At 36.9% G+C, this 144,179-nt stretch overlaps 3 protein-coding genes across 3 annotated transcripts in view; 2 read left to right on the top strand and 1 right to left on the bottom strand.

Annotated features, from left to right (window-relative positions):
- frem2b (FRAS1 related extracellular matrix 2b) overlaps positions 1-40,825 on the bottom strand; it is a 139,391-nt gene extending 98,566 nt beyond the window's left edge. The window contains 2 exon segments of the mRNA XM_056474402.1: positions 31,028-31,117; positions 35,684-40,825. Of these exon segments, the coding sequence (XP_056330377.1) occupies positions 31,028-31,117; positions 35,684-40,700 (5,107 nt within the window). The 5' untranslated portion in view covers positions 40,701-40,825.
- Positions 40,826-82,782: 41,957 nt separating this feature from the next.
- On the top strand, positions 82,783-136,142 carry trpc4b (transient receptor potential cation channel, subfamily C, member 4b). Its single transcript, XM_056473621.1, has 11 exons — positions 82,783-82,906; positions 83,611-84,006; positions 101,288-101,806; positions 115,335-115,671; positions 117,884-118,023; positions 118,100-118,413; positions 119,122-119,317; positions 124,933-125,124; positions 125,356-125,397; positions 125,614-125,703; positions 134,816-136,142. The coding sequence occupies exons 2-11, from the start codon at positions 83,629-83,631 to the stop codon at positions 135,353-135,355; spliced, it is 2,748 nt and encodes a 915-aa protein (XP_056329596.1). The 5' UTR covers positions 82,783-82,906; positions 83,611-83,628; the 3' UTR covers positions 135,356-136,142.
- Positions 136,143-143,331: 7,189 nt separating this feature from the next.
- Positions 143,332-144,179, top strand: part of postnb (periostin, osteoblast specific factor b) — a 6,277-nt gene continuing 5,429 nt past the window's right edge. Inside the window, exon 1 of the mRNA XM_056474111.1 lies at positions 143,332-143,382. Coding sequence (XP_056330086.1) covers positions 143,332-143,382 — 51 coding nt within the window. The remainder of the gene's footprint in view (positions 143,383-144,179) is intronic.

Below are 144,179 nucleotides of genomic sequence, written 5' to 3'. Positions count from 1 at the left end.
CACAGAGCTCATCATTCATGTTAATGAGTACTGGTGCCATCCAGAATAGTTGAAATCTGGGCTTTTAAAAAGTCTATGTTAAAGTGCCCTATTATGCTTAGTCATTGTCTCGCAGAAGAAAGAAACTGATTATGAACTGCCTAAAACCAGTCATCAGTAATTTTAGCTTTATGTCCTACAAAACCTACGTAGATTAAAGAAAAAACTGCATAAAGTCATTCTGAGGTCTTCGTTGGCTGCTTGCAACGACGTCGACTTTGACTTTACTGAAACACTGTTGTTGTATCTGGCCTGGAGGAGATAAGTTTGTTTTGTGGACATGCTTTTGGTTTAACATTGTTTTTATTGAAAGATATTAGTCAGAGAGCCACAGCACCAAATACATAGAATCATTAGACATTAACGGCTTCAACCTAGCAGCAAGACACAATTTGCTCACATTTTTTTTCTCTCTGAATAAAGCAATACAATTACATATTCTTGCATTAAGGAAAAAAATAATAATAATAAAATAAAAATAATAATAATAAAAATAATAATAAGATAGATAAAATAACATTATAGATAAAGGTAACATATATTAGGCCGTACAACCATACAGAAAATATATGAATACAAATATGCAAATGGTAAAGCAGTAGAAAATAAATAAATTAATAAAAAAAAAAAACACTCTCTCCATTCATAACTAAACCAGGGGCAGGGAAAATAGGTCAGCTATATATATACAGTTTTATTAGCCCCCCTGAATTATTTGCCCCCCTTTTTGTTTTCCCCCAATTTCTGTTTAATGGAGAGAAGATATTTTTTCTGCACATTTCTAAACATAATAGTTTTAATAACTCATTTCTAATAACTGATTTATTTTATCTTTGCCATGATGACAGTAAATAATATTATACTAGATATTTTTTAAGACACTTCAACTAGGCTAATTAGGTTAATTAGGCAGGTTAGAGTAATTAGGCAAGTTCTTGTATATCGATGGTTTGTTCTGTAGACTATCGAAAAAAATATATAGCTTAAAGGGGCTAAAAATTTTGACCTTAAAATTGTGTTTAATTAATTAAAAACTGCTTTTATACTAGCCGAAATAAAATAAATAAGACTTATTCCAGAAGAAAAAAATATCAGATATATTGTTATAATTTTCTTACTCTGTTAAACATCATTTGGGAAATATTTCAAAAAGAAAAAAAAATTCAAAGGGGGGGGACTAATAATTCTGACTTCAACTATATATATATTATAGTCATTGCAGAGATGTATGGATGCAGTCGTCAAAGCTCATAGGAGTCATACATAATATTAATTCTTTTTCCACTGCACCATGACTATATATTCTATACTGTACATTATTTATGTTAAGTGACAAGACATTTGTCTCAGCAAAGTCAGACCTTACTGTCCTAATTAAATCATTCAAAATCAAGGCATAATCATATTTTGTTTTGGTCAAATAACCCTTTGCCTTTCATATAAGAAATTTCTGATACCAAATGATCAACTAGAAGTCAAGCTATTATTTGTTGTTCCTAAAACTTGGATAGGCGACTTTTGTCTTTTGTCAGGTGGTGTACACTGAACAACTTTAAAGAGTTGATCTGTTCATCTGAAAATTTAGAATTCTCAATTGCTCTGTGAAATCATATACCATAACCTCCCAGAAACATCTCATGTATAGCCACCCACACGTTTAAAGTGTGTGAATAACACACCTATGATTAAAAATATGACTGCAATATCTGTAAAACTATCAACATCTGGATTTTACACAATTATGTTTTAACGAATCCTAAAAAAATCCAGAACTGAACTAAGCTGCTTTTCCGTTTGCTTTTTTTCTTTGCAACTGAATGCTTTTTTCAGAGAAGCAGCGTGACAGTAAATAGCTAGAAGTAAGAAATGATAATGTATTTGAGGCAACGGTATGAAAGAATGGCGTGACATGGCTTAGGGCTTTAGGAAGTTGCTCATAACCACTACAAGGGATTGAACCACTCTTTGCAATCTTTCATCTCCCTCTGCACTTCCTCTTCCAGTCATTAGAGAGCTCTAAAAATGTGCTGATCCCAAGGGGAGGTGAAGGTAGAGGTGGAGGTTTGGGCAGGTGGAGGAGCTTCACAGGTCAACTCTCTGGAGAAGATGATCAACAGCACCGGCTGCTCACACCTCCATCCCTTGAGACTTACAGCTGACTAATAGCCCCAGAACATACAGAGCAGCCTTAATGCATTACATTGAATACAGTGGAACTGAAAATCCTCAAAATATTGGTTGTAAATTAGAATAAATGCAACAGAAAAATAAACTTTTCCTTGTCAGATCAGACTACCAATAAAATGTCGAAACTTGGAACTTGCATTAGAGTAGACATAATAGGATCCAAAACAATTAGAAATGCAATGAACATTTTGTTATAAAATAAATATATTTTAAATGACTTTTCTTTCCTTTTTGTAACACTTCTGTATTGTCGATTCATATTTCTGTTCTGTCATTCATGAAACTAACAATGCCATAACATACAGGGCAGATTCAATGCATTAGAGTGGGATTTTTTAGAAGATTAGTGATGATAAAAAAAAGAAAATGACATTTTTAAAAGACTTTTCACTGTTTAATGCTTTTAAAAATGTCTAAGAATGCTATAAAACAAAAGTGTATTTTTATATGACTTGTGTATTTTTATATGAAAAGATCAGATGCAAAAGCCTCTAAATGACAGCTGAAATGTTCTTCTTGAATGAGCATTTTTCTCAGGCTCCTGTGTTTAGGTTCAGTAATTACACTTTTATGGCAATTAATAGGTTCTTTTTGTTGCCTTTAATGTAAAATGTATTTATTTATTTATTTATTTATTTATTTATTTGACATGGACATCACAATTACACTGGACCACCAAATGCATTTGTTTAAGTGTTTTAGCAAACTTGCTAATTCTCAACACCTGTCCACAGGAGGCTTGACAAAGTTGACAAAATGGAACTATAATAAAAACATATACACAGCATCACAATTCTTTACTGGAGCAAAGGCAAAAGCAAAGGCGACATGATACAACAAACTAACAGTAGACTATTTGTGCAAACACTGCTGTTTTGCTTTTAACCAATTTTTAAGAACACTACTAAAAATATTTAGATTACTTTCTGATTTTAAGCTAACAGGTAAATCATTCCACAGTTTGGCTCCCTTTACAGAGAAAACAGACTGGCCAAAAGAGGTCTTACACTTTATAACTAGACAGTCACCATTAGCAGTTGCCCGTGTCACTCTGTGAGAGGTTTGTTGCCTACTGATTAGATCAGAAAACAGCATTGGAACATGATTATTTAAACATTTAAAAACCAATTTAAGATAATTAAATTTAATAAAACTATCAAAACTAAAAAGGTTATGTTATAAAGGTTAGGTTATGTAAATAAGTAAGGGATAATCAACAGCTCGCCATGCGTTAAAGGATTTCAATGCACAACGTGGAGGCGAAGGACAACACGATGCGCAGTGAAAAAATACACCTGAATAGATCCTGAATATGATATAAAAATAGACCTGATTAGAGATTAGATACAGCGGCAGGTCCTGAGATCTGGCTGATATAAAGTTTTGTTCGGGGGGGGAGCCGTTCGCGGAGCTGCCACTGACTGCCTGGAGCTACCAACATTTTGATAAACTCTTGAAAAACTCTTAAAACTCGATTTTGTGGCATAATTTATGAGTATTTTCCTAATTTTGCGGATTCCCGTGCGCCATTAACAGTCCTTACCGGTTTCCTCCTGTGCAGCACATGCGAGTTGCTATGGAAATTATAAACGTTTGGGAGAAGCGCATTTATTTCAAACTGTGATCAAAACTGACTGCATGGAATTACCTGTGCGTTTCAACGGAAATAATGCACACTAATTAAATAAACTGCAACTGGAAAGGCATCCGCTGCATAAAACATAGGTTGGAATAGTTGGTGGTTCATTCCGCTGTGGCAACCCCTGATAAATAAGGGACTAAGTCAAATAAAATTTATAAATTAATAAATTTTATTACATTTATTACTATTCTATAATTTGTCCAATTCTAAATTCCAATTCCAAAACTTCCACATCCATCACTTGACATCTCCACTGATATCTTTACAACAGCAAATTTGGATTTTCTCCAAACCCTTGGAGATGCTACACATTTGTGACAAAGCCACGCTATGAGGTGAGCAATCACTTTCAGCCCGTATCAGTGAGTAGGAGGCCGAAAAAGAAAAAGAAAAAGAAGGATAGAGGGAATGGAGGACGGCTTGTCAGATTCAAGTCAAGACACCCAGGCCCTGCGGGAAAGGACTGCAAGGCTGCAGTTTGGCCCCGACTGTCAGCGGCTCCTCAAAAACAGAAAGCAGGAAGAGGAGGCAATGAAAAAGCGAAGGCCGGGGAAGCATTATGCAGCCTGATGTGTATTGAGTGACAAAGCCAGACTCGCAGATGCAGACTGACAGCGTGTCTGTAGCGCCAGGCCATCAGAAACAACAGCAAAACAAGCTCTTTGTGTTTGCAGGATATTACCTTTGAAAAGCATGACTGCAACCCATACAAATCAAATGAAAGATTGGCTTGGAAGATAGTTTGTGCTTACAGGGACAACATGGAAATGGCATTGCAGGATTTGACTGTGCATATTGTGGAGCAGTTGTCATGCTGTCATATGGATAATCTATTTTAGTGCTTGAAGAATCACTGGATATTGCACTGGGTATGCAACTAGCTTCAGGCAATGAATATTGAATATTTTGGGCCAGATTTAATAAAATACTAAAAAATATGAGCAATTATTCATGACAGTATATGTTTTTATGTTGTTTTTAATTAATTAAAGTAAGTTAAACACATTTTAGCTTATTATTTTAAGTTATAAAGATTTAATAAGATGCCTTCAGAGAGTCCAAACCTCCAAACTATACTGAATTAAGTTGCTATATCTTTCCCAACTGACCCGACTTACGGTTTTCCCAAAACTGTTTTGGAACATTTGGAAAAGTCCCATTTACTTAACATTGAACCAAACTTTGTGACCTCATAACTTTGCACCAGACTGTCATACAGACTTAAGGTTATGCTCATTTAACTCAAACTACCAATCTGCCAATTACTGATGACCTTTAAATTTACTAGTCAAACCCTAGAAACACTTACGGCACCCTAGCATCTGTCCCATAGACTTCCGTTGTAAAAACTGCCATTGACTTTACATTGGACATACTAACAACATACCAATCCACACTAGAAATATACTAACAACATGCCAATTTATAATAGTAATATACTAATCTATACTAGAAACACACTACAACATACCAATCTATGCTAGAAACATATTAACACATACTAACAACAAACCAATTCATACTACTAATAAACCAATTTATACTTGAAACATACTAACAGGCATACTAACACACTAATCATACTAGAAACATACTAACTATATACCAATCCATATTAAAATCAGACTAACAAACATACTAATTATACTAGCAACATGCTAATTCATACTAGAAACATGTTAGCAACATGCTAGTTCATACTAGAACTATGCTATAAACATGCTAATTTATGCTAGAAATATGCTAGCAACCTGCTAATTCATACTAGAACCATGCTAATTTATGTTAGCAACAACTCCGAACACCTTAGCAACCACCTAGCAACACCTAGTAAGAGTAGCAACACTCTAGTAAGAGTACAATCTAGAGTAGACGGGAGTGATTTACTGACAATGTTAAAAATGTAGGACCCAGATGCACATTAGTTGAAAAAAACAAAAAACACAGACAGTGATAATAAGGTATGTATCATCTGTCAAAGGGGTTAAGTCCAGTGTTGGGTAAGTTACTTCAAAAAAGTCATTAATTACTAATTACATCAATAATTGTATTTAAATTACATTTTAAATTTTTTGTGTCTGAAAAGTTGCTCAGTTACTCAATCAGTTATTAAATTACTTGACTCGACACAACTTAAAATTCAACACATAAATGCACTACATATAAATCGCAATGTCGCAATAGAATTTAAACTCTTTTAATTCCTTAAATCTGAGCCAAACGGGACCTTTTAGCTTTATTAAAAATGTAATGCTTTAAGAAATATATATGTGTATTAAAACAAAATATTTCAAAGCAATATTTCATACACACCATATACAGTATTGACATGAATTTCTGACTTTCTGTTCATAGTTTCTTGAGCACGTTTAGTCTATTTGATAAATGAATTACTCTATTTCATTTATGCCGAGTTCAGACTGCATGATTTTAGCCCCTATTTTGACTCGCCGACAGGTTTTGAGAAATCACAGACAAATGCCTGAAATCACAGGTAAATCGGTGCTCATTCACGCTAGTAACAATCACACAGTGTGAACTATCTAAGACGCGATCTGAGAGAATCGCCGATGAGTCGCCGACACACGTGAGATATTTGGCATGCTAAAAATCTCGAGCTGTCGGCGATTCAAATCATGGCATGTGATACGTGTTCCGATTGAAAATAACATGGGCGATCACCTACAGCCGATGAGAGAGCAGCAGGAGGTTGGGGAGACATTAAAAGGGCTTCTTTTCATTCTATTTGGACTTAAGAAATGGAGGAAAAACTAGTATAAATTTGGCAGGAGCACCCGTGTTTGTCTGACATCTCATCTGAGCAATACCACAACCGGGTCAAAAAAGAAAAAAGTTGAGGAGAAATGAGGAGAAAAAGCAGACACACTCTGTCAGTTTAAAACTATTAAAGACACATCTCTTTGCATTAACCTACACATAAAACACAAATGCTTTTGAAATACAAATCCTCTAAGGGATTGTTAGTCTGCATTATTTAGGGCAATCAGACCCGGGAACACTTCTCAAAAGACATTATAATTTGAACGGCATCTGCGCTTATGCTAGTCTGTTTTATTATTCTCAAGGTTTCCATCATCCTGGACCAGGCTGTATTCTGAGCAGCTGCTGTGGTGGTCATGGAGAAATGGAGAGCATGAGACTGATTCCTGTAAGACCCCATTGACAGATGAGTCTTCGCATTGATTGTATGGGCCATCCTGAACACCAGTCGGTGACCTCTCCCACCTGCAGCTTCTCTATGTTGGACGTCCAGGTTTCTTTAGCCTCTGGCGCCTAGACTGCAGCTCTGCACAAGAACTTTGGCCATAGGATAAATAGTCATGCCCAACTGAGCCTGGTTTCTCTCCAGACTTTTTTCCCTTTCACTTTCGCAAATTGGTGAAGTTTGTTCCTCGCCACTATCACCACTGTCTTGGATGTTTCAGGACTTGGAGTTTTGGAGCTGCGCATCTGTGGATTTGCTCTTCAGTGTTTGGACTTTCAGCAGTGAAAATTAAACTACAATGAACTTCAACTCTGAAAACTGGACTGATACAATTTCAATTGACTATAATCTTCCATGTTAAGTTGGTTTCACATAATCTACATTGTAAAAGCACTATAGAAATAAAGACAAATTGAATCGAATTTAAAAATCACATTAGACATGATTCATCCCCTCCAATACATTTTCAAATAGATAACAGTTTAAATTTGCAATATTTCAAAATATTTCTACTTTTATTATATCTAATGAATGTTACTCATATTTAAATATCTACATTGATGTTTTAAGGTGCACTGGCCTGAAGAAAAAAGTTTAATAGCTGCTTTACTGTAAACTTTAATTTTGTGTTATGGAATGTGCAGCTTGGTAAAAACTCGTCTTCAAACCCTCGACTACAAGGGCAACATCCTGAGGGAGGGAATGACGACACTTGCAATGATCCGACAGGGCAAGCCTGGACAGAATGGGCAGAATGTGTGTCATGACACCCTAAAACACAACTTCACTACAAAGATAATGAAAGATAATGAATAACAAATAAATGATGAGGGGTGGTCTCCTGTTGACTTCACAGACAGACAATTTGCAAACTGAGTTATATAGTTATTGATATAATTTTATTTGTCAACCACCATTTTTGATCGGAAGTGATTTATACGGCTAAATCCAAGACAGCAGGAAGTGTCAGCAGAGGATTCTAGGGTTAAATGCCTGCTTTAGGGCACAATGTGATATATTGATTTCAGTGACGCCTCAGTTCTCAGCAGCCAAACCAGAGAATACTGTTAGCAGGCGAAAAAACTAATAGTTGTTGCAGAAGTTTTTCCACTGTTGCAGAATATTCATTTTCAGGAGCGAGAAATTTATCTGGCAAGTTAAATAATTTTTAATCATTCAGTTGCAGTTATGGATTCATACTATAAAATATGACAGCACTATACAATAAGGGTTTCATGCTTTTACAACTTTGGATTTAAGGAAGCAAATGCTTGATTGGAAGATACAGGCAAAAACAAGTCTATGAGTAGACTTTTATTGGATCTTTATTCATAAGACATTCAAGGTCAATTCAAGTGCAAAAATAATGTCTTGCAGAGTCTTACATGAATCTTTGCATTGCCATCCTAGAATACAACCTACTCTTACATAGACTATAAATAAAAAGCTACACACTATAATATTTAAATAAAGACAGTATTGTCCTTCGTCGGCATGAAAAAAGATGAAAAGTGAAATTAATAAATTTTATAAATAAATATTTCACAAATAACATAAAAAATTATAAATATAAATATATAATCCAAATAATAGTTTTAAATCACATGTGCAGTGATTTAATTTAAACGCACTGACAATGATGCAATTAAGTTCTACTGATGGATGCCATGTCCTGCACTTTTTTTAAAGGGTTGCTAAAGTACTTGACATGCGCTACAAGCCCTAGTGTTTAAGTATTAAATTCACGGAGAGGCAAAAATAAAAATTAAAAAACAGCTATACATGGCATTGGAGTTCAAGCGATGCTCTTGTGACCTGCTAACCTCATGTATTTGTAAACAAGCTCTACTGCTGAGAAACAGAACTCCCACTCAAGAGAACTGAAGATCCTGCTGTGCAATTGTAACACCATGCTTCCTTATGTAACTCTTCTATTTTCCAAACATGAGCCTTTATTTCCCTTTTAAAAATAAAGCTTCTTGATTGGGCATCAATGGTTCAATGAAGTATCTTCAACATCAGAAGAAACTTTTGACTGAGAAAAATGTATTTATGGCGTAAAAAGGTTGCTTGGATTGTTCAAGTGATAAATCAGAGACTAAGCTGAATGAAGATTAATGATTTAATACACTGTAAAACCTTTATCAAAAGAAATGAGTGTAGTTAACTCAAAATTCACTGAAAGTTTTGAACTCAGTGTTGAAGGTAATGAGTTAATTTAATACCTTAACACTTCAACTTAAATGGAGTAAGTTCACAGTACTCATTAGGATTAGTTATTAACTTAAATGGTTTGTTGCAATCGGTTTCCTCAAATGGGTTGAATTACCTTAACTTTTTGGGTTTTACAGTGTAGTAAAACACTTTTATGACTGCAGGTGATGGGTTAATTTTCCAATTAATCATTGGATTTCATGCATCCTAAAGTTTGGGGTATTGTCTGTGTGGTTAACTTAAATGGAGTAAGTTCACAGTACTCATATAGATTACTTTTTTAACACAAATGGTTTGTAGCAATCGGTTTCCTCAAACGGTTTGAGTTGCCTTAACATATTGGGTTTTATAGTACTCAGTTAGTTTGAGTTCTCTTCATTCATTGGGTTTTACTGAGCTCAAATTGCTTCATTTACTCAAATGGATTAAGTTCACAGTACTCATTAGGATTAGTTTTTGAACTTAAATGGCTTGTTGCAATTGGTTTCCTCAATTAGTTTGAGTTACCTTAACTTATTGGTTTTTACAGTGCACTTAATTTGATCCAAAACATATTTCTTTTGCTATAACAATACCATTTGACCAATTTAGCTGTTTTTTGTCATTGGGCTAAAGCTGCTTTATTATCATTATCTTTAAAGCACTCATGAATATCCAGTGTTTTCAGAGTTTGTTTGTTTTTCATGGAATTATTATTATTGCTGTTAATGCATTTATTCTATGCAAAAAAAAATCATAAAAATTACACAGTATTCTTCACACTTCAAAAAAAAATTCTTTTAAAAGCAATATTCTCTTACATGTTCTTTGATGAACCTAGAATGGTTATTTATAAATTATTTTTATTATAAAAAAATTATTATATGTATTTATTTTTTATTTATTTATTAAATAACTAGAACTTCTGTGTTAAGCTGCTTTGACACACTCTACATTGTAAAAGCGCAATAGAAATAAACATGAATTGAACTGAATTATTCTATAGTCCTATTCACACAGGATTAGTATTACATGATGACATCTACACAGTAAAAAGTTTTTAGCTGACTTTACTTAAAATGAGTAAACTTGTTGCCTTAAAATTATTAAGTTAATCGATTATGCATAATCATAAAATTTAAGTCACCTTAACAGTTTCAAGTTACATTGAGTTTATTAACTTTTTAAAGTAAAGTCAACTTATTGCGTTTAAGGCAACAGGTTCACTCCAGGGGCGTCCCCAATTTACTGGGGCACGTGCAACAGTAAAAATCCCCAGTGCCCTATTAAATGCTTTGAGATATTATTTTACTTCATATGAAAAGTGTATTTATTAAGAGTGGTAATCCCGGAATAAAGATGTTATTCTCTATGTGCAACCGATCCAACGCTGGTGAAAGCAATGTAGTTTAATCAAAAAGCAAACTGACGCATCTCCTCAAGTGTGCAGAAAACCACCTGCGCGCCTCCCACACTGCTCCTGCTGGACCCTGACGTGCTGCTCTTCTCCCGGTGTGAGTCCCAGTTGTTTTACATGAACGTCAAAAAACGTACTTGCAGCTCTCGTGCCGCTCATGTGTTGTGAAACCAGCATAACAGCCTTTTATGCGGAGATGATCTTACTAAGCATGCCAAGTGATAGATTTTTTTGAATGAAGTAAAAAGGAGGGATGACGAGTCAGGGAGGGAAGACTTAATAAACCTAATTCTCTGCCATGTGTCAAGTCTAAGACAACAGATAATTCTGTAAAACATCTTTTTTTGTATTCTATAGAACTGTCTGTAGAATTTCATTCCATTGAAATTAATATTCATGTAATAGATTTCTTAAATGATCTTAGCATCACTCCAGTTGTGTCTGTACGCTGTTTTCCAGTTACATTTAGGATTAATTTCTGTTATTTATTTAGAATACTAGTTGTATAACAACAATACTTTATTTATTTATAATAGTTTTGTATTTAAAATATATAATATGATAATATAATTATCATTATTTTATTTTTTTTAGGGAGGGGGGCATGCCGCTGTAGAGCTTTATGTCTAGCAAGGCCCCTGGTTCACTCACTTTTGAAAATAATAATTTAACTTATTTGTAACTTATTAATTAATTAGTTGCAGAAGTTGTGTAAGAGAAATTTGCTGCAAATTAGCTACTGTATACCATATTTTGCAGAACAATGCGACATAATATTAGTTGTGAGCAGTTCAGAATCTCTGTAATCTGCCAAGATTTGGGTCATATTTCTTGTGCACAGTTTTATACATCTTTTATAAAGAAAAGAGTCTGTTTTAGTATTGTGGGCACAGAGTCATATTGCCCTACACCATATAATTACACAATTTGTCAAATGTACATGTACACTACCAGACAAAAGTCTTGTCAATGGTCCCAGTTGTGATCATTTGCAAAAGTGGCAGAAGGTAGATTTTTCTGACAAATCATCTGTTGAACTGCTTCTTAATCATCACAAATACTGCAGAAGACCTTTTGGAACCCTCATGGACCCAACATTCTCACAGTTATCAGTCAAGTTTGGTGAAGGAAAAATCATGGTTTGGGGTTACATTCAGTATGAGGGCGTGCGAGAGATCTGCATAGTGAATGTCAACATCAACAGCCTGAGCTATCAAGACATTAGTGCTGCCCATTACATTACAAACCATAGGAGAGGGAAAGTCCTTCAGCAGGATAGCACTCCTTCTCATACTTCAGCCTCCACATCAAAGTTCCTGAAAGCAAAGAAGGTCAAGGTGCTCCAGGATTGGCCAACCTAGTCACCAGACATGACCATTATTGAGCATTTCTGGGGTAAAATGATGGAGGAAGCATTGAAGATGAATCCAAAGAATCTTGACGAACTCTGGAAGTCCTGCAGGAAGGTTTTCTTTGCCATTCCAGATGACTTTATTAATAAGTTATTTGAGTCATTGCAGAGATATATTGATGCAGTCGTCCAAACTCATGGGAGTCATACACAATATTAATTCTTTTTCCACTGCACCATGACTTTATATTCTATGTTAAGTACATTATTTATGTTAAGTGACAGGACTTTTGTCTCAGACCTTACTGTCCTAATTAAATAATTAAAAATCAAGGCATGATCATATTTTATTTTGGTAAAATAAGCGTTAATAATAATCTAGAGGCCTTTGCCTTTCATATAAGCCACTTCTGACACAAATTAATCAACTAGAAGTCAAGCTTTTATTTGCTGTTCCTAAAACTTGGACAGGCGACAAGACTTTTGTCAGGTAGTGTATAGCATGTATAGCAGCATTCAGAAAGGACCATTTTTCTGTTTATAATACTTGTTTAGCCATCTAATTGGACCATATAATGCGTTGACATCATATGCGAGAAGTCAATAAATTAGAGGTAAATCACAGGCTTCACTTATACCATGCTGGGATGTGGGTGATAGTAATTTGTAAATCACACAAGGTCTTCATATAATACTAATCCTGTGCAAATAGGGCTTATGGCATCACTGGAAGCAAAGAAAAAAACGTCCTTATGGAGCATTTATTTTAAAGATAGTTGTAGATATGAAAACTCAACCCTGTGAAACAGCCATATCCAGCAACATAATAATGACACCTTTGCGGGCAGCAGATGTTACCTGTATATGCTCTATAATCCACGACCAGATGGTTTAAGTGAATCAGTGTCTATAATGTCAAAATCACTACTTGCAGTCTGCCATTAAATGAAAGCAGGAGTGTACAGCATATGTTTTTTTGTCTACGGCCTAAAATAGACTTCAGCGATTTATGATTGCGCTTAACTTGTAATTACAAACGACTTTGCTGTAATCGCTGGAGGATCTCTACCACTGCTTGAGCACCATTCTGAGGAAGCCAAAGGTGGTATTTCCATTAATAATGGAATGTGAACAGATGAGAGAGTGGAAATATGCTGATCTATGCACATCCGTTGTGAAGATGAAGGATAAAGGCTGTAAGAGCCTCTTTGACCTGACCGGTGCATGTATGAGCTTGTTGTGTTCGCAGCACCTCATGGCATGTGCTGAAACATAATCCTTCTGCTAACCTGAGACTGCATGGAGCTGTAGTGATGAGCTGGAAAGAGACCCTCTGTTGTCAATGGTTTTGAATGAACACAAAAGTTTTGTGCTGAGCGACTAGTGCTTGCAGGTTTCGCAAGTCTGTGCTCCATTTACACAGTGGGGGAAAAAAATCACTGATTTGAGTTTGTTTAAAAATGCTTTCAAATTCGTAAGATTAATTAATAAAATTCGGTTTTAAAGAGGGATATATGAGCTTGAACTGAAACTTTTAAAAAAATGAGATGTTCCCCATCATTCCCCAACTAAGCCTGTTGGCTGATATTTATATAAAATTAATTCAAATGTTTTTGCCGGGAAAATTGAAAGGATGTGATGTTTGTACAGTATGCCTTTTTGCGGAGTTATTCTACCATTCAAGGTTTTTGCCCCAAATGGCAAGTCCATTTGATCCAAGCTAAATATGTCTAGAGCTTTTGAATAAACATGAAATAACAAAGTGCAACCAAATTACTGCAATAAAAAGCATAGTTTATTTACACATTTTGTACATTTAATTCATCTAAAATATGAATGTGTTAAAAATATAGACTTTACGTTTTAAAAGCACAGGTTGCCGAAATAATATTAGTGCTAAAACCAATTGCTGTTTAGTGAATTCACTTCAGTTTTTTTGGTGGGTTTACTATATGATAAATCCTAAGTAATAGACAAAGGGGGAGGGGAAATTCCACTTCATTTGCCACCCTATCTACAATAAGTATTAAGATAAATAATTCTGCAGAATTTACTAGTTGTTTGATATAAACTTTGATTATAAAGGGTGAATATTTGTACTTTCAAGGTGTTTTTAGTACATTGTAAAAAGCCACCCGCTTTGAATGTTATCCCTGGATTGAACGGGCGTTATCAGTGGTTATCAGATGGTAGGTATGGGCCAGTAGTGGCCTTCTGCGTCATCCGGCCACATGGTTAATCAGCTATACTAATAGAGAAAGACTCCAGATCTGTTTTTACATTACTGTAATATTTGTGATAGGGGTAGACGTTAATAAAATACAATTAATGGGAAATGTAATAAATAATATTAATAATTCTCATGGTTAATCAGCAATGCTAACAGAGAAGATTCCAGATCTAGATCTGTTTTTACATTACTGTGTCGATTGGGTTTAAGGTTGGAGTTGGGGTAGACGTTAATAAAATACAATTAATGGGAAATTTAATAAATAATATCAATAATTCTCGTTTACTTCTGGCCGCAACCATGTGTGATCTATAGCCGATTAACCATGTGATTGGATGTTCTAGTAGGTGCAGAAGGTCCCTACTGGCCCATCTCTATCAGCTGATAACCACTTATAACACCCATTCACACTTAAGTTACTTACATTTTTTTATTAGTTTTTTAGTTACTTTGAATAAGTGAGTAAGCCTGTTGTTGCTAAAAGCATTAAGTCATCATTTGAAGTGGATCAAAAACTTTTTCAAAATTGTCCTTGTAAGACAAGAAAGGCTGTTGTTCAATACTTTTAGGACAACTTTAATTATATATTAAATTGATTGATGGATGGATGGATGGATGGATGGACGGATGGATGGATGGATGGATGGATCGATCGATCGATTCATTCATTCATTCATTCATTCATTCAAATGTTGACTTTCTGTATACTTAAAAAGCGAGTCAGTGTAATCATGCGCAGTTCATTTATGTAATAATTTATTACATAGTATGAAATATAATTCAATTGATTTACTCATTTTATTAAGTCAAATATTCGCTTTAAAAGCAGCAGGTTTGCTTACTTTTTTTAAGTAAAGTCAACTAATCTTTTTTTTTTACAGTGTACATGAAAGTAGATATTGTAAGGGTCCTAATCAGTACCAATTGAGTGCCATTGCAAACCGAATTTATATACTTTTTCTTCTGAGACTCTGCTGACTGCATACCTTTCAAAAAAGCACAAATTCAAAACGTGGACAAACATAACTTCCTTGATAACGAATAGAAAACAAATGAAAAATAAAAATTAAACCACCACAGCTCCTACAATTAAACAAGCACAAAAAGATGCAGCTTTAATTCATACTTAAGGCGTATATCCTCTTTGGCAGTAGTGAAAACAAGCCTCTGTGGACTCCCTGGACACAGGAGGAGTGAGACAAACAAGACGGTGAAGTGAGACGAGGTGAGAGTGAGAGAAAGAAAAGGCAGGAATTGAAAACAAAGAGCACGGTGCAGGCGGGAATCTGTCACTGGGGACGTCTCCTCCGCTGACTGACTGAGTGGATTAGAGGCTGGAGGCAGACAGCTCCTCTAAAGCTTCACAAACAACCCACAGGCACTGCTAGAACTTGTGTGTGCTCAGGTAGGCTCAATTTACCAGGGAGGAGGAGAGGAATCAGACGGGAAAATGAAAGGGAGGGGTTAAGGTGGCTGCACAGAACAATTAAGTGAACAAACATGCCAAAAAAAAGTGGCCCCAAGGCCTATATGTCCATCTTCAGAACAATAACCAGATGGAGTATCTTCATCCACACAGTCCCCGTAGATTGACCATTGGTGAGGAGAGTATGCAGGGTTCACTTGTAGTTAATCTCCATTGAGAAAGCTGACAGGTCTCACAAACTACAATTACGGCCACTTTCGTCTCCTATTGCATCCCTTACACCATTTTCGTTTTCAAGCTTCCTTTATTCAAACGAGGCTTCTTTTGCTAGTATCAAATTTATTTCTTATTGTTATTAACTCTTTCACGCGTGAGTTTTAAATACTCCAGCTGACCCTCCTGCTGGAGTTTTTTTTTGTGACCATTACTTAGAATCCATTGCATTCAAGTTGCAACGAGTTTATCACGTGACCAACCAGCCCCAGTCTATGTATATTTCGTATTTTGTTTCTTTTTGCCCTTTTCTGTAAATATTGACAAATGTTTTTAATATATTGTGATCTGATACTCCCATTCTCAAATACATAGAACATAGAACAGATAGAACATATATATTGTCTTTTAAACTGCTTAGTAATGATCATATTATTCGTTATATGACGGGTAATGGGCGCAGTTGATGTTGCTAAAAGGGCTACAGCTGCTATCGGAAGTTAATGAGAAGTATTTATATTATTTATTAAATTACACATTAATTGTATTTTGTTAGCTAGATGGGATCCAGCAGAGGATACTCACGCCAGTATAGCATAATCTAATAATATTATGAAATATAGCACAATTTTTGTGACACTGTATAACAAGTAATATTTTTACATTACCGTGAGGGTTGGGTTTAGGGTTGAGGTAGGGGTAGATGCTAATAAAATACAATTAATGCGTGATTTAATAAATAATATTAACTTCCGATTGCAGCTGTATCCCTTCTAGCAATAACCGCAGGAGAGATACAAGCTGCTTAATTTACGTCATGTTTATTCATAATTTTCTTCCAAAATACATGATGGTAAGCAACTGTTTATCGGGTAGAGGAATAGAGAAAATATTCTAGTAATACAAACCGTGTGTATCTTACGTGAACAAAGCACATTGTCCAGTTATATTGATAAATTGACAAATTGATAATTGCCATCTTTGTAGACATCTGCATGTATTTTACAAATCTTAAATGGTATGTTTTGCTTGTAGTTATGTGTATTTGAATGTCTGAAACCTAAAATAAATGTTTGAAAGCACGGCTAAATTGTGATTTATGACAAGCCCCAGGCCCAGCCATGCTGTCGTTGTAACTGGTGTTTTCTGGGAAATTTTCATACCCCTTGGTTTCGAGTGTGGTCCTGAAAAATCTCAGTTTCAAGGGCTATCTATCCCTTCCCCTTAGCCTTACACCTTCAAGCTAAAGAGAATTGGGACACCCCTACCCCTTCATGTGAATGTGCAAAACAAGGGGTAGGGGTACGGGGACGAGCTAAAGGGTAGAATTGGGATTGGGTCTTCAAGCGTTTGGTGTTGCGATGAACAACCACTAATACAACAACTCCATATATTTCTAAAAGGCATTCTAAAATTATAAATAATAAATAATTATTCAAAGTATTTAAAATTGTCAATGGTATCAATATTAGGCATGTTCATTATTGAATTATTGAATTTATTAATTGAATGAGGTATATGCACAGCTAGTAAATTTTCCCTACCAATAAACTTCTAGTGAAAGGTTAATGTGACTATTTTCGATTTCAAAAGGTTGCTTTTACAGCATCAATGTTGCAATGTAAATAAAATACATTCAGTTAATTAGACTTAAGCATTCATTTAGTTGTTCAAGCACAAAAAGACAGTTTAAACGAAAGTGCCGTCAGGACCAGCAGGTGAGCGCTAAAATACTGGGGTAAAATAAAATGTCATATTTTAAAGACATGGTGGTGAACAATGAAATTTAATGCAGTGCTTGTACATTCTGAGACCCACTTTCTATTGTATATCAGTTAGGCAGTGAAGATCAATCATTTTTAAAGAAAACAGACCTTAATTTGCAGAGAAAATTATAATAATGTTGCAAAGAATGCTCTACTGCATGAACTGAGTGAATGAGAAGGTCAAAACTAGACCAATACTTTGTAGTCCACTCAAAACTGGCTAAATTAGCCTCTAGATTGTGTTTGTGAGGTGAGCCAAATGTTTTCCGAAACTTCACCAAGGATTTCTATGAGATGCCTTCAGGTATCTGCTATTTTAGTTAGTTTTTTCGGCAACATGACAGGTAATATTCATCTGTTCATTGTTGAGCAGTCAGAGCCATACAGAACAACCCACAGAGAATTGAAGAAGGCAGAAAAGTGCTTCTCAGACTTTTTCAAGCCAAGTACTTTTGATCAAAACCGAACCACCTAGTCACAACAATGTTCCCTCTATTTTTGAGGGCTGTGCGAGTATTTCAGTATAGTTGAAATAAATCACAGCAACACAAGACCCTTTTCAGTTACTTGACAGGTCTGTACAAGGACTCAACTCAATCATACCAGCAAGCAACTAAAATTTAACCATCAAACTGACAGCATTTATATAGGACTAAATTACTTGTTAATATGGATACTTTGCAGCTTAATGCAGACATATTAGTACCTTAAGTGCATTTCAGACTCTAAACTTGTGTTCAGGAAACCAAGCATCCATATTTTAATATTTTTACATTTTTTTAAAAACCACCTCAGATTTTATTGTTCTATTTTTAAATCAAAAACTAAAATTGCTGTTCACGGATCAGTGCAGAGAATATTCACATCCCACCACGACAGACTTTGGACTAGTTTCATACACTGTAAAAATCTATGGGTTATTTTTTATATAAAAACTGCTGCTTTCAAAGCGTTGGGCATTTTTGTGTAACTCCATCATAACTCTGCTGATTTATAAGAATTGGTTCACATAAAAATGAAAACTCTTGTATTAATTACTCTTATTACTTAATTACTACATTGTTCCAAACCCCTGCGACCTTCGTTCATCTTTAGAACACAAATTAAGATATTTTAGATGAAATCCAGGAGCTCTCTCTTCCTTCATATACAGTCCCAGGCAGGGACTATTAATCGAAAAATATTCTAAATTCACAAAATATAATAGATCCAATTTTTCCAGGTCAATTTTTTCAATTACTTTCCCTACCATGTGTGGAGTCACATGACCCCACTGTGTTTATTCTTCTGCGTCGAGACCCCTTGCCGTGGCTGACGCTGATGCTGACATGCACCTCTCAAAAATGTAACTGCATGTTGCAACGATGTATAGCACAAGCTCTGTGATTGGTTGGTTTGGTATCATTAATTAGTGTGGGCAGGGCCAAGAGAGAGTATCGAGCCTGTTGGAGTGAGTGTTTACAAGTGTCGAGCTCCATATGGAGACTTTTGTTTAGTGTTTACCTTATGATCAAAGTTGCTGCATGTCTGCCAGTTCCCGCCTCTGAATGAGCGAGTTTGAACTACTTCTATATTAAGGTGGCGTTCAGAATAAAGAAAACACTCATGAAGAAACTCGACGCTCAAGGCATGCGTTTTAAATATTATTTACAGGATAAACAAGTGCTATTTTATTTAGAAATAAACTGCTTATTTTCATAAGTTATTTATTTTCACTTTTTGACTGTTGGTTTTAGGCAATGTGTGTTTTAATTTCAGTTGTTCAACGTTGAGGTTCAATGAACAACCATAGATAGTGTTTGTGTTTCCTTCAATTATTTTAAAATCAAGTAATGCACCCTTTATTCAAACATCTCTCAATTGTAATATTTGAGCATATTCACTGTATAAAACCTGTCAGTAAATTATGAGGGCAAAAAATAAAAATATATAAGTAAATAAAATAATCATTCATTAATCATAATCAAGTTAAAATGATCAATTAATCGAGACTTTGATTTGAGGGCAAATCGCCCAGCCCTAGTCCTGAGACTTTCATTGTCCAGAAAAGGAACCAAAAGTGTCCTTAAAACAGTCCATGTGTCTTAAGTGGTACAACTGTAATTATACAAAGCTCCAAGAACACTTTTGCAAGTCAAAAAAAAAAACTTTGAGACTATGTTCACCTACGGAATTATGTCAGAATTATTAGCCCCCCTTTGATTAGTTTTTCTTTTTTAAATATTTCCCAAAATATGTTTAACAGAGCAAGGACATTTTTGCTGAACAGTATGTCCAATAATATTTCTTCTTCTGGAGAAAGTGTTATTTGTTTTATTTCGGCTAGAATAAAAGCGGTGTTGTATTTTTAAAAAAACATTTTAAGGTCAAAATTATTAGCCCCATTAAGCTCTATGTTTTTCGATAGTCTACAGAACAAACCACTGTTATACAATAACTTGCCTAATTATCCTAACCTACCCTAAAATCTTTTCTCCATTAAACAGAAAATGTAGAAAAAAATAACAGGGAGCTAATAATTCAGGGGGGTTAATAATTCTGACATTAACTGTATATCTTCCCTTTCATGTCAAGTATTCAAGGTATGTGTTTATTACAGGGAATATGACATATTGCCATTAGAGTCAGCACCACAACACGTAACAAGTGTCATATTTCCTGTAGTAAATGCATACCTGGATCTGATGTGGAAGACAAGCAAAGTCGATGGTGAACAAAATTGTTCATGGAGCTTCATGTGATTAGAGTTGAACTAAGTCACATGAAATGTTTCCTTTTCTGGACTCTGAACATCTCAGGACCATTTCTGTCTATGGAGGAGGAGGGAGCTGTACCATTTAATCAGATTTAATCCAAAATGTCTTAATTTCTGTCATGACGAATTAATTCAATTTCAGTTCATCTTTATTTTTATGGCGCTTTTACAATGTAGATTGTGTCAAAGCAGCTTAACATAGAAGTTCTAGTAAACTGAAATTGTGTCAGTCCAGTTTGCAGAGTTCAGAAGTTCAGTTTATTTCAGTTCAGCGTGGTTTAATTTTCACTGCTGAAAGTCCAAACACTGAAGGGCAAATCCATCATTGCGCAGCTCCACAAGACCCAAACCAAGCAAGCCAGTGGCAAAAGTGGTGAGGAACAAACTTCACCAATTGACGTGAATCAAGGAAAAAACCTAGAGAAAAACCATTTCTCCTCGGGCCAAATTTCCTTTGCAGAGCTGCAGTCTAGGCACAGAAGAAATGAATGTCTCATGGGAATTCAAATGATATTTGGGATGAACTTATCCAGTAAAAGTAAAACTGGATCAGAGATGTATAGTAACTAAGTAGAACTACTTTACCACTGTACTTAAGTACTAAAAGGCTGTATCTGTACTCTACTGGAGTATTGTTTTTTCTCCTACTTCCACTTGTACTTCAGTACATATTTTCGATCTGAAAGATTTTTAGCATAGTTACTCGTTACAATTATAAAAAATGTTACGAGTCATTACAAACCCACATTATCACTGCCAGAGCAGCAGATGGCTTTGTCGCAGGTTTGAATAAGCTTGCACGTCAGCATTCAGACGATCGAAAAAGACAGTGTTGCCTGCCTGCATTGAGAGCACTTTAGTTTGTTTTCGACATGGAAAACCCAGAAATTCATCCTTCAACCCCTTCACTTTCAACTGTTCGTGGCGATGAGGAAAAAGACCAACCATGGCCCTATTTAGAGTCCATGTTTGCATTTGTCGGAGTGAAAGACAGTTCATATAGAATGAAGTGCATACTCTGCCTTCCAAAAGACTGCGAAATAATGGCCTTCAAAAATTCACCATCGAATTTGAAGAAACATATCAAGGTAAGTTAAAAATAGTATAATACACAAAACACAGCAGTTTGAGCTATCCGTAAGTGCTACCGTTAGATAAGTTAACGTTAGCTACCCGCGATTCATAACATGCTGCGATGTTCACTTAACGTTAACTAGCTGGCTATATATATTTAAAATAAACAAAACAATATGATGTCTTTTGACTGCTTTTTAAAATAACTACATAACACAATAATTGTACTTTTACTTTAGTATTGGAGTAATACATTTTTGAATAAACTTGTTGAATGTTGAATACTTTAGTACTTCCACTTAAGTATGGTGCTTAAAGAGCACTTTAACTTCTACTTAAGTCACATTTTTGATAGAGCACTTGTACTTCTACTTAAGTCTGGGTCTCTAGTACTTTATCTGAACTGGATCAATTTTTCAACACTGATCTTTTCCTGATCTTCAAAATCTTTAATAACAAATAACTCCAAAGAGCTTCCTGTGATAGAAAATGTTCAAGATCTATATCAATGTCTATATGTCATTCAAGGAAAAGTTTTGTTTCCTGATTTTTATAAATAACTTCATTTTTTAATTTCACTTTTAAAAACCAAACAACTACTGCACAATCTATAGTTTCAAGCGCAAGTTTGCTCTTCTAACATATCATTTCCAATAGGTTTGTTTGCATTTCAAACCTAACAGGATAAAAGCATAGTAAGTGAAACTGTAGCATCTGACAGATACAAGAGAAGCTGCCTTTCTTTAATATCGCTTACCAAACATGAATACTGTCATCGACTGTCATCTCCAGTTTTCTTCTCCCCAAAAATAACAGAAGAACTACTCCAGTCACTTCCAAATATTTTATGTTTTTATGAACTTGATATAACTGGCAGTTAATTCCGCTATGGCAACCCCTGATAAATCGGTGACTTAACCGAAGGAAAATGAATGAATGAATGAATGAATGAATGAATGAATTAACTTAATTATTTGATTTAGTCTTGTGCTGTTTGTTTAATGCCTATTAATTTTTAAACAGGCTATTCTTCTATATCAAAATAAATAGCAGGCATAATTTACAATAATTCACAAAATATATACATAATCTTTGCTGCAATAAATAAATAATAACCATTTATGAGCTATCTTCATGAACCAACTGCTAAGATCAAATATTTTGCTCTATTAGAGTTTCCATTAAAAGCATTGTAACCACTTCTCCAAATACTGGAATCATCCAAAAAAGACTCATCTTTTTTTGGATCCTTGAATAACCTCCTGGTGATATTTGTGTCAAAGTTTGCAAACTTTATAATCCTCTGGGAGACCAATTATATTACTTGTAAGGAATCTGAGCCAAAGGGTCAATTACACTGCTTTTAGGACAACTCAACAGAGGAATATGCTGCCAACTAACAGCATTAATTTGAAAAGCTTTCAGATTTCAACTCCTTTCATAAAATGGTGATGATTAATTACTCACACTAGATGTAATTTAGCCTCCATTAGAGTTGGAGAAGGGCAAAGGTTATTGGCAACAAATTAATTGTGACCGTCTCAAGCACTTTACTCTTTCTTTTGCAATTAAAATCAAATCATACTTAAAGTAAACGCCTGAACTAATAATATGCAAATAAACAGCATACGGGTCAATAAAACAATAATTCAATGAGTTCTTCTGTGTAACAGAATTGACGGCATGAATAGATTTGCTCTATAAACCAATACATTTCCTTCAGTTCTTTACTTATTAGGTGTGTAACAGATCAGACTTGATCTGTGAACCATACAGACAATACCACAAACTTCAGGATGCATGAAATCCAATGATTAATTGGGAAATTAAACCATCACCTGCAGTCACAAAAGTGTTTTACTACACTGTAAAACCCAAAAAGTTAAGGTAATTCAAACCATTTGAGGAAACTGATTGCAACAAACCATTTAAGTTAAAAACTTATCCTAATGAGTACTGTGAACGTAATCCATTTGAGTAAATGAAGCAATTTGAGCACAGTAAAACCCAGTAAACGAAGAGAACTCAAAGCAACTAATAAGTTAAGGCAACTCAAACCATTTGAGGAAACCGATTGATACAAACCATTTGAGTTAAAAGACGAATCTATATGAGTACTGTGAACTTACTCCATTTAAGTTGAAGTAATACGGTATTTAACTAACCCATTACCTTCAACACTGAGTTCAAAACTCTTTTCAAATGAGTAGAATTAACTTTTAGTCAATTTTGAGTTAACTACACTCATTTCATTTGATCAAGGTGACTGCTGGGTTTTACAGTGAAGTGATTAAAATGAATATTATTTCAGCTAAAGCTATTTTTGATTATCAAAACTAGCAATATTATCAAATTGTGAGTCTTGTGATCCTTTACACCTTTACTTGTACACCAAATATAATTATTACACACAGTATATAGCAGAGACAAAAAAAAATGATGGAAACATGTCTTTAGTCAGACATTTTGACATGTTAAACCCCATAATGGCCCCATAATTTAAAAGAATTATTTGGTATAATACACTTATTATGTATGGATGTTTTTGCATTGTACTTATATTTTTTAAGTGATCTGCATAGCCTAAATATAGAGAGATGTGCAGTGTTTGTTATTTTAAAGTGATAGAACTAAGACAGCCAATAAGTAAGCTACTTCATTTCCAGTTTTCATTTACATTTTCTTTGTTGATTATATTTTACATCCTTTTATGTCTCAATTATTGTATATAAATAATAAATGAATAATTAATAGGCCTAAATAATAATTAATATGAAGACATTACCAGCAAAACACAGAGAAAAGGTATGCGCATGGTCTACAGGGCTCTAACGTTGAATGCTATTTCATCAAAAGCATAAAAATAAATTGACCGACCAATTTTTTTACTACTGTATATATATTTTTTATACATTTTTTTTCTCATTTTTACTGAAGTTTAATATTTTCTATTCCTAATATAGCATGCTCGTCATATTTTGATAGTTAAATTATACTTCAAGAGTCAATCACTGTTGTAAATATAATGTATTTATATCACTTAATGTCATGTAATATTGTGTATACTTTATAAATATATTAAATGCATGAGCCAAATTCCCACAAAACAATGATGTTTTTTATCTCTCCATTATATTACGCTAAATTTCCCAACAGCTCAAACCTAAGATTAAAACATATTTATCTGAGAAGACAGATACATTTTTGAACATGAAACAAAACCGCTTAATCTGAACACACAATTTAACGCATTTTCTTGACTTGCTTCAGCTTAACTCAAACAAACACTTCATAAACCCAATTCTTAATCTCTGCAAGCAACAACAATGCTCTATTTTACAACCTGTAAGAGCTGTATTAAAAGTGTTGCGTTAAGATAAAGACTAAACCGCTGATTGGATTCATCACCATTTTTTTTTACATTTTTTATCCTCTTACTACACGAGCACTACCTGCAGAGAGATTTGGCTGCTGAAACCTGACATGATACAGCTGTGTCTGGAATCCAGTACGGATACGCAGCCTCTGAAACAGCCGCAAGGGCTACCTGGGGAATTAGTGTGGCTTCCACAGCGGCTCTCCTGCCTACAAATAACATCAGCAGCCTGCCAGCCTCCATATCAATGCTCACGTAGCGTTTCATAAGCACAATATTCTCAAATGAAATTCCCAACATTGACCCATGGGTCAGACTGAATATCTAATAACAATCCTTGAATCTGAATGTGTTTACTTTCACCACTACATGACACAAACATCCCTGAGAATGAGAAGGATGCAGTTAATGATTAAGACTAATGAACAGTTGATGAAAAAGTCTAATATGATTAAGTCAGTATCAACTGTAGGTGAGAAAAGGTACCCAGACCAAAGCAAAAGTCCCCAGGCTTGCAGTTTTTGTAAACCTCGCTGTGTCGTTTTACTCAACCGAATAAAACCATTTTAAAAATGCAATGCAACTATTTTATAAGAAGATACATGAGGACTTACAAGCAAGCAATTGTTAGAGAATACTTTAGGGCTCTAGATCTTATCAAGCCCATTTCACCGACATTTCATGAGGGTGAGGACAAATTCTGTCTATTTAAGGAGGTGCAAACCATTCTAGGGAGCTGCCCGCTGAATACAAATACTGTAGTACAGGCCAAAAGTGATGCCTGAAAGGGACAATTGCACTATATGTGATTTTAATGAGCCTACAAGTTTAATGAAGCTATCAAATCGTGAGGAGCATGTGAAAGGTTTAATTGAATTTTTTATTTTTTTGCCAAAAAGGCAAACTACTGCAAGCTATAGAAATGTGGTTTATTTTAATTACATTCTGCTTTATTTCTATAGCACTTTTACAATGTAGATTGTGTCAAAGCAGCTAAACATAGAAGTTCAAGTAAATTAAAAACTATGTCAGTCCAGTTTTCAGAGTTGAAGTTCAGTTTAGGTTAGTTCAGTGTGGTTTAATTTTCACTGCTGAGAGTCCAAACACTGAAGAGCAAATCCATCGATGCGCAGCTCCACAAGTCCCAAACCAAGCAAACCAATGGCGACAGTGGTAAGGAACAAACTTCACCAAGTGCCACTAATTTGCAAAAAGTAAATGCGGTAACACTTTACAATAAGGTTGTATTAGTTAATGATAATTAATGCACTTACTAACATGAACAAACAATCAACAATACATTTATTAAAGTATTTGTTAATGTTTGATAAGGTTAGTTAATGAAAATTAACAACCTTATCAAAGGTAAACTAACATTAACAAGCATGAATTCAGATTTTAATAATGCATTAGTAAATGTTGGACTATCATTAATAAATGCTGTACAAATATTGTCCATTATTAGTTTATTTTAGTAAATATATTAACTGACATTAACTAATGAAACGTTATTGTAAAGTGTGACTGTAAATGCATAGTGATTCTTGTCATTTTGGGCTCTAATTTAATAATCTAGTTGCAAAGTCTAAAGCGCATGGCGCAAAAACATTAAGCGCATGTCTAAATTCACTTTTGCAATTTTAAGGACGGAAAAATAAGCTGTTGCGCCCCGGCACATGGTCAAACAGGGTTGTGCTTATTCTCTTAATGAGTTATGGGTGTGTTTTTAACATAAAGTGCATTAAACCAATCAGAGTCTCATCTCCCATTCCCTTTAAGAGTCGGTTGTGTTGCACCATGGTGAATTTGCTATTTACATGGCGGACTTTGTAAGTGGAAAAACTGAACACTTTACTACTGAGAAAACAGCTAAACAGATTATCTGCAGCGTGGGGATAAAGAATGAGCCTCTTCCTCCATTCAGTCTCTTTACTTTCTCTTTGCTTTACTTTTACTGTTTACTTTACTCCTTTATTTTTTATGGATAAAGAAACTGTGTTGTACACACTCAACTGAAGACATCCATTCGCCTACATATTTAATTTCGTTTGTTAAGTGCAAAGGTTTTTTTTTTTAAACTATTTCTAAATTCAGTTCTAATTTCCAGCAAACGAATAAATGAACAATGAGTTATAGTCAAACACACATCCTATTCTTCTGCCCCATACACTATAAAAAATGCAGGGTTCCACACAATTCATTCATGTTGTCCCAACACAAATTGATTAATTTAACACTTTTAACAAATTTATGTGGATTGAACATAAAAAAATTAAGTTGTCCCAATGAAATCTCAAGAATCCTGTTGTTTCAGCTCATTTTAAATAAGTAGTTTGAACGAGCAAAAATATATATTTTTTGAGTGTATGGTGATGCATACAACTCAAAAACCCGACAGCTGGACAAATCTAAACTTTTTATTAAACAAATATAAATATGCATTTAATAAATACTACTGCTAATAATAATAACTTTATACAAATACAAATTGCTATGAATAAACTTAAAAAAGCCCCCTCACATGAAGAAGGCATGGAGGCAGTGGTTTTTATATTAATGTAGAAAATAATAATTTTTGTAACATTTTAATCCTTACATTTTTTCATATGTAAAGATATTTGTGTATTACTGCTCATCCTGTGTGTATTAAGCAATGTGTAAGCATTTGGACCATATAGGCGCATAACCAACGCGCTCTACGCTGGACTTTACAGCAGCTTTCAGCTGTTCAATGGCACAGTCTATTTCAGTTCCTCAAAATAGCAATGTGCCAACAATGCACCTTAACACACCTCCTTTCTGCACCGGAACACCCATGAGTCCACAAAGCGGCACAAATGGATTTGCTATTTAAACAACATGGTGCAAAACATGAAAATTAGTGTTGCGCTAGTCTGAAAACAGCAAAAAAATAACATCATCCACATCTTGTGCCTTATTGCGCCAGGTGTATGATAGGGCCCATAGAAATCAAACATCTCTTAGTTGTGGTGACATATTCTTCACAACTAACATTTTTGGCATTAATAAAATGATCTCAGAATTAGTTGATTTATTATTATTTTCCCCAAAGAAAAGCTTTAATAAACTACTTGATAATAATCATTTTTTTAAAAGAAATGTCAGAAACCTATTAATTAAGACTTAATTGTAAGAATGTTACAAGAATTTTATTTCAAAAAGACTGTCCTTTTGAGCTGACTGATAATGATATGAAATGATTCTTCAGTATAAAGTCAGCACATTAGAATGCTTTCTAAAGGATAACGTGACACTGAAGATGAGAAATTTATGAAAAAGCAGGAAAAGATTAAATATTTTATCATCAAACGAATAAATTAAATTTTCAAATACATTTAAACCGATTATAACATTAATATTTCACAATAGCTTTGCCTTTGAAAACTGACATTTTCCTCGTAATCACTTGACAAGCAGTTAAATGAAAGAAGAAAACTTCATTTAGAAAACAAACAAGCACCACAAGACACAATGAGGGCATCTTGAGCCCTTCCTGAACGGAGTGTATGACAACCTTCTGCAGAATCCCATTGTATAATTGCCAAACTTCAGAAGACACACACACAACTCGTGCCAACTTCTGTTAGACACAGGCTCTCTTTGTGCCAGTCAATTGACTGAGCGAATGAATAATCTAATTAGCATGCACCTAGAACAACAGCAGAGAATGCCAAATCCATAAAAAAAACATGTCAGTCCTCATCGAATGCTTTCATGACACAAAGCAAAAGATTAACAAATTAACCTACTGAAGCAGAGTTCAAACTCATACCGCAGATCACACTGGCCAAAATAAACCACGCAAAACGCTTCAATCTATGCCTCTCATATTGAAGCATGTACATAAAATGATGTCGGATTATACCAGATGATTGGCTAAAGTGTGGTTTGAGGAAACTGGAAGTGGGAGGTGAAAGGATTTATGTACATATTCATAGGAAAAATAAAAATGGTTTCATCAAAAGGCAAGCTGTGTCTTTAAAGCCATGGCGTAGGAGAACAATGAACAAGCTGTCAGGAGCATCTTGAAACGGAAAGCATCCTCAAAAAAGCCCACTAAAACAAGCAGTCGGCATTTGCATATGTAAAAGTAGAACCCTTTAATGTTTTCAAGAGGGCTGTGTGTACCAAAACGAATCTTGACCATAAATTTACAAGAAAAATAAAAAGGAATTGAAAAGTTAATCTGTCTAATTAATCAGAGTTTGCTACAAAACTATCATAAAATGTACTCAGACCTAATTAGCCTTACAATGGCAGTCATTAAGTCAGACAGTCACCCTTCTCAAATTATATTATAGTGGCTAAATATAGACAAAAGATTTCATCACATGAGTGACGTTCAAAGTGGAGCACTTGTTTCAGCCTTCATTTTATTTGGCAGTCACGTAATAAATACTTAATAATGCATTCTGGGATTTCTACCTCACTGGGTACTAAGTGCACTAGGTGGATTTATAAGTGTAGAGTTTTATTGAACCCATCAGTGAGAGTCTGAAAAATGTTGTTCAATAAAATAATTAAAGCGATTCAAAGCTGTATTCAGATTTCTCAGCCCAATATGACTCTAGTTATTCAGATTCTACTTTCTCTTAAATAAAGTGGATGAACTATGACGTCAATTTGTATGCAAAACCCGGAAGCGAGTTATCATTTTAGCAGTTCCCTTGTCCTAAAGTCAATGGGTTTTTAAATGGGAAATCATTTAAATAAGGTCCATGGCTAACACAAACTCAAGGTACTTTCATTTTTTATTCTACGACATAAAACACATCAGTTACATCACACTCTTGATTTTTTAAATCGGTTACGCTTCTTTAAAAAGACGGTTGCTTTCAAATGGGACTACAGGCGGTGTCGGAGACATTATACGTCATTGAGCTGAACTGGTCTGGAATGCAGCCCACTTGTGTTTGGCATTTGGATTTGTCTGTTATTTAAGTATTTTCATAAATAGTGTTTTATAGTTTGTAGTATTTTTTTCTAATTGGGAATTCATATTGTTTATAGATAATTCTTCACTTTTAAAGACTGTCAAGGCAGATTAATTGGTTGATCCTTTATTTTAATTAAATGATATTATGAAGATACTGCTTACCAGTGCAGCCTGTCTCTTTCCTGCTCTCAGAACTGCAAATGTGTGAATACATTTGTAAAAATACATACATGTTAACTGTCATTATAACTTGATTGATTATTTTTTTTTCCATCTGAACACATTTAACTCTGTCATAACTGCAATATTTACACTCCACCTTAAAATTTATATATGACTGTATGGGCTGCTTTTCTCTGTACTTTGACACCAAAAAAGAATATTGAACGTCGTTCTCTATCCATGATGGAATTTACAATCATTTGATAGACTTGTCCCTCAAGCCTCATTTCTGTCATTTGTTACTAAGGTAAGCGGGCTGTGTGCACGCGAGTGATACACTTATTTAAATATGTCTTATGATAATACTATGAAGGCACATTTAAACATACAGTTTTACAACTTTTACAACAACCGTAAAGCAAAAGAAAATGTATTTCCCACGTAAAAAACCTATCCAAAAGGTAAGGTCTATACAAATGTGTTTTTTTCTAGCATTTGTATTCGTTTATAATCTATAGATTGGGTTATAATATAATAAACCGAGAGAGTAAATCTTTGTCATGGACCATATTTCTAAAAATATACTTGAAAAGTTGTAGTTAGCAGGGTTGTGCTGGCGTTACAGGCGAGCGCCCTGAAGGCACTGTAGTCTGTTTATAGCCTAATGTTTGCTTTTGCGTTTACATTTAAGATCCAAAAGTGCTAAAAGATGCAGCTTTGTGTGAGGATTATCTGGTTGGACAAAACATGTAGTGTAACGACCAGTGTTTGAACACAGAACTTATTATTTGCAATCTTTGAAAAGCCTATAAGGAAATCCTATAGGAATTTTATAGAGGGAACTAGTTTTATGCTAACAGGCGATTAGCCTACAAGGTGACATCATAGTTCCTCCACTTTATGGTTACACCTTCTCAAAAAGAACATTCAGATGAGAATGCACACTTAACCCAACCAGTCACATCTGATACATCCTAGGGCCAAAATTACTAATAGAGGTTAAAATATCTTACCGTGGTCTTCAATGGAAAAGTGGAACGTGTCGCTTGTGGCATTGACTCCGTCTCGAAGCACGTAGCATATATGCATGTCATCAATGTCAGCTGAAAGAGGAAGCATTCCAACCGATGAATAACTTTTTAAAGTGTTTTATGATCTCAATTACAAGAATACAAAAATATAAAGGGAGATACAAGATGGTTTTGAGTCATATCAATGATCATCTTAAAATGCTTTTGTGTTTGTGAAAGGTTTTATGCACAGACAACAAAGCCTAAAACCTCTGTTTATTAACAGAGATCCATAAAAAAAAATGTTTTTTATAAAGTTAGCAATGTTATTTTTCAAAGAAACATTATGTGTCCAGACACATACAGTACTGTAGTCCAGTGTTTCTCAAACACGTTCCTGGAGGACCACCAACACTGCATGTTTTGGATGCCTCCTTTGTTTGTTACACTTCTTACAGCTCTTTTAGTCTCTCCTAATGAGTTGAAGATCTGAATCAGGTGTGTTTGGTTGAGGAGACATGGAAAATGGGCAGAGCTGGGGGTCCTCCAGGACCGTGGTTGAGAAACACTGCTGTAGTCCACTATACGAATGTTAAGTGTGACATCACACGAACTGTATGAGGAGACTCAACAAATGGCAATATTAAATGTTTACAAAGTGATGTAATACTTTCTAAAATCACGATTGCAATATATATAACCATGCCTAATATTAGATAATTCCTTTTATTAGATCAATTCAAATGAGTAGTGGCTTGGACCCGGAAACAGTAATCCATTTGTCACGACTTAGCAAGCGGATAGTTGTTTTGGTTGGCACTCACATATGCCTGTAAACATACTGTATGATGCAGATGACATCAACTACTGTATATCATAAATTAGCATTTTTGTAGTTTACGCGTAAACAAAAATGGTACCATAAAAAATAAGTAAACAAGTATTTACAAACTTCATTTGTTATTTTTGTACTGAAAGCAATAAATGAATAAATAATAACTTAGAAAAGTTATTTAAATACATTTGAATTCTACTTTAAATCATTTACCTTAATTGCATTTAATTTTTTTTTTTTTCAACATCCTCCATCACGTAGTTGCAGGTCTCTGAATATAAATGTTTGTTTTTTTTATTTCTTAATGCACATTTCCGGTAGGGCTGTAGGATATTGGAAAAAAATTGATATTGTGATATTTTTCCCCTGCGGTTTTCATTGCAATATAAATACAATTTCACTGGATGACTTAACTAGCAAATTTAAGCAAAGTTATTACTTTAGATTGATTGTGATGATTTTTATAGGGGAGTGAATTATAAATATATTTTTATGCAATTAATTATATACATCTAATAAAGTACAGTTATAAACAAACACAATGGAGCAAAGATTAAAGTGAAACAATCTGTGTATTATGGTTTTCTGGAGAGAGTAACAAGATTTAGGTACAGAAATGTAATTATTAAATGTAAAATAACATAGCATAGTCTTCATCATATAAATAATTCAATACAATTAATCTTCTTAATGCACTACTAAATTGATATAAACTTATAAAAAGTCACAAACCGTAAAAACCTCTTCAAATCTATAATCCTAATCAACATTGCTTTCCCTGCGATGTGACTATTGCGAGCATACACGTTGCGATATTGATGCTCAAATGATATATTGTGCAGCCCTACTTTCTGGGGCAGACAAGACTAAGTTTAAACTTTCTCTTTTTTTACTCTAAAAGGGTAGCCTTGTCGCAAATGCCACACGGTGTGAACTCTAAAGTGAACTTTTGCTCAGTAGTCCATGTGAGTCTCTGAGTCCAGAGATTAGACTCTAAAGAGGAACAAGAGAGCACAAGGTGCCATTCGGGACAGTGTACTGTATATGAACCATGTTTGAAATTGCTTTCAAACATGGGCACTTTGCCCATGTGCTCCTGCACAGAGGGCTGCAGGCACCAGACTGCATTATGTCTGAGATTCATCAGCTGGGCAGTGTTTAATTTACAGCGAAAGAAATATGAAGCACTAAAGCTGTGGTACATCAATTCCCCTCTGACTGAAAGAGCCACAAAGAGCCGCAGGTCTCCAGCTGGCACCCGCCTATTAATTTCTCCATCAGCCCCTCTTGTGCTTAAACTTTGGAGAGGATTTCATCTGTGTGTGTTTTTTTTTTTCTTTCTGAGAGGGTGTTACATCCACACTGCTAGCCTATCTTCAATATTTGATGTCAAAACATTTCTCTTCAAAGGGGCCAGCTCATAAAAATGTAAACCCATCATTTTCAAATGCCCATAAGGGAACGGCAACTTTATTTACTGTCAGTAGCCCACACCAACACCACCCAGCCTCCAACTGTGCTAAACTCCCTTGAAATATTCAAAGAGAATCCTAAAAAAGGAGCTTATTCAGAAAGGGGAAGCACAGTGGCAAGTTGAGCATGTCCCCTGCTAGTTTTGACATTTACAACTTTTTATAACTATATTAAGCTGTCCAGATATGCCTGAAAGCACTGAAAGTCCTTTCCTGTGACTGAGTGTCTTGAGTAACACAAGCACGTTTGTTTGCTTATGTATTGGTGTAAAACAAAAAGCCTTTTTATTCCTTACAGTGAAAATGTTGTATCAGTCTTATTCCAAGACAAAAACATCTTACAAAGGATACTGATGTCATTCTTTAACAGCAGTGTGTGCTCTTTTTCAGATAGCTTATAAATATTTTAAGACAATCCTCCCTAACACACTTCAGAACATTGTAGTTGTTATTGAGAATCATGTTCATAAAAAAGAAAGTTAATCCCCCAAATATTTATTCACCCTCATACACAGGCTGCTCATGTCCATATAATTAAGACAAAAAAAAACAATTCTTGAAAATGGGAAGAAGAAGAAACCTTACAAAAGTGAAACGATTGAAAAATAATCTTGTAATTTCAGTAACCCACAAATCAAGATTTTGTTGTTTGCTTAAAATGTGAGTCTGCTCAGTAACACTTTAGTTTAGGGCTCAATTCTCACTATTAGCTAATCGCTAATGATCATTTTATTAACATATCAGTGTTTATTAGTACTTAGTGCATATTCTGGATGATATTATTCTGTATTTCAAATCCTATGCAATGCCTCAATCCAACTATTACCTTCATAATAATTAATAAGCAGCAATTTAGAAGTTTATTAAAGCAAAAACATAATTGTTTTGTCAATAGTGAGAAATTAACCTACTCAAAATGAAGTGTGACCAACTACTCTTGCACTGTACAAAATGCTGGCTTCCACACAGTTGATATGTGTTGGGACAACATGAAAGAATTAAGTTAACTTTTTAATTTTTACTAATTTAAGTGAATTGAACATAATTGGGTCAGATTTCTGTCTTTAAATCCATCCCAGAAAGGATCAACGTTTATCCTTTTTCTCATTACTCTATTCATATGATCATTTGAATCATTATTTAATCTTTGAAATGATTTTGACTAATGAATAAAGTTAAACATTACCTAATTTCAGGAATATATTTAGGAATGTTCACTTAGAGTGTCTTTGTCCCTATCTTTGTCTGTCAAAACTCTATTTTCAGGAGCTCCCAAATCAGGTCAAAGGTCATGGAAACCTCTTGAGTGGACCTGGACTCTTGAAGAACTGGAAACAACTATTTATATTGTTATTCACTATGTGTTAATCATGTCTAAAGGGATATTTGCCATTTTAAGTGATAAATCTTTTCAAGTTAATTCCTTTGTACATAAGCTGCCAGTCTGTCTGTGTTTTAACCAGATTAAAGCACCTATAAGTATGACAGTTAATAACGTTATGTAAGAATATAATTGTTGATGGTTCGAGATTGTAAGCAGAGTGGTCTACAAACTAATTGCAAGTGTTGAAGCTGATCTTCGGTCAACTTTATTTATTTAACTTAATATTTCTTTACTTCTTCATCTGACAGTCATTTTTGGGTTAAAACTGTATATGATCATTACAAAGATAAAACTATTAAGTTGCTAAAACTATTAAGTAAAAAAAATTGTGTGGTTTCAGCTAATTAGTAGTTTAAACAAATAGCTAACATCATGCTTTATTCATAAATAACATCATGGTGTCTTATTTACTCATTTGTCCCTGTTTCCACCTGGTTTTAACGTTTTTTTTTTCGGTGATCTGATCACAAATGATGCGTCTCTTCAGATTTCATTGAGTTCTTTCTCCCTTACTTTGTCACTTACACATGATCACTTGTATAGATGTATACTACTGAGTGATTAAACTCATGTTATGTGGCTTTCGATCAGGGTTTTTTTGGGAACATTTATAGCTTGAGGACCAGCTGATATAATTTTTTATAAAAAAAATGGGTTGAGAAACATTTTATCATATGGAAATGAGCACCCAAGATATTCCACAAAAAAAGATCACCTTCTTCTATTACATAGAAGAAAGAAAGCCCTTCAGATCTGAATTGACATGAGGGTGAATAAATGATCACAGAATTTTCATTTTTGCATAAAATATCCCTATAATATAGTATTCTGACATGTATGTTAATCCATTATTCTCTCACATACTATCCTAATGCATTAAGCATTAATCTACCAGAAATGCAGATTAATTTAAAAGATTTAAAAGTATTATAACATAATGCAGCATTAAATTATCATCAAAGACTCACCTTGGGTGAATGTGGTGATAGTGGCGTTGCCTTTCCCCAAGTCAATCAGGTAGCCATGTTCAGCTCCCACTGTAATTTTAAAAGTCACTGCTCCTTGAGGGCTGTCTCTGTCCTCTGCCTTTAATGTTTTACTAGTGATCAGAAATCCAAGGTGACCAGTAGAAAGAGTTCTTAACGTCGTGCCACCTTTATTTGTCACAACCTGTGGAACTCCATTGTCGACAGAATATATAGTGATTTTCATTATTTGGGGTTTGCGAGTGGCATAAACTGTGTCAGGGAACACGTAAAAGTCAGTGTGGGTGCCATCAGTAACAGTGAACGAGAAGCTATCGGATGCAGACTCGGTTCCATCATGCTTGTATCGGATCATGTTTTCATTCAGGTCCTGCTTGGTGAAGGAAGAGACGGATCTGGTGTTATTAAACAACAACTTGCCACGCACAGGTACTTGAGTGATTGTGAACTTTAAAAGTTGGTCGGCTGTATCACGATCCTCCACCGTCAACTCAAAAGGAGTGATCAGCTTACTTTCGCCTTCATTAACAATCAGTCTATGAATGGTGACTACTGGTTTTTTGTTGTCCACATCTGTGATGGACACACGGAAAGTGCGGAATACCGGATTGTAACCATCGGTCACTTCAAACTCAAAGCTGTCCATCTTCACCTCATCATCAGCAGTGTGGATGTAGTAGATTTTATTCCCGGCTAGTTGAAGCTGAGTGAATGAACTTATGGGCATACTTGGTATGTCGGTGCACTCTAAGTGTCCTCTTACTGGGGCACGAGTGATAGTGAAAACCAAGTGCTCATCGGGGCTGTTATAATCACTGGTGCTGAGCAGATCTGTGGTTAGAGTCACCCTTCCTCCTTCTTTCAGAGAAACACCTTTGTTGATCACATCTGGGAACACCATATCTATCCCACCCACAGTTACATAGAAGTATCTGTCAATCAAGGAATTAATGCCATCAGTAACATCGAATTTGATAAGGTCACGAACTCCCTCTTGTCCATTATGAATGTACATAATTATATCTTGGTCGAGCTCATTTTGCGTGAAGTTCATTCCGACGGTTATGTTTTCAAATAGTCCAAATGGTGTTCGCTTTTGTAAAATACCTTGATTTGGACCATAACGGATGATATAGGTCAGAGTGCTATCTTCTGTATCCAAATCAGTGGCTTTTAAAACTTTATTGTTGATGATTTTGACCTCTCCGATCTCTATTTCAAGGCCATCATTAATCGCCATCCTCGGCGTTTCATCATCCACCAATATGACCATGATCATGACGGTTTTCTCCACTGTGAATTTGCCGTCTGTAAGAAGAATTTCAAAACTATCCTCTGTGGTTTCTGAATCATCATGTTCGTAGACAATACTTGAAGCCTCTCGTATCTGATCAAGAGTGAAGTTTGTGACAGGAATTGTGCCTGAGGTTAGCTGATTAAGGATAAATCCATGTTTCGGAGGTTTTGAAATAATAAATGTAAGCTCATCCGCTGGAACGTCAGCATCGGCGCCATTTAATATTGGAGTGTCAATCACAATGTTCATGCCTTCCATCACAACAAACTCTCTCATATAGATCTCAGGCTTCTCATCATTGGATGGGATTATCACGATTGGGAAAAAGTGTCTCTCAGAAAAGTTGATCCCATCAGAACACCTGAAAGTAAACCTATCTTCAACTGGCTCAACTCCTTTATGAATACTTTGCACGTAATAAATGTGGTTTTCCCGAATGTCTTTGATGGTGAAAGCACTGATAGCAATCCCTGATCTGGATTTTTCAGATCCTGGTGCGGGGGAAATGTTTTCTACATAACCTGAAGTGGGCTGCACAATAATTGTGCAAAGGAGATCATCATTAGGGGTGTCAATGTCATTAGCGCTAATATGCGAAATTGCTATAACATTTTTCTCACCCTCTACGACGATAAATTGCGGGCCCACAAACACCTCAGGAGCCTGACTGTCCAATGGCAGAATGGTGACCTGCACGCGAACCCCTTTGATTTTATTCCCCCCAACTGTCCATTCATCAGACATATCGGTAAGCGTCAGATTAAAAAAGTCTTGTTTTGTTGCCAAGCCAATTTCTCCAGTATTATGCGCATATACTACCAAACCACTGATGATATCTGCTTGAGTGAACCTATTGGATGGCACACCATTGACTAATATTTCACCAAACACTGGGGGATCCTCCACGATAAAGGTCAGTCTTAGGTCATCGGTGTCCTCATCTCGGCCTTGAATGACATTGGTTGTGATCTCAGTCGCTCCATTCTCTAAAACATCTATAAAGGAACCAATAGTTCCCTCTGGAAGGCTGATGATTGGTGCTTCATCGTCAATAGGCTTTACGTTGATCCTGACAGTGATTGTGACAACATGGACACCATCACTGACATCCAGCTGAAAGAAATCACTAGTTGACTCATCCCCATTATGAATGTAAGATATTCTGCCATTCGAAATATCATCCAAATTAAACGAATTCCCTTTAGTCATGTCAGTGAATGTGTACTTGACCTGACCATGCTGTGGAGGCTGGGTGATTGTAAACAAAATCTGTGAGCTGTCTGTGTCGGCATCTGTGGTGTCCAGCTCAGCGCGCGTGATGAGGTGCACCCCTCGTTCTTGCAAAGTAAAGCCTGTGTTAGTGATCTGCGGAGGTTTGTTGTCCACAGGCTGTAAAAATATGGTGAAAACTCCACTGGCGCTGTTTCCTGATGTATCCTCGACTTTGTACTGGAACTGCACTACATGTGGGGTTATTCCAAGTTCTAGATCAGGAGGCTTGTAGGCAATCTTGTGATGATTTATCTGTGCCTGAGTGAACTCATTGACCTCCAAATTTGGACTCTCGGTTAAAACGATGCTTCCCAGAATGCCAGGACTGTTCTCATCTGTGTCCGTGGGTGGCTGGGTAATTGTGTACTTCAAATCCCTGTCTTCAGAATCCAAGTCTGTGTAGCGCAAGAATTTCTTTCGGAAATAAGTGAGCTGGTATTCATGAACGGTCATTTGCAGGGTGGTTCCAGGATACATCTCAGGGGGAATATCATCAATGGGGAGAACTTTGATGATGTAAGAGTTCTCTCCTGACTGGTTTGGTGGATCATTGTCATCTTGCACACGGAAAACAAACTGATCCATGATGGTTTTAGTATTGTGTGGTCCGATATGTCTATAAAACAACTTGCTTTCTGTGATATCATGCTGAAACCATTCGGTCACTACTTTCTCATACATCTCATCCTCTGCATTGAACCTCCATGTGGACGGATCCTCTGGTGCATCTGACTGACGAAGTATTACTTCTCCAATATTAGAGTAAGGAGGCACCAAGATGAATTTGATAGTTGAATCCTCAGAGTCTATATCTGCCGCACTAAGCATTAAAGAAGAAATAGGCATCATTTGGTTTTTAAACAAAACCAAACCTGTGTTGGCATTGATTATAGGAGGTTCGTCATCAGTTGGCACCACTGTAATGGGAAACAGAAACTCAACTTCATTTTTGCCATCTGTCATTCTGAAAATTATATTATCGCTATATGTATCGCTGCCATCATGCTGGTAGATCACGCTTCCAACATCGAGGTCTGCTGGGGTGAAGAATTTTTGTCTGGAGCCCAGAACTGTGAGCTCTCCATGGCGAAGGCCATTAATAACCGTGATTTGAACATAGTCTAAATTGTCCTCATCACTAATTTGTAGATTTTGTGAGCTTGACAGTGGCCTGGATTGACCCTCATAAAGCAGCTGTCCCGTATTACGGGTCACAACTGGTGCTAGAGTGTTCATGGGCTTAACCACTATCATAAACGCAAAGGGGTCCGATATAGCCCCCTCAGTGTCTACAACTTCAAATTCAATTTGGAAAATTCTCTCCACATCTGAATCCACAGCGGGGGGCTTATAAGCTATCTTAAGATCTTTCAGGTCTGCTTGATAAAAAGACGTGATGGGCAAATTCCTGTCATCCGTGCTCACAATGTAACCCTCCTCAAAGGACAGCGGGGAAGTGATGTTAAAGATTAAATCATCAGGATTAGATTCCACATCCTCAGCGGCAAGCATGTCGTGGGTTATAGCTGTCATTACGAACTGATCGACTTCCATCATCATCATTGCTACAAAACTTGGTTTGGGAGCCGTGTTTTCCTCGCCCTCCTTTATAAGCACTACAATTTGGAAAAACTCTTGCTTCAGCACATTCGCTTCCTTGTCTTGTAATTCTAAATACATAGGAATATAATCTCTGTTTGGGGAACGATGTGCAAAAGTGTGCTGATAACGAATGTCCATCCTCACAAATTCATCACAGTTCACAGGTTTCCCCAATTTTCCATTATCAACCAGCTTTCCATACCGAGGCAATGAGCTGCCACTGGCCAGAGATGTAACTTTGCACAAATGAGCATTTCTGTCATAAGTGAACTCCAGGATTTTTTTATCAATAGGATTACTCAATCCAAGCAGTTTTTCTACAACTACAGGCATGTGTTTGGTGAGAATTTCTAGCTGAGTGAAAATCACCTCCACCTCCATCATAAAGGGAATGATAACTGTATCAGTCTGAGTGTCATATCTGAGCTGAAGTCTTACTCTGTCTTTTGAGGGGCTCCTGGATCCAAAATGCGAGTATTTTACGTCATTGGGACCGAATTCACAAGGAAACTTTTTCGGGGACAGCTGTCCAGGTCTCTGTGACAGTGGGTCATTATCCAGAACTGTTACGGTGCACTTGTCGCCAGGCTGAACTTGAATAACCAGATCATTGATTGGATCAATATAGACAGATCTCCCGAAAGGAACTCGTATTCCATTATTGGCAACGAGAATAGCATCCTCTGAAAGTTCAGATCTTAAACCGTAGGTCAATCCTAAACTCTCAAAGCCCTGTGAAGATGCGTCACGAATCAAAGTCAACATAATGAGAAACAAGTGCACGTGAAGCGCTTTACGTTGCCGCTGCTCTGTTCTACTCCCAGCCATTTGTAGGCTAATGTAAACCACAGTTACTATTTCACGTTGAGAACAATCCGTGGAAAGTGTGAAAAGTTAAAGCCCACAACAGAAAAATCTCCCATTCGCATCCGCGCAAAGGTGCATCTTTCTCCCTGAGCTGCTCGCACTATGAATAAACTTCATGCCTCGCGGAGCCGTGAGAGGGAAATCACGCCCCGTTCTCACGCGATTGGCTGACGTTCACGGTGGAATGCGTTAGAGCCGCTTTGATTGGTCGCTCGCAGTGTCACACAAAGGCAAGCGGGGACAGATCGACATGTATTCAGAAGGAATACTTGTGGCGTATTATGGCAAGCCGTTTTGGCATTGCCTCTTTTACACAAACTAGAAAATAAGTATATGTTGCTCTGCCCTTTATTTGTTCCTTTACATCTGAAACGACATTTCCCAATAAACTTTTTGGCATCCGACCACCACATGCACAAAATAAAACCTTTTAGAATTTAATAAAATAAATACCTCTGAACACAGAGCTAAGGTTTCAAACAAAATAACAATGACCAGTCTAAACAGGTTATGGAGGGGGAAAAATGAAAAATAAAGATGCCAGAGAGTAATTTGCAATTGTGAAAATAATGTTATTTTGAATAAGAATAAAACAATTTTATCTTGAATGTAAAATAAAATGTTCACTCTAAATAAAGTATCTTGTATCAATTAGGTTCTGTAATAATTAAATTCATTAATTAAATTAATATGAATGACTTATACTGTTTATTATCATTATATTTTTATTTTGAGGCAATGAAATTTAATTAATAATTAGAATAATTATTATTATTCTAATTAAAATAATTATAATACAAGTCAAACAAAAGATTAAGCATGCAAAATGATGTGAGGTCAGAATAATTTCTACAATTGTCTGATATGGATTATATGCATCCGCTTTGCATTATGCCAGCTCTCTCTGGTGGTGAAAAGGAAAATCAAGAGTAGTAACCCTACAGTGTTTCTTTACAACATAAGCAGTTGTGCTGAATGAACAAAATGACCTCTAATTATACAATGTTAATGTTGAAAGAAATATTTAATACAAATATCTTCTTCATTTTATTTCAATCTATTTTGGCGACTAGATAAAAAGCCAACAGTTATGTAAACTGGCAAACATGCTGTCTTCATAAAATAATGCTTCTCACAAGCACAGAATGAGCTGCCTTTATTTAAGAATAGAATACATTATATATAAAACATTATGTAAATCCCCTGTAGCAATATATTCGGTGTCACTCAAATATTCCTTCATTGTTCTATTCCACCGGAGAGTTTTTTAGAATACCCTATAAATGAAACTTTAAAATCAGGCATGTCAGTTATTTAGGTCAAATGTTCCTTGGGACGAGCTGTATTTCACACATGCGATGGGCTTTTATTGACTGATAAGACATGCACATCTTTCTGTGCAGCTGACAGTGGATGTGAGAGAACAGAGCAGGTGCTGGAGAGAGAAAAGACAACACAATACATTCAGTCTGAAAGCATACCTTTATTTATTATTCCAGCAATTTATAATGCTTGCATAGAAAATTACATTTTTTGTTTACCATTTCTGAAGTTCTTAACAAAAAAAACATGGTTTAAATACTACAGATATGAGAGACAAATAATGTCAGTCATTAATGCTGATTGGTCAATATGCTTTATTCATAATAAAACACACATAATTGAACACATAATATTACCACACCTTTAGCAGCATAGACACAATATACATCATTAATGATAATGTCTTGACACATAATAAATATGAAGTTTGTTACTAATTTAACTAAGTGTGAATGATCTCCGATGACATTCTGTCTGTGTCCTTCATCTTTGAATGCTCATCAAACACCATATTTGTGTTGTACCTGATCATAAAATACCCTCCAAACTATTTTTCTGTTAAATTGATGATTATAAACGGACAAATTTGGGCTGTCAGTGAAAATCTAATACACTGTAAGTAAAATGTGTACAGTTCATTAAGTTATTCTTTATTCAATTAAGTTAACTATTAATGATTAAGTGCATTGGACATAAAACAATTAAGGTTTCCCAAAAAACTCAAGAATTGTGTCGTTTCAGCTCATTTTAAATGAGTAATTTTAGAAAGGGCAGCAAAAATTCCTTCCACTTAATTCCTTCATGTAGTCACAAATTTAAGTGGATTAAACATAAAGCAATTAAGTAATCCCCAAAACCCTTAAGAATTGTGTTGTTTCGAATAATTTTAAATAAGTAGCTTGAACAAGCTGCAAAGGGCATCTAATAATAAACAGTTTAGACAAACTTCAAACTTCTGTCAATTTGATCAGTATAATCTGGACTGTTACTATTAGATTTTCACTGATAACTCAAATATAGCCTTGTTTTAGCCAAGACAGTTATGTCTAGACGTCTAACAGACATCTTTAAAGCACAAACAATGCTTGCTGGGATGCTAATTTTGTAGGAGACAACTCTTCAATTTACATTGAGATGACACCACAGGTTGCTTGTTTTTGCTTTGTGTGACTTTTTGAATGACATACATTTTTGTCCATGTGCAGTGCTCAGGATATATGAGTACACCCCATTTTGAAAATCAATATTTGTATCCATTTCTGTATGTGTGTATTTTGGTGCATTAAAACAAATCAGATTTATTAAACATATATATTTATTTAAATAATATTTTAGTCAATAAACATATTCAGAAATTGAAAGATAATACTATTAAATTCAAGCAAAATATTGCAAAAAAAATTACAACCTACAAAATTACAACTGAATGTATTTTTGTTTTTGTTTCTCTTGATTTTTCCTCTTTTTTTTATTTATATTTTTCTATAACATATAAATTTGGGTGTACTAGTTTTTGGATCGTTATTTTGTTAGATAAGCTCCAGATTTGGCTTTCATACTGACTAATCTAATGTATATGCACAAATACAATATTGTATAGCTTCCTTTTAAAAATATGAATTTAAAAGATAGATTTGTGAGGGGTGTACTTATGTATGCTGAGCACAATATGTACAGGCAAACAAAACAACATGGGTTTTTTTAATCACAGTGTAATCAGGCTTTAAAGCTCCTTCATATCCAAGATTTTTTTTTATATTCATATTAGTCATAAACACAGAAAATAACTTGCATATTAATGTAAAAAACTACCAAATTACTTATATAAATAAATATATATATATATATATATATATATATATATATGTTACATGTAGATATAATTGCCAATGGCTATGCATTTGTTTTAGACAATAGAAGTAAAAATCCACCATATAGAAATCTTATATATGGCAATATACAGTACAAATCACATGACATACAAGATTTCACATTTAAAAATGTATGTTCATATATGCGATATATATTTTAAAATATCACAAAAATGTATTTTATTAATGTATATTATAATATACGAATATGTATATTATTATGTATATTATAAATGTATATTAAATGTACAGTATATTATTTTCCAACCATTTGAATTACAAACATGTATGTTTAAATGTGTTAACTATTATCTTTTTTACACCATTGCTTCACAGCAAGAAGGTCGCTGGTTCGAGCCTCGGCTAGGTCAATTGGCATTTCTGTGTGGAGTTTACATGTTCTCCCCATGTTCGCGTGGGTTTCCTCCGGGTGCTCCGGTTTCCCCAACAGTCCAAAGACATGCGGTATAGGAGAATTGATTTAGCTAATGTGTGTGAATGCAAGAGTGCATGGGTGTTTCCCAATGTTGGGTTTGCGGCTGGAAGGGAAATTCTGGAAAATGAAAGAATGAATGATTTAACAATAGAAATAGTTAAACTGAAAAACATCAGCATGCAAATTTTTAGAAATACTTCACAAACTCTTTCAATAAGCAAGAATAAACAAAGTTTAAGACTGCAGTTGCTATGAAATCAGAAACAATTGCATAAATTATAACTTGAGTCCAATTTCAATCAATTTCATCCTTGAAATGTTCAGCTGGAAACTTACATGCACATAAATTCACACATACACAAAAGCCACTTCCATCAGCACACACAATCACACTAACACACACACACGCACACACACACACACATGCACACACACACACACACACACACCACACACACACACACTCACACTCACACTCACACTCACACACACACACACACACACACACACACACACACACACACACACACACACACGCACAGCCAACTATTCTGGCATCCTGCTGTTTGGCTGATGTTTCCAGTAAGGCTTAAAATTATGCACATCAGCGAGGAATTCAGCCTGTCAACACCCCCAGTGTGAATCAGACACATCCGATTAGAGGTGCCCGGTGCTGATTCATGGACCTATTATCCATTCTCTAGATATTTACAATTTTGTTTGTAATGCAGAATCGTAAAAGGCTTAAAAGGTCTTAATTGTATGACAGTCTATTACTAGCCGGAGTGTTTTCTCATATTCGATTTGCATGAAGAATGAAAGGCCTTTCGACACTCACTTTGGGGGAAATTGTCAAAGTGAAAGCTCTAGGAGTGTTTATCATCACCCTGCTGCTGCCCTGTATTTAACATAATGGTTATTTTTGTATTATTGGATGTGTAGGAAGCTGCAGATGTTCTGAAAAGATGAAAGGCAGTGGTGAAACAGTGAGCAGTTTTGAGCGTTAGTTGGTCTGCTTTTAATTCTTTGAGTGTTTAGAACCAATTTTAGCATTTTTTGGAAGAGTTTAATGCTTATAGATCACAGTCTTTTGGTCATAAAGGAATGTAAAAGAGACATGAAAAAAGACTATTGTAATTTATAGAGAATAGTACAGTGTTTTTGAACACACGGTGGCTCAGTGGTTAGCACTGTCGCATCACAGCAGGAAGGTGGAAAGAGTATGGAAAAATCATACTCAAGTAAAAGTACCATTACTTGGCTAAAAGTGTAGTGCAAGTAGAGTAAAAGTATCTGTTGTAAATATTACTCAGAGTAGGAGTAAATCCTTTCAAAAGTACTCAGAGAAGTGAGTATTACACTGCAAGCTGATGCATTTACATGTAATTTGTGGATGTGTGTAAACGTAACATTCTGTAGTACATTTAGTTATAGCCCAGCAGGCACACAACGTCATAAGATGTTAATATTAGGTTAGATTTAGGTTGTGATGTCAGGTGACTAAAATTCAATGTCTAGTCAGCGTCTAAGAACAATGTTATTTTGACGTCCACGAACGATGTCAAATGACGTTGATATTTGGTTGATTTTAGATTGTGTTGGAGAGTGACCAAAATCCAATGTTGAGCCAACATCTTAAACCAACGTCATATTGACGTCAAATACTGACACAATACAAATACACTTAATAAAAAGATTTTTGCTGCTTGTTCAAACTACTTAATAAAAATAAGCTGAAAAAACACAATTCTGGAGATTTTTTAACTTAATTGCAAATTAATTGTTTTATGTTAGATCTACCTTAGTTAGTCGTTAACCTAATCAATTTGTGTTGGGACAATATAAATGAATTGTGTGGAACCCTGCAGTTTCTACACTGTATACAGAATACATTCGCCCAAAATGTTAAAATACACAAAAAGTTGACCTCTCAGATCTCCAACAACACCACTGACTCTAAACAGGAGGCAACCAGGTTAGTCACTTTTTTGGGTCCCTAACACTTTTCCGTAGTGGTTTGTAAAGTACATGTATGAGACTCTATTACCTCCTACATCCCGTTGCATGAGCCAAGATTATTGTTATTACCTCAGTCAGATCTTACTCATCAATTACAGCATGAGCTTTCTACATCCATATCTATAGTGTATAAACCCAGTATTACCTGCGCTACATTTGTTTTCCAAGTCACTTCCTTTAAGGGACTTTCCACAGGATTTTACGTTCTCATCCAGGCTTGATTTTAAAAGACTCCTTCTTTGCTAGACATTAAAGCAGTTTGTCTTCTTTTTTGAGGCTTGTTTTTTCCAGAACATCACCTGTGTTTGTGTGCTCAGACTTGACATGCTGCTTGATTGTTATTCAGGGCATTTGTTCCCTGAGGAGGGACATACACCTGGGTAGATTGATTTGACTGCAGTCCGATTCACATTCCAATTAGATTTAGCTATATATCATTTAAAAGTTTGGGGTCAGTCAAGATTTATTTATTTTTTAAGAAATTAATATTTATTTGCATAGCAATTGCATTTTGAAGGCCTGCAAATAACAACATTGTGAAAAAAACTGGATTACAATGAAATGATCGAAAATAAGGCAAGGCAAGGCAAGGCAAGTTTATTTATATAGCACATTTCATACACAGTGGCAATTCAAAGTGCTTTACATAAACAGGAATAAAAGAAACAAGTATAAGAGAAATAAAAACAAATAATAGAAATGGTAAAAATAGAAATAAAATAAAATAAAAGCTGATAAAATGTGTTATAAAAGAATTAAAAAGAAGAGAAAAACATAGTAGTTCGATCTGTCGGACGTAGCACAGTGCTCATTCAGTAAAGGCACAGCTAAACAGATGTGTTTTCAGTCTTGATTTGAACGTGCCTAATGTTGGAGCACATCTGATCATTTCTGGAAGCTGATTCCAGCAGCGAGGGGCGTAGTAGCTGAAAGCTGATTCACCCTGCTTTGACTGAACTCTTGGGATTTCTAATCTATTTGATCCTAAAGATCTGAGTGATCTGTTAGGTTTGTATTCAGTGAGCATATCTATAATGTATTGAGGTCCTAGGCCATTTAGTGATTTATAGACCAGTAATAATACTTTAAAATCTATTCTGAATGTAACTGGGAGCCAGTGTAAAGACCTGAGGACAGGTGTGATGTGCTCTGATTTCCTGGTTCTGGTCAGAATTCTGGCCGCAGCGTTCTGGATGAGCTGCAACTGTCTGACTGTCTTTTTGGGAAGGCCAGTGAGGAGGCCGTTACAGTAATCCACCCTGCTGCTGATAAAAGCATGAACAAGTTTCTCTAAGTCTTCACTGGAAACAAAGCATCTAATTCTTGCAATGTTTTTGAGATGATAGTATGCTGATTTACTGACTGCTTTGACATGACTATTAAAACTCAGATCTGACTCCAGAGTCACACCAAGATTCTTGACCTTATTTTTTGTTGTTTGACCCTTAGAGCCAAGGTACGCATTCACCTTGAGAACCTCATCTCTGTTCCCAAACGCAATCACTTCAGTTTTCTCTTTGTTTAACTGAAGAAAGTTTTGGCACATCCAATTGTTAATTTCATCAATGCATTGGCAGAGGGTGTCAATGGGGCTGTAGTCATTAGGCAGTAAGGCTAGGTGGATCTGAGTGTCATCAGCATAGCTGTGGTAGGAGATTTGTTTTTTCTCATTATTTGGCTCAGAGGGAGCATATAAAGGTTGAACAGGAGTGGTGCCAGAATCGAGCCTTGTGGGACTCCACATGTCATGGGTGTCCACCTCGACCTATGGTCACCTATACTGACATAGTAACCTCTTCCTTCAAGGTAAGATCTGAACCATTTGAGGACCGTCCCAGACAGCCCAACCCAGTTTTCCAGCCTATCCAGAAGTATGCTGTGATCGACAGTGTCAAATGCGGCACTGAGATCGAGCAGTACCAGCACTGTTAGTTTGCCTGAATCTGTATTTGTCATTGATTATCTTTATAAGGGCGCTCTCTGTACTGTGATGTGGTCTGAAACCAGATTGAAAATTGTCTAAACATCCCTTGAAGTTTAGGAACTTGTTAACCTGGTTAAAAACAACTTTTTCAATGATTTTGCCAATGAAAGGGAGATTCGAGATGGGCCTGTAATTGCTCAATATGGTGTTATCCAGGTTGCTCTTCTTCAAGAGGGGTTTCTTCAAGAGGGGTCAGTTCAAGAGCTGACTGTCTTTCTGATATTATTGATCTTGTCAGTAAAGACTCATTACATTTGCTTTCAGAGAGTAGCTCACTGGGAATCCGAATGGGGGGCTTGTGAGTTTCTCTATCGTTGCAAAGAGTTTACGAGCAATGTTTACGTTGCTGTTTATAAGGCTTGAAAAGAAAGTCTGCCTAGCAGTTTTTAGTTCCATATTAAAAGCACGAAGACTGTCTTTATAGATATTATAATCGTCTTTCTCCACATACGCTCAGCTTTTCTGCACTGTCTTTTCGTCATTTGTATTTTTGGGGACATAGTCCCCAAAATACAATTATATAAACATTATATAATTAAATGACGATTTAAAATATATTTTATTCATTGAATAATTCTACAAAATAAATGGTAGAATACAATATTAGCATTAATAAAATTAGGTAGCACATGTTTTTAACTGGAGTAATGATACAATCACTAGAATATACAAAAACTATTATATATACTATATATACTGTGCTACTGTAATCTCAACTGAATTTTGCACATGCTCATTTTCTTAAAGTCATTTAAAATAATTTTTTTAATGTTTCTATATAGATATGTTTAATCTCTGTTATTTTTGATGTGATTATTTGGGGATTATTTAAATTTCTTTTTATGTAAAGCACCTCTAATTACAGCTCCGTATGGAGTGTGCATGACAATTGTTTTTAAATAAACTTGGATATATAAATAAACTTGCATTGCATTGCCTTAGCGATATAATGTAACATAAATAAAGTTTTTACAGCATTTTATACAAATAAATTTAAAAAACAATAAAAAAACAAGTAAGTAATTACAGTTGAAGTCAGAATTATTATCCCCCCCCCCATTTTACCCCCAATTTCTGTTTTACGCAGAGAAGATTTTTTCAACACATTTCTAAACATAATAGTTTTAATAACTCATTTCTAATCCCAGACTTATTTTATCTTTGCCATGATGACAGTAAATAATATTTGACTAGATATTTTTCAAGACACTTCTATATAGATTAAAGTGATATTTAAAGGTTTAACTAGGTTAATTAGGTTAACTAGGCAGGTTAGGGTAATTAGTTATTGTATAGCGATGGTTTGTTCTGTAGACTATCGAAAAAAATATATATAGCTTAAAGGGGCTAATAATTTTGACATTAAAATGTTTTAAAAAAAATTAAAAACTGCTTTTATTCTAGCCAAAATAAAATAAATAAGACTTTCTCCAGAAGAAAAAATAGTATCAGACATACTGTGAAAATTTCCTTGATCTGTTAAACATCATTTGGAAAATATTTTAAAAATAAAAGGGGTTTAATAATTCTGACTTCAACTATAAGTACAGTAAGTAACATCAATAATAACGTGCAATGTTACAATGATCAAGTAATGTTGAGGACTGGAGTATATGGAATGGACTCACAGGAATATATAGTATTACTAAATGTACTAAAATGAGTACAATGATATGTCTCAATGGTTGTCCTGAATTTTGCATTTGCTTATTTTTCTTAAATGTTTTAAGTCATTTCAAATATTTTTTAATGTTTCTATATAGTTATGTTAATCTTTGATATTATTAATGTGATTATTTTGGGATTATTTAAATTCCTTTTTATGCAAAGCACCTCTTATTATAGCTCTGTATGAAGTGTGCATAACAATAGTTTTTACATAAACTTGTGTAGCCTGTATAAATAAACTTGCCATGCATTGCGTTAGCCTACCAAAGCTATTTCTGAAAAAGTACCACTGTATACATTTCTGGAGAGCGAAAAATACGTCCCAGGAGCTATGTTTTTTTTTGCAGCTTTTGTTTTCGCTAGGCCGCTGTGTATGCTTTTTGAGATCTCAAATTTCTCTCGCAAGTGCCATTTGAAACCTGTTGTTCTCGTGTAAATCCACCAGAGTCCAGTTTTTGTCTTACCCACTTTCTGGAAACGTTCTTTGCCAGACTTGACCCTAGTGTCATAGACAACTCCTGTCTGCGTCTCAAGTCCGCTGACGTACATTGCAAGCTACTGGACAAATTATTAACAGCAAGAAAGCCATCCATACGGAGGTAAGCGGTCCGCTGGTAAGCACGAGAAGGAACGGCGTCATACCACCATGTATCGTTCGTTTTAAAGACGAAATGCAGCCATACGTACTTCTAGCTACACAATTTGCGATCTCCAAAAATGTATATGGGGGAAATTTTCAAAATGTGCCTATATTGGCCTTAGCTATAACGTAACAAAAATACTGTTTTTACAATATTTTCGTCAAATAAATTCATGGAATATTTTTAAATTAATAAAAAACAAACAAACAAACAAACAAACAAACAAACAAGTAAGTTAAAAAAATCAATTTTAAGCAACCTTACTGATCCATAACTTTTAACATCTGTTATCAAATCTGTAAAGTGCACAAAACAACCAAGCTAAAATGCTGTCTAAGACTATTTAACATCAAAAATAAATAGCAATACTTAACTACACATTTCAAGCTCATATTATATGGTATCGGGCTATTTTATAACAGATGTAGAGCAACATCCATTTAAAGGTTTAATAAAACATTAAAGCATGCAAGCAGATGCAAAAAGCACTTAAAGTAGCTCTAAACATGCAGTGCCTTTCATAAATGTGTGAATTTTTGTGTTTCCTCGTGCAAATAACAATTAAAAGTGACAACAGATTTACAGATATATTTCAGCAATGACATCGTCTGTGTCTGAGTACATCTAAGTTGATTTAATAGTGGGGTTGTGTGGCCTTCTGAGTGATAGACTCAAAGAATTAAATCACAATTACACTTGCAATGATAAAACGATTTAGAATGGATTAACAGGGCAAATAAATAACGATGGCATCGAGAAAGCATGCTCTGCTCTGTTTGTGATGTTGCCAGTTTTCCGTGTGGATTTCAGCGTCCACAGCTTCCAAGCGTTGCAGTTGTCATTCAGTCTTTCCACTGCGACAATCACTGAGCTTATCGGGTCTATTTTTTGCCTGAGATGCGCTCAGTTGTGACAATGCTACCCACATATGTCATTAGTGCTATTTTAGTTCACAACCACATTGGCTGCGGCCTGTCTTTGATTCGATGTGCTCTCCTAGATGAAGGAAGCTTGTTGTTAAAACATGCCAACACGATTTTTATGACAGATGACTTCAGGTCAGCAAAACAGAGGTCAAAACGGAAGCATGTCAGCGGTGCAGATGTCTAGGCTTGTCTTTGAGTCAAAGAAAAGGGTTGAGAAAATGAATTAGGAGAGTCTTTAAGAGAGTATTATCTGTAATTTACAAAAGTAAAAATACTATAGTAAAAATCTGTAGCCTGTGAATTACCGTACATTGACTTTCCCAAAATTTCCTGCATCACACTTGACTTTTTTTTTTTTTTTACATTATTTTGGTTCTTTTTGGTCATTTTTTGTATTTTTTTTGCTAATCTGTGATGTAGAGTAGAGTTTTAGGTAACATCTAATGTTGATAAGTAATGTTTTTTGGCATTACTTTATTGTCGTGTGTTACCATGAAGGTGTTTAATAGTCGTGTGTATGATACTGAGCATCTTATTTAAAGTACGATGGTACAAAAATGTTAATACTTTAAAACATTGCTGAATTAACACTTTAAAGTAACGAATTACGGACATTTACCATAAAATTCAAACATTTCTTTTACAGTCTGTACCATATTTTAATAGAAAAATTCTGACAACCACTTCAATCTAATGCAAATTAGTTTTAAAGTCATCTGCAATCAAAGTCATTTGTATTTGCATTCAAGTTTTAGTCATAAGGAATTATTCTGCTGACTTTTTTAAGTGAAAGTTGCTTTCTGTGAATTGCCATAAAGACACTCCATTCTTCTAGGCTTAGATTGATATATAAGCAATATCACATGAGTCGCATGCAATAAGGATGTATATCGGCACTGGTAGGAGGCATAGTGTCCCACCAGTGACGACATAGACATATCGCACTGCTACGAGTGTAATATTGAATTTATATAACAGTTCGATGGCATAATCGTGTATATGAAAAAGAAAAATCAAACACAGAGAGTCTTAAAAAACCTTTTGTAAGAGGAACTACTTTCTTCTGCCATTCATAGACATCTGCAGCTGACCATCAAAACAGCAGAAACCTTTGCTAATTCACTAATGTCACTTTAGAGCTAGTATATGAATGATTCTCTAGCATAATGTCTGAAATGATTACAAAACAGATGATTTTGGTCACATTTTAAGGGTGTTTTCACACTATGTACAGTTGCCTTGAACCGGGCCAGAGCACGCTTGTCCCCCTCCTGTCTCCCCTGACGGCCGCACTCACATTACATTTGGGCCTGGGCATGCTTACGTCATCGATAATGCGCTGGTCAGAGGCGCTCTCGCTCAGCACAGTGGAGATTTCTTCAGTTATATCGTCGTAAGTCATTTGATATGCAGTGACACACAGTCAAATAATAACAGATCAGTCACAATAAACAAGTCCTCGTGCTGCAGGAATTAGGAGGTTTGCTGAAGGTGTGGAGCTTTTGTGCAGTGAGAGGTTTGCGTCTTTAATAAACTACGACAGTTTGCGTTCATTGAACAGTAAGAATGATTAATAAACACATATGAAACAGTCCCTTAAAAGTCACGTCTCGCTTTTAGTTTCGGGCTTTGGCACGTTTTGCACTCACACACAAGCGTACCGTGAAAAGCCCAAGTGAACATCTCTTCCAACCGGGCCAGGGCCGGCCAAGTGAACCGTGCCTGAGCCTGAATCAGAGCACTCACAATTCTCAAACGATCCGGGAAACAGGCCTGGGCACGGTTCGGACAGCATAGTGTGAGTAGGCCCTAAGATTATAAGGCTGAACGGCATGAAATGACATCAGTCTACAGAGATTTCTCAGTATTTCTCTGTTGCAATTGGGAGATTACAATGATTAACCTCAAAAAATCCAGAGCAAACCAAACACTACTAGATTACTATGGCATAAATACCGCACTACAAAGTACAAAAGAGAGAGATTGACTTAGAATGTCACTTACCGGTTCTGTAATGATTTGTTTAGCGGTAGTTTGAAATGTACTCTGATAAAAAAAAAAATTTCTCCCCTAAGGACTTATTATGCAGTCTCTGTCGCCATCTTGTGGCAGAACGTCAACCGTCTTTGCTTTGCTCAGTATGACAGGCTGGCTGCCAACATAACAGAAATGATAAATATTTTAAAATAGGCACTATCCTTATAAGTAAACTGCATAGTTGCAATCTAACAACTGCATTCTCACCTAAAAAACTCAAAAGTACATTATGTTGTCCAACAGCAGCAATTTTGTTAAACTGTCATCCTCTGCTTGCCACTCATGTGGGCAGAGTAATACACAAGGGTGAAGAGGCTATACTTTAATATCTCACTGTTATCAGCCAATCAGATTCGAGAACCAGACTGTTGTATAAACTGTATCATTTAGCCTATTCTCAGTTATAAATCACCTAAACAGCTATTACAAAAATCTACAGGTAAAAATACACAAACTATATTTGTGTCATGCATCATTTAACTAAAGGGATGCATGTACTGTAAATCATACTGTAGAACCCTTGGAAGTGCATGTAAATGCCATTTTCCCTGAAACAAAGCATACCAAGATGCTACAATAAAAAGAGTCTACAGTTTTTCATAGACAGTCTACTCTAGGAAGCCAGGAATATGTGATTTTTCTATTTTTATTACAAGCTGTTCGCACATTTGCATTAATATAATAATAATACATACAAATTCTTACATACAGTATAAAGCTCTCTCGAATTAACTCTGTTAACATAATCAAAGTGGTTTACTTTCATTATATTATTCAGAACATATTTTTATCTAGAGTACACCATTTTGTGCTTTGAAACTTTGGCCTAAAACCTTTTTTTCATGAGATGTTATAGCAGATGCTGAAATAGTAATGAGCAGAAAGATAAATTCATATTATATTTGTGCCGGAGGAGGTGCTTAAAAATAAATTAGTCATAGATAATTAACATCAGAAGTTACTCGGTTATAAAACAAGCTCTCTCAGGAGAAACAAAGTTTTCAACAGTTGTTAGTGAGTCTCAGGGCTTCCAGCTGTTCGGTGGTCAGAAGGGCTCATTAGAGGGGTCACCTGTTTTAATCCTGCTTTGGGCCAAATCTACATCCACACCCAGCATGATACAATTCGTGACGGACCCTCAGCCCTGTTAGCACACAGTGTAAACCCACCATAAACAGAAATATGTTTTATATTACAGTGCTTTGAATGCTTACAAGGTCCTTTAATGCATAAATATTTAAGCTCTAGTGGTTTATTTCACACTGCATAATAGTATTTGCTGCTTTAGTTTCTCATGCTTAGATGAAAAATGTGGAAATTACATTTTGCGAATGCCATCATCCCCTTCCAGTAACCAAGGCCTGTAAGTGCAAGGAATCAAAGTTGATTGAATAGAAATGTATGCTGTTGTTTTTTAGTCATAACTAGTGACCTTATTAAGCATCAGTTGCTTGTAAACACTAATAATCAGCCAATCACATTGTGGCAAGACGATGTCCAAACCAAGTCCAAACCAAGTATTAGAGTGAGGAAAAGTGTCCCAGCAGACACACAACCTCATAGAACTTTAATATTAGGTTAGAATTAAGTCGCCAGCATATAAGGACAATGTTATTTTGATGTCCAATAACAACATGAAATGACGTTGATATTTGGTTGATTTTAGATTGTGTTGGAAAGTGACCAAAATCCAACATCAAGCCAATCTTAAACCAATGTCATATTGACGTCAAATACACATTTATTCGTCAAAATCCAACGTTTGATAGATGTCAAATTGGTAACATCCGCACAACATCAAGCTGTAGCATCATTAAATGTTGATATTTTGTTGTTTTTAGGTTGCGTTAGAAAGTAAGTGGACGTTGGATGTCAGCCTGATGTTGGGTTCTGACATCAACCGATTTTCATTTCCAAACAAAATGCAACGTTCGACGTCCCGTGTCTGCTGGGGTGAATTTGAATGTGATGGCTGTCGCTGTCAGACAAGCTGGTCTGTGTATTTTATACACTGCTCATCAACTGGGATTTTTATGTAATATCTCTAGAGTATAGAGAAAACCAAGCAGCAGTTCTGTGTGTGAAAATGCCTTGTTGATGCCAGAAATCAGAAGAGAATAAGCTGACCGGTTTGAGCTGAAAAGCAACAGAAACACAAATAACCACTTGTTAATACCAAAGTCTGCAAGTGACACTTCGAACCTTGAAATAGATGAGCTACAGTAGAAAAAGAAGAAGAGCACACTGTTGACACTCCTCACTGCTAACAACAGCAAACTGAGGTACTGAGATAGAATCTAAAAAATATGAATGTGTGAATTCATCTTATCCTATCAACAGTTCAGACTGCTGGTGGTTTGAGTGTTTTTTGGCACAATTTACACCATTTATAATCAACTGAGCGTGGTTTAAGCACCACAGGCTACGTGAATATTGTTGACCATCTAAGTTTTATGATGTGTACACTGTAAAAAAAAAATCCTGATTGCTTTAATTTTTTAATCTAATCTGAATCTAATTAACCAAATGAGTCCATTGAACTTATATTATGTTAATCGACTTAAAACAGCTTTCGTAACTTATAAATTTAAGTTAGAACATGGTTAACTTAAATTATTAAGTTACATGAATTAAAGACATATGCTATCATGCCTAATTGGTCATATAATTTTTTACAGTGTACACATCTTGTGATGGCTACTTGCAGCAGAATAATGCACCATGTTACAAAAATCAAAACATCTCAGACTGTTTGTTTGAACATGTCTAGGCTTTCACTAAACTCAAATTTCCTCCGCAATTGACAAATCTGATTCTAATAAAAACCTATTATGATGAGTGGCGAATTCACATCATAGAATGTGCAGTGCACAAGTCTGCTAGAAATATTATAATGTCAAGGTAAAGCAAAACTCCATCTTCTGTTAACTACACGTTGTTGAATCTAAGGCATGGCTAATAAATGCAGTTCTAAAAAGTTCAAATGTTGGTAAAACCAGCAACTAGCAAGATGTGTTCCTAATAAAGAGGCCAGTGAGTATTTGAGTCTTTACAGTAGAGTACATATAACAATATGATTTTTTTTATAGCTTTCATTATTGCTGTCAAACTGTCTGCCAAAGGTTAACATCGATAACGGCTAATGCTGCTTTGTTTTGGGGTTGACAAAAATATTTTCGCTGTTCCCTGCTTGGCATTAATTAAGTGCAACATTAATCTTTCATTGAGCTGCTCAAAAGTTCCAAAAGTTAAGCTTTTTCCACTAGACTTAACAGCAGGTATGACACTACAGTCCCTACTGTACTATAGTCCACAAAAAATCTGCCTCAGGGGTTTATAATGTATTCACTTAATTAACTAGTATGTTACAAGTACTATTTATTACCTCTCTTAAACCATTTAACTAACTTTTAATACTCAGAATCAATATAAACTCAAGCATAAGCCATTAAAAATAATTTATAACCAGGGTTTACTTTAGCCTGGTAACATATCACTCATTGCTGCATATGTTAGAAAATCACAGACATACACACAAAAACAATTATAGAATGTTCTGTTTCTGTCATGCTCTGTAGTCTTGTGCTCTTGTTAATTATTGTGCTCTAAACTTATTAGATAAGCTTTCAGCACGAATCTTGCATCACTTCAATATATTTCCTAAGACGGTATGCAAAAGAGTCATACAATAAGTAATAAATGCACACAGTCGTACTTTATTTCTTACCACTACAGCTCAGTTGTGAATGTGGAATTTAATTATACGTAGCTCTGAACTGCCCCCTTGCGGCCATTTTAGAGAGGTACAACAGTTTAAAGCTCATTTAAAGAAGCACTGAATGACTGGATGGCCAAATGTATCTCGTTTAAAGGTTTGCAACAAAAAAAGCAATATTGTTCCACCATAAAGTGCACATGAACGTCTGATTCAACCAAGAAAGCTTTTCCACAAAAAAATAGGAAAACCCGTTTATTGGATACCACTAGATGGCGCTTTAAACCCCCCCCCCCCCCCCCCCCCCACACACACACACACACACACGCACACACACACACACACACACACACACACAAAAGTACACAATCACAAATCAATTCAATATTTTTGTTTCTACTTAGATCCGTTTGCTGGTTTCGGGCTGCTATTTTAAACAACGGTGTGAATTAAAAGGGTTAACTGCTAACCAATTTAACACAACCACAGCCTGAATTCAGTCATTCGTGACTCTGTATATAAGCAAACGACCACAAGCGATCTGCCCAAGCTGCAGCCTAACGAACCAGATTGTCATCGGTCACTCCCATCCTGTCCACCTTCATAGCCAGTCATGATGACTAATTTACATTCTTTAGAACCTATTATAACCATTAAACCATAGTTAGTTACCACAGCTGCACAGGCAATAGGAAACAACTAATTCACATGGGATAGGCCTATTTCATAGGCTAATGTGTTTTAAACACACATCCACAGAAGAAAAGAAAACTGATTTATACTTTAACTGTATCAAAGTTTTATAAAATGAGTTTTCAATCACTTATGAAATTCAAAATGATTTAAAAAATGTGATGAACTTGCAATCAGTGCAATCAGTGTGGGTTCTCACTTTAGCAACACACTGAATTTAATCAAATTGAGCTGCTTTTGCACAGGAAAATCTATGTAATTTGGTGTGAAACATCAATGTATTAGCTACATACCATATGATTCTTTCAACATTTACCTCAGCAGATTTCACAACAGTGTCCACTGCATTGCAGGAAACCAAATGTTTACCTGGCACAAAAGGTCACAAGCAGTGCATCAGCGGCCATCTTAAAGGACTAACTTTTGTTTTAAAACAGCACAGTCTCTGAAAGAATGTTGAGTGTTGATCAGTGAGGGAACATTCATATCAGTCCCCACTGAAACTGTTTTGGTTTACAGGTTGCTGAACAGTTTTATTGGCACATATAAAGCAGTCATGTGGGAGCAGGAGACATGATGCTGCACATTTATTATGAGACATTAGGAATGCTTTGTTATTTCCAACAAATGAATATCTTATCCACAAAAGTACCTATAATGGGCACTTAGATGATGGGCACCTTGTTTAATTCTCAGCTTTCTTTAAGCATTTTTTCCCCAGGCAGTGTAAACAGGAAGGCACAATGTAAAAGCAGTAAAATGTCAGTGTTTCCTTGTAAAGAGAGTTCTCTGTCTAACAACAGTGGTTTTACAAGGATGAAACTATTTTCTATGATGTGCACAAGACAGCAACTGTAAGACATCGAAGCCTTTTAAGCTGGAAACATTTCTAATATTCAGGTTAACAGAACCCTGAGTTCACATTTCACATTGCTTATTTACAGTTTTAATCTTAGTTATAAGGGCGGAACGGTAGCTCAGTAAGCACTGTCGTCTCACACAATGCATTACATATTGTCTTGTTTTAAGAAATAATATGCCAAAATGAAGTGAGTTTTTTTTTATGTCAAAAGGAAAAACAAGATTATTTTGCTAACCCCCATTGGCAGATTATTTGGCTTGTTTTAAGGTAAAACGCACATAATATTGGCATATTATTTATGAAAACAAGACAATATGTTTGGCTTGTCTAGAAAATGCTTCTTGATTTAAAATTTTTAGATATTTGGACTAGAAAGAAGACCAAAAAAATCTAAGTAAGAAAAGCGTTTTTTGCAGTGCAGCAAGAAGGTCGCTGGTCAATTGGGCCAGTTGGCATTTCTGTGTGGAGTTTGCATGTTCTCCCCATGTTGATGTTGGTTTCCTCTGGGTGCTCCAGTTTCCCCCACAATCCAAAGACATGCACTATAAGTGAATTAGATGAAGTAAATTAGCCGTAGTGTGTGTGTGTGAAAGTGAGAGTGTATTCCCATTACTGGGAATGGGCTGGATGGGCATCCACTGCGTAAAACATTTGCTGTAACAGTTGGCTGTTCATTCTGCTGTGGCGACCTCTGATAAAACAGAGACTAAGCCAAAGTAAAATGAATAAATCTTATTGATAACTTGATTAATTATCAAGTTTATTATGATTTTTTTAGCACAAACAGAGCACAAACAAATCTAGCTACATTACATTTTATACAGTTCAGTAGTTCAGTTAACAACTCACATAATGCATTATGATCTATGATAAAGTTCACATTCTGTGCCTTCCAAATGGGATATACAGTATATCACCATCTGAAGGGCCGCCTTATTAAAGTGTTCCAAATCAAAGTGCTAGAAGGACACTTCGGGCCACCATGATCGTTTGTGCAGAGAAGTTTTTGGGTGTCACACACTCCATTCACACAAGCTGTCACTAAAGGGCAAAATCTTTAAAGGGTTTAAGGATGAGCTCTTCTGAATCAATTGCTTGCAGTGAAAGTTTCATCTACGAATGAATCCACATTTTGAACGAATTAGGTAAACCTGTGATTCAATTCATAAACACTATTTACTTCATACCTGAAAGCATCAGTCATGTATGAAATAAACTAATAAATAAATCAATGACTTACTCTTCATTCAGACATTTACCACCACTTACACTCTCAGAAATAAAGGTGCAGGAGCTGTCACTGGGGCACAACCTTTTCAAAAGGTACATATTTGTACCTAAAGGGTTGTACATCAAATATTTATTTTAGGTACATTTTGTCAAGTTCTGGTGTTTCTATATGTTGTTTTTCATGTGTTTGTGTCATGTGATTTCCCATGTGTTGTGTTCCATGTGCTTGTGTTTATGTCATGTGATTGCTTTGTTCAGTTTTCCCGCCATTCGTTAATTTTAATTGTTCCACCTGTCGCTACTCTGTTTGTAATCAGTTTAACTGACCCTTTGCTAAGCCACACCCAAAAACCGCCACCCACCAATCGTGGCTTAGCAACCGTAGCTACGCGCAGGGACTCAAGCTTTCAAGCTTTTGAGTGATGGAAACAAGTCAAAGCGTTGTGCATTTGGATTGTGCAAACCTGACACCCGGTATACTTAAAGTTTGGGCAGGATGGTGAAATTTTTTCACTTTTCAAAACCTAAAACCCAAAGGGAGAAATGCCAGCATGGATCAAGCAGTGTGAGGGGCGCTAAAGGAGCAAAGTTAAGTTGGTTTTGTTTTGATATTTCTGACACATTCAGTGATAGACCGACGGCAACACTCGCACACCTCTTACGTTACCCTAAAAAGATCTAAACTGTGTTTCCTACAAAAATACAAAGCCGGTTATGTTTCCCAGCTGTCTTTTTCTTTTTTTTTCTGCTCGATATTATGAGCACTGCTCCGTTTAAGCCCTCGCCATAGTAGTCATACTAATAGCAATAATATTTCCATCTGTTTCAAGCTATGAATATTTGAAATTATATATCAACAGAACAAAACCGAGATGTGATCACAAACTGAGCAGTTATGATCAACATACTTTACCTGCAGCTGTTTTTCAGAAATTTATAACCCTCGTGCCCATATCAGGTACAATACCACTTTTGTTTTCGTCTGTCTTTTTGAGATGTAGACATTGGTGATGATATTATTGCAGGTTAGTGTCTGCTTTTTATTTAGTGTCTGATTAATATTTGCTGGTAGGGAAATCTATGTGTTCACTTCTGCTATTTATACTTTGATTTGCATTTCAATTAATTGATTTCTTCCACTTAACTGCTAATTAGAATAGAACCTGGATAAAGAGCACACAAACATACTGATACTGAGTTATAGATAACTTACTGTACATTGTTATGGGTCAAGGATGCTAATATTTGGCACAAATCCATCAATTTCCCCTGTCTGGCTGTTCTTTCTATAAATTAATTATATAGAAGCACTGTCCATGCATGTTTCCTCGTCAGTTAGTAAGGCTTTTACTATCAGGCTTTTTGGCTAAAAATAGAGAAATCACAGTTTAATTTGTTATTATTAGATTATTTTTAAATTTCACCTGAACTGAGCTGTTGAATGGTCAGCGTATGAGGCGGTTAGGCTAACCTAGCTTCAACTTTAATTCAATTATTTTCTAATCAATTGCCTATTATGTCGTGAGTATACTCCTGTAATGCATACTGCAGTCCTTTTTTGTCTGGCTTTCTCAGATATCTCACCTGTTCGCCAAAAATGACTAATTATATCCCTGGGAATGTCTGACACTGGCGCATACACATTACAGGTGTAGCAACAGTAACTAATGAGGGGGGGCTTTGCAAAGGGTCAATTATGTCTTGTGTATTTGTACCCCCGAGTTTAGTTTATTCCTTTGTCCAGTATTATATTGTCATTCTGTTCCTTTATGTGTTCCTAACCAATGAATGAATGAATGAATGAATGAATGAGGATAATTCCAGTGACCTGTGCTTTTGTGAGAGACCAAACCGTGACACATTTGTTTACTAACATGTACTTTGTGTGTATTCTTTTCTTTGCCTTTTTTTAAACTTTTTTTAAACAATTAATTGCTTTAAATTTTCATTTGTGGTTGACTGAGTATCTTTTAACAGAGATTAATTAAATAAACTAATATCCACATCATGTAATTATTACATTAAATATTTGAATCATTGACCGCACCAATATAAATGATTGTGTCTATGTTTAAAGGGGAAATGTCAAATTTTGACAGAAAGCCTGTCAGTGGGCTATATTCACTGTTATTTTCTGCTATTCAATAAGCCAGCTCAGGCATTGAACTGTCAGCTGTCAAGATGTCATGCTGTACTCTGCCTTGAGGATCTGCCTGGAATCAACATCAGTGATGTACACTGCCTAATCGAGACCAAGGGGGGTCGCACACCAGACTAGAAGCTTTCTATCAATATATCTACAGCAGCAGTAATATTATTCAGCAGCTGTCTATATTCTAAATAACGTATTATAACACGGCTCTCTGGATAGTGATTCTGATTAGTCAATCACGACCATTTCATGACATTTCAGGTTATGTTCAGGGTACGTTGTCCCCTGATTGAACTAATAATAAGTAGCCTACTAGGTTATGAAACCTATTGACTGGTATTGAACATATTTGTGCATTTATATGCTTAACTGTAAGTCTGCTATACCCTTGACTGTTTGGCACAATCCAGGGTTAAAAGAATTAGAAGCAGAATTGTGTCAAAAAATATTCTTTCTTTAAGCTTTACATTTAATTAAACAGCTTAATTTTTTGCCTTGGGCTGGAGGGGGTCCAGTTTGGGGACCAAAGGATGACCTATGGATGTCCGGTTCAGGGACCTATGTTATTCGCAGACAATGTTGTTCTGTTGGCTTCATCAAACATGGACCCTCAGCATGCACTGGGGGGGTTTGCTGCCGAGTGTGACGGGCTGGGATGAGAATCACCACCTCCAACTTCGAGGCTATGGTGCTCCACTGGAAAAAGGTGGTTTGCCGCACTGACAGGCGGATTGAAGAACCTGAGCCAAAAGGCATAGCTCTCGATTTACCGGTCAATCTACGTTCCTACTCTCACCTATGGTCATGAGCTTTGGGTCATGACCGAAAGGACAAGATCTCAGATACAAACGGCTGAAATGAGTTTCCTTCACAGGATGGCAGGGCCACCCTTATAGATAGGGTGAGGAGCTCTGTCACCTGAGAGGAGCTCAGAGTTGAGCCGCTGCTCCTCCACATCGAGAGAAGTCAGCTAAGGTGGCTATGCATCTGTTTCGGATTTCTCCTGGATGCCTACCTAGGGAGGTGTTCCAGGCATATCCCTGGGGAAGACACAGGGATATGCTGTGTCTCTCGGCTGGCCTGGGAATGCCTCGGGATCACCTCAGAGGAGCTGGAGGAAGTGTCTGGGGAGAGGGAAGTCTGGGGTTCTCTCCTAATGCTGTGTCCACATCAGACGCAAAAGACACATCAAGCGCGAGCCAACGTCAATGTAAAGACAATACAAAGTCAATGCAAAGACACGAATAGACATCCTGTGACGCAGTACGCAAGAATGGCACGGCGCGAATGACGCAAATTGCGCGAATGGTGCGGTGTGAATGGTGCGAATCGCTCAGTTGGAAAATCTGAACCTCAGCAACTTCAGAACTTCATTTTGTCTTTAAAACAAACAATACGGGCGTTGTGACGCCATTCCCTTTCATTCCTTCAAAAAAACACATTCAGTCAGTCGACAGCGGCCTCTGGTGGATTTACACGTGAAAAGCAGGTGCGAATGGCACTCGTGAGAGAAAGTTGAGATGTTAGGAAAATGTAAAGGAATGTAGGTATGAAAAAATGATCTGAAACAATAGCTGGATGAGGAGACTCTTGACACGGTTTAAAATTTGACACAGACTAGATCATCATTTCTTAGAAATGCCTTGTCACTATTTTGCACCACACAACAGCATGCTGAAACTGCTTTCTCCACAACCATGATTGAATGTAGGTTATATTACATAACCCCACTTTCATAATAGCAATGAATCTCTGCTCTTGTTCCTGCGATACTTTTATCAGCTTAAATGATCTATTCATAAAACAACCTTCAGCAGGAGATTCCTTTCAGATGACGCTACCCAGACACTTCTCTGTGAAATAAACTAGTGGACAATAAAAAAAAAACAGTCGCTGCTGTATTTTGTTTTCCCACGTTCTAAGCTTAAAGGATTGTTTTTATTATTTCACAGCACTGCAAATATTCTGCTGTATTTCAGAACTTCAAAACTGGACATAAATATCTATTGGTCTGTTTTTCTCTGGAGTGAATCAGTCATCAGTGACTATGGCTGCAGCAACACCCTTTTGCAAATCAAACAGGAAGTGACACGGTCTGAAGTGTAAGTACTCAGAGTTCACACATTGGGGATCAGAGACTGTGTGGAGAAGTTGACATGTCTCACTTTGTGGTTTGAGGGAAGATCTGCTCCCTGAAGAGCCCTCAGTGAGTGATGAAACTGTGGGACACACAAACTCCTACACCGACTGTCTGAGGAACAGAGCAGAATATGGAATGATGTTGTATGAGGAAAAGTTCAAAGTCTTCCAAACATGCAAGCTGCTGCTTTCCTCCAGCTGGATTTGAATTGTAATCTTTGTTTTAGAAAATATCCTGTGCTCTTGCAGCACATGAATCTGATGTAAAGATCAAATACACTGTTAGACATTTTATTGTATTATGCGGTAGGGCCTGCTACTGTAAAAAAAAAAAAAAAAAAATTACAGGAAAGTTACTTTGAAGCGGTTGTTGAAGTAACTTGCTGGCAACAGTGCTACCAATAAGTTACCGCAACTGCCCCTTTACAGTAACTCACCTGTAAATGTGTTTTACAGTAGCAGGGCCCTACCGCAATGTAATTTCACATTAAAATATCATCAGCCCAACTTCTTTTTATGGTAAATTGCCCTTTACCACAATTTAATTTTACAGTATGAGGATTTTACAGTACTTTTACTGTAATTTCTTAACATTTTACTTTACTAGTAGTACAAATCCTTTGGTTGATTATTTACTATTGAATTTAATTAATTCCAAACAAGTGACAATTTATTTCATGTACAATTAAATTTTTGTCTTCAACTACAGTAGCTGTACTTGATTACTTTGATTACAGTAGAATACCACAAATTTCTAATATACAGTAAGTTACTGTGAAAGTTTTAAAATGACCCACAATGCAGTGCATATTACAGTAGTGAACTGTAAAGAATGTACTGTATGTGGTATTTTACTGGGCTTTTTTGCAGTAAATAACTGCAAAATTGTGGCAAACTTAAGCAAATATGCTGTATAAAGCATAAAAGTCTACCATTAACATAAATTACAATAAACTTTTTCTTAATTTTACAAATTTTAATTCATCAGAATGATCACAGCACTTCAACAATATGGCCATTATATTTAATAAAAAATTAATTAAAATGAATTAAAAAACTATAATTAATTACACAATCTGATGTATCTGAGTTTATTTTAAAGAAAAGATCCCCAATGAAGACAGTTGTATTAATATAAACTATACATTATTTAGATCAGAGAAGCCCAATATAGGGCCCTTGGGCTGAAGTTGGCCCATGGTAACCTTTAATTTGGCCCATCTATGAAGAGAGTGAGATTGTTAAGAAGGGTTGGGGCGAATGACCCATTTTTGTTTGTTTGTTTGTTTGTTTGTTTTTTTGTTTTATTGCTGAGCTAGAACTAATTATAAATATTTTAACTAAATGTTGTAAATGAATCTGATTTTTTTTAAAAGTCAATACTGGATGAATTGAAAGCAATGCAGAAGACATTGGCGAGCAAATTAAGGCAAAATCAGGTGCAGATTGATTTGTGTATTCGGCAACAAACTCCATTCTCTTATAAATGGTATCGTTTTTTCATTATGATTTTTTAAATTATAATGCATAAGTAAATATAAAGCAATGTATTCTACTTATTTTTTAATATTATTGAATAAATTAGGAAGTTACCCACGGCAACTTGAATGTAATACAGTTTGGCATATTTACCTTCGGCCCACCAACCCTCAATCAAGTTTGGTTTTTGGTTTGGGCACCCCTGATTTAGATATTATATTGTCAAACTCCATCCACAATGTTATTTTAAATAAAGAAATAAAGATGCAATAAAATGAGGAATTTTTGTTTCATAAAATAATGAAAATTGCACAAAAACATGATTTTTTGGTTTAATATCCTGGTATATAATGCAAAGTAAATATAATACACCATGAAAAACTATGCAGTTCTGAGTGTGCCCCACACAGGTGAGTGGGCTTGACAAACCACCTGTAGAAAACACACTCTTTTATTGCTCTGACAATTTAACTGACACTTGCACCAGTTTTGCACATTTGCATGAGACACATTCTTACAATCCCTCCACATCTAAAAAACAAAAAGGTACTGTGCATTAATCACACAGGTGAGTGGGCTTGACAAACCACCCGCAGAAACACTCTTCTCTCTATAAAAACACAACTCCTGCCTCCTAACACTTAATTCTCTGGGCACTAACAGTTCCTTTGTATAATTAGCACTTGTGTATTGTCTCTTCTTGATGAATCGCTGAATTTGGACAAAAGTGTCTGCTATATGACATAATATAATATAATATAATATAATATAATATAATATAATATAATATAATATAATATAATATAATATAATATAATCTTAAATTAAAGCTAAGACAGACTTCATGATCATAATCATTTCATAGATTCTGACTTCTGCCAACAAAAACGTCCATTTTTATCTCTTATTTTTAATTAAAGTCCCGGAAACTGCTTTATCTGTCCCAGCCAATCTCCTGACAAGCCCATAAGCAATCTATCTTTTCAGTCTCCAAACTAATGAGAGATCAAATAGTCAATCATTCAGCAAAACCATCTATCACAAACTCACACCGCTGATACAAAAACCGATTCCATCAATTAATAGGAAGCAAGAAAGACATTCAGTGACAGCCGTATATATTTCAGTCCACCATGGGAAAGAATCCACAGCACTGATTGTCACAATCAATTACCTTGAAGCCCAACTAAATGATCATCCATTCAGGTGAGAAAAAAAAACATCTACTTACTAACACTATAAAAATGCAAATCAGCACGTCTGTTTTGTTGTGGTGAACCACCCACTCTGTCTGTGGGAATAAGAAAAGGCTGAGAGACGTGTTTCAGAAGTGCTACTCTCCTATGAGAACAGGTAAACCCACGCCGAGCAGAGACAAATTTATCTCCGTCCAAAGAAACAAAGTGCTGCCCACACTGACTGAGGCTAGACGGGTGTTTGAGCCTCGCTAAATGTCACTACTTTAGCTCTCAGAAAAAGCACTCCAGTTAGTCTGACAGATTAATTGGTGATGTATCAAGCATTATACAAAGAGCTAGTTTGGACCAACATGAGCTGTCATGTTCGTTCAGGCTGGTTTGAGCAAGTTAGTGCTGGAATAGTTAAAAAGTAAAGGATAAACTCACCCAAAATTTTTTAATTATGTTATCATGTCGTTCCAAGGTAATCCCTTGAAACCTTCAAAATGTTCATCTTCAAATTAAGACATTTTTGGTTAAATCAGAGAGCTCTCATCTTCTATAGCAATGGTCTCAAACTCAATTCCTGGAGGGCCACAGCTCTGCATACTGTAGTTTAGCTCCCACCAGCTTCAACTCAAACCTGCTTAATAGTCGATAGTAGTCTTGAACACCTTGATTACTTGGATCAGCTGTGTTTGATTAGGGTTGGAGAAAAACTGAGCAGAGCTGCGGCTCTCCAGGAATCCAGTTTGAGACCTATGCTCTATAGACAGTGGTGTTCCTGATGTTTAAAGTGCAGAAATGTAACCAAAAACATCTTTAAAACATTTCATGTAACTTCAGCGGTCCAACTGTTTTCATACCAAGCACCGAAAACACTTGTGTGCCAAAAAACTGTAAAAACAATTTTGTTCAGCAATGTCTTCCATGGCAAATCAGCGTGTGCATTTACTATAGGCAATACACTTGTTGCACTGTTGACTCCAATGCCAAACGTCGTATGGCCTGTAGTAACGTGCACTCTGACCTGACGCAGGAGAGAATATACAAAGTTATTTACTATTTTGTTTTGCTACACAGAAGTCCTTGTGGGGTTTTGTATAGTTACAGTGGAATATTTTGACAATGTTTTTAGTTTCTTTCCTGGATTCTAATTGTCTCAGAACCTGTGCTGTATATGGAGGATGGATGAGTGAGCTCTCGAATTTGACTGAAAATATGTTAATTTGTGTTCTGAAGGTCTCAGGGGGTTGGAGTGACATTTGGTTGAGTTATTAATAACAGAATTTTCTTTTTTTCCTATTTATTTTGTAAATTCAGTTATTTTTTGTCACTTTTTATTGATTTTTTTTTTTATTTATTTATTTATCATTTTCTAATATTAAGGTCCCCAAAAAAGCAAGTCATTTATAAGACATTATTTGATGGCTCTTTGGAGTACTTGATTCTGATTGGAACATGGACTTATTTGGGTACGACAAATCATCTTGATCATTAGTGAATATATTTATATGTAGTTGAAGTCAAAATTATTCGCCCTCTTGTGATTTATTTATTTTTTTGTCCTTTTCATTTTTGGGTGAGCTAATCTTTTTTTTTTGTTGTTGTTGTTTATTTGTTTTAAGGCAGGTTTTTTGGTTTAAAAAATGCATACATTCATTCATTCATTCATTTTCTATTCAGCTTAGTCCCTTTATTAATCTGGGGTCGCCACGGCGGAATGAACCACCAACTTATCCAGCACATGTTTTACGCAGCGGATGCCCTTCCAGCTGCAACCCATCTCTGGGAAACATCCATACACTCTCATTCCCAGACATACACTTCAGACAATTTAGCCTACCTAATTCACCTGTACTGCATGTCTTTGGACTGTGTGGGAAACCAGAGCACCCAGAGGAAACCCACGCGACCGCAGGGAGAACATGCAAACTCCACACAGAAACGTCAACTGAGCAGAGGCTCGAAGCAGCTACCTTCTTGCTGTGAGGCGACAGCACTGCCTACTGCGCCACTGCATCGCCAAAATGCATATATATAAATAGTTATATTTTTATCATCTTCAGAAAGAAGAAAGAACAAAGAGATTTTTAACTCTAACATAAAAGAAATGAAAGAAATCTATACAAATAGAGCAGTTAAACTCTTAAATGCCAATTTTTTTGCCAGGCATTATTACATATTTGTGTTTTCATTGACCCAGACCTTCTATAAATATCATATAAGACAGATTAATCTATATCCTTTCTAAATTTAAATCCTTTATTGTTTAAATAACAGTTACAAAAGGACAAACTAAAGCATATTTTGTTACCTTTCAGTGCTTGAAAGGGTTCAAATGCAGCCTATAATTTTACTAGAACAGTCAATGTCAGACTTAATTTTCCCAGTATATTCAGCATCTGATTTATATTACAATTACACACATTTTCTCAACAATATATTACTGGATTAGACAAACAAGAACTACCATGCTTGTTCAGTCTGGTTTGCACAGATTAGTGTTGGTAGTTACAAGTTTTAAAACAACATTCTTTGTTTAAAGGGTTCACCCTTATTCCTAAAACGTACCCCTATATACATTTCTGTAGAGTGCCAAATACATCCCAGGAGATTTTCTTGCAGTTTTTGTTTTTGCGAATCCACCAGAGGCCGCTGTATACGCTTTCGTGAGTGCCATCTGCACCTGCTCTTCTCGTGGAAATCCACCAGAGGCCGCTGTTGACTGACTGACTGACTGACTGACTGACTGACCGATGACCAACCGATCGATTCCCCCCACCAACCCCCTTCCCTAAACCGTGTTTTAAAATGAACCGATTAACCAGCGCCCACCCAGTGTTTTGAAAAGCAAGAAAAGCCCTCGCGGCAGCCTGATTTTTTTTTTTACCACGTTTTCAGATTTGACCACATTCTCACCCTGTTAGATACTTGTTTGTTGTATTTTTTGGGGTTTTGTTTTTGTCTTACCTTCTTTCTGGAACAGTTCTTTGCCAGAATCAAACCCCGTCATCGCGGTCTCAAATCGTCCAATGTACACGACGAGCCACTGAACAAGTAAGCGGTAAACTGGTAAGCGTGAAAATGAATGGCATCATACCACCCTGTAGCATTCATTTTAAAGACGAAATGCAGCCATACGTTCCTCTGGCTACATAATTTGTGATCTCCAGAAATGTATATAGGGCTACATTTTCAGAATGAGCATATGTTATATAAAATATCATTATCATCCTCTGACCTGAATAAAATCTGAGAGATTTCTCAGTTTGCATACTGTACACTATACACCCTACACTTTTTTCAAAAGAGAAATTAGGAAACGTTTTAGTTTTGGGGTGCAATAATGAAAGATTAAATAAGAAAAGTAAAGTGCTTACCAAGTCCCATTTCAGAAAAAAAAATTGAATATGAATTAAAATGGTAAAATATGTCACATTACAGGAAAAAAATAGGGCTGCAAGAATATTACTATTTAAAAGTAATATTAAAATATGAACATCCAGAGTGACTCATGAATGTTTATACTTTAGTTCATCCTCTATAATTTAATACAGACTTCTCTTCTGAAAGTGTGAAAAGAAAGGCAATAAAAACCCTTGATCTAATTTTCAAATATCAGCATGTGACGATTTTCACACATCAGATGGGAAGCACTATAAAAAGACAAAAACAGTCCTAATTTGCTTAGTTCAAAACAAGAAAGATTTAAAACCAAGCAATAAAATCCACATAGGAGCAGAGTGTGACATAAAATGAGTGTGATATGTAACGTTTTCTTTCTCAGATCTGTCACCATGCAGCAGCATGGTCGCAATTTGAGTTTAATCCTGTTCATATTTACTGTGTCATTCTTCTGCTACTCATTCTGCTTGTGTGTGTGTTTGCATTTTTGGTATGACAGAAAAAAAAGACAGATCACCCATTTCTCTTGTCTGGGTTTCATCCAGTTCCATCAGCAATGAGAAAAGCTGCTCTCTCCCTCCTTTATAGAGGAATATGCAAATCGGAGAATGAAAAGCTGCAATTAATCCACATTTTACACACTGGCATGGCAACAGCTGCAATCAATGTGTCGAGACAGCACGGTTTTACAGAGGTGGATTTTGTGCTTTCCAGGACCTAGATCAATGGCTCGATTATGAGCAAGCCAAACAATCAGCTTTTGTTTGAATCTTTCCTGCCTATAATCTACAAAAAATGCACAGTGGGTTAAATTAATGAAGACCTTTCACCCAATCATTTCAAATTTTAAACAATTGTTATGATTTTGTGGAAAGGATCGCAACATTATTTAAAACCCTCGCCTTTAGTTTTCCACAGAAAGATTTTATGATCTAGACGAGAGCTATTTTGTAATGGAAACAAAGCTACAGACCTGCATGGTTTGCTCGGACAGCCAAAGCTGCGCTGAATTGATTACAGTAGTAAAGTAAACATTATCCAGACATCGGTTTACAAAAGTTATTTTGCTTACATAACACACGCCAAGATCTGTCTCCCAACTGCCGCCCTGTATCTAGGATCTGATGCAAAACACAAGCAACAGGAAATGTGGCACTAAACTACACTTTAGCAGAATTACATCGCCAGAGCTGAATTTTTGAACATTTGACAAGGAGTCACGTGACTAAACGTGGCTACATGATAAGCTATCATTATGCTAAAGACTGCTCTGTTTCTCGATTAAAATTAAAATAACCTACATAAATTAGTGTTCATTTTCTTTGTGACTTGGCGTTCAAATTGTGCAAGAAGACAAATGACATGCTGATTGTAATATTTAAATGCTGCTATAATTTGAATCAAATAACATGCCAGTTACATGAAAAGGGATAGTTCACGCAAAATTTAAAAATGTCACTGTGTTCACCACCAAGTGTTTAAAAAGTTTGATGAGTTTTGCTCTGTTGAACACAGTAGAGCATGGAGAATGCACACACACACACATGGACACTATGGAAATGCTATGGAACTCAATGATTCAAACAGCATTCTTCAAAAATATTATTTTGTTTTTCAAAGAAGAGGAAAATTCACTCACATTGGTTTGAAACAAGCAGATGGAGAGTAAATGATGACAGAATTTTCATATTGATCCTTGATAATGACATTAACAACAATAATAATGAATTTTTTTTTTGCCAGGCTGCACGGTGGCGCAGTGGGTAGCACGATCGCCTCACAGCAAGAAGGTCGCTGGTTCGAGCCCTGCCTGGGCATATCTGTGTGGAATTTGCATGTTCTCCTCGTGTTCACGTCGGTTTCCTCTGGGTCTCCGTTTCCCCCACAGTCCAAGACATGCGGTATAGGTGAATTGGTTAAGCTAAATTGTCCGTAGTGTATGTGTGTGAATTAGTGTGTATGGGTGTTTCTCAGGAATGGGTTGCAGTTACAGTTGCTCTGCAACTCTCACATGGTCGCCCATTGAAGCTAAGCAGGGCTGCACCCAGTCAGTAACTGGATGGGAGACCACACGGGAAAGCTAGGTTGCTGCCAGAAGTGGTTTTAGTGAGGCCAGCAGGGGGTGCTCAACCTGTGGTCTGTGTGAGTCCAAATGCTCCAGTATAGTGAAGGGGACTCTATACTGCTCAGTGAGTGCCGTCTTTTAGATGAGCCGAGGTTAAACTGTGGTAGCTAAAATCCCAGGATGTCCTTCGAAAAAGAGTAGGGGTTAAAATCTGAGCATACTGGCCTCTGTCCATCATAGCCTTCTAACCATCCCCATATCATAATTGGATACAAGAAACAGAAGCCGTCGGCAGCATCATACCCCTGTAGCATTTGTTTTAAATACAGCCATACGTAGCTCTGGCTACATAATTCATTCTCTAATGAAATGTATGCAAGGCTACGTATTCACAACAAACCTGTGTTGCAGTTTACAGCAGAAACTTACTGAAAAGTTTTATTGATAGAAGTTTAATCCAGGACTGAATTTCTAGCAAGCAAGTCAATAAAGTTGAAAGTGCAGATGTAGCATCAGGTTTACTACCAATATCAATCTTAGTATTATATAATATTACATAGTATTACACACACACACACACACGCACACGCACACACACACACACACACACACACATTCATCTGCACTGGTCACTTTATGCAACATTGGACTACCTCCCTATATATCTTGACACCGTCACTTTATCAGAATTATCATGTTTACAAGCCTTTTTGCACTACATACTGTTCTATATCTGCACAACTCACTGCACTCATCGCTATATGCCCTTAATGTCAGTGTATTGTATTGTTTACAAATTTTTATTCTTTTTTTATTCTTTAGACTACATTTTATGTATATTTTTAAATTAAATTTTATATATAATTGTATTTATTGTAAATTCTTTCTTAAAACTCTACTTTTTGTATTAATATTATATGTTAGGCACCTAGGGTCTGACGTAATTTCTATTCTCTATATGTCCTGTACATGTGGTTGAATTGACAATAAAGCTGACTTTGACTTTGATTATCTTATCTCAGGATTCTGTCATTTCGGTTTTGTTAATTCTTGTTTTGGTGGCAGAGTATGGACTCTAGTCCTGTCTTGTCTAGTATGTTGTGCTTGGCTCGAGTTTTCTCAGGTCGAGCACTCATATTTCTTATCATTGTCTGTCTTTGTCATTGTTTGAATGCCGTCTTGGCTGCACTCGGACCGTGCTCACTCCTGCTTGTGCGAGGTCCGAGCGTGCTCGGTGCGTGCGCTCTTGTCCTGGTGTTTGTTGTTTTGATCGCAGCATTCTCAACGCTCCAGTCTACTTGGTTCCGGTTTCAGATAGCGCTGGGATCAGAAACATGCATGCCACATATGAGTGCACGGTAAGTGTTTTCAATTATCATGTGCTCGTGTCTTGCTTTCTGTTTATGTTAGTGTTGTGTTTAGCATGTGGTTCATGTTTACATGCGCTGCCTCAATGGCTGCCCTGCTTTTTTATATGAGTACATGGCTTGTGTTGTTTTTTATTTGTGTCATGTGCTCCTGTCTATTGTCTAGTCCTACTCTCCTTGTTAACCCATTATTAGTTTATTATGTTCACCTGTTTGTTTGCTAATTATTTCTCCTTTATAGTCTCCTTCTTACGTCAGCTGTCCTGTGTCAGTTTGTCATCTTTTCAGTATCTTGTCTTGTCATGTCCAGCCCTGCTCTTCCCTACTAGCCCAGTTTGTTTGTTTAGGTGCTTTTGTTAATGTTTCCCCCCTCTGGGTTGATTTTGTTCTCCTTTTGTTTTATTTTATAATGAATAAATACCCATTTTAGTTCTGCATTGAGTATTCGTCCTTTTCCCCACTTCAACCGTGACATGCATAGTAATTATAATCAAGACCATATATTTGGCCTGGACCATATATTTGGACCATAATCTGCCCGAGAGGCAGCATATTAAATTAAAAATGAATAGGACCCAACACTGAGCCCTGTGGAACACCCTGCCATAATATCACAGTTGGAGATCCATTCGCCCCAGAATAAACAAAAAGAACGCGTCCAGGAAGACTTGATTCAAGCCATTTTAAGGCTTGTTGTCAGATCCCTTTGAGAATAATCTCTTTAAACAATATTACCTGCAGAAACGTCAGCTATCTATGACGTTTTATGCCAGTTTGTTTCGTTTATTAATAGCTGAGTAATTCTCCAGGTTTTAGACAGAGGAAACAGTTGACTCAATTTATTCTCCCTTCAAAGCATTGCATAAACTTGCATAATGCACTGTGGGTTATATGAGCATGCAGAAACCCCTCTTTACCCCCAAGGGTTCAGAGATGAAACACTTCACCACATATTTGAAGAGCTTGCGAGTGGAAAGTCCTTTGGTACAACAATCAGACATCATTATTTGCACTGTCTAATTGTGCGGCGCGTTCAGATCAGAGCTTATGTGAATGCTTTGAGCTATTTATATATTCATTTGATTTACTTTGAGTCATTTGTACATATTTTTTATAGAATATAACTATGCAATTGGCTCTCGCTGCTTTTGTTGGCCGTCTACTCTATATATGGTCAAACTATTAAAATAATAATTTATTAATCTCTGTGTTGTATCAAAGCTCAGTAGTTAGCACTTTCGTTTCACAGGAAAGAGGTCACTGGTTCGAGTCTTGGCTGGGCCAGTTGGCATTTTTGTGTGGAGTTTGCATGTTCTCCCTGTGGGTTTCATCTGGGTGCTCCGGTTTCCCCCACAGTCCAAAGACTTGCGCTGAATGCAGTAAAAAAAATTGGCTCTAGTGTATGAGTGCGTGTGTGCATGTGAGAGTGTAAGGGTGTTTCCAAATACTGGGTTGCGGCCGGAAGGGCATCCGCTGCGCAAAAAACATATGCTGGGATAACTGGTGGTTCATTCCACTGTGGCGACCCCTGATAAATTAAGGGACTAAGCCGAAGGAAAATAAATAAATGAATAAATTAATGTCATATCAAAACCAGTAAGGAATTTAATAATTATTTAATAAATGTATAACACTTATTGACAAACGTCTTGTCCCCTATCCCAGTTTCAGGAACAGCAAATGATAACTTGACTTCTAGTTGATCATTTGGTATCAGAAGTTGCTTATATGAAAGGCAAAGGCCTCTAGATTACGCTTATTTTACCAAAACAAAATATGATCATGCCTTGATTTTTAATTATTTAATTAGTAAAGTAAGGTCTGACTTTGCTTATATATCTTGTCACTTAACAGAAATAATGTACAGTATTGAATATAAGGTCATGGTGCTGTGGAAAAAGAATTAATATTGTGTTTGACTCCCATGAGCTTGGAGGACTGCATCTGTATAGCTCTGTAATTAATCAAATAAATAAAATCATCTGGAATGGCAAAGAAGACCTTCTTGCAGGGCTCCCAGAGTTCGTCAAGATTCTTTGCATTTATCTTCAATGCCTCCTTCTACATCTTACCCCAGACATGCTCAATAATGTTCATGTCTGGTGACTGGGCTGCCCAATCCTGGAGCACCTTGACCTTCTTTGCTTTCAGGAACTTTGATATGGAGGCTGAAGTATGTGAAGGAGCGCTATCTTTCTATACTATTTGATTAGTAATGTGCATTGCTACGCTCTTCATTTAGACAGTTTTAAAAGCAATTTTATGTCTTAAAGTCAGACTATGACTTATTGGTAAAACACATGCACTTATGACATAAAACCACAAATGGTTTTGCAAGGTCTCAAATTGAGAAGTTTAGTAGAATGTTCACTTTACTTTTCCTCTTTATTATTAAACAGAATATTGAACAACAATCATCAAACTCTAAAAAAATCCTTTTCAACAGTAAAAAGCAATAAGTTCAGTCATTCATTTTCCTTCAGCTTAGTCCCTTTATTCCACAGCGGAATGAACCACCAACTTATCAAGAAAATGTTTTACACAGTGGATGCCTTCCAGCTGCAACCCATCACTGGGAAACATCCACATACACTCGTTCACACACATACACTACTGACTATTTAGTTTGTAAAGCGATTAGTTACTTTTCTTTAAAAAAGTGTCTAAACCATTTGCCTAAAAAGTAAAAGTTAACTTTGCTTAAAAAAACATGACTACATCCAAATTATGCACACACTTCGTTTCAACTGCAAAGAAAGTTCAACTAATTGCTTTAAAAGCAATGTGTTTACTCACCTTTTAAAAGTAAAGTCAACTAATAGCTTTTTACAGTGAAAAATATAACTCTTTTACTTTTAGGAAAATTTTTATAGTGTAAATAACCTTGTTCCACAATTAATAATTTGTTTATGTAAATTAAAGCATTCCCTAAATGTTAAAACTGACATTGAAGTGAAGATTGGAGTGTATGTTGTGGAAAATTTAGCTTTCCAATCACAAGAATAAATACAGGTTTTGTACAAATATTTCAAAGAAATTACCATTTGTTTTATTGTATGACCCCTTCAGACCCTGTAATTGCATTTACTAATTAAAGTTTAGAATCTGTTATATAACATTGCAAGCTTTAGATCAGGATTTTTTTTAAATATGTAAGTCCATTTGTCTTTATGATTGTGGCTAAAAGGCTTGTGCTCCGGCATTGGAAGTTGTCTTCACCCCTACATTTTGAATGTGGAATGCGGACATGATTTTAGTAATACAGATAGAAAGACTGAGATTTCTGAGGACACATTTTATTGTGTTTGGGGAATACTTCTTCACTATCTGGATGAACAAACCAGCCACTCAACCTCTGTGGATTCCATTACAATAAGTACATAATCTGTTGCTGACAGTAAATCTCCAGTAATGCTGATTGAACTTTTTTTAATTAAAAAATTACTTGATGTATTAATTCATTGCTGAAATTTAATTTGCAGAATAAACAGATCGTGAGATTCTTGAGCATATAGCAGATGGAAATATCTCAGATGTGGACATTATGTGAGGTAATGAGAAAGATAATATTTGTTATACATAAGATGCAATCTATACAACAAAAAAACTCAAAATTAAAGTAAAAATGTTGCAATCTTAATGTTTGTGATTTTGAAAATAAATTTCAAGATTATTTCAGCAATCATACATGTTTTTTTTTTTTGTATTTTATGTTGGCATAATGTTTGAGAAGTACAACTATTCTGACTTGACGTCCATTGAAATGGACAAAAAATAAATACTTAAAGGGTGTTGAGTTTGTATTATTATGATTTGGTCTCATTTATAGGAGCCTCAAGTATTGTGAAAACATTCTTTTACATTTTTCTGAAAATTGGAACTTAATTTGGGTCTGAAGGGGATAAACCACTGATATAAACCGCAGCGTACAACAAAATATAGACAGCATAATCAATAATAGGCAACAGATGACAATATAAGACTAATGAGAAATTCTCTGTGAACAAAATAAAGATGTAGCCTGTCTACAGCACAATCTGGAAAACATACGAAACATCTTACAAATCTCACAGTCGAGATGACAAGGTGCAAATAAACAGCAATTTGCTGTGCCTCATGCTTGAATGTCCATTCTCACCTCATTTTTTTCATTATTTAACAGTCTCATATCTCTCACAGACACTCATATGCCACAGAAGATGAAACATCATCTTGTTGTCGAACTGGTCCAATGTAATTACATGCATGCTGAGTCATACTGGTCTTCTATGCTGAAGAAACCCAATGATGTCTCTAAAAGGGGTTTACATTTCAAATCAAGGATCAGGTGGTTTTTGCTGACCCTTAGAACATTGATGGCCACATCCCCAACATTAATCTGCATAGCACTTGGAAGGCTTGTACGCCAATTTAATCCCATGCTAATATTCATGTGCACATCTCAAAATAGTCTGCTTTATGTTCACCCCAGTTGGTTGTAAACACATTGCGCTCTAGGGTTTGACTCATTTTGAAGCTCTCTGAAAACAACTTTTGATGAATTTTCCAGAGCTCAACACAACTAAAAATGATGCAGGGGGGTTCGGGTGGTTCGGAAGACCTACCTCTTACTAACAAAGGTCCAGAATTTGTCCCATACATGAGTTCATTTGTCCTATTTTGACTGCTATGCCATCATAAATAGTGCAGATAACCCATCGAAAAAGGATTTAAGATGGAATTTAAGCAGAATCGTCTGTTGGCTGTTGCTTCAGTGTGACTTCATCTAATTAGTTTTTTCTTATTACAATCTGACGTAAGAGAAGTCATCTTTCGCTACTGCATTGTTTTTAAACCTTGAAAACATTTTACAGATAACTTTTATTCTAAATCTTGGACCTTACTCTTGGATCTAAAAAATGAGCTATAAAATAGTGTGAAGCACCAAAAGCAGACCATATATGAAATTGATTTGAATAGCTACTATTTTTGCAATTGTTGTTATCCCTGAATGTTCAAATGTACTTTTTTTTTACAAGAGAGGCTAGAAAAATTGTGTAGATTATTATTATTATTATTATTGGCAACGCAGGGGCGCAGTAGGTAGTGCTGCCGCCTCACAGCAAGAAGGTCGCTGGTTCGAGCCTCGGCTGGGTCAGTTGGTGTTTCTGTGTGGAGTTTGCATGTTCTCCTTGTGTTTGTGCGGGTTTCCTCCGGGTGCTTCGGTTTCCCCCACAGTCCAAAGACATGTGGTACAGGTGAATTGGGTAGGCTAAATTGTCCGTAGTGTATGAGTGTGAATGAGTGTGCGGATGTTTCCCAGATGGGTTGCGACTGGAAGGGCATGCGCTGCATAAAAACGTGCTGAATACGTTGGCGGTTCATTCTGCTGTGGCGACCCTAGATTAATAAAGGGACTAAGCTGAAAAGAAAATGAATTATTCTTATTCTTATTATTATGATTTAATTTTTTTTTTTATTTAAATGGCCAAATTCTGACCGAGGAAAGTTTGTTATTTGCCTAATGACAATAGACTACAGTTTTTATTATTATTCTATTTTTTTTCTAATGATATATGATGTAATAAATTTGCATTTTAAAAATATTATTTAAAATTTAATTTTAAATATTTAGGAAAAAAATTTGGTATATCAAAAAGTTTTTGATGACCATCTGACAAGCTAATTCAGCAAAAAATATGCTTAAAATGTCACTAAAATGCAGTATTTAAATCTCATAATTAAATAGAAAATGACCCGTTTGATCAGGCTGGCTACGGGCCTGATTAATAAATAGGGATGTAAGTGCGTTTAATGAATCTTTACATACTTACAGTTGAAGCCCCCTGTTTATTTTTACCCCAATTTTTGTTTAACAGAAAGAGGATTTTTTTCAACACATTTTTAAACATAATAGCTTTATTAACTCATTTCTAATAACAGATTTATTTTATCTTTGCCATGATGACAGTAAATAATATTTGACTAGATATTTTTCAAGACACTTCTATACAGCTTAAAGTGACATTTAAAGGCTTAAATAGGTTCATTAGGTTAACTAGGCAGGTTAGGGTAATTAGGCAAGTTATTGTATAACAATGGTTTGTTCTGTAGACTATCGAAATAATATATAGCTTAAAGAGGTATATAATTTTGACCCTTAAAAATTTAAAACTGCTTTTATTCTAGCCAAAATAAAACAAATAAGACTTTCTCCAGAAGAAAAAATATTATCAGACACACTGTGAAAATTCCCTTGCTCTGTTAAAGATCATTTGGGAAATATTAAAAAAATTCAAAGGGGGGCTAATAATTCTGACTTCAACTGTATATGGTGCCTTTCGAACAAAAGTGTTCAGCATGAAGGAAGTGCCATGACTGTGACATGTTGACAGGCGCTAAAGTGACGCTGATTTCACTAGAAGTGACATTTATGCCTATTGGTTCCCAGATGGGCCCACTTGTCTGTCTGTGGAATCAGCTTTTAAAATGAAAGCACTTTTACATTATTTTAAGATAAAAACCTTTCACATTGATCTAACCCAGGGGTGTGACAAAATATTATATCTCAATATATATATATATATATATATATATATATATATATATATATATATATATATATATATATATATATATATATATATATATAGGCTGCTGTGCCAGATTTATGCCAAATCTGGGCCAGAATTCTTTGCTACCCAAGAATTTAAAAATGAGGCAACACAAAGATGCAGAAATTATGCACTTAATAATTCAAGTTGCATCAATTCTTTGTCGTAATTTCTTTTATCATCAATTACAATGGCATAACAAATTGTTTCCAAGACAGTCACCATCTTTAGATAGTCTTTGAAAAGATGGCTTCTACACAGTTTTGTCTGTAGCTTTAAATTTCGCAAGCCCTTTTTACTGGTAGGCTATATTTTATTGTACTCACACTGCCTGTCAGGGTTTTATTGTTTCTGGAAGTGATCCCAACAATATTGTCTCTCTGCATCATTAACGTTATATATATAATCTATAAATTACACACATACACAACGGCCAATTTAGTTTCTTTAATTCACCTATACCACATGTCTTTGGATTGTGGGGGAAACCAAAACACCCGGAGGAAACCCATGCGAACATGGGGAGAACATGCAAACTCCACACAGAAATGCCAACTGACCCAGCCGGGACTCGAAAAACATTTTGTGATACAAAAGAAAATATATTTCAATTTCTGTGAGGGATATTCTTTAAAAAATTCAGTTTGTACATTATTTAAATAATAATTCTGATATCACTGTAGACAATAAATATCGCACACACACCTAGTCTAACCCTAAACAATACCTAATTTTCTGCAGAATCAAAGATATAGAACAAAGAACGACTGTTCAATTAACCAATGCTACTGTGCAATTTTGAATTCAAATTTGAGGTACTGTAATACCATATTTTAAGTTCTCTCTTATATGGGCCAAGGAAAAGCAATGAAAACAGTGTCACTTCCTGCAATTTTTCCCTTGTGACAGAATGCAAGTCAGACCATCTCTCATGGGAGTAACAGCTAGACTACACAACAAAACATTTCTAGAAACTTTTCTCCTAACCTACATACACCCACAAATACATATACAAATATATATTTAAAAATTAAGAGACCATTTGGAAATGTTCTGCTTTTACCAGTAAAGTGTCATTTTTATTATATTTTGTTAATTACTGATGACATTTTCTAACTTAAAATAAAAGGCTGTCACTTAGAGCATTTGTTTATGCCATGTTCCAAGATGTTTATTCTTACGCAACACAATGTTTCACAAGATAGGGAAATCAAAATTTGATGTAATAAGACTTATTTTTAATCACTAAAATTAACACATTTTGTTATCCTTCCTGATCAATTCTCATTTTCTGATAAAATCACAGTATTCATCAAAAACAAATTTCACTATTATTGGCATTCATTCAATCATTGTCTTTTCGTTTCAGTCCCTTTATTAATCTAGGATTGCCACAGCGGAATGAATCACCAATTTATCCAGCATGTTTTATGCAGCGGATGCCCATCCAGCTACAAACCATCACTGGGAAACACCCATACGCTCTCATTCACACACATACAGCCAATTTAGTTTATTCAGTTCATCTATAGCGCATGTCTTTGGACTTGTGGGGGAAACCGGAGCACCCGGAGGAAACCCACGCGAACACGGGGAGAACATACAAACTCCACACAGAAATGCCAACAGACCAAGCCGAGGCTTGAATCAGCGGTCTCCTAATTTTACCATAGACGTACACAGGGATGCTCTAATAAACAAATCATTTACCCATTAAACAAAATGGACAAACTAGTCATACCAAAACAAATGACTCTTATGACTCGGTTGTTAGTGACTCAAGAAGCAACAACAAGATCCACAAGCTGATAATTCTTTCTACACGTCGTTTTCATACAGCTCCTCCGATTTCTTTACACCACTGCCTTCTCTAACATTTAGCATAAGCAGGTATTAGCTAATATCCCTCTTTTGTACGCGCGCGCAGTTTCCCCAAAGAGCGCATATAGCATAAGACACAGACTATATTCTAATTTCTATTTAGTATAGTCATTTTTTACATTTAAGTTTTTATGCTCTTCTGCTGTGTAGCATGTAAATTACGTAAGTTATAACTACTAATTTGGTAACCATTTTAATTCTATGTCAGACTGAGGCTTAGCTGAACTGAATTAACAATCAAAAGGAAATGTTAATGCAATGCGCTGTGGACAATGACAGACGTCCACCGGGGCGTAATGGATAGGTTAATTGCAATTCCAGCATGATTACAGCGGTGCGTCTGTGCCGTGACAGCGCAGCACACACAGTCGCCATGCGCAACAGTCCTCATGTGGTCGTAGGAATACAGCTCCAAAAGTATCTTCAGCGACGAATTGGTTGTGTTGATTGCATCGGCTTTATAAACGTGAGAATCAAAAGTTGCTCCGACTGACAGCAAGGTGAGTTTTTACATTTGGCTCTGTAGAACAACAGCATCTTTATCCAAGACTTTAATCTGCGCGTTTTGTTTTATTAAACGATGTATGTGTATGATGATCCACCTCATTCGCTCTAGCAAAGTTTACATGTGGTTCTTGATAAAACTGAAACTGGTTTTAAGCAAAGTTTGTGCTGAAATGCATTGCGGATGCATGCGTAATATTGAAAATGTAGCCTATAATGTGTTTTACCATGTATGTTCGGACACCTAAGTACTGTTTACATGAGCGAGAAGGTGATACATGTATGCGTATGCGTAATTTGAAGCATAGCCCTTTTTATTAGTTTTGTTTTCTTTATTTCACATCACCAGGGATTACTAATTGTGGTTGTTGCTGTATTTTATGTAAAACACGATCTGTTCAGCGGTGCCAAGCCGTTTAAATTACTCCCTAATGTAAAATCCAGCTGGTCATTAGTTGGTCCAAGTTGTTTATTTGCTGTGCGTCCAGTTACAATGTTCCAAAAATAATAATAACAACAATAAAAGCTGGATTTATTGCTGGTTCACAATGTTCCATCACCATCCAACTGCTACCTTAGAACAGATCCTAGTCGATTAGTTTCTCAGTATAATATTATTATAAAGCCGTCAAATTGAACATCTGCCCATCCCCAGGTGTATGTCGTTGTCTTTAGGTGGCTTTAACTCTTTGCTCTCCAGGTGATGGATTGAGCCACAATGTCGCAGCTGTACTTCCGCAGAACGGATAACTCCTCGTACCGGGACCGCATTCCGCTGCGGATAGTGCGCGCCGAGTCGGAGCTCTCGACGCAGGAGAAGTCCTACCTAAGCGCCGTGGAGAAGGGCGATTACGCCAGCGTGAAACTAGCGCTGGAAGAAGCGGAGATCTACTTCAAAATTAACATCAACTGCATCGATCCCCTGGGGCGCACGGCGCTCCTCATCGCCATTGAAAATGAGAACTTGGAGATCATTGAGCTGCTCCTCAGCTTCAATGTGTATGTCGGTGATGCTCTTCTCCACGCCATCCGTAAAGAGGTGGTAGGAGCCGTGGAGCTCCTGTTGAACCATAAGAAGCCCAGCGGAGAGAAGCAGGTTTGTAACTGTTTGATAGTTCATAGTTTGGTAAATCACATGTCTGTATTAAACTGGCTAATACAGTTGAAGTCAGAGTTTTTAGCCCTCATGAATTATTAGCCCCCCTATGTATTTTCCCCCAAATTTCTGTTTACAGGTGAGAAGATTTTTTTCAACATATTTTTAAACATAATAATTTTAATCTTTAATCTTTGCCATGATGACAGTACATAATATTTTACTAGATGTTTTCAAGACACTAGTATTCAGCTTAAAGTGCAATTTAAAGGCTTAGGTTAATTAGGTTAAGTTAGGGTAATTAGGCTAGTCATTGTATAATGAGGGTTTGTTCTGTACAAAATCAAATATATATATATTGCTTAGGGAGCTAATGATATTGACCTTAAAATGGTTTTTAAAAAATCTAAACTTCTTTTATTCTAGCTGAAACAAAACAAATAAGACTTTCTCCAGAAGAAGAAAAAAATATTGGAAATACTGTGAAAAATGCTTGCTCTGTTAAACATCATTCAGGAAATATTTGAAAAGGAAAACAAAAATCGCAGGAGAGCTCATAGTGTGGACTTCAACTGTAAATAAAACTGTATTTGAAGAGAAATAAAAAGGAGACATAAAGGGATTCAATAATAAAAGTTTGCTGTTAATTTACTAACCCTCACCCAATCCAAGATGTGACTGACCTTCTTTTTTTAATATGTATATATTACTTTAAAGGAGCAGAAATAGTGGAGATTCCTATACTAAAAAGATGAATAACTTTCAATATTTTCAGACTAAAAACATAAACAGATAAAACAAAATACATTTTTGTGGCTTTTGATGATACTTTGAGGTCTTATGTAGCAACATTTTATTTGGATGAACTATCCTTTTAAACCAATCAAGTGGTTTGCTGTTTTAGCATGGTCAGGCTGGTTGGTTTATCTTATTAGTTGGTTAGCCTCCTACACTGACCATCCAATTTAGTACTATTTGCTCATCCCCCAATGACGGTTGGGTTTACAGGTGGGGTTGGGTGCTTACGCCTCCTTTTTAAGATGGTACATTTTCATACGACTGAACAAATTAGCCACTAAAATAGATGTTTCCATGTGAGATAAGGCTGGACCATCTGATAAGTGGCCAAACACCTGATTATAGTGAAAATCAAGTTGGTTGTGGTTCCAAAGCAAGCAGATTGTCATTAAGATTAAAGACTGAAAATAATTTTAATGGGTTGTTCACTTAACAATATCTAAATAAAAATGAAACATAAAAAGGAAATTACACAAGCACAAATTAAGACATATTTTTTTAAATCTGAGTTGTGTCCCTCAGTTAGACAATATAACACTCTGTAACACTTTATTTTGATGCTCCCTATTGCACATTTTGTTGACCAAAAGCTGCATTGCAATTACATGCCAATTACTTCTCATATGACTATTAGTAGACTGTCTGCTTTAGGTATGGGATAACCATTTTCAAGGTATACCGCGGTTTGAAAAAGTCAAGGTTTTAAAACCACCAACATTTTCTGCTATATTGTTCATACAGAATATGTACGATTTTATTTATTTTGTTTTTGTTTTTACGTTTTAAGTTTTTTAGGACAACTGTATCTCCAGCTGAAAAGATATCCAAAGATGCTGCTTTAAATTTGAATGAAATCTGTGTTTTTTGAAACTAATGAAGACAGCAGTTTCTCAAGAAACACAAGCCTTGTGTTCAAAGCTGAAAAAAGTTTAGTTTTTTACACAGACATTTAAAAAGAATATATTTAAACCAGCAATCACAATACTGTGAAATCGTCATATGTTTATCTAAGGTTATCATGCTGTCAGTATCTTAAAAAGTCGGTGATCTTTGATCGTTGGTTTGATGTGTTTACTGACAGCCGCTTAGTGCCCATTGCGATCAGATTTTGCCTCCGATGAAGTTCTAGCAGTGTCAGAAGATTTCAGACACTTTCAGCAACTGCGATAAGCGTCAATCCAAGAACCAATAGGAACTCCAAATTTGATGATACAATCCATGCAACAATTCAAATGATCGCGGGGAAATGTCAATACAGTTTTCTTCCTCCTGGTTTTATTATTGAGACCCGCTGTGTGCAAAATTGCTGCTACAGATTGTTTACATTTACTGTGAGGAATCATTTCAGAAGGCGGAATAGTGAAAGTATGACAGACGTCAAACTCCGGGGGCGCTTTCTTTTGTGTTTAGCGCATCTTCATTGTCGTTCAGTCTGACTTTATGACAGGTGAGATCTTACAGTGTGACATGGGAGCCACGTTCGTGCAGTCTGATATGCTACAATCGTTCAGGATTGTAAAAAAATTGCACAGTGTGAGCTGGCCTTTACACTTACCCTAACCCCAACCTAACAGTCTACTTATAATCTTATGAGAATTAGTTCTCATGCACAACAGATGCAAAGTAGCTTAAACTCAACAAAATGTGTTAAAGGGACCATCAAAATAAAGTGATTCCTAACACTCGAATAAGAAAACCAACAATGTGCAAAATTAACATGAATAGGATAACACATCGACAAATAGCTTTTTAAAATGAGATTATTATAAATAATCAGTGTAATTTGTAAATGTCGGTTGGAATTGTGATGCTTTTATGCGCTACTCTGCCAATAACAAACTGCACACCACAATAAATTGCCAAGTTGAGAACAAGCCAGCATCTGCTAAATTATGCAATTAGTATTATTATTATTATTATTATTATTATTGTGTGCAATTTAATTGGTTGGATTCTGACAAGTGACAAATTAATTTGTGGCAAAACAGTTTTCTCAGTCACACTACTTGTGATTTCAATGATACAAGAGACAGGAAGGGGTTTCTGCTCCGTGTTAAAGGTTAATAAGCTTATGTATTTTGCTTTCCTAACTGCACGATTATATGAATAACAGCATGATATTATTTGAATTTTGCCTTGTTTTCCCCTGGTATCTGTGACCCCCAAAGAGACCTGTGTTCATTATTAGTCCTGAAACAGCACACGCAAAACCTGGAAACCTGTCGAGCAGATCTGAATTCAGATGTTCTCTGTTGCATGATTAAATCAGAGATTTCCCCTGAACACGAAACCCTTCAAAACATCTCTTATCAACTTCTTGTAAACAACCTGGTATTGAATTGGAGATAGGAGTGCTTTTTAGAGCCGAAAGGATTAAGTCTTCATTTGCTGGCACTGAATTGTATGCCCGCTTCATCTCAAAGGAGAAAACTGAATGCTATAAACAGTTCTGTTCAGACATTACTGTAATAATTACTGTTGTTTTTAAGTTGTTTGCTTCGCAGTGGAGCAACCTTTGCTTTTTCGCCAACTTAATAGCGCTTAACTTGGGCCTTGTTTGTTTGCTCCCTTTTAAACTTTGATGTAATTTTCATTTACTGGCTAAGAATAGACTGAATCCTGCTGTGCTGATTCACAGAAATGATGGCATGGATGCTGCATTCACAAACCCGAACAGCTGCACATCTGAGCTTTCTTTCCCCAGTCCCCGAACGCCTTTTCTTTTCCTCTGTTTCTTCCTGTCTGTGTCTATTAATGTCACGTTTATCAAACTTTTTGATATGCTAATGACTGAATCAGCATGTCTAAAGACCACAAGAGGGCGAGTGAGTACACAGGAACAGGTTGTTTGCTTTGATTTTCTAAACTATGATTCTGCTGCTGATGATAATACGCCTCTTTTCATGCCTTGTGCTTTTTATCACATTAGCGAGTTCTTTACTGAAATGGAGATTTGTGAAGAAAAAACACTTTATAAGTTCACTGGCTGTTATGTGGACAGAAAATAAGTAGCATAACAATAGGGTGAATTCAGGACAATTGAGACACTTTATTTCCTTGCTCATCTCAATGGAAAAAAAGCAAAAAGGGGGAGGGTGTGAATTTTTTTAGTAGTTTGGTAATACATGCTTTAGTGAGTCAAATTCATGAATGTATTTAAATTTCATCTAGTCTATTAATAAAATGTATATGTTTTCAGTGTTTTGAGGCATATTTAATGACTATTTTAGAGGTTACTGAAGGTAAAACTGTGTATAATTTTTCTTTTTTAGGCTACATGCAGATATGAACACCTATTTTTAAAGAGACGTGTTCTGTGAGTACGTAAGTTGTCTATCCGTGCTCTAGAACTGCCAGTTTCAGACTGTTGAATGTTATTTTTCCTAGCATTATGCATTTACAATAGTATAAACCGTTATAGGGGGGACCAATTGTATATTTATAATATACATTTTTTTAATTATTAATATTTAAGATAGCCTATAGATCAGAGAAAACAATTTCTTATTATTAAAGGGCTGACAACCCCCCCCCCCCCCCCCCATACATCTTGTTTTGATGTCCTTCAGGGGTGGATCAAGCGTTAATTAGAGGCGTCAAACCCCCCTGTAATTCGCACCCTGATCTAAAGGATATCTATATCTAGTTTGCTCTAAAATTGTGACAATTTGCATTCATTACATATAAATGTAAGCTTGTAGTTTGTCCCTTCTGCCTAAATGGATCAGAGATTTTTTGAAATTACCTCATACTTTAGTTTCTCCTCAAATCTTCTGACCAATCAAATGCTCTATAGCACAGGTCTCAAACTCGATTCCCAGAGGGCCACAGCTCTGCACAGTTTTGCTCAAACCCTAATCAAACACAGCTGATCCAACTTATCAAGGTGTTCGAGACTACTGGAGACTTGGAAGTGGTTGGAGCTAAACTGTGCAGAGCTGCGGCCCACTAGGGTTTGAGTTTGATACCATTGCTCTATAGTATCTGACCTGTCCCGCCCTTTAATTCAAGAGGCTTCTCATTTTGCATTTGATGACCTTGAGCTTAACCACTCTCCATGGCAGAGCTGTGATAAAAGCAAAATGCTATTGGCTGTGTTTTAAGGAGCGGGGCTACTTTATGCCCCACGCTATCTATATGTTTCAGTTGAAATTATGAATAACAAAACTGCACTTCAAGGGACCTTTAAAGGTACTGTACAGTATATTAGCACTGCTTCCAAAAACAAAGGAAGTTTTTTTTTACTGTTTTACATAGCACATAAATGTAAAGAGCTAAAATGTAAGGCAAAACATTTTAGATTGAACCTTACTGGTAAATAAATGATTAATCAAATGCAAAACACAAGTAAACAGGAAAAAACTGAATTGTAGTACAGAAAAAAATTAAGTGCGGATGGATTCAAATGTACTGTATATTTTAGATTAATTAAATATTAATATAATGTTTGTAATTTGCTTATTCTTGTTTCTTCAAAGCACTTTCAGAGATCAGGGTCATGTGCTTTAAATCCGCTTCTGAAGTGTCCTGCTCTGTGCAGCATGTAGAGTCACAACAATCTCCACAAGGCGTCTGTGATTTTTATGTCACTTTCATACTACATGAGATCCTTCTCAACTGTTCCTGGAGTCTTGGCTTTTGCAGATAACCAACTGATAATTATTTATTAGTGCAGATTAATTGGCAAAACCAATCCATCAGTCGACTTCTGTCGAGATGAACTCTCTTGTTCTTGTAAAAGCACCGCCGCTGTTGTTTTCATTCTTTTTTGTCCTTGTTGTCTGTCTCTGCATGCTTTGCCATGTCTTTAAAGCCTGCACGTCTGTAAGGAAATCTGATTTATTTCCAAATAATGCATCATCCAGGACATATCTGCATTTCCATTACTCCTCAAATTGCACAAATTGAAGATGTGAATTGAAAATATGCAATAGAAATGTCAATTTCGCTAAATAAAATAAAAAAATTCTTGGCCATAAATACTTGGATAGCATATAAATGCCTTATTTGATTGTAACACTTTACAATAAGGCTCATTAGTTAATGCATTTACTAACATTAACTAACACAACACTTGTACAGCATTTATTAATAATAATTGAACATTTACCAATGTTCAAGTCTATGCTTGTTAACATTAGTTAATGCACCATGAGTTAACATGAACTAACAATGAACAACTGTATCTTCATTAACTAACGTTAACTAACATAAACAAATACTGTAGTAAATGTATTGTTCATTGTTTGTTCATGTTAGTAAATGCATTGATTAACATTAACTAAGGAACCTTATTGTGAAGTGTGACCATTTTATTAAATATATGACTCCTCTTTTTGCGATGACTTATTCAAATAGGAAAAAAAATTCACATAATATTGGTTTTTGGAAAGACTGTCATTATGCAGATGCTTTATCAATCAAAGTATTGCTAAAATGTTACACAAAGTTATAATGGAAACCAAGCTACTGGTTAAGGACCCACTGGCTCAGTCTGCTGCTACAGTAGACACACCCCTAACTGTTGTTACTGGTTAAACTGGAAAGTAATTGATGTATTCGAGTGGATCAAATACAGGTATTCAGTGTTTAAATGCTGGTGGAGTGGTTCAACATCTATACCTTTTTGGTTTTATTATGAGTTTATTATGAGTAAAAATGAACACAAATTTCATAAAACAGCGATTTACAGCACCTGGTAACAAAAGCTGTGATAAATAAACGGTGTAAATACAGCTGGAGAACTAAATTCTCCAGAACATGGTTATTGGAGTAGGTTTTACTTAATTTTTATTACTAATTCATTTTATTAATCGTATTTCATTCATTTTATTACTTTTATATAACGAAAAACTATTTTCCACAGTAAATATCTGTTTCCTGCTTAACAGTTTCTTCACTATACACCAAACACATTGTACATAGTGTGTTCCTGCTTGTAGAAAAGCTGTTTGAGATTAACTTTGGCACATCATGTACAATAATGTTCTCACATATTCCGGAATAGTTGGCAGTTCATTCTGCTGTGGCGACCTCTGAAATAGAAACTAAGCCGAAGGAAAAGTAATGAATGAATGTTCCCATCACTGCCTGTTTTTGATGGTGTTTTTATCTGTATATTACAAGTGGACAAAGTAGATGTTAATAAGTATAATTTAAAATGGTAGTGTATTAACATTATATAATCTAATGAAGCAGTAGATTACTGTAAATTCAGAAATGTCTAATACCATCATTTTAATGGTTGTAAATTTTACAGAATATTTTTTACAGTGTATTTATAAATTCAAGCTTAATTTCTACACACTTGAATTGAAAACTGATTTTGAATTAACCATTTTATTGTTATTCTTGTCTAAACTAACTAAACTAATTAAATTTTGTGTAAATCTTGTGAGAAAGCATAAATATTTTATGTTTTGACAGAAAGGTATCATATTTGCACAATTTCATATGATTTCAATTTTATGAAAACATGATTTTTAAAAAGAGCCATGCCCCCAATCCCCACCTCTAAGCAATCATTGGAAGATGAGTAAATCATACTAAAACAAATGAATGAGATCACAGGAATTCATACAAATTAACCATAAAATTATTCATTCATTAATTTTCATTCAGCTAAGTCTCTTTATTAATCAGGGGTCGCCACAGCAGAATGAACCGCCAACTTATCCAGCATTTGTTTTACACAGCGAATGCCCTTTCACCTCCAGCCGAGTACTGGGAAACATCCATACACACTCATTCACAGACAGACACTACAGCCAATTTAGTTTATTCAGTTCACCTATACCGCATGTCTTCTGACTGTGGGGGAAACATGTAAACTCCACACAGAAATGCCAATTGAACAAGCAGGGACTCAAACCAGTGACCTTTTTGCTGTGAAGCTACCATGCTAACCCCTGAGCCACTGTCACCTAGTCAGGGAACAAAAAGGTTTATATTTATTTAATCTCAGAATCATTTTACATGAATGCAGCTTTATCTAAAGTAAAACACTGTCATTTGAAGATTTGTCAAGCTCAGTTTATTTCATTTTGCATGCAGCTATTGCCATCCAGGATTAATTATTCCATAAAGCATCTTTTCCAGTTACTTTCAGGTTGAAGAATTTGCACTTCTCGTTTGTGAGTAGGTTGATTCTCAGATCAGGTGTCAGTAAAACTGCACAGTGGCTCTCTTTCTTTAGCATTTCAGATTTAAAAAAGCAACATCAACAACATGTCCCTCAGAGTTGGAGCTGTGTGTAATGAATCATGGAAATGGCTTCTCTTCACTTATTAAACACAAAGCTGACTTGATCTGTCAGCTCCCCGACATTCTGAGTCAAGCCCTTCATTTCTGCTAGTTCTTTCCCCTTCACCTCTCCAGTCTATTGTGGTTAAGAATGAGCTTCAAAGCATCATATCGCAGCAGAAGATAATCAGTATGGCTGCCAGCCCGAGCATGTCTCTCCAAGCAGAGCCTTCATTATCTTCCTCAAATAGTCAAGCTTTTGCTGTTGTCACCGTGGGCTCGGAGCTCATGTGAAAAGAATGGAGATATCAGTGGAAATGTGCTAATCACCCCCTACCTTCAAATCGCACCTTCTCTTCTCAGTGTGTCTTTAATTCATAAACTCTCGACTCATTTTTTCTCACTTCATCCTTCCTCGCTCGTTATTCTTTCTCACTTTTAATCACTTTTTTTGGGTACATGCTGGTTGGTTTTCTCTTTCTCGCTCTTTCTCTCTGTCTCTCGCTGTTTTTTTTTCTTCATCCATCTCCCCCAAATGTGGTGTGATCACAGTATCCAGTCCTCACATTGCAGTGTATATCTTGCAATTAAACTAGCTTAAGCTGATTTGAAACTTACACAAAGGATTAGATATTATTTAAGTCACTTTTTTAAAGCGGCGGTTTTAAACAGATTTTCAATGTCCTAGATTTGAAATTAAGAGGATGGTGCACCCATTTCAGGGTCATTCTAAACCAGGCATGGGCAAACTTGATCCTCGAGGGCCGGTGTCCCTGCAGAGTTTTGCTCCAACACTAATCAAACACACCTGAACACCCTAATTAGTGTCTTCAAGATCACTAGAAAGCTACAAGCAGGTGTGTTTGATTAGGGTTGGTGCAAAACTATGCAGGGACACCAGCCCTCCAGGATTGAGTTTGCCCATCCCTGTTCTAAACCTTCATTATTTTTCTGTTGAGAACAAAATGTAATGTGTATTTGTACAGCGAATTTATTGTGTATGGCCGTACACCCAAAGCGCTTCACAATCATGAGGGGTGTCTTTTCACACCACCAGTGTGCAGCATCTTGGTTGATGCGACAGCAGCCACAGGACAACAGCGCCAGTGCACTCACCAGATATTGGTGGAGTGGAGAAACAGTGATACAGAGAATAGGGATGATTGGGAGGCCATGATGGGTAAGGGCCAGTGGAGGGAATTTGGCCAGGACACGGAGGTTACACCACTACTCTTTACGAGAAGTGTAATTTATTCAGTTTAATGACTGCAGAGTCAGGACCTCAGTTTAAAATCTCATCCGAAAGATGGCCCTTACTGCAGCAGTGTCCCCTTCACAATACTGGGGCATTAAGACTCACACAGACCACAGGTTGAGCATCCCCTGCTTGCCTCACTAACACCACTTCCAACAGCAACCTAGCTTTCCCATGTGGTCTCCTAACCAGATACTGACCAGGCACAGCCCTGCTTAGCTTTATTGAGTAACCGGTCTGTAACATTAATCAGTAAGGAGATAATCTGATTAATGTTAGTTTGAAGTGTTATATTGTCTGTTATATTGGTGTTGTAAATTACGTTAAAAACATGGGAAAAAACTACTAGCTCTTTTTAATTTTACAGATTTATTTCTACATCTCATTTCTTTTTTTTATTAATTATTTTTTAGGGGTTTTCACCTTTAATTGAGATAGGACAGTGGAGGTTACAGACAGGAAAGTATTGAGAGCAGAGAGAGGGGAAGGATCGGCAAAGGACCTCGAGCCGGGAATCAAACTTAAGTTGCCGTGAGCACCATGGTGCTTTATGTCAGCGCTCTTAACCACTAGCCGATTGGCGCAGATTCTTTATCTTATTTCTTATACAATATATGGTTTGTAACTACAAAAATATCAAAGTCCCTTGGTTAAACGGCATAGTTGCAAAAGTCTACAGAGCATATACACTTAACAATAATTACACAGTAAATTACACAGTATTTAAGTGTAACATGAACTGTATTTTACTGTATTTTAGAATTGCAATGTGAAAATTACCGTATATTTTATAGTAAAGTTATACAATACTGTAAATACATATAGAGCCAGATAAATGGTGCTGTAGATCTAAATACAGTATTTTTACTGTAATTTACACTAAGTTACGGTAGATTCTACAGGAAATTGTTAACAGTGTATATAAAGTTCCCATAATGCAACCTATAAAAATTAGAAACTGTTATTTAACTACAGTGTGGTAGCCAAGGGTATCTATTGTAGGAAAAACATGTAGGTCAGTGGTTATTTTTTTTTCAGAAATTTTTCAAAATGTATTATTTTGTGTTGGACAGAAAACAGAAGCTTATAAAGGTTTATAACGAGTTGAGGGTGAATCAACAATCACATCTTTTCCACTTGTTTGAAGTAAACTATGCTTTTGAAATCTCAGTATTTCTATATTTACTGTTCTGTATTTATATCCTATGAAAGTCATGTGCAATTTGCAATTTGTAATCTTTTGCTTTATTTATTGTTTAATTAAATTATTGCAGTGTGACTTTTGGCTTTTTATAGGATTTATGCAAGCTTGGGTTGCATTTTTTTATTTTGTTGTTGTACACCTTGTAGCATTTCCCAGTTGCGGTTTGCGACTGGAAGGGCAACTGCTGCATAAAACATATGCTAGAATAGTTGCCGGTTCATTCTGCTGTGGCGAACCCAGCATAAATAAGGGACTAAGCCGAAGAAAAATGAAAAAATTTATAGTGCTTTTGTTGTTATTATTATTATTATTATTATTATTATTATTATTATTATTATTATTATTATTATTATTATTATTATTATTATTATTATTATGTTATAATTAATTCATATTATTATACGGGCGACGCAGTGGCGCAGTAGGTAGTGCTGTCGCCTCACAGCAAGAAGGTCGCTGGTTCGATCCTCGGCTGGGTCAGTTGGTGTTTCTGTGTGGAGTTTGCATGTTCTCCCTGCGTTCGCGTGGGTTTCCTCCGGGTGCTCCGGTTTCCCCCACAGTCCAAAGACATACATTACAGGTGAATTGGGTTGGCTAAATTGTCTGAATGAGTGTGTATGATTGTTTCCCAGAGATGGGTTGTGGCTGGAAGGGTATGCGCTGCGTAAAACATGTGCTGGATAAGTTGGCGGTTCATTCCGCTGTGGCGACCCCGGATTAATAAAGGGACTAAGCCGAAAAGAAAATGAATGAATTAATAATATTATTATTATTGGGCGTCACAGTGGCGCAGCGGTTAGCACAATTGGCTCACAGCAAGAAGGTTGCTGGTTCGAGCCTTGGCTGGGTCAGTTGGCATTTCTGTGTGGAGTTTGCATGTTCTCCCAGCGTTTGTGTGGGTTTCCTCCAGGTGTTCCTGTTTCCCCTACAGTCAAAAGACATGTGCTATACTGAGTAAGCTAAATTGTCCGTGGTGAATGAGTGTGTATGGATGTTTACCTGCAATGGGTTTCAGCTGGAAGGGCATCCGCTGTGTAAAACATATGCTGGATAAATTGGCGGTTCATTCCGCTGTGGCGACCCATGATGAATAAAGGAGCTAAGCCGAAAAGAAAATGAATGAATATAGTATTATTATTATTATTATTATTATTATTATGTGGGTCAAATCAAGTTTTGTATGTCAAGTTGGGACTGAATTGCATCAGATTAACATTAGCAACATTCTTCAAAATATTCCAAATCTTTTGTGTTCTGCTAAAAATGAAACAGACACTTATCGTGATAACCACAAATTGAACATTTTATAAATGTCAGTTCTTTCAATGAATAATTGCTGTGTGACAATAAAACATAGTCCAGTCATTTCAAGCTGAGATTAATGCTAACAGCATAAACAATAGAGGATTTTCAATCAGTCTGAAAAGTAATTCACCCACCATGTTTCCTCCATGTGGTGTCTGTCTGTTCACAAGTCACGACTAACAAGAAAAAAAAGAAAGCAGACCAGACCTTCTTTCCATTGTTATTTACGGAATATGGGAAAATAGGTTAGCCGATAACCTTATTGCTGTACAGTATGTCAAAATCATTAAACAGACAGCATGCAAATGAATACATCTCTGCTGACATATGATAGTCTATATCAATGAATGTGTATTATACAGTATGTGATACCAACATTTGTATTAATTATTCATCCTCATGTCATTTCAGTCCTCTAAGACCTTCAAATCCTCTTCGGATAGCAAATTAAGATATTTTACCCACACGGAAAGAACCTATATAAACATATATGTTTTAATATTAGTTTTGATATACTGTAGGTTTTTAATATATGTGACATATATAAAATTGTCCGTTTTCCTATATTATATGTACATATAATATATACCAATTTTATTTATGTCACATATATTAAAAACCTCTATCAAAACTTATAGTCAAACATATATGTTTATATAGGGTATTTCTGTGTGGGATGAAACATGAGAGCTCTCTCACCCTCCGTGGACAGCAACGGATGGTTAAAGTCTAGAAAAGGAACCAAAAACAATGTCAAAACATTCCAGGTGACTTTAGGCAATATAAAATTATGAGTGTAATAAACATGATGATTGATCTAATGCTGAAGACATAGATGAACAAAGTCATTTTTACAGTTTTTTTTTTTTTTTGTACACAGAAATGTTCATGTAGCTTCTTATGACTAAAATTGAACCACTGAAGTTACATGGAATGCTTTGACGATGTTTTTGGTTTCTTTTCTGAATTTCAAACATCTCGTGAACATTGCTCTTTCTAGAGGATGAGAGAGCTCCAGGATTTCATCTAAAACATTTTCATTTGTGTTCTGAAGATAAACGAAGGTCTCAGGGGGTTGAAACAACATGAGGGTGAGTAATTATTAACAGAATTTTCATTTTTGGGTAAACTAATCCTGTAACACACTTACTGGAGTGATTAGGACTTCTGTTGTTTTAAAGTTTTCATTTTCGTATGATCTTGGATAGGCTTCTGCTTAGATTTTTGTCTGGTTTATTAGGAAAATAGATGATATGATCCACAATTTGAGTGCTGGATGTATTTCATGGTTAGCATTAAGGATTAATGATTAATTCGTAGCATTTTAGGACATTTTGTATCTTGTTCTTAAAGGGCAACTATTTTACCCCTTTTACAAGATGTAAGATAAGCCTTTGATGTCTCCAGAATGTGTCTGTAACGTTTCAGCTCAATACCTTCAGATTATTTGTTTTAGCCTCCAGAATTTGCCCGTTTTGGTGTCTGAGTATACTGTAGCTGTTTTTGTAGCTTGTGGCTTTAAATGCAAATAAGCTGCTTCTCCCCGCCAACCGTTCTCATGTGCATGTCTGCTTCTCCTGCGTTACATCCGATGAATAGTAGTCAGTGATAGAGACAAACATGGTTGAAGCTGAAATACAGCTCATTAGTCAAAAATACCAAGTTTATTTCATGTATTTGTGGTGGAGTTTATTCAAGCCTTTCTGAAATGATGAGTCTCACACATGCCATGTGAATTACATAGCGATTTTACTGTCTTTTATTACAAACATGCTCTGTTTTAAGAATGTTTTAAACTTATAAACTTATAAAAATCATAGAGAGTTGCAGCAAATGTTTTAATCCCAACAATTGTGGACGTGTATATATGTTATTATAGAAACATTGCGCCTGTCAATCAATTTGCTGGGTGGGGAAAACCACACTTTACGTCATGTTGCAGTGGGCCTCAAAATCACTGGGATTTAGGTCCTATTTTAAGGTCAGGAAGTTGTTATAAAGAGACTTGTGTTTATCACTCCAATATGACTGTGGACACACTATATATACACACAGTTCTGTCCAAACAGCTTACAAAAGTTGATTTGCATCATAGGTGCCCTTTAAAGCAACACAGGCTCATTGTGAAAACGTAGCCCTGCGGAACGTTTCTGGAGACAGCGAATTACATAGGCGGAGGTATGTATGACTGCATTTCATTTCTTTAAACGAACGCTACGGGGCGGTGTGACGCCGTTCCTTTTCGAGCTTACCAGCTGACCGCTTACCTACGTATGGACGGCATTCCGGCTGCAACCAGTTTGTCTCGTTAGCGCGCCACGTCCATTTGAGATGCAGAGAGAAGTTGACCACGAAGACGGGGTTCGAGTCCAGTGAAGAGCGATTCTAGAAAGCAGGCAAGACAAAAACAGAATCCAAAATATAAAACAAACAAGCAAATAGCAGGGTGAGGATGTGGTAAAAAAAAAAAAAAAAGTCAGATGAGGGCTTTTATTTTTTTTTTGGATTGCTTTTGAAACGTGTTGGTTGGGTTCGGGGAAGCGGGTGGGCGGGTCAATCGATAAAATTGGGTGGGTTTAGGGAAGGGGGAGGGTGGGTCCGCCGATCGTTCGCTTAGTCAGTCAGAAAATCTGTCCAAAAGTGAGTCGACAGCGGCCTCTGGTGGGTTTACGCGAGAACAGCAGGCGCGAATGGCACTCGCGAGGGAAATCTGAGATCTCGAAAAGCGTACACGGCGACCTCTGGCGGATTCGCGAAAACAAAAACTGCAGAAAAACATGCCGCCGGGACGTATTTTGCGGTCTCCAGAAACGTCCGTGGAGGTACATTTTCAGAATGAGCCTGGGTTGCTTTGAAGGCATAGTTCACCCAAAAATGGTGACTGGAAGAAAAAAAAAGCGATTGACATCCATCATAGGAATAAATAAAATACTATTTAGACAATGGTATTTTGTATTCAACAAGTGGACTATTAGTAAATAATGACAGAATTAAAATTGTTGGGTGAGTTGTCCTAATGATTTTCTTGTAGACTTCCTCACAGAATTCAGACTCAAACAGGTCACTGTATTTTCTTCTCTATTGGGCCAAAATAAAACGTTCTGTCCTTGCTGATGAAAAGCAGTTCTTCGGTATTGTGCTTCCACCGGCGTCATTTATTAGAGGTATTGTTGTTCGTTGGGGCCAATTTTAGATTTGCTCCTCATATTGCTTTGCCTGGAAAAGCTCAATCTTATATGCCTGCAAAATCTTTTCCATTTGCAACTGGGTCAGTATTATGCTTTTCAGGCAAAAAAAAATAAAACCTTGCCAAACTCCAGACAGGATTTTATACGGTTCTTCTCTGCTACTTTAGCTCTGTAGCTTCAAAGTGATCATGTGCCTCTCTGTAGCCTCTTTCCCATGTGTTTTTCCAGTGTGCTCAGAGGATTTTGGGGGAAAGACCTTTTTTCTCCGACAATGTCTGGGTGATTTGATGTAGTATTCATTTCATCATAGCCAATCCAGCAGTATAGGCAGTCCTGTTGTTTTTAACATTGTTATTAATTGATGAATTTGTATTCCTCTTTTGTTCGAAATACTCTTTGGTGTTCCTTTCCATAGCTGTCCTTCACATTTGAGATCTGAATAACAACCAGGCATTAATTCTGGAATTTTTTTAAATCCAGAAAGTGTGGTTATTTTACCAATTCACAGGGATATGCCAATTGTAAAGCAAATGTGTCCTCCTGATTAAGACAATTGTTTTTTGTTTTTTTTGTCTGTGAATGCATGTCAACAAAGGCTCTGAATACTCATCCAGAACTATGCATATATCTCTGAGAAATGTATTCTTTTTCAAATACTTACTGAATTGTTAACGCATAGTTTTAATAACTAATTTCTAATAACTCATTTATTGCATTATCTTTGCAGTGATGACAGTACATAATATTGTACAATTTATTTTGTAAGTAATTATTTAATTTAGAGTGTTATAAAGGCTTAGGTTATAGTCATAACATTGATTTGTTCTGTACCCCTTCAAAAAATCTAATAATATTGATCTAATTAATCTAATAATATTGATCTAATTAATCTAATAATATTGTGCTTAATATATAGTAAAAAAATACTGACATAAACAAACCATTAGTAATACATTTATTGTGGTATTTATTCATGTTTGTTAATGTTAGTTAATGTTATTTAAGCTGAAAATGAGTGAATTAACTCATGTTAACAAGCAAAACTTTGGATTTGAATAATGCATTAGTTAGTATGTTGAAAGATGATTAATAAATGCTTTACAAGATTATTCACACTTAGTTAATGTTAGTAAATAAATTAACTAGTATTAACTAATAGACCATTATTCTAAAGTTTTACCACATTAAAAACTGCTTTTATTCCAGCCAAACTAAAAGAAAAAAGTACTTTGAAGATAAGAACTAATAAAAACTAAAAATAACTAATAAGAACTTAACATAACATAAAATAATATGGGTACTGTATAGGTATTATAGGTAATAAAATATTATACTGGGAAAATTTTACTGGTTCATTAAACATCACTTGGGAAAGATTTAAAAATTCACATAAGGGCTAATAATTTTGCCATTAACTTTTTAAATTGTGTGTATATACTGTGTGTATATGTCAAAGCAGTCATTTTACAGATTAAAATAATGTAATTATACAAATCAGTGGTGCCCAAACTTTTGCTTATAAGGGGCCCAAAAACCAAGCTTGATTGTGGGTGATTGATAAAACCATAAAAGCTGCCATTTTAATTTCCTAATGTATTAATATTTAAAAATAAATAGAAAAAATACTTCAACAGTATTAAAAATTATACTTTTTAAAAACATTTTATAATGAACTTCTTACAATAAAAACAAATAAACACATTTATAAAACAATGGTGTTCAATGCTTAATACATGCCTTGTGCATTGTCCTCTATCTTTGAGTGATATTTACATTTTTTTTAAATATGATTCATGCACACTATTTATTTGAAACTTTTAATTTCAGTTTTTTGTAGCTCAACAATTTAACAAACAAACAAAAGATTGTTAAATTAGAAATAATGACCTCTGTTAAAGGCATTCGGCCCAACCTTTCCATTATTCTAAATCTATTCTCAGTAGGAATGGCATGCAAAATCAAAGGTTACCATGGCCTTACTTTGGCCTGCGGGCCCTAGATTGGGCATATCTGATATAAATATTGCTGTAACAGTACATACACATGAATGTTTATTTTACTATGATCCTTACATAAATATAATCTTTAATAAATAATAATTATAATATTTTCCAACATAAATGAGCAATATCATACGAATAGCAACGCGATGTGATATCAGATTCAAGAACCAGACGGAACTGTTGTATAAATGCTATTTTATCACAATAAATATTGTAACTGTTAAGCTCAACGTCAAAATTGCATATTTTTCTTAATTTAGACAATCTTTTCTATTTTTCCACCCAGGTGCCGCCAATCCTGCTGGATAAACAGTTCTCAGACTTCACTCCAGACATCACCCCCATCATCCTGGCTGCTCACACCAACAACTACGAGATCATCAAGATGCTGGTTCAGAAAGGAGTCTCTGTCCCTCAGCCACACGAGGTGCGGTGTAACTGTGTGGAGTGTGTGTCCAGCTCGGATGTGGACAGTCTGAGACACTCCCGCTCCCGGCTGAACATCTACAAGGCCCTGGCCAGCCCTTCTCTCATCGCCCTGTCCAGCGAAGATCCTTTTCTCACTGCCTTCCAGCTCAGTTGGGAGCTGCAGGAGCTCAGTAAAGTGGAGAATGAGTTCAAGGCTGAATACGAGGAGCTTTCGCATCAGTGCAAACACTTCGCCAAGGACCTTCTGGATCAGACTCGCTCCTCACGTGAGCTGGAGTTGATCCTCAATTTCCGGGATGACATGAATCTGCTGCAAGACGAGGCTAACAATGAGCTAGCTCGACTCAAACTGGCCATCAAATACAGACAAAAAGAGGTACAGCTCTGATTTATAAACTTGTGTTTTGTTTATTAATGAACCCAAAAACTATTTGGATATCGTTTATTCGAGATTGTCGTTTTCACAATGGAATGTTTTCAGATTTTTAGTTAATACAGTTGGTCACAATTATTAGCCCTCCTGTGAATTGTTTTTTCTTTTTTAAAGATTTTCCAAATTATGTTTAACACAGCAAAGATTTTGTCCCTGAAAAAAGTCTTATGCTTTATTTAGTTTTTAATAATAGAAAAAAAAATTATTCTGATTGTCTACAGAACAAACTATTATGTTTAGAAATGTGTTGAAAAAAATCCTATTTCCGTTAAACAGAAATTGGGGAAAAAATATACAGGGGCTGTGGCGCAGGAGGTAGTGCTGTCGCCTCTCAGCAAGAAGGTCGCTGATTCGAGCCTCGGCTGGGTCAGTTGGCGTTTCTGTGTGGAGTTTGCATGTTCTCCCTGCGTTTGTGTGGGTTTCCCTTCGGGTGCTCCGGTTTCCCCCACAGTCCAAATTCATGCGGTACAGGTGAATTGGGTAGGCTAAATTGTCTGTAGTGTATGAGTGTGTATGGATGTTTCCCAGAGATGGGTTGCAGCTGGAAGGGCATCCGCTGCGTAAAACATGTGCTGGATAAGTTGGTGGTTCATTCCGCTGTGGCAACCCTTGATTAATAAAGGGACTAAGCCAAAAAGAAAATGAATGAATGTATTATTATTATTATTATTATTATTATTATTATTATTATTATGTGGGTCAAATCAAGTTTTGTATGTCCAGTTTGGACTGAATTGCATCAGATTAATATTAGCAACATTCTTCAAAATGTCCCACATCTTTTGTGTTCTGCTAAAAATGAATTATGAATTATTATTTTTATTATTATGTGGGTGGCTAATTATTCAGGAGGGCTAATAATTCTGATTTCAACTGTATGTCAAAAAAGCAACCAAAACCTGAAAAAACAAGGCAAATGCTTGGTCGTGCCAATACTTCCATTAGTTGAACTGAATTAGCTTGCCATTGACATTGGTCACCATGTGACTGAAACTTGAATTTTGAGAGTTATTCTTTGAGTTGATTTGTCACAATTCCAAGTTATAAAGTCACAACATATATATATATATATACACATACATACATATATATATATATATATATACACATACATACATATATATACACATACATACATATATATACACATACATACATGTATATATATACACATACATACATACATACATACATACTGTACACACTGTAAACCCCACTGTTGTCATTACTAAAGATATTTAGTTAGTATAATATTAAGACATTACTTAAAATACCAAGTTTTGGCATCAAAACTTAAATAGGTGTGTTTAACTTACTCATTAGGCAGCAAAGAACTTTTAATTAATATTTAAGGTTCACTGAACTTAACATTTTAATTTATTTAAAACGGTCTCCACCTCTCTTTTTAAAAATTATTGGCTGCGCTTGAAATTCTGCCTTGACAACCGCGCTGATTGGTCGTTATATGGCACAAGACGGTCATTTTGCTTGTAAAGATAAATTTTGCTGAACTTCAGCAGGACAGAGGCAGTACCTGAACCTGAATCTGATGAAAGAGAAAAGTTAAATTAGTAAGTAGATATATAAATGCTTATATACGTTTTTCTTAATTGATAAACACGCAGGGGTGACACTGTGGCGCAGTTAGTAGTGCTGTATCCTAAAAGCAAGAAGGTCGCTGGTTGGAGTCCCGGCTGGGCCAGTTGGCATTTCTGTGTGGAGTTTGCATGTTCTCCCCATGTTCACGTGGGTTTCCTCCAGGTGCTCTGGTTTCCCCCACAGTCCAAACACATGCACTACAGGTGAATTGGGTAAGATAAATTATCCGTTGTGTACAGTATGTGTGTATGTCCTGGTTCTCCAGATTGGGGGTTGAGTGTTGGACTAACGACCCACCTCATAAAAATTCGATGTTACAAAACACCAACATTTTGCTGCTAAATATCAACTTCAATTTAAATGGCCCTGGGAGTAAGTAAAGAATATAAAAACTGAAAAATTATTATTACTATAATTACTATTAGCCATTTTAGGTTAACTTAAAGTTTTAAATTATCTGTAATTAAGCATTTAAGTCAATTCAATGAAGAGACCACATTTGGTCAACTCAATTAATTGAGATGTGGTTTTCCCATTACTCAAACAAACTGAGGGAATCACTTTATTCAAATCACTTGAGTAGTCTCAACTTATAAGGGTTTACCGTGTAGATTTCAAGAGTTCACACTCATGATTTATACATAGCTTGTTTGGCGTGCTGTCCCGAGAGAGAGCCCTGAGCTCAAGGGATCCTCGAGCCCAGGACTCCCTTCTTTCACAAGGCGAGGGGAGATTGAGCTCAGGTCGATCTGAAACTGCCCGCTGCTGAGGACAAGGTGAACTTCCTGAGAGTAAGACATTAGAAAAAGATTTAGGCTTATTTTATCTATAATATAGAGCAGATTTGGATGGTGGGAGGAAACTGGGGAACCCGGGGGAAACCCACGCGGACACAGGGAGAACATGCAAACTCCGCACAGAAATACCTGATGGCCCAGTGAAGACCCAACGCCATTGTTATTCTTGCTGTGAGGCAACAGTGCTAGTCACTGTCGTGCGGCGCTGCGAAAAGGGACGGGATTAAACAAGATAATTGGACATTTAAAAAAGCCAACGATTGCTCAATATTTTACATTTCTGTCCAGAGAGGTCATGTTTTAATCCTCAATTGGTCTCAAGCAGTCAAGTGATGCGATTTCGCAGGTCAGAGTTCACCAAGCTTGAACTTTGCACCGCAGCGACCTGCGAAACGTGACGCATAACCTTGCGTTTCCGGTCTGACACATTCACGTGCGTATGAATGGAAGTCTATGGGAGGAAAAGCCCAGTGTGACCGCAGCTTAAGCCGAAGGAAAATGAATGAATGAATGAATAAATAAATGGTGTAACAAGGAGGCTGACACAGAGGGATCCATCTGCAGTATGTTTATTAAACACAGTTGAATCAGAAATACACACCAAGTGTTGTCAGAAACACTCACATGAAGTTCAGGCATAAGGAGTCGATAGGTAAGTGTAAAACACTCGTTGGTCGTTGGAACAGGCATAGATCAGGACTGGCGGCATAACTCAGAAACGGAGAGGAAAGCAGAGGGTCTGGGCAGGCAGCAAGGAAAACAAGGTCAAGAGCAGTCCGGGTCAGTAACAGGAGATCAATGTGGATGTGTATCAGTGGATGTGTAGAAACTCTCGGTAATGTTGACTGGGCAAACAAGACCTTGCAATGAAGGTAGTGTGTGTGCTGCTTATGTGTGTGTGTGTGTGTGATGCGAATCAGGTGCAGCGCAATCAGTGACAGGTACGGGGCTTCTGGGGGATGTAGTGCTAAAAGTCTGGTGAGAGAGTTCTCTGCTGGCCAGTGAGGGGAATGACTGGGACCGAGCTGGTGACAGAATGAATGAATGAATGTAAATACAATCGGTTTATAACTTTGTATTTCAATATTTTAAATTTACATCACGTACAACTAAGTTAAAAGTAAGCATTACGTTTTTCTTTACTTTTTACAATGTGGTTTAAGGGTCATTATCTTTTTTTTATCTAAAATAAGGAAGATTAATTGCCCAACACATTGATCATTCAAATATTTTTGTGATTATACTGTAACTTAGTGTGCAGGATTTATATACTGTATATTTCTTTCATCCAACAACATATTTAGATATGCAAAAAAAAATTCAGACGTGTTGCCCTCTTGTCTTTCCTTACAATAAATGCCATGTGGTTTGATGTTTTGTTGAATAACACCTTGACTATGATAGATTTTATGTATATGGATAAAATATTTTTAGTGCTTTTTGGATCAAATCCTTTTTTAACTTTTTAAAAAGCTAATTACTACTTTGCAGATTGTGATTTCCCCAAGACTGACTGAGCTAAGGACAAATTAACTCCCACGTCTATTATATGGCCAAGAAGGTCCTCTTAGCAATACCTGAGGGGCGCCAGATGAAACTCAAGCCTCCATTGTACGTTAATTCAAAAGCGCTGAAGTGTTACAAGCCCAAACTAAGAATCTGGTAATTTTCTTCACAGTTGACGAGGTCATCACATGCCTCGGCGCCATATAGATCTCATAAAAGGAGCCCTTTTGACCTGCGCTGGCTTACTGTGGCGTGGGTGTGAGGAGTCAGATCCACTTTCAGCTTGTAGTGTGGGTTCAGAACCACTAATTACTTTAGCTCCTGAATTTAGTCGATTCACATTTCATGGCTTAAATAGAAAGTAGTCCACCTCATATACAGCCTTTCAGTTATGTCAAAACATAAATAAGATGTCCAAATGAAATATAAAAATGATTACTAGAATTTATATACAGTGATCAGCATAAATGAGCACAACCTCTTTTGAAAGGGAATATTTCTATCCATTTCTCAATAATATATTTTGGTACATTTGAACAAAGCAGATTTATTAAACAGATATATTTATTAAAATAATATTTGAGTCACAGAACATCTTTACAAATAGAAAGATAATACATTTAAATTTATGGAAATATTGGAAAGGGGCGGCGTAGTGAGTAGCGCTGTCGCCTCACACTGGTTAGAGCCTCGGCTGGGTCAGTTCGCATTTCTGTGTGGAGTTTGCATGTTCTCTCTGTGTTTGCATGGGTTTCCTCCGGGTGCTCTGGTTCCCCCCACAGTCCAAAGACATGCGCTACAGGTGAATTGAATAAGCTAAATAGTCCGTAGTGTATGTGTGTGAATGAGAGTGTATGGGATCATCCCCAGTGATGGGTTGCTGCTGGAAGGGCATCCGCTAATGTTAAACATATGCTGGATAAGGTGGCGGTTCATTCTGCTGTAGGGACCCCTGATTAATAAAGGGACTAACCCGAAAAGAAAATGAATGAATGAAATATTGGGGAAATTTTTTTTTTAATTTCAACAATATTTTTCCCTAGGATATCCATTTGGGCTACTTATTTTTGGATTGTTATTGTATGTTAATTTGTTAGATTAGCTCAGGATTATTAATCTAATGTATGTGAACAAATATAATATTGTAAAACATTCTGTAGAAAATATTTTACCTTTATTTTATGATTTATGAGGGGTGTATTCATATATGAAGAGCACTGTATCTATTATTGTCTATTACAGGAGAATGTATAAAATGCAGAGACTGAAAGTGTTTGCAAATTAGTTTGTAGAAAAATACTGAAAGTTTTTTTTTTGTAACTGTTGTTTGGCATGTTATATGAGTTAAACATTTTAATATATTATGAGTGTATGTAAACATTACTGTCACTGACATCTAATTACGTAATTAGAATGGAGAGAGCAGAGCAGAGCACAAAAAAGACAAAGAAAAAGTTGAAAACATTTAATTAAAATAAGGACAGGAATGTCTGTGAACATATAAAGATTAGGCTTAATCTTTTTTTCTTTTCAGATCATTAAGTGATTTAATTTTGTTGCCTGACAAGACAAAGTGATTTTTATCACTTCATTTCCATCTCAGTATTCTTCCATTACAGTATGACTGGAAAAGAGAAGAAAGATGGCATGTACTGTATACGTGAGGAATGGAAACTAGTCATCTTTTGCTAAAAATCTCTGTTTTTAATTTAAAATCCTGTAGATTTAGTGAGTTATTTAAAAACTCCCATCTCGTACGTCAGTACAAAACAGTGCAAAACCCCAACAAAAAGGGATTTTAAATGGTATAATAGTGATTTTCTCATATATAAATATTATTTCAAAATGAAAGCATGTGAAAAGAATAATATTGCAGTGGCAAAATGGCAAAAAAAGAGTGGTCCTTTGCAGCCATTTACTATTTATAGAAGCAAATTAAAGTCATTATAGAGGCAAATTCAAGTGTTTGTTTTTCACTAAGTGGCAAAAATCTCCCAGTGTAGCACAACACATTTCTCATCAATTGTCTCTCTTAGTACAAAAACAAATACTAATCTTAAAAGGGAATTTTACAAATAACGCTTCAATGTAATTTCAAAATATACCAAATTTATTGATAATTTTGTGGCAAGTGAATAATATATAAAAATACTTTATATCCCTCGCATCTGAACTAAATGTGGAACAATGTGATTTAAGTCTGGCGCTGATAAGCTGTCAGTGGGTTAAATAGGCTTTTATACACCACAGTTGTTTTGTTTTGTTTTGTTTGTTAGTTTGTTTTATGCTGTGGTGTGTGAAATGGAGGTAGGGGTTTCGTCAATGTCATTTTTTCACCCAAAGCGAGTTTTCATCCCTCAATTCACAATATATTAGGCTTTTGTCTTCTTTTGGCTTCATCTTCTGTTAATTCGGATGAGCGCATTATTAATTCTATCTTCATATCAGAAACAAGATGTGTGATTAAGTATGCTCACCCAGATATACAGTAGTTTGATAATTGGACTCTTCCACAAATCTTTAAACTTTTTAAACTAGTCACTGGATAGTTGAAGAGAATTATTAGCCATCCTATTTTCATACTATTTTTAACCTATTTTTCCAACATTTCCCAAGCGCTGTTTACCAGAGCAAAGGGTGGAAAAAAAACTGTAATTTTTATTTCAGAAGTAAATCACATTTCTTTTAGTTTGGCTTGAATTAAAAGCATTTTTAATTATTATTATTAATAAATTTAATAATTAATATTCTTTAAGTTCGATATTATCAGCCTCTATTGCTTTTTTAATTGGCTACAGATATCCAATGACTTGCCTAATTAACTTATGTAGTTGAGCCTTTAAATTGCACTTTAAGCTGAATATAGTATCTTGCAAATCATGGCAATGACAAAAGAAATAAATTATTAGAAATTAGTTAATAAAAATAATTACTTTCCTTTAAATACCACTTGATATTTAAAGAAAAGAATACATTCACAGGAAGGCTAAAAATCCTGTCTTCAAATGTATATAAAGAGTTGATAGCATACACTTGAAATGTAATGCATGTTGCTGAATATTTTGCCCTCTTTTGATATTTGAAGGCATTGCACCCTTAGGATTTTTATTTCAAGATGTTTGCTTTGCTTTCTGTATGTGACTCTCTTTAAACATCTACTGGTTATATTCTTATCAACGAGTGATTATATTAGACTCCGTTCAGATTAAATGGCATTTGTTCCAGCAGTCACATTATTATTGGAAATGGCAGAGACGGTCACACCAGCACTAATCTTGTTACTGTAAATGTTATTAGAGTGTCTCCAATTAAAGTGTGCATGTGGATATCCACTGTAAGGTCAGACATCAGATCAGATGCAGTATGCTTTCTATCACCACATTTTCTTTTTAAACAATCTGATGTGAATTGACTGACAAGTGCAGTTTTCGTTCTTTGAACAGAACATGTGCTTTGATGCACCGGCTGTTTAAAGTTTGTATAACGTTAACATATATTGACATGGTGGTCTTGCATCTGCAGAAAGTCTGATAAGGGTCTGTATAACATTCGCAAATAATCAGAGGAAGATATGGGCATAGTAGTCTGTGTTTTGTGAAGGTAAAGCATTTACAATTTTGTGTTTAAATGGTTTAAAACTCTGGCACTACATTTTTTTAACTTTACTATAAGTCAAGTGAGCTTAATTTTGTAATAGCCGAGTGTGAGAAATGAATATTGACTTGATTTATTATTGTATTTAATTCAAGTTGAGCCTTATTGTCATTCTGCCACGTGTGGACATTCAGTGGAATGAAATGTCGTGTCTCACAGGAACACAGTGCTGCATAAATAAACATAATCATAAATATGAACACAACACTGGATGTAAGAGCTACAGTAATTTAAATCTATATCTAACATCCTGGAGTGGTAATCTAACTATACTGACTATTAAATTTGCACATACTATCAAGGCTTAACTATACACACAACATAAGACAGACTATACAAGCAGTTTTACATATAAGACTAAGATAAGATAAAATATGTATTTTAAGATTGAAGAAAACAAGTAGTGCAACAGGATTTGAGGTGCTTTACAAAATATTTGTGGTACAAGAAACATTGTTTTGCTTACAGAGTCCTTGAAAGATGGAGTTTAAGTAAAGTGTCCAGTGCATAATCCAGTGTCCAGTGCAATAATACACTTGCAGATATTTAAGAGAGATGATAAGTTAACATAGAGTACTTGTTTATTTGAAAAACTATGCTGAAAACATTTTTTTGTCTAAACTTATACAGGAACAGGGAGATGAGACTGCATATGCAAGTGTTGTATAACACAACACAGAGAATACTTTAGGGTTTGCATGAGTCACGCTATGACATCACCAATAGAGCACCCGCAATCATTAGTAAGCCAATCAGATTAATCCAAACTCACTAAAAGTAGCCTGTCTAAAACTACTCCCTTATCTTCATTTTCTGAAGAAACCCTCCCCCCCCATTCACCCCATCTCCTGCCCTTCCTTTTTTACCAGGGGGAGATCTTGAGAACTACCTGATCTCGTACCCCCGTACATGACTTACATGCCCTGGGCTCAATTACCTCCGAGCTCAGGGTTTTCTCCTGAGACAGCATGTCAAACCTGCTATAATTATCAAGCAATATCTAAGTGTGAATGCATGAAAAATGTAGCACTTTCCTTGTTTATTGTAAGTCTATGAGAGGAAAAAAGAGTTACATTCAGGAAGAAAATAAATCAGTTATTCACCTTTAAAAATCTGTGTCAAAATGTCTCTCTAACACCACCCAGCATAATTCATTTCAGTCCTGAAGGCTGCTACAATATATGCGGTGCTGCTGAAAATGTGACCTCCAGAGGACAGTTGCAGCCTCTGAAATAAAACACAGATTCAGAGTTTTAAAAGTACACATTATGTGGGTTTTAACTTTGTAAACAATTAAAATATTACTAACGTAAACATTAGCTGAGCAGGCTGGATATTCAGGCTTACTCGTTCCTTTTGGTGTCGTCAATCTGGAAAACATTGTTTGCCTCAAGTTTGAGAAGGAGGGGCTGAGTAAAAAAAAAAACTCTGTCAGCCGCAGACCAGGTGCACATGCAAGCTGAGAATAGATGCATGCTTTTTAATGTGTACACCTAACCTCACCCCTAACCTTACCCCTCACAGTGATATCACTATCTCTATTGGGTGCATGTGTCTGAAACTGCATGTGCAATTCTGCAGCCAAATATTATTGACCCTGTTGAATTTTTGGAATTTGGACTGCAGTATCTACTTCAACCACATGGTCAATCCTACATAGAGTACCTTTAAAAAAAAGAACACATTTCATGTTTGGGTTCTTTTCATCCAGTTACGATTGCAGTAACTTTAAGTGCCAAAATTACCTTCATATTAGTGTAAAAAATTATTACATTTTAGTTTTTTTCCATAACACAATTTTGTGGCAGAATTCTGTTGATAAACATGTTTATTGTGTGTATACATATTGACCAACTTTTGCAGCATGAAATGTCTCTTTTATCTGAAGGTGAACGTTCATGCAATTAAAATCCATTTGTCTTTTCAGATTTGTTTCAGTTTATGTTGTTTGGTGCTGCTGCTCACTTATCACATAGTTTAGCTTTTAATAAAGCCATGTCCATGACTTTTAATTATACTGAAGATTCCGTAGCTTGATCTTAACTTGCACTCAATAAATAACATTCCTTTATAGGTATAATTAATCTAAAAATGCATGATGAAATTAATAATCTTGTGATTGTATGATCAATTGCAGTATTTATTTTTTATATATATATATATATATATATATATATATATATATATATATATATATATATATATATATATATATATATATATATATATATATATATATATATATATATATATATATATATATATATATATATATATATATAATATAATATAATATATATACCAGTTCCCTATTGAAAAGCCATTTTCTTCAGAAATATGCGAAAATCAATATGAAAAGTCTACCATAACATCCATTCCTTGCACTTAAAAAAGTGATTAGATTCTTTACTTAAAAACAAGGTGCACTCAAGCAATTGTTTTTGCTCTTTGTTCAAAGTAAAATATTTAAAATGAGCTGAATCGACAATTCATAATTGTTTTATGTTAAATCCACTTAAATTTTTAAAAACAATTAAGTTAAATTAGTTGCTTTGTGTGGGGACAACATGAAGTAACTTGGAACTGTTAAGTAGACTTAATTTTTATATAATTATACTCTGTTCATTCATAATATAGTTTAGCTTTTAATAAAGCCATGATTCCTAAGTATGAAGGATGAACTGTTGAATGCTTTGTCGTTATTACAGTATAATCACAATATGTTATATAGAAGGTGGCAATAATAGGCACAGTATTAATTTTCACAGTATCAGTATCAGTCTATTAAATTGACCTCTAACACCCTCTTCACCCTGTTGAGGTAGTTTGAGGTACAGTCATGCTCCTCTATAGTTGGAGACAGCTTGTACTGTGCTAATCATCCCTGACGGAGAACATTTAAACTGTTCTCAGATTGACCTCATCGCCTCCCGAACGCCTGGCTCGGCTGTAATGAGGATGCATTTGTTTGTAATTTGGTTAAGCTCCCTCCCACTTCCGCTTGACATTTCAGCTGCTTCGGTAATGGCTTTGGGCAGGAGACAAGATGAAGAGGCTGAGGAGAAGAACAAATAGGCTTCAAAACAATAAACGAATACTCATTGGATGCCTGCATGAAGCAAGAGGAGAACATACATTTTTGATTTTTATGCTCAAATATTGTGAAGGTTATGAGTTGATTTAACTTACCAGTAGGTCCAACAGGTTACACATAGCTTAGTTATTGTAGTTATCTTACATGTATAAGTTAGCTTACACGTATTTAAAAAAAAAAATGAAACATTTAATTTCTGTTTGCTGTTTTGTAGCTCAGCAATAAAACAAACAAAAAAGGTTACACCAAATTAGAAATGACGATCTCTGTGTTAAAGACATTCGCCCCAACACTCTCCATCATACTCACTCTGATCTCAGATGGGATGGTGGGCCAAATCAAAGGTTACAATGGGCAAACTTTGGCCCATGGGCCCTACTTTGGGCAAATCTGGATTTCACAGACTATATACACTGATCACATTCCCACACAGTTTGCTGAGTCTTGTTATTGTAATACAACAAAGCGTTTTCTGTATCTAATCTTTCCGTGTTTGGTCCTTGCCTTGCTCCCTTGTTTATGTTGCCGCCTGTACCCATTTGCTCCTGTGTTTTACCATTGCCTGCCTGACGAATCTCATAATAAACTGCACGTTGATCCTCAACTCCCTTGTCCAGCGTCTCACTGTTACAATATAATTAAGGGCAATATATTCTGTAATTAAAAACTAGTACTAAAATACAATATCTAACAAATAGCTTGGGTTGAAGAAAAATAATTGGGAGCGTATACAATGAAATTACTTTACACATAGGTGGCGCTTATCAGTTTTATTTTTGGCTATAGCATATCAAATCCCATTAAGAAAAACATTGCGTAATCGTTTGACTGTCAATCAGTGTGAAGCAACATGTTGGCCATTGTGTTGGAGGGGAAATAAATGAGAGAAACCCAGACCTCTTGCCTCCCGGTTCATGTTCACTTCATCATTCTGACTTTATAAGACACTAATGCTCACTTTACACAGGCATCCAGGAGTCTGGCTTTGGGCAAGCTGCTGAAAACGCTGATGTACAGCTCGCTTGTGCTGTAACTTAATTTTAGTGGCAGTTTATGGCTCAGTCAGAGAGGAATTCATGCTGTAATGATGTTTCTTTATTTTAATGCTCCTGTGTCATTCACAAACTATGGTAGTATAATATACGGCTATGGAAAAAACGAAGAGACCCTGCATGTGAATATTCTCAGTTTCTCTGGATTTATTAGGGATGGGTTTGAGTAAAAAGTTATTTTTGTTTAATTTGTTAAATGTATAATAGCATTTCTTTAAATTTTACAATGAAAATATTTTGATTAGGATTTTTTTTTAAAAAATGATTTGGTCTGAATAACAAATGTTTTCATTTGTTGTGATTTGATGTCATCACTGGCTTGCTTGGTTTGGATCTTGTGGAGCTGCGCATCGATGGATTTGCTCTTCAGTGTTTGGACTCTCAGCAGTGAAAATTAAACCATGCTGAGCTGAACTAACTGAACTTCAACTCTGAACACTGACTGTCACAGTTTACATTTACTAGAACATTTGGATTATTAAAAATTTTAATATTTAGTTTTATTGTGTTGTCTATAAATAAATAAAAATGTATTTTATATTACAGTACTATTTTTGTTCTTTTATGCAAATAATGACAAGATATTCATATCAAATTTTTAAGATATTTCACCTGTAGTTTCAGTGTAGAATAAATGTATTCTATATTTTCAAGAATTTTCCAGTGGTCTTTTAGGTTTTTGAGTAATATATACAGTTGAAGTCTGAATTATTAGCCCCCCTGAATTATTAGCCCCCCTGTTTATTTTTTTCCCCAATTTCTGTTTGAGGGGATACATTTTTTAAAACACATTTCTAATCATAATAGTTTAAATAACTCATTTCTAATAACTGATTTTCTGATCTTTGCCATGATGACAGTAAATAATATTTGACTAGATAGTTTTCAAGGCAGCTTCTATACAGCTTAAAGTGCCATTTAAAAGGCTTAACTAGGTTGATTAGGTTAACTAGGCAGGTTAGGGTAATTAGGCAAGTTATTGTATTATGATGGTTTGTTCTGTAGACTCGAATCGAAAAAAAATTAATAGCTTAAAGGGGCTAATAATATCGACCTTAAAATGTTTTTTTTTTTTTATTAAAAACTGCTTTTATTCAAGCCGAAATAAAACAAATAAGACCAGAAGAAAAAATATTATCAGACATACTGTGAAAATTTCCTGAATCTGTTAAACATAATTTGGTAAATATTTAAAAAAAGAAAAGGAAATTCAAATTCTGACTTCAATTGTGTGTGTGTGTGTGTGTGTGTGTGTGTGTGTGTGTGTGTGTGTGTGTGTGTGTGTGTGTGTGTGTGTGTGTGTGCGTGTGTGTGTGTGTGTATATATATATATATCCATATATATATAAAGCCATATTGGCCCCTTTTCCAGTTTCCCAAAACACATTCATGCTTAGACATTAGCACATAATTTCTTTTATTCTGCTCTCTCTCTCTCTCTTTTTAGAAAATGATTTGGTCAGAATAAGAAATGTTTTCTACATATTGAAAAAAATGCTCTAAATGACAACATTTTTGTTTTAAATGTGAAAGAAATGTCCCCAGTAGTTTACATAATATATAAAAAATGATGTTCTACTAAAATAAAACATGAATCCAGAGAAATTAAAAATTTAAGTAGTCTCCTATTTTTTTTCCATAAGACTCTAGTTTGTCTTACAAATATAAACCTACAGAAAAAGACAAATTGGCCGATTTTCCAGTTTCCTACAGCACCTGTTCATGCTTTGACATTAATGCATGATTTCTTCTATTCTGCGCTCTCTCAGTTTGTAGCTCAGCCAAACTGCCAGCAGCTGTTGGCGTCTCGCTGGTATGATGAATTTCCAGGCTGGAGAAGACGTCACTGGGCTGGCAAGCTGATCACCTGCGTCTTCATCGGCCTCATGTTCCCTCTGCTCTCCCTCTGTTACCTGGTGGCCCCCAAGAGCCGCTATGGCCTGTTCATCCGCAAGCCCTTTATCAAGTTCATTTGCCACACTGCTTCCTATCTGACCTTCCTCTTCCTCCTGCTTCTGGCTTCTCAGCATATAGTCTCCAATAATCCTGATCGCCAAGGTCCAAAGCCTACCACAGTGGAGTGGATGATCTTACCCTGGGTTCTGGGTAAGGGATTGTGGCATTTATTGTGTATGATAATAAGGATATGAGCTAAGGATATGAGCTAACATTAATGAGAATTTCAGGCAGTTTGCATAAAACAAACAAAATGTGTCTTGAATGAGTCCAAAAGTATCGAATGATGACAATTATTGGTCCGCACCAAATAAATAATAATTTTTAAAGTAGATTACATACTAAATTAATGCAAATGAACGAATTGATGCAAATTTCCAACAGCAGGCATAAATGATGCGAAAAACGTTGCATGTTTGCCACGAAAGCATAATATTCACGTTCATTTTGAGAGGATCACATGCTTATGATTGACCACAGCCGGTCCAGCATTAGCATTAGCTATTACACAATCCTCCGCCATGATGATTCCTATGTCACTATAAATAACCACAGTCTGCATTCTACAACTATCTTCGTCTGGAAGACACTCCCTTCCTCTCCTTCTAATTTCCCTCTTTACCTAGATTGGGCAGCACGGCGGCCCAGTGGTTAAAATTGTTGTCCTCGCTGTGCTGGTTGATGTTTCTGTGCTGAATTTGCATGTTCTTTTCGTGTCCGCATGGGTTTCCCCCGAGTTCCCTGGTTTCCTCCCACCGTCCATAGACATGCGTCATACCTAAACTGATTAGGCCATTTGGGCACCATAGTCAAGCTCCCGGCATCAGTATTTTTCCTTCTTAAAGCAGTTCATCTTTATCCACATCAGCGGGGGAGTTTTTGAGATCTACCTGAGCTCAATCTCCCCTCTCTCCTTGCGAATGGGAGGAAGCCCTGAGATTGAGGATCCCCGGAGCTCAGGGCTCTCTCCTGTGACAGCATGCCAATGAATCTTATTATAAATCATCAGCTAGGTTGGAACTCTTGAATTATATATTTCGTGCAAGTTCACAAAATAAACTGTAGAAGACATGTAAAAGAGGTGAAAAACATCCCGTGAGTAATCTAGAGCTAGTGATGTGATGCACGTGTGAACAGAATTAGAAAGCCATTAGAATATATTATCTGCACATGAGCAAGTAACAAATATAATGATGATTTTATAAAATTCTACAAACAATGGTTAATATTGAGTTACATTTTAAACACAATATTGAAAAATCTTCTTTTTGGCTAACAAAAACCTTTTCAATTAAAGCTGGAACATTTCTGTGCCTGTATTTGATTCAATGATTCATTTGTAAAGATAGTGACTAGCTTGTTTTCTAAAGGAATCAGCCATTTTGAATGAATCAATTTAATGTATGATTCTGCAACTTGTTAAGACAGGAACTTGCTACCAATTATTATAGTGCCCTATAATGCTACTATAATGCCCTTCCAGCTTTGGAAAAACATCCATACCCACTTATTTGCACACATACACTAAGGCCAATTTAGTTTATTTAATTTCTTTGGACTGTGGGGGAAACTGGAGCACCCGGAGAAAACCCACATGAACACGGGGAGAGTATGCTGTGAGGCGACAGTGCTAACCACTGAGCCACTGTGCTGCCCCTATATTATATTATATTATATTATATTATATTATATTATATTATATTATATTATGTTGTGTTGTGTTGTGTTGTATTATATTATATTATATTATATTATATTATATTATATTATATTATATTATATTATATTATATTATATTATATTATATTATATTATAGTCCCTTTATTAATCCGGGGTTGCCACAGCAGAATGAACCGCCAACTTTTCCAGCATATGTTTTACGTAGCGGATGCCCTTCCAGCTGCAACCCATCACTGGGAAACCCATACACACTCATTCGCACACATACATACACTATGGACAATTTAGCCTACCTAATTCACCTGTACCGCATGTCTTTGGACTGTGGGGAGAAACCGGAGCACCTGGAGGAATTCTTGATTTTACTTGATTTTTACTCCTCAACTTGATTTTATAAAATATATTTATTTATTTATTTATTTATTTATTTATTTATTTATTTATTTATTTATTTGTGTGTGTATGTGTGTGCACATACACACACAAACACACACAAAAAGACATTTTTGGTCCATTTAGTTTGTTCTTCCAAAAAAACAGATCTAATTTATTTTTTTAAAGTCTTTGGGTTGTAATTACATACTAAATTCTCTGAGCATAATTTCCATGGTTCATCTTGGACCAGAGAACCATGAAAGCCTTTGAACATGAACCAACAAAATCCTTTGGCTGCTGTTGCAGGATTCATATGGACGGAGATAAAGCAGATGTGGGATGGTGGATTTCAGGATTACATCCACGACTGGTGGAATCTTATGGACTTTGTGATGAATTCCTTGTATCTTGCAACCATTTCACTGAAGATTGTGGCATATGTAAAGGTAAGTTGCATCACAACAATCACTGGGGATAATTTGAGTAAAACTGATTAACTTCTCACTTCTTCTTTTCTAACAGTACAGTGGTTGCAAACCCAGGGACACCTGGGAAATGTGGCATCCCACACTGGTGGCTGAGGCGGTGTTCGCCATCGCCAACATTTTCAGCTCTCTGCGCCTCATCTCGCTCTTCACAGCCAACTCTCATCTGGGTCCTTTGCAGATTTCGTTAGGACGAATGCTGTTGGACATCCTAAAGTTCCTATTCATCTACTGTCTGGTGCTGCTTGCCTTTGCAAATGGACTCAATCAGCTTTACTTCTACTATGAGAACAGTGAGGGCATGACCTGCAAAGGCATTCGCTGTGAACGTCAAAACAATGCTTTTTCAACGTAGGTCCTAAAGGGATAGTTTGCCCCAAAATGAAATTAGTTCCTCAATTAGTTCCAAAAAAAAACTACTGTTTACACAAGATATTTTAAAGAAACTGATAGCCATTGAGGGCTGCACGGTGGCGCAGTGGGTAGCATGTTCACCTCACAGCAAGGAGGTCGCTGGTTCGAGCCTCAGCTGGGCCAGTTGGCCTTTCTGTGTGGAGTTTGCATGTTCTCCCTGGGTTCCTTCGGGTGCTCTGGTTTCCCCCACAAGTCCAAAGACATGTGGTATAGGTGAATTGGGAAGGCTAAATTGTCAGTAGTGTATATGTGTGAATGTGTGTGTATGGATGTTTCCCAGTGATAGGTTGCCGCTGGAAGGGCATCCACTGCGTAAAACATATGCTTGATAATTTGGCAGTTCATTAATAAAGACCCCAGATTAATAAAGGGACTAAGCCAAAAAAGAAGACGAATGAATGAATAGTAGACTTCCATATTAGGAAGAATATTACTCAATGGCTATTGGTTACAAAGTATTATATTTTGTGTTCAACAAATGTGAGTAAATTATGTAACTTTTCAGTTTTAGAGGAAATATGCCTTTAACTAAAATGCAATATGTCACAGTATCTCATCTTTGATCTACAATACCTCTTTGACTTAATGAAAGCTAAACAAAAGTTGTAACTATGCACCCTAATTTTGATTGTCTTCTTTTTGCAGGTTATTTGAGACCTTGCAGTCTTTGTTTTGGTCCATTTTTGGCTTGATTAGTCTGTACGTGACAAATGTCAAAGCTGACCACAAGTTCACTGAATTTGTAGGCGCCACCATGTTCGGTACCTATAACGTCATCTCCTTGGTGGTTCTTCTCAACATGCTCATTGCCATGATGAACAATTCATATCAGCATATTGCTGTAAGTTCTTGTTGCAGTCAAACTTAAGCACTTGTAGACTTTTTTAAAGAACTTTTCTTGTAACTGCTGAATGTTGCATATATCATATTTTTCAGAAAACAAGTGATATACAGAAGCTTTAAAGAGCCCCTGTTTTGCATTATAAAAGGTCATATTTTGGTTTTGGGGGTCTCCAACAACAGGCTGATATGCATGCAAGATCAAAAAAAAATTCATTGTCTTATAATAAGCATTTATTTTTGCCTGCTTATCAAAATGACTCCCATATGATTCGTTCAGCGATTCATTTGATCCCAAACCCCTATTTAGCACAAAGTTAATCTGCACTGATTGGACTGATCACCTAGTCTGTTGTAATAGGTCAACTGCGTTCAACGCGAGACAAAGAGCAATGCTCACCCCGGCTATGAATTAGCACAGAGTATGTGAGAGCCCAATGCAGGAATGCAATAAAGCAATGCAGTTAAACACCAATATACTACTCTACTCTTAAACCTAACCCCAAGTAAAAACAAAAACACACATTTGAACAGCCCCGTAAAGATTTAACCTGAGAGATACAGCTATGTAATATAAGTAATTACAAGCCTCGCGGGGCGATTTACAACTTATAACACAAAATTAAGATTAGATTAGATTAGATTAGATTCAACTTTATTGTCATTACACATGTACAAGTACAAGGCAACGAAATGCAGTTTAGGTCTAACCAGCAGTGCAATAGCAGCAAGTGCAGGATACAGGTATAAGTTATAAAGTGCAGTTATAGAAAAACTATGGTGATATTTACAGATGGATGTACTATCAACATTATATACAGGTTGTATTAGCTATGAACAGATTTACAATAAATGAATATATGTACAGGATGCTATTAATAATCAGGAGTGTGCAGATAAACATAATTACAAATGTCCATGTGCAGTGGGTATGTACAGTTCAATAAATGAATCAGTGCAATGAATATGTGCAAACTTTAAATGTGCAAATGTTAAATAGTGCAGTGATTGTGAGGAGTATAAGTTAGAGGAATGTGGGGGGTGCATTGGGGAGGCAAAAGAGTCAGTGAGGGGCAGAGTTCAAAAGGGAGACAGCTCTGGGGAAAAAGCTGTTCCTCAGTCTGCTGGTTTTTGTCCGGGGGAGCCTGAAGCGCCTGCCGGAAGGCAGGAGAGAAAACAGTCTGTGAGCAGGGTGAGAGGTGTCCTTAAGAATACTGCGTGCTCGGCGCAGACAGTGTTTCTTCTGGATGTCCTCAATGGCTGGCAGTGTAGTCCCTGTGATGCGTTGGGCAGTTTTCACCACCCGCTGCAGTGCCTTACGCTCAGCAACAGAGCAGCTTCCATACCAGACTGTGACGCAGTTGGTCAGGATGCTTTCTATTGTGCAGCGGTAGAAGTTCACCAGGACGGCTGATGAAAGCTGGTTCTTCTTAAGTTGCCTCAAGAAGAATAGGCGCTGGTGAGCCTTCTTGACCAGGCTGGAGGTGTTGGTGGTCCAGGAAAGGTCCTTTGAGATGTGGGTCCCCAGGAACTTGAAGGATGAGACAGGCTCAACGGCCATCCCATTAATGTGGATGGGATCATGCGAGCCTGTTCGTCCCTTCCTGAAGTCCACAATGAGCTCCTTGGTCTTGCTGGTGTTAAGGAGCAGATTATTGTCGGTGCACCAGGTGGCCAGATGCTGTATCTCCTCCCTGTAGGCAGTCTCATCATTATTGCTGATTAGACCAATCACTGTGGTGTCATCTGCATATTTGATGATGGTGTTGGATCTGTTCACAGGCCTACAGTCGATGGTAAAGAGAGAGTAGAGGAAGGGGCTCAGCACGCAGCCCTGGGGTACACCAGTGTTGAGTGTGACGGTGGTGGAGCAGATGTGGCCTGATCTAACATTCTGAGGTCTGTTAGTCAGAAAGTCCATAACCCAGTTGCAGAGAGACGTGTCGATATCCAGGTCTCTGAGTTTGATCAGTAACTTAGAGGGTATGACAGTGTTGAATGCTGAGCTGAAGTCAACAAACAGCATTCGTGCATAAGTGTTTTTATTGTCCAGGTGAGTGAGGACAGAGTGCAGTGCTATGGAGACGGCATCTTCTGTGCTCCTGTTGCCACGGTAGGCAAACTGATGTGGGTCTAGTGTGGATGGCAGAGAGTCTTTCAGATGTGCCAGGACCAACCGCTCGAAGCACTTCATGATGATGGGTGTGAGTGCTACAGGGCGGTAGTCATTCAGGCATGTTGGGCTGGAGTGTTTGGGCAGCGGCACAATAGAGGTGGTTTTAAAGCATGTTGGCACAGTTGCTAGGTTAAGCGACAGGTTGAAAATGTCTGTGAATACCCCAGTGAGCTGTTCTGCACATGCTTTGAGGACGCGCCCAGGAATACCATCTGGCCCAGCAGCCTTACGCACATTGATCCGACTCAGTGCGGTGTAGACTTCTGAGGAGGTGAGTGTGATAGTTGAGTGGTCGGCTGAGGTAGTGTTCCTGGTGTAGGGTTCTGTATTGTCTCTTTCAAAGCGGGCATAAAAGTCATTTAGCTCGTTCAGAAAGGAGACATTTGTAGCTGTGGGGGTGGACTGGCTGGGTTTGTAGTTGCTGATGGCCTGGATGCCCTGCCACATGCGCCGAGGATCAGAGTTGGAAAAGTGCTCCTCTAGCTTTAGCTTGTAGCAGTGCTTGGCCTTTTTGATGCCCCTCTTCAGATTAGCCCTGGAAGTGCTGTAGGCCTGTGCATCCCCTGATCTGAATGCAGTGTTGCGTGCCTTCAGCAGGAGGCGCACCTCCTTGTTCATCCATGGCTTTTGATTTGGGTATGTGGTGATCTGTTTCTGGGTTGTAACACTGTCTATGGTGGTGTTGATATATTCCAGAACAGAGGAAGTGTAACTGTCAATGTCTGTGTGAGAGCCACATGTGGCCTGGGAAGCAAACATACTCCAGTCTGTGTGTTCAAACCTGTCCTGGAGTGTGGAGTCCACCCCCGCTGGCCACACTTTGATGGTCCTTACTGATGGCTTCACACGGTTGACGATGGGTGAGTACTTGGGGGTGAGAAACAGACAAAGGTGGTCTGATTGACCCAAGTGGGGGAGGGGGGTCACAGCATATGCTTCAGCCATGTTTGTGTAAACTTGGTCTAAAGTTTTGTTTCCCCTTGTGTGGCAGAAAATGTTTTGATGGAATTTGGGGAGCACTGTCTTTAAGTTTGAGTGATTAAAATCCCCCGCAACAATAAAAGCAGCCTCCGGGTGAGCAGTCTGTTGTTTGCTGATGGCTGCATGAAGTTCATTCATAGCGAGCTTGGCATCAGCGTCGGGAGGTATATAAGCAGCAGTTATTATGGTGGAGGTGAACTCCCGTGGCAGATAAAACGGTCTACATTTAACCATTAGAAATTCCAGGTTAACAGAGCAATGTCTCCCAACGATGACAGAGTTTGTGCACCAAGCTTTGTTAATATAAATGCATAATCCTCCGCCTCTGGTCTTACCGGAGTCATCCGCCGTTCTGTCTGCTCGGAATGTTTGATGCTCCGTTAGCGATATAGCGTTGTCTGGTATCCCGCTGTTTAGCCATGTTTCTGTGAAAATCATGACATTACAGTTCCATAATCTTTTGCTGTGGTTGATGCGCAGTCGAATCTCATCCATTTTGTTCACCAGTGACCGTACATTGGCGAGAAAGATGCTGGGTAAAGAGAGCCGGTGTGGTGTTAGCTTTAGCTTAGCTCTTAGCCCGCCGCGCTTCCCCCGTCTTTGTTTACGTTCTCTGCGCCGCCTCCGAGCACTTCTGCCCGGCCGTGTAGGGCTGTTCGGCCCGGGTGTTCTGGCGATCTCAGGGATGAGTCGAAGATTGTTAATAAAACTGTCCGGAATGCACAATCCAATATCCAAGATTTCCTGTCGGGTGTACGATGTAAAGGCACTGCTGTTCTGCACGAACAGACCCGAAATGAGCAGGAATAATACCGCAAAATTGCAGAAACTGGAGAGACGCTGGGCTTCGCGAACTGAACGCGCCGCCATCTTAAATCGCCAATTAAACACATATTTTGCAAACTACAGAAAACAAGGCAACAATTTTAGTTACACTTACATGTTATGATCTGAAGGAAGAAGAAACTGGTCCATGTAAAATGCAACAGTTACTGACAAAGTCCGTGTCAAAATCTGACAAAGTTTCATACATAATAGTCTCTGCTGCTCCTTGCTTTAATAGCAAACAACCGGCGAATCTCACGTTGCAGCGTAGGTTACACCGCACTACAGTAGGTTGGCTATACTGTGGTATTGTTGTGAAAATAAACTTTAACTCTTTATTCCTGAATCTCCATCTGTCAGTGATCGTCATGATCAGTCCAGTTATCTCCCATGCTCCGCTAGTGTCTGAATGAAAAGGCGCGTTCATGTTTTACCGAATCCGGCACTACATATTCAGTGATGTACCGTATCAACGTTGACGCATTCAAGCTGAAGATCCGAACCTAACTTGATTCATTTATTCGACTCTGAGTTGGCTATTTCATTAAAGAATCAAAAGTTTTAAACACAGTGCACTTTCAGATTTAAACCTCAGCTGGATGTTTTCATTCACTTACTGTTTTGTTACTCACTGAATAAAAGCTCATTTTCACAAACCCATAATAGGGGCTGTTTAAGTCACACTGAATGTATATTGCATTCTTAAGAGCCTCATATACTGGTTACCTGTTAATACATATCTAAATCTTTAAGATGTTTTAAAACAATAAACAAAACAATAAACCGAGTGTAAATCTTTTAGGGGCACAGTTTCAATGTCCACTGCCTTTTTGAATAACATATATTGAATAACAGCAAATGGGGTAACATATGCTGGATAAGTTGGTGGTTCATTCCGCTGTGGCGACCCCTGAATAATAAAGGGAGTACGCTGAAAAGAAAATGAATGAAAATCTTTGCTGTTTTCTATATAATGGCTACTTAAAATTAATATTAAAACTAGAATGACATCAAGAATTGGATCAAGAAATGAACTAAATCTATATTACAGCTTGTGAATTAGAATCAAACCAAATTTTAACAAATAACAAACAAGCACAGGTCCATTTGGAAACAGATGGATTTATAAATGGAAGTGGGACACAATTGGCACTGGAAGATCATGTGATAATAACAATTTGGTGAACCATAGAGTCCATTAGCAATCTTTTCATGGCAGTCACAATAAAAAAAAAGAAAAATGTAACTGACATTTGCAGAACATTCAGCATATCTGTCATTAAGCATAAATCCAAATGTTGGAGCTTTGCATGATATAACAAGTAACTGTTTTTGATATGAATTCTGGAAAATATGGTGTAATATGCATTATTTTGTAAGCAGTGTTGGATAGAGTTCATACATTACAATTTTTAGTCACTTTTAATGGAAAATAATGTGAAGTAATGCATGTGTTAAGCTATTTTTGCTTTTTTAAAAAGATTAAAATAGAAAGATTGTAATATATTACTTTTAAATACTGCTTGTAAGTCACTTTTGTGTGGAAACATCTGTAAAGATCATAGGCGAGTGTAAATTTCTCAGTAATGATCTGCTTCTCACATATAGTGTGTGTTCTGTTTTTTTTTCTGAAGGACCATGCTGATATTGAGTGGAAATTTGCCAGAACTAAATTATGGATGAGTTATTTTGAAGAAGGAGGCACCTTGCCACCTCCATTCAACATTATCCCTAGTCCCAAATCCATATGTTACCTGATTACATGGATTAAGGTGCATGTGTTCAAGAGGAGGTCAAAGAGGACAGAGACATTTGGGACATTAGGGGTGAGCGACTCCGGAAAAACTCTTTTATTTTGTGTTTCTTCCATTTTTGTCTTAATATTAAATTAGGTTTAAGTGAATCATCATAAGACATCACAAAACAAGGTTAATGTTATCTATTTAAGCAAAGGTAAATTTATTAGAACTAAATATCTGTTGTAAGATGATCTGCATGCTTGAGTCAGCAGATGCTTTTTTATTGTACTTATTGAATTCAATTGTTTTTCCTTTTAGAGAAGAGCTGCTGAAAATGTCAGACTAAACCACCAATACCAGGTAGCTTAAAACACACTTTTTCTACATTTCTTTGTTCATTTAAAAAAAAAAAAAAAAAAAAAAAAAAAAAAAAAAAAATATATATATATATATATATATATATATATATATATATATATATATATATATATATATATATATATATATATATATATATAAATATATTAAGTATAATTTTTCCACCTATGTATTGGATTGCTATTTCCCTAAATGTAGGAGGTCTTGAGAAACCTAGTAAAAAGATATGTGGCTGCTATGATTCGAGATGCGAAGACTGAGGAGGGACTCACTGAAGAGAACTTCAAAGTAAGCATTGATCTTATTTGTATTTTGTTGTCTACAAATAAACAGGAAATATGTGCGGTGATGATAAAATAATATATATCATAAATGATATATCCAAAATTTTATATACTCCATTAGAAAAAAATCCAAATGATGTATTTGTTAGAAAAATCTGGTGTCTTTACTGAAGGTTCCTAAATGTTCAAAATGACCTACTGTATAGTGAAAATGTATGAAGGTACACCAAAATAACATCATTTTTCATTGCACATTTATTTAACTATACATATATATATATGCGGTCTATTTATTTAACTATATATTATTATGCGATCTCTGTCGCCATCTTGAGGATGGACAACGTCTTTGGTCTTCTCAATGACAGGCTAATGGCCGCCGACGCGGTGTCTCTTGGAAATTGTAAATATTTAAAAATAGGCACTATCCTTATACATAAACTTCATAGTTGCAATCTAAACAACTACATTCTCCACTAAAAAGCCTCAATAGTACATTATGTTGTCCAACAGCAGTAATATTTGTCAAACTGTAGAGTGTCCTCTGCTTGTTTCTGTATGTGGGCAGAGTAATACACAAGGGTGAAGGGTTAAGAGGCTGGTCGAGTGCTGTTACTGGCAGAATATCGCACAGCTATCAGCCAATCAGATTCAAGAACCAGACAGAACTGTTGTATAAATATATATATATAAATAAATGATGGTGTCAGTGCCTCTGTAATGAGTAGAGTCGGCAATGGAGGTGAGTTTATTAAGAAATTCATCAGGCAGGCAAAGGTCAAAACAGGGACAGACAGGAGCATGCTGGTAATCCAGGAGCGAACAGGCGAATGGTCAGGACAGGTGACAAAAGAACATAAACAATAAAACAAATAAGGGTCAAAGCACGGTAATGCAGGACAAGGACACGCTTCATAATGCTCACAGTAAAACAAGAAGAAATAGCTATTTTCCATCCAAAAATTCTAATTAAATGTATGGATTGTCACATAAAAGACGTGCGAATAAAGCAGCGTTTCCATCCAACGAGTCAACGCGAACAAAATGGTCACTCCCTGATTATCTGCCGCCAAATATCAACAGTAAAAATGGAATTTGCTGCTGTAGAAGAAGCTGCATCAATCTTTTCTTTATTTTATAAATGACTTGCGCAGCAGAAGGCAATCCTGGTACGTAGTGAACATGTGGTGGCGTTTGAAGGCGTGAGAGGCTCTCAAGACTCTCTTGATTCTGGAGGTCATTAATAATATAATAATACTATTACTGAAATGGTTGTGGTATTTTAGAATGACCAAAGCAAAATTTCAGATATTTTACAATGTGCTCAACCTGCTGGTTTGTCCATTCGCACACATTTTCATCATCATATGATCTCCTATAACAAAATGACATGACTTTTTTTAATGCGCATACTGGAATTTGCTCGGTAAAAGAGTTTCCATCATAGTTTAAGCACATATTTTCTTATTGATTAAAACATTTATCCTACTTAGTTATGTGCATATGTTTTTTATGCACATTTTCTAAATTTATGCGCATCTTGGTTTCCATCATCGTTTTTTTATGTGCAAATCCAAAATGTGCATAAAAGTAGGTGGATGGAAACATTGCTACTGGTGTGTGTGTGTGTGTGTGTGTGTGCGTGTGTGTGTGCGTGTGTGCGTGCGTGCGTGCGTGCGTGCGTGCGTGCGTGTGCGTGTGTGTGTGTGTGTGTGTGTGTGTGTGTGTGAGTTATATTTAATGTCCAAATATCAGTCTTCATGAGCTACAGAGCTACTGTTTGTGCAATCAAGGGTGATGTGAAACTGGTGTGTGATTGCAGGGAATGATGGGATTTGTAGTTTAGTTGAATGTGAGTGTTCTCCAGCAGCCTGCAAGAGCAACACTGCCGGTGATCAGAACAGCCTCATTCATAAAATCTTATTTTGCTATAAATTAATCAGCATTTATGATTGAATCTCTTGAATGATCAATTTATTCACAAACACTTTTTGTAACCAGTCAGATCAGTTCTTGGCATAGGAGGATTCATGTTTCAATGCTTACATGTGCCAAGATATTTTATGTTTATCACTAACATAGACATAAGTGTTTTATTCTGACTTTTTTTCCTCCTAAATGCCTGTAACACAAAAATGCAGATAATGTGAGAAAGCTGTCTAATGTACATCATTTGAGAATCTTCATTTTAATCAAAACTTTAAAATAACTCTCAAATTATCCAGAAGGGAAGCTGTAGTTTTATAAATAAAGATAATTTTAGATTTGTAATTGCTTTTCAATGCATTGGGATCACTAGAATAATCAACTATTATTGGAAAAATCTCAAACCGAAAATGTTTAAATTTAACTTGTTATGCAGGTAGCTCGTAAATAGGATTACAACTCATTTTACCTGCAGGGGTCACAGGATTTAATTTATTTTCATATAATAATGAGGTTTGTAAGGAAAGGTGCAGTAATCATGGGCCCAATCTTGAATGGCACTCCACGAAACCATAGAATGTCCCATGCATCATTTTAGCTTTCAGAAATGTTCTCTCAAAAGAATCCTTTTCGGCCACTTGAAACCACATTTTTGCTGAGCCTGCATTTACACAAGCTCTGAGCAGACTTCTAAAGCAGCATTACATCAAAAAAGTGTGGACCCACAACTTTTTAAGGTGCCTGTTATGAAGCGGACAGGAGACAGAGGTAAGGAAACGTTAGGGTGTTTATTGAATGACAACAAGGAGCACATGAAGGATAGCCAGGAGGATCAGGAATGATGTTGGGGTCTTCTCCTCCGTGGCTGGGTAACAGGAATACACGAGGATGGACAGCACACACCAGATACAGCTGACAGAGGATGACACAGACTTGGAAGGACTGGAAGACAGGACGATACGGGAGGACCAGGAAGACTAGGGAGGAATACAAAGAGAACAGGTAAGTAAATCGTTTGTTTAGCTGAGGATGACTACGCTGAGTGGTCGCTCAGTTGTCCGCTTTCGTCGAGACGAGCCCGGACAATGAGCGACTGGAGTGCTGTGCTTTTATCTGGTGCTCGTGAATGTGATGCAGCTGTGTGCTCATTAGAAGTCAGGTGATGGTGATCTTCGTGAGTGGGGATCGTGAGAGCCTGACCAATCCGTGACAGTACCCCCCTCCCCAGGGCCCGCTCCTGAGGGCCGACACCTCCGACGCCGTGGTGGTCTCCCTCTGCCTCTAGGCGCTGGGAACTCAGGGTGGCTCTCATGAAACTCCACCATGAGACTAGGATCGAGAATATCAGCTCTGGGAACCCATGTCCTTTCTTCGGGGCCGTACCCTTCCCAGTCCACCAGGTACTCCAACTGGCCACCACGACGTCGGGAACGCAAGATCTCCTTCACTGCGTAGACGGCTCCTTCTTCTAGGAGCAGTGGAGGAGGGGGTTCCTCTTCGTGGTCAGGCTCTGTGGAGGGAAGAACAGGATCGTGATAGGGTTTCAGGAGTGATACGTGGAATGTAGGGTGAATACGGTAGTGAGAGGGTAATTGTAGTTTGTAGGTGACGGGGTTAACCTGTTCCACGATGGTGAAGGGACCAACAAATCGGGGACTTAACTTGCGAGAGGGCAGTCGCATGCGTATGTCCCGGGTGGATAGCCACACCTTTTGTCCGGGTGTGTATCTGGGTTCTTCAGACCTTCTCCTATCGGCGGTTACCTTGCTTCGACGGACTGCCCTCTGCAGATGTTGATGAGCCTCGTCCCAGACTCTCTCGCTCTCCCGGAACCAGTGATCCACTGCGGGGACATCAGATGGTTCGCCATCCCAGGGAAAGAGCGGTGGTTGGAAGCCCAGGACGCACTGGAATGGCGTGAGTCCGGTGGAGGGTTGCCGCAGTGAATTTTGGGCATATTCTGCCCAGCCCAAATACTGGCTCCAGGAGTTCTGGTGACCACTGCAGAAGGTCCTCAGGAACCGTCCCACCTCCTGAATCTTCCTCTCTGTCTGCCCGTTGGTTTGGGGATGATATCCAGAAGAGAGGCTGACGGCCACACCTAGGAGCTTGAAGAAGGCTTTCCATAGACGTGAGACGAACTGTGGACCTCTGTCCGACACAATATCTTCTGGAATACCAAATGACCTGAAGACTTGATTAAAGATATTGTCGGCAGTTTCAAAGGCTGTGGGAAGACCTTTCAGAGGGATTAGTTTGACAAACTTTGAGAATCTATCTACTATGACTAGAATACAGGTATTACCTTCTGACGAAGGGAGGTCAGTGATAAAGTCCACTCCTAGGTGTGACCAGGGACGGTTCGGAATCGGCAAGGGATGGAGCTTTCCAGCGGGTAGATGACGTGGGCTCTTGGATTGGGCACAGTCCTTACAGCCCTGAACATATTGCCTCACATCCCTTGCCATGTTTGGCCACCAGAATCGTTGGGATACTAGCGAGAGAGTATTGTTGATCCCTGGATGTCCAGTGCCTAGCGAGGTATGTAAGGAGTGGATCAGATCTACCCGGTGTTCAGGTGGTATGAACTGCCGATGAGGAGGGCATCCCGACGGAGCAGGAGCTTCCGGAGTGGCAACGACTGGAGGAGCGTTCCAGGTGATCGGACAAATGGAGATGTGTTCGGGAAGAATCTTCGTTGGGAGTTCTTCATGATCGTGATGCTCGTGTAAACGAGAGAGAGCGTCTGCTCTTAGATTCTTGGGTCCTGGACGATAGGAAATGGAGAAATCAAAACGTGAGAAGAAAAGTGACCATCTGGCTTGACGTGGACATAGTCTCTTGGCCTCTTTGATGTACTGGAGGTTTTTGTGATCTGTGATCACCTGGAACGGATGTTTGGCTCCCTCCAACCAGTGACGCCACTCCTCCAAGGCTAGCTTGATTGCTAGAAGCTCCCTGTCTCCTATGCTGTAATTCTGCTCCGCCGGGCTCAACTTCCGAGAGAAATAGGCACAGGGATGCAGTCGGGGCGGTGTATCATGATGTTGAGATAATACTGCCCCGACGCCGGTGGTGGATGCGTCCACTTCCACCACGAAAGGAAGATTTGGGTCAGGATGAGTCAGGAGTGGGGCCCTTGTGAACTCCTTCTTAAGAAGGCGGAAGGCTGCGGCTGCTTCTTTGGTCCACTCCAGTCCTTTGGGTTTACCCTTGAGGAGATTAGTGAGAGGTGATGTAATCCTGCTGTAGTCCTTGATAAATCGTCTATAAAAGTTAGCAAACCCAAGAAACCTCTGGAGCTCCTTAATGGAAGTGGGTTCTGACCAGGATAGAACAGCCTCAATTTTCTTCCCATCCATACGTATACCGGTTTGGTCAATGATGTATCCCAGGAAATGAATCGACTTCTGGTGGAATGAGCATTTCTCCGCTTTGAGGTAGAGGTGATGTTCTCTCAATGTGTGTAGGACCTCCGCAACGTGTTGGCGATGTTCGGCCTCACTCCGGGAGTAAATGAGGATGTCATCTATGTACACTATTACACAGTGGTGAAGAAACTCCCGGAGGACTTCATGAATGAAGTTTTGGAATACGGAGGGGGCGTTGACCAGACCGTAAGGCATGACCTCATATTCATAGTGGCCAGTAGGGGTCACGAATGCTGTCTTCCATTGGTCCCCCTCACGTATTCTTATCAGATTATACGCGCTGCGGAGGTCCAATTTAGTGAAGACTTTAGCTTCTCGGAGCTGTTCCAAAGCGGCTGGTACCAGAGGAAGGGGATATCGGTATTTTACTGTACCGTTATTTAGGACCCTGTAGTCGATGCATGGACGCAGCCCTCCGTCCTTCTTGGCCACAAAGAAGAAGCTTGAGGCGGCTGGTGATTTTGAGTGACGTATGTACCCCTGACTCAGAGCCTCCCTTATGTAATCTTCCATTGCCTGATTCTCTGGAAGCGAGAGCGGGTAGATCCTACCTCTTGGCAACTGGGCATCTGGAACTAGGTCGATCGCGCAGTCCCATGGCCGATGCGGCGGTAGCTGGGAAGCTCTCTTGGGGCAGAAGACATCATGAAAGGAGCTGTACTCCTTAGGAATGTGGATAGACTGCTTCTCAGGAGGGCTCTCGACCGATGTTGCAAACAAAGAAATGGGGTTCCGACCTTGAAGAGGGAGATTTGGAAAACAGGCAGGTGTACATCCAGATCCCCATTTCTTTATCTCTCCTGTGCCCCAAGAGATGATGGGATCGTGCTTCACCAGCCACGGGCGCCCTAGAATGATGTCCATATTTGCACCCTCCAGAACCAGAAATTGAATCCTCTCTTGATGTAACACCCCCACTTGAAGAAGGATGTCTTCGCATTGTCGATGGATACGGGTCGAAGATCGAGTGCACTGGGTTATCGGTTGTATCTGGTATATATGCGAGGACGCCTCAGTACGGAGGTGGAGTTGACGACAGAGGGATTGGGAGATGAAGTTCCCTGCTGACCCGGAGTCGATGAGGGCTGTGACAAGGAGAGAAATAGAGGCAGTAGTTATTTGTACGGTGGTAGTAAGTGGTTTACATTGTTCAATATTCGTACTGAATACACTCACTGAAGTCCGAATGGGACGAAGGGGACACTCCATACGGGTGTGTCCACTGACACCGCAGTATAGACACAGACCCCGGGTCAGCCTCCTCTGTCGTTCCGCTGATGTCAGTCTTCCAGACTCTATTATCATGGGTTCTGGTTCTGGAGAGGCTGTTGACTCAGGCGATTGGAGGAGTGCAGACGAGGGGGTGATGGTGTCCTGTTGATAGGAACGAAGACGATCGGAACATCGGAGAGAATGTTGGATGAATCTCTCCAGACCCATTGTATCATCTAATGTGGCCAGTTGGATTCGGAGAGTGGGTTCCAAGCCGAGCCGGTACGTGGTCAACAACGATCTCTCATTCCATCCACTTGCAGCTGCTAGAGTGCGAAACCGGAGAGCATATTCCTGTGTAGATAGAGTACCTTGCTTTAGATGATACAGCTGCTCTCCAGCGGCTACTTCCCCATCAGAACGTCCAAACACCTCTTTGAAATACTCCGTGAAGGTAGTGATGGAATTCATGACCGGCCCGGCTTGGTTCCAGATCGTCTCAGCCCATTTAAGTGCAGGTCCAGAGAGTAGAGATACGATGTAGGCGATCTTTGACTTATCTGTGGGATATAGAGAAGGTTGCATTTCGAATATGAGGGAACATTGTAACAGAAAACCATTGCACTCCCCCGCTCCGCCTGAGTAGGGCGCTGGTCGGGCCATGGGACTGGAAGGAAGGGCCGAAGAAGAAACTGTGGAGGCGGAAGTGCTCGGTGCTGGTGGTGCGTTGGAAAGTGGAGCTGGTGGCTGTAGAATCCGCTTCAACTGGTCCACCAGCTCTTGAAAGTGATCGGGGGTGCTCATGTTGTCGTCGTTATTGGTCCGGGCTTCTGTTATGAAGCGGACAGGAGACAGAGGTAAGGAAACGTTAGGGTGTTTATTGAATGACAACAAGGAGCACATGAAGGATAGCCAGGAGGATCAGGAATGATGTTGGGGTCTTCTCCTCCGTGGCTGGGTAACAGGAATACACGAGGATGGACAGCACACACCAGATACAGCTGACAGAGGATGACACAGACTTGGAAGGACTGGAAGACAGGACGATACGGGAGGACCAGGAAGACTAGGGAGGAATACAAAGAGAACAGGTAAGTAAATCGTTTGTTTAGCTGAGGATGACTACGCTGAGTGGTCGCTCAGTTGTCCGCTTTCGTCGAGACGAGCCCGGACAATGAGCGACTGGAGTGCTGTGCTTTTATCTGGTGCTCGTGAATGTGATGCAGCTGTGTGCTCATTAGAAGTCAGGTGATGGTGATCTTCGTGAGTGGGGATCGTGAGAGCCTGACCAATCCGTGACAGTGCCACCTGGGATTAGGCTTTGCTTATGTTTGGCTGGCTGCTATTTTTCAATGCATACAGCAGCAGTCTTACATTTCATACTGACACTTATTGGTTTGGATGAAGCACTACATCATAACTTTTTATGTTATTAAATCTGTTGTAGAAATAACCTACTGTATATGGCCTTTGCTATATATATATATATATATATATATATATATATATATATATATATATATATATATATATATATATATATATATATATATATATATTCCTATATTATTACCACTCCAAAAACAGCAAGTGCAGCTCATGGAAATTCCTGTGTCTATTTGTCTCTTAATAGTGTTCAACAGTAGCACCTTTATTAATGGAGGTCTGGTTCTGGAAGAAAAAAAAAATTCAATTTCACCATAGAAAAATTTGTGTTTAACAATAACTTATAAGCATCTTTAAAAAGGGGCCTGATGTGAGCTCAGGGGTTGTTAATCGGTTGTATTTGCTTTAGTTGAACCCACATAACTTCTAATTATTTAAAACAAAATTAATTAAATAGCCAGATTTTGCAGAAAATTTGGCCAGTCAGAAAGCCAAAAGGTGTGTTCAACTTGATGCAGCGCTGCACAGACCGATGGAAATTTGTCTTAAAGTGGTGCATGCCGGTTAGAAACTTTGTCCGGCTTGACGCTGTGCAGACGCCATGTGACTGTCACATGTGGCATCAAAGTACTGCGACTTCGCTCCAAGATCAGACAACAGACTCAGTCAGTGCAGTGTCTGAAGAGCGACTGCAGGAGCTGCGATGACGACACCAATATTACATGATTGGCCGAGTTCACCACATGACAATAACCACGTGTGTTTCAGGTTTAACTTTTCATACCCCCATTTCTTGTATATATCATGCTTATCAAAAGAATAATTTTGTTAAATAATTTGTTTAAAATGGCTAGATTGCTTGCATAGGTTTATTTTAGTGAACAACCTAAATATTAACTCAAATAAGTCTTACAGACTTGTAATAAAATAATTATCACCATTGATTCTGACACCTTAAAGGTTTCTTTACAAATTACAAATTCTTTGCTGAGCAAATCACTGGTACAACCCATCCTACTCCCCAAGAACTGTACTTATCCAGAGCGAGCAGGAGGGCTGCCAAAATCACTCTGGACCCCTCACACCCAGCACACTGCCTCTTTGAACTTACGTAAGCGCTTATAATACATAAATAATTGTGGACTCTCGTTATTTCAACAGGAGCTGAAGCAGGACATCTCAAGCTTCCGCTATGAAGTTATTGGAATGATGAAAGGCAACCGGAAAAGTACTCGTGGCAATAAGTCTGACACATCAGCCTCCGATGTTTCTCATCCCGAGAGTTCGCTTCAATATTCCTCAGCACTTAAACAGAACAGCAAACTACATTTATATGATGTCACTACAGCACTGCAGCAACAAAACTCGGAGGAGGCAAAGGCGTCTCTCGGCTGTCTGGCCAATGGATCAGCAGTGGTTGTTACTGAACCCATACTCAAAGACAAAGCCAGGAGTGATTTCCCTAAAGATTTCACAGACTTTGCGTTATTCCCAAAGAAACAAACCCCAAATAAGATCTACTCGCTTGCTGAAGAGGCAAAGGAATCAGATCCTGACATATTAGACTGGGGGAAAGAGGACAAACCTCTGGCAGGAAAAGTGGAACAGGACATAAATGAATCAAAGTGCCTGATGGAGGAAGACGAGAGAGTGTTGGAAGAGCAAGAGATTGAGCATATTGCATCTTCGCATGAACATTAGACAAACAAACTGGCTTCCTTTTGTAACCAAGGGTTATATGAATCTCAAGTTTTGCTGACTGTATACTTTGTCAGAGATGGAACATTATCCTCTCTAATGCACATAGGTGAGGTTTTGTGAGAAGAATTTGTCTCAGGAAAAGATATTTGCTAGGTTGTTTTTGGATTCAAGAAACTTCCCAGCACTACAGATCCCAAGAGCGTCCATAAATCAGGAGAAAGAGGAATTGGGGAACTCAGAAAAACACACTACAGGATCTTCAACTTACCTGTTAAATGTTTTATTTGTAGGGCTGGGTATTGATTCAAATCTCTAAATTCTCGAATTTGATTCAGATTCACAAGCTCTCATTTCAATTTGATTCCATTTTAGTTCACTCTCGATTCTAAATTTGATTGAATGAATACAGATATAATTATATTCTAAAAATAAAAAGTGAGCATCAGGTCACAGAATTGGATATTACACTCTATTATATGTAACGTACACATGAGTGCATTAAAACAGAACCCAGCTCGCTGTCTCTATAATGCATATAATGAGTGGTCAGAATATGGGGGGAGGGGAAATTGATTCGTGGCTTTTGGGAATTGTTATTGAAGCAAGCACATATAAGAAAATAATTAACAAAATTTTTTTCTTATTTATCCTTACGTTTTCTTACTTTCATGACTATTTGGAAAACAATGTTTTTTTTAATCAATGCCCAGAGAAACTGATGATAAAAATGATGACAATGATTATTTTTATTTTAGGGACCAAGCACCAATTGTATCGGCACTCATAATATCAGTTGCTGTTGTTCGTGATATTTTCTTATGCTTTTTGTGAAGTTTATTTCTAAACTATTTTGAGAGGATCACGTGCTTATGATTGCTTGCAGCTGGTCCCGCATTATCCAATTTATGATTCACCAATCAGATGATTCCTAAGCCACTATAAATACCCTCAGTACTCACAGCCATCTTTGTTTTGAAGATTCCCCCCTTCCACCCCTACTTCTCCTCCTTTCCTAGATGGATGGCACGGTGGCCCAGTGGTTGTTATTGTTGCCTCACAGCAAGAACATCACTGGTTCTAGTCCTTACCAAGCCAGCTGACGTTTCTGTGCGGAGTTCACACGTTCTCCCTATGCTCACGTGGGTTTCCCCCGGTTTCCTCACACAGTCCAAAAACATGCAACTTAAGTTAATTGACTAATCCAAATTGGCATCATAGACATGCTCCTAGTAAGTAGTCATCTCTTAAGAGCAATCACTATCTGTTCATTAGCTACTACAGCAGGGGAGTTCTCGAGATCTACCTGAGCTTAAACTCCCCTCTCGCCTTGCAAACAGGAGGGAGCCCCGGGTTTGAGGATCTTATGAGCTCAGAGCTCTCTCCCATGCCAAACAAGCTTTATAATCAATCATCTGCTAAGTATGAACTTCAGAATATTATTTTATTGTTAAAAAAGTTCATTTTATTTAGCTTTTTTATTTCATGTTGTTGTTTTCTTTTCAAATTTCTATGAAAATTAAACCAGATTATTTTCAGATCGTGAAAAAACCAACATAGAATTAAAGTTGACTTGTTAACAACACAATCTCCATAATTTTTTGAGTTAGTGGCCTAATTCTTATGAATTTGTTGGCTCTCATTCACATAGATATATACACGGTGGCTCAGTGGTTAGCACTGTCGCCTCACAGCAAGAAAGTTGCTGGTTAGAGCCCCGGCTGGGCCAGTTGGCGTTTCTGTGTGAAGTTTGCATGTTCTCCCCATGTTCATGTGGGTTTCTCTGGGTGCTTTGGTTTCCCCCACAATCCAAAGGCATGCGGTATAGGTAAATTGAATAAACTAAATTGGGCGTAGTGTATGTGTGTGAATGTGAGAGTGTATGGGTTTTTCCAAGTACTGGGTTGCTGCTGGAAGGGCATCCGCTGGTAGAACTTATGCTGGATAAGCTGGTGGTTTATTCCGCTGTGGCAAAAAAAAATATTTTGATAAGATTTAGAAAAGTATACAGATTTAAAAGATATCCAGTTTTCGAATGTTTAGTTTTTTTAGAGTATCCGCTGTTTGGAATTTTGATGTGATCGTAGAGTATCATTATGAATCTTGGCACCATGGTTTGCTTTAACAAATTTGATGACACATTATCAGACAACATCCAAGACAGTGTATCTGTGAAGCTTTGTCTGAGACGCCCAACACTGACCACACCACATCAATTTGATAACATTCATTCATTCATTCATTTTCTTTTCCGCTTAGTCCCTTTATTATTCAGGGGTCGTGACAGTGGAATGAACACATATTGTACACTACCGCAATTTAGCTTACCCAGTTCACCTATAGCGCATGTCTTTGGACTGTGGGGGAAACCGGAGCACCCGGAGGAAACCCACGCAAACACAGGGAGAACATGCACCATCTAAAATATAAAAGTGAAAAAACATTAGTGTATAACAGTAGTGTAAAAATTAATTAATAAGAATATAATTTAGCTCAAAATCAACAATATTTACAACAGTTGCATATAACATTCTGCAGTTGCATACTGATCAAAAATACACATATAAATATAAATGACTATGCAATTAAAGTATAGTACTCATAATACAGATGCCTACATCTGGTTCCATCTGTTAAAACACAGATAGTTTCTACACACTATCTTCAATATTGTGATTTTAGATAAATATCTTACTGTCGAAATGTTAAGTTAACAGATTTGTCTGACTTTTATGGACTCAACCGTGAGTCATATTTCAATATGGTTGGAAAAATAAAAACTCACTCTCTCCAGGTAAAATTCTGCATGGTTTATTTTCTATTTCATGTTAAGCATGGATTGAAATGCCCACCTAATTTCCTCAATTATTCATTGTATTTATTTTGTTTTAAAAATGTATTATGTTTTATATTGGAGAGGAATTTAGTTTGTTTGTTGCTGTGCACACATTGTTTTTCCTCTACTTCCAATATGGTTGCACTTCACCAGCTGATTAATACTGCAGCACTCGTAGAATCTTTCACTCATAATCGCTAGTTATTTGTCTTCTGTTGTCATGGCAACACACAGTGGCTGCTCTTGTTCTTTAATTAATTGACTTTGCTGCAGTCCTTTATCTGGGGGCCCACCATGCTGTTTTCAATTAACAGTGAATAAATTGTCAGCAGATATTTCTGAGACTTTGTTGCAGTTGAAGAGTGTCGCTTCCTGTGATGCTTTCGGTGTCTTTGAGGTAAATGTGGTAGCAACACAAAAATGCTGTGAATCTGTTTGAATGTTCTTTTTATTCTTTTTTTAAATATATATAATCATAAAGTAATATTTCAGGAGGAAAAAAGGTTTATGTGTAATAACTCTTTCAGTTGAGGCATACCAAGTTTTTTTTTTTTTTTTTGTAGTGTAATAAGCACCATATTATGGTTTTTGGGGGGTATTAATTGTCACAGGGGCAGCACGATGGCACAGTGAGTAGCACAATTGCCTCACAGCAAGAAGGTCGCTGGTTCGAGCCCTGGCTGGGTCAGTTGGTGTTTCTGTGTAGAGTTTGCATGTTCTCCTTGTGTTGGTGTGGGTTGAGTGTGTATGGATGTTTCCCATACACTGCATCTTTGTTCGAAAATATAATCAATAGCCATTCCCTAACTCAATCATAACTGTAAATTATTCCTAAAATCAGAGGGGAAAAATAGTTGGCTAACAATTATGTAGAAGTACATAGCCCTAACCCTAAGCCTAAACATCACATAAACTGTAAACATATCCTATAATTCTGATTGGCTGATTGGAATGTGGTTCCAGGACCAGCAAAAATGTAAATCCAGGAACATGTCCCACTATGTGAAATCGCACTAACCTGTGATTTTGCCATGTGCGATGCGATCCTGGAATGTCCTTTTTGTTCGAAAATGTAATCCATACCTATTCCCCACCCCAAACCCAACCATAACTGTAAATTATTCCCAAAATCAGAGAGGAATAATAGTTGGAGAACAATCATGTAGAAGTACATAACCCTAACCGTAAGCCTAAACTTTGGATAAACTGTAAACATATCTTGTAATTGTGATTGACTGATTGGAATGTTGTTCCAGGATCAAACTAGATGTTAATCCAGGAACATGTCCTACTTGGTAAAATCACACTAAATGTATTAACACGTATCATCATTTCCACAGAACAGAATTTGCTAAGAAACTGCGATTAAAAGATCTGTCCAACTCTCTGTGATTCAACTGCACTAAGTGATGCACTTTCCATTTTTTATAGCATTTTGAATTATACATTTTGAGCTACGCAATTCAGAAACGCTGGACTCACCACAGCTGCATAGTAGTGTACACAATTAAACAAGGACACTTCAATCACACAATAGAAGTCCCAGTTTGTGGATGTTAAATCAGGTTAATTTTGTACAGTAACTTATATGTATCTCTATACAGCAGTATATACTGCATTTGCCCATATGATGTGCATCCTTTTACATATAGATGAGCCAAATTAGGCTCTCTGTTTCATTGTGTCTGAGTTGCTGTCTGTCATTGTGCTGTTTATCCTCATATCTGACCCTGCCTATCAATCTCTGAATCTAAATGTCCAAAGAGTGAGTGGAAAACCAGCTCATTTGCATTTAAAGGCACAGGTGCAAAACAGTTACAATTCCCTCTGAGAATTTGGCATTTTCAACAGGCTATGATAAATAAGCTGGTCCGTATTTTGACTTGAAACTTCACAGACATATTCTGGAGACACAAAAGACATCTTGTAAAATGGTTGAACAGCACATGTATTTCATATGCCCCCAATGGTCTCAAACTCAATTCCTGGAGGGCCGCAGCTCTGCATAGTTTAGCTCCAACCAGCTTCAACTCACCTGCTTAATGCTGTGTTCACACCAGACGCGGAAGAAGTGCGAGTGATTCAAGTCAATGCAAACACGCGAATAGACATCCTGCAGCGCGATGTGTGAATGGCGCGGCATGAAAGACGCGAATTGTGCATTTTGCACGTTTGACAAGTGAATCGCTTGAGTTCAAAAATCTGAACTTAAGAGGACATTCGCGCCGCGTTAACCAATAGCTTGATCTTGTGGGGGTGTGATTGTGATGACAGCGCCTGTTGTTGGTGTCCCGGGGGAAATCCTCCAGCTGACACAGACAACAGTTCATCAAACTGGGCTCGGCTCAGTCAGAAGAACTGCTGAAAGCTTTCGTCATCCAGGTTAAGTTTCTGGAGGAGCTTATGAGCTCACAGAGCTGGATGCACCTCTGTAAGGATCTAGTGGACTCAGACACGGCCCTAAACGTATCAACGCTGTTTTTCAGCCTTCATACAGCACATAAACACTGTTATTTTCTTAATAAAATCCATGTATCCAAATCCATAGCAACGAATAGCGTGATTTATTCGCTTGTTCCGCGTCTGGTGTGAACACAGCATTATAGTCTCTAGTAGTGTTGAACACCTTGATTAGTTGCGTCAGCTGTGTTGGAGCAAAACTGTGCAGAGGAATTGAGTTTGAGACCTAGACCTAGTTGGGATGGTTATTTCAGCACACTTGCTGATTGCTGTTTGTTTATAGTTTATATTCTGTGTAATAACTGCATCTATTTACATTTTAGACATGATTTATTGCAGCATTCACAAAATAAATTATGTGCTTGAATGAGCTCCTTTATACAAAACTTATTTACCTATTTGGCAGGATGTGGAGGAATCAAAAAAAGATTCTTCGATTCTCAGAAACGAGTCCATCGATTCCAGAACCAAAAACAGAAATCAGAAAAGTTTGATTACAAAAAGTCTGACATGCACTATGACTGTCTATAATTTGTCTTCTTGGCTGACCATGGAAAACATTTACTTTGACCCTCAAACACTGTTGTTGTAGCCTACCTGAAGCCTAAATGCCTTTGTACTGCAAACCAATACTAAGAGACCTCCAAAACAAAAACTGGAACCTTTAAGATGGCACAATCTTTCACTATATTATAGCCTGGCTACATTGTTTTCTACTGTTCTTTGTTTTTGTGATCCTGTAACTGTTTACAGCAGAATCCCTGCAGCTTGAGGGGATTATGTTGATGTTCTGATATTTACTACCAGTGTCTCTCAGCTCGCCAGAAAAGCATACAGCAGGACTTTTCCAAAAGCCATAAAAGCACAGACGGAGAAGCAAGGGAAAAGATAAAGAGTGGGAAGAAAGTGAGGAAGCTATTTCCAGATGCGTTTTCATTTCTCTCTCATGTACTCACTCTTCCTTCAGGATCGTGTTTCTGTGAGATTTAAATGCTGAATAACAGTTTTGACAAGTCCTCCGTTGGCTGTGAGGTCAAGCAAGACTTTTTCATTGCAGTTTGATTGTAACAGTAATCACACTCAGGCCATCCAAGATGAACTGTAGGTTGTGACTTTTTTTAATTGGTAAAACATTAAAGAAGATTTTTTAGCTGTTTTAGCTATTTTCATCTGTGATTCATAAAATGCAAGTTGGTTTGAGAGTAAAAAGCCAAAACACAAAACAAAACAAATAAAAAACACAATTGTGGCTCCTCATGATATTTGAGAAAACAAATGGTTTGAGCAAGAAATTGAAGAATATTTGTAACAATATGACCTTTTATTTACGGCCATGGCCAACAATTATCCCAGGCTTATTCTGAAAATGTACCCCATATACTTATCTGGAGAGAGCCAAATACGCCCCAGGATGCACGTTTTTATGCAGTTTTTGTTTTTGTGAATCCACCAGAGGCCGCTGTGTACCATTTTTGAGATCTCAAATTTCTTTCGTGAGTACCATTTGCATGTAAAGTAATAGTGTTTTCAAAAGCACCAATCGACCTTCCCACTCTTGTAATTTAACCCCCAACCAGAAGTTTTAGTAAATTGACACTGCAATCCAGAAAAAGAAAAGCCCTCGTGGCAGCCTGATTTTTTACCACGTTTTTAGATTCTACCACATTCTCACCCTGTTACTTACTTGTTTATTTTATTTGTTGGCTTTTGTTTTTGTCTTACCTGCTTTCTGTAACCGTTCTTCACCAGACTCAAACCCTGTCGAGGTCAACTCCTCTCTGCATCTCAAGTCCGCCGACGTACGTGGCGAGCCACTGGACAAACTGGTAACAGCAGAAAACCATCCATACAGAGGTAAGCGGTCAGCTGGTAAGCGTTAAAAGGAACGGCATCATACTGCCCTGTAGAATTCATCTTAATGATGAAATGCAGCCATACATAACTCTGGCTACATAATTTGCGTTCTCCAGAAATGTTTACTGGGGTACGTTTTCACAATGACCAATTGCCAACAATCCTGAGCATCCTGTGAGAGAGTTAAACAAAAATAATACTAGGAAAATATAAATCACAATATAACATTTTAAAGGTATTTCAAAGAATGATTACAGTCATGTGCAAAAGGTCAAAGATACAGCCAACTGCAAATTTTAGAACAAACAAACAATATTATAAGATTCACATAGTGTTATCTATATTTTAAAGCCATTGGTAGAGATTGTGTCCAAGTAATATTTCAAATCTTTACAAAAAATAAGAAACCGGTTCTTTACAGACAAATAAATAAATAAAAATCAGCTACAGTCCTGTGTATCTGACCAGATCTCGACAGACTGAAGCGTGAGCATGACGTACATAATAACTTTTGGAACAAGGCTAAAAAATTATCTTCAAGACGATGTTTTTCAGACCAGTCAATTGATTTGATAAGAATTCATTTTATATATTAAATTGGAGAATTATTACTGTACGTTTCCACTCTATTTGATCAAAAATGTTTACTAAATTTATTAATTTTAAATTTGGTTTAAAATTGAATTATTCGATTTTATTTTTGCTATTAGTATTTGAATTGAATTTTATGCATCGTCAAGGACCATTTCGACTGAATCTTCGCGGGGAAAAAGTCTTCTACATCTTGGATGGCGTGAGGAGTAAATTAGAAGCAATTTTTCATTCTTAGATGAACTATCCCGTCAAAGGCCAATATGCTTGGCTATCAGCGGCAGATGGAGTGAGTGTTTGAAAAAACGTGTTTTGATTTAAGTTCACTTTACCTGTATGTTTTATAACTAACTGTGATTGACACTGAAGTTCTATTTTTCTAGAAGTCCAGGGCCAATAAAGTGCTCTTTAAAGGCGGCAAGTGACTGATGGCCAGCAACTTCAAACTCTGCTTACAGTACAGTATGAGAAACATTTTCATTTTTATTTTATTGCAAAGTCGCAGGCTTCCACAAGATGGAGCCACCCATCTAAAAAGTGCCAAAGGTTGTAATAGAAAGCGGCCATCTTTTCAAAGTGATGTGTACATCTGGCCACAAGAGTGAGCCAAGCAGAGACATGAATCTGGAAGAAAGCACTGTATGAGATGCTTCGGGGCTTGAGTAGTATTAATGTCAATATTTGGATTGAAACGATGGTGTTATGTAAAACTGATTTATAATCTGTTCCAGCAGCCATCGGTTTGTTAAATGATGTTCTTCTTGCCTTACTGAATATGAAACACTTTAAGTTTACCAACATACTTCTTAAAAAATACTTTAATGTCTTATATACAGTTATATCCCTGCTGAAAAATTTGCTTAAACCAGCCTAAGCTGATTTTAGCTGGTCGACCAGCCTGGTTATAGAGGGGTTTAGACCATTTCCAGGCTGGTTTCCAGCCATTTCCAGCCTGTACTTAGCTGGTAAGGCTGGAAAATGACCAGCTAGTAAAACCAGCTTGACCAGCCTAGTCATGCTGAGAGCCCGACCAAAACCAGGCAGGCCAAGCTTGTTTTATCTGGTCATTTTCCAGCCTGACCAGGT

This window comes from Danio aesculapii, chromosome 15 (genome assembly GCF_903798145.1).
Source record: "Danio aesculapii chromosome 15, fDanAes4.1, whole genome shotgun sequence".
Lineage (NCBI taxonomy): Eukaryota > Metazoa > Chordata > Actinopteri > Cypriniformes > Danionidae > Danio > Danio aesculapii.
This window is presented reverse-complemented; position numbering and strand designations above follow the sequence as displayed.

Coding starts and splice junctions, on each gene's coding strand:
- trpc4b (XM_056473621.1), top strand. CDS start 83,629: ATGTCGCAGCTGTACTTCCGCAGAACGGATAACTCCTCGTACCGGGAC. Junction 101,807..115,334: donor TCAAATACAGACAAAAAGAG/GTACAGCTCTGA, acceptor GCGCTCTCTCAG/TTTGTAGCTCAGCCAAACTG. Junction 118,024..118,099: donor AGATTGTGGCATATGTAAAG/GTAAGTTGCATC, acceptor CTTTTCTAACAG/TACAGTGGTTGCAAACCCAG.